The sequence below is a fragment of the Balaenoptera musculus genome, chromosome 15 (assembly GCF_009873245.2).
Source record: "Balaenoptera musculus isolate JJ_BM4_2016_0621 chromosome 15, mBalMus1.pri.v3, whole genome shotgun sequence".
NCBI lineage: Eukaryota > Metazoa > Chordata > Mammalia > Artiodactyla > Balaenopteridae > Balaenoptera > Balaenoptera musculus.
Genome location: NC_045799.1, coordinates 66,628,327 through 66,772,505, shown reverse-complemented (window position 1 = coordinate 66,772,505; position 144,179 = coordinate 66,628,327). Strand labels below are relative to the sequence as shown.

Below are 144,179 nucleotides of genomic sequence, written 5' to 3'. Positions count from 1 at the left end.
TGTAGAAGGAAACACACACACACACACACACACACACACACACACACAAGATAAATCAGGTAATTCATCATATTAACAAACTAAAAAAGAAAAACATATATGATCATCTCAATAGATGCAAAGAAAAAGCTCATTTATAAAAATCCAACAACATTCATTTCCAATAAAAACTCTTAGCAGTGTAGGACTAGAAGGGAACTTCTTCAACCTGGTAAAGAGCATATACAAATAAACTACAGCAAACTTCATGATGAAAGAATGAATGCTTTTCCCCTAGGATAAGAAACAAGACAAGAATGCCCTATCCAGATGGAAACAAAAGAAGTAAAACTGTCTTTATTTGCAGATGACATTATCTTCTATGCTGAAGATCTGATGGAATCAACAAAAAAGCTACTAGAACCAATAAACTAGTTCAGCAAAGTTGCAGGATACAATTTTAATACACAAAAATCAACTAGATATCTATATAATAGCAGTGAACAATCAGAAATTTAAATTAATAAAACAATACCATTGGGCTTCCCTGGTAGCGCAGTGGTTGAAAGTCTGCCTGCCAATGCAGGGGACACGGGTTCGAGCCCTGGTCTGGGAAGATCCCACATGCTGCAGAGCAACTAGGCCCGTGAGCCACAACTACTGAGCCTGCGCATCTGGAGCCTGTGCTCCCAACAAGAGAGGCCGGGATAGTGAGAGGCCCGCGCACCGCGATGAAGAGCGGCCCCCGCTTGCTGCAACTGGAGAAAGCCCTCGCACAGAAACGAAGACCCAACACAGCCAAAAATTAATTAATTAATTAATTTAAAAAAATACCATTCACAATAACATCAAAAATATGAAATACTTAGAGATAAATCTGACAAAAGATGTGAAAGACTTACAGGCTAAAAATAAAACATTGCTAAAAGAAGTCTTAAAAAGGCCTAAATAAAGAGAGAGATATACTATGTTCATGGGTTCATGAAGATTCAATATTATTAAGACAATGCAAATTCTCCCAACTTAATCTGTAGATCCCATGAGATCCAAATAGAAATCCCCAGCAGGCTTTTTTGTGGAAATTGAAAAACTGATTCTAAAATGTATATGGAAATACAAAGGACCAAAAATAGCCAAAATACCTTTGAAAGAAAAAGAACAAAGTAAACTACTAATACTATCTGATTTCAAGACTTATTATAAAGCTATAGTAACAGGACAGTGTGGATTGGCATAAAGATAGACAAATAGATCAATGAAACAGAACAGAGTCCAGAAATAGACCCACATATGTACAGATAACTGATTTTAAGAAAGGCACAAAGGCAATTCAGTAGGGAAAAGATAATCCCTTCAATAAATGGTACTGGAACAATTAGTCATCTGCAAAAAGAAAAATGAACTTCTATCCATACCTCACATCATATGTAAAAATTAACTCAAAATGTATCATAGATCTAAATATAAAGCTTAAAACTATAAAACATTTAGAACATAGGAGAAAACCTTTGTAACCTTGATCTAGACAAAGATTTTTTAGATTCCTCATCAAAAGCATAATCCATAAAACAACAAACTGATAAGCTAGACTTTATCAAATCAAAAACTTTTGATCTTCAAAAGATATTGTTAAGAGAATGAAAAACAAGGTGCAGACTGAGAGAATCATATAACTGATAAATCATATAGTTAATAAAGGACTTGTATCCTGAACATATTAAGAACTCTCAAAACTCAATAATACGAAAACAAAGAAGCCAATAAAAATGGTCAAAATATTTCATAGAACAGACCCACACCAAAGAAGGCATACAATTGGCAAATAAGCACATGAAAAAAGATTTAGTCATTAGTCTTTAGAGAAAGGTGAATTAAAATCACACCACTACAATACCTATTAGAATGGTTAAAACTTAAAAGATTGGCTACACCAAGTGTTGATGAAGATGTGGTGAAAATAGAACTCTCGGTGGGAGGAGAGAAGATGGCGGAAGAGTAAGACGCGGAGATCACCTTCCTTCCCACAGATACAGTAGAAATACATCTACACGTGGAACTGCTCCTACAGAACACCCACTGAACGCTGGCAGAAAACGTCCGACCTCCAAAAAGGCAAGAAACTCCCCCCGTACTTGGGTAGGGCAAAAGAAAAAAGAAATAACAGAGACAAAAGAATAGGGACGGCACCTGCACCAGTGGGAGGGAGCTGTGAAGGAGGAAAGATTTCCACGCACTAGGAGCCCCTTTGCGGGTGGAGACTGCGGGTGGCAGAGGGGGGAAGCTTCGGAGCCACGGAGGAGAGCGCAGCCACAGGGGTGTGGAGGGCAAAGCGGAGAGGTTCCCGCACGGAGGAGCGGTGCCGACCAGCACTCAGCAGCCCGAGAGGCTTGTCTGCTCCCCCGCCGGGGCGGGCGGGGCTGGGAGCTGAGGCTCGACTTTGGTCGGATCGCAGGAAGAGGACTGGGGCTGGCGGCGTGAACACAGCCTGAAGGGGTTAGCGCACCACAGCTGGCTGGGAGGGAGTCCGGGAAAAGGTCTGGAGCTGCCGAAGAGGCAAGAGACTTTTTCTTGCCTCTTTGTTTCACGGCGCGCAAGGAGAGGGGATTCAGAGCGCCACCTAAACGAACTCCAGAGAAGGGCGCGAGCCGCGGCTATCAGCGCAGACCCCATAGCAACAGGGGCGCAGAGGAAAAAAACGGAGAGACTCCCGCACAGAGGCTCGGCACCGAGCAGCGCTCACCAGCCCGAGAGGCTTGTCTGCTCCCCCGCCGGGGCGGGCGGGGCTGGGAGCTGAGGCTCAGCTTCGGTCGGATCGCAGGGAGAGGACTGGGGCTGGCGGCGTGAACACAGCCTGAAGGGGCTAGTGCACCACAGCTGGCTGGAAGGGAGACCGGGAAAAGGTCTGCAGCTGCCGAAGAGGCAAGAGACTTTTTCTTGCCTCTTTGTTTCGCTGCGCGCAAGGAGAGGGGATTCAGAGCGCCGCCTAAACGAACTCCAGAGAAGGGCGCGAGCCGCGGCGATCAGCGCGGACCCCAGAGACAGGCGTGAGACGCTGGGGCTGCTGCTGCCGCCACCAAGAAGCCTGTGTGCGAACACAGGTCACTCTCCACACCGCCCCTCCCGGGAGCCCGTGCAGCCCGCCACTGCCAGCGTCCCGTGATCCGGGGACAATTTCCCCGGGAGAACGCACTGCGCGCCTCAGGCTGGTGCAATGTCACGCCGGCCTCGGCCGCCGCAGGCTCGCCCCGCCTCTTCTGTACCCCTCCCTCCCCGCGGCCTGGGTGAGCCAGAGCCCCCGAAGCAGCTGCTCCTTTAACCCCGTCCTGTCTGGGCGGAGAATAGACGCCCTCAGGCGACCTACACGCAGAGACGGGTCCAAATCCAAAGCTGAACCCCAGGAGCTGTGCGAACAGGGAAGAGAAGGGGAAATCTCTCCCAGCAGCCTCGGAAGCAGCGGATTAAAACTCCACAAACGGGACTTCCCTGGTGGCGCAGTGGTTGAGAGTCTGCCTGCCAATGCAGGGGACACGGGTTCGAGCCCTGGGCTGGGAAGATCCCACATGCCGCGGAGCAACTCAGCCCGTGAGCCACAACTACTGAGCCTGCGCGTCTGGAGCCTGTGCTCCGCAACAAGAGAGGCCGCGATAGTGAGAGGCCCGCACACCGCAATGAAGAGTGGCCCCCACTCGCCGCAACTAGAGAAAGCCCTCGCGCAGAAACGAAGACCCAACACAACTAAAAATAATAAATAAATAAATAAATAAATTTATATAAAAAAAAAAAACTCCACAAACAACTTGATGTGCCTGCATCTGTTGAATACCTGAATAGACAACGAATCATCCCAAATTCAGGAGGTGGACTTTGGGAGCAGGATATATTAATTTTTCCCCTTTTCCTTTTTTTTGTGAGTGTATATGTATATGCTTCTGGGTGAGATTTTATCTGTATAGCTTTGCTTTACAATAGCTTTATTTTACTTCACTATATTATAGCCTCTTTCTTTCTTTCTATTTTTTCTCCCTTTTACTCTGAGCCGTGTGGACGAAAGGCTCTTGGTGCTCCAGCCAGGCATCAGGGCCGTGCCTCTGAGGTGGGAGAGCCAACTTCAGGACACTGGTCCACAAGAGACCTCCCAGCTCCACGTAATACCAAACGGCAAAAATCTCTCAGAGATCTCCATCTCAACATCAAGACCCAGCTTCACTCAACGACCAGCAAGCTACAGTGCTGGACACCCTATGCCAAACAACTAGCAAGACAGGAACACAGCCCCATCCATTAGCAGAGAGGCTGCCTAAAATCATAATAAGGCCACAGACACCCCAAAATACACCACCAGACGTGGACGTGCCCACCAGAAAGACAAGATCCAGCCTCATCCACCAGAACTCAGGCACTAGTTCCCTCCACCAGGAAGCCTACACAACCCACTGAACCAACCTTAGCCACTGGGGACAGATACCAAAAACAACGGGAACTACAAACCTGCAGCCGTGAAAAGGAGACCCCAAACACAGTAAGATAAGCAAAATGAGACGACAGAAACACACACAGCAGATGAAGGAGCAGGGTCAAAACACACCAGACTTAACAAATGAAGAGGAAATAGGTAGTCTACCTGAAAAAGAATTCAGAATAATGATAGTAAGGATGATCCAAAATCTTGGAAATAGAATAGACAAAATGCAAGAAACATTTAACAAGGACGTAGAAGAACTAAAGAGGAACCAAGCAATGATGAAAAACACAATAAATGAAATTAAAAATACTCTAGATGGGATCAATAGCAGAATAACTGAGGCAGAAGAAAGGATAAGTGACCTGGAAGATAAAATGGTGGAAATAACTACTACAGAGCAGGATAAAGAAAAAAGAATGAAAAGAACTGAGGACAGTCTCAGAGACCTCTGGGACAACATTAACGCACAACATTCGAATTATATGGGGTCCCAGAAGAAGAAGAGAAAAAGAAAGGGACTGAGAAAATATTTGAAGAGATTATAGTTGAAAACTTCCCTAATATGGGAAAGGAAATAGTTAATCAAGTCCTGGAAGCACAGAGAGTCCCATACAGGATAAACCCAAGGAGAAACACGCCAAGACACATATTAATCAAACTGTCAAAAATTAAATATAAGGAAAACATATTAAAGGCAGCAAGGGAAAAACAACAAATAACACACAAGGGAATCCCCATAAGGTTAACAGCTGATCTTTCAGCAGAAACTCTGCAAGCCAGAAGGGAGTGGCAGGATATACTTAAAGTGATGAAGGAGAACAACCTACAACCAAGATTACTCTACCCAGCAAGGATCTCATTCAGATGTGATGGAGAAATTAAAACCTTTACAGACAAGCATAAGCTGAGAGAGTTCAGCACCACCAAACCAGCTTTACAACAAATGCTAAAGGAACTTCTCTAGGCAAGAAACACAAGAGAAGGAAAACACCTACAATAACAAACCCAAAACATTTAAGAAAATGGGAATAGGAACATACATATCGATAATTACCTTGAATGTAAATGGATTAAATGCTCCCACCAAAAGACACAGGCTGGCTGAATGGATACAAAAACAAGACCCATATATATGCTGTCTACAAGAGACCCACTTCAGACCTAGAGACACATACAGACTGAAAGTGAGGGGATGGAAAAAGATATTCCATGCAAATGGAAATCAAAAGAAAGCTGGAGTAGCAATTCTCATATCAGACAAAATAGACTTTAAAATAAAGACTATTACAAGAGACAAAGAAGGACACTATATAATGATCAAGGGATTGATCCAAGAGGAAGGTATAACAATTGTAAATATTTATGCACCCAACATAGGAGCACCTCAATACATAAGGCAAATACTAACAGCCATAAAAGGGGAAATCGACAGCAACACAATCATAGTAGGGGACTTTTACACCCCACTTTCACCAATGGACAGATCATCCAAAATGAAAATAAATAAGGAAACACAAGCTTTAAATGATACATTAAACAATATGGACTTAACTGATATTTATAGGACATTCCACCCAAAAACAACAGAATACACATTTTTCTCAAGTGCTCATGGAACATTCTCCAGGATAGATCATATCTTGGGTCACAAATCAAGCCTTGGTAAATTTAAGAAAATTGAAATCGTATCAAGTATCTTTTCCGACCACAACGCTATGAGACTAGATATCAATTACAGGAAAAGATCTGTAAAAAATACAAACACATGGAGGCTACACAATACATTACTTAATAACGAAGTGATTACTGAAGAAATCAAAGGGGAAATCAAAAAATACCTAGAAACAAATGACAATGGAGATACGACGACCCAAAACCTATGGGACGTAGCAAAAGCAGTGCTAAGAGGGAAGTTTATAGCAATACAAGCCTACCTCAAGAAACAGGAAACATCTCGAATAAACAACCTAACCCTGCACCTAAAGCAATTAGAGAAAGAAGAACAAAAAAACCCCAAAGCCAGCAGAAGGAAAGAAATTATAAAGATCAGGTCAGAAATAAATGAAAAAGAAATGAAGGAAACAATAGCAAAAATCAATGAAACTAAAAGCTGGTTCTTTGAGAAGATAAACAAAATTGATAAACCATTAGCCAGACTCATCAAGAGAAAAAGGGAGAAGACTCAGATCAATAGAATTAGAAATGAAAAAGGAGAAGTAACCACTGACACTGCAGAAATACAAAAGATCATGAGAGATTACTACAAGCAACTCTATGCCAATAAAATGGACAACCTGGAAGAAATGGACAGATTCTTAGAAATGCACAAACTGCCGAGACTGAACCAGGAAGAAATAGAAAATATGAACAGACCAATCACAAGCACTGAAATTGAAACTGTGATTAAAAACCTTCCAACAAACAAAAGCCCAGGACCAGATGGCTTCACAGGCGAATTCTATCAAACATTTAGAGAAGAGCTAACACCTATCCTTCTCAAACTCTTCCAAAATATTGCAGAGGGAGGAACACTCCCAAACTCATTCTACGAGGCCACCATCACCCTGATACCAAAACCAGACAAAGATGTCACAAAGAAAGAAAACTACAGGCCAATATCACTGATGAACATAGATGCAAAAATCCTCAACAAAATACTAGCAAACAGAATCCAACAGCACATTAAAAGGATCATACACCATGATCAAGTGGGGTTTATCCCAGGAATGCAAGGGTTCTTCAATATACGCAAATCAATCAATGTGATACACCATATTAACAAATTGAAGCATAAAAACCATATGATCATCTCAATAGATGCAGAGAAAGCTTTCGACAAAATTCAACACCCATTTATGATAAAAGCCCTGCAGAAAGTAGGCATAGAGGGAACTTTCCTCAACATAATAAAGGCCATATATGACAAACCCACAGCCAACATTGTCCTCAATGGTGAAAAACTGAAACCATTTCCACTAAGATCAGGAACAAGACAAGGTTGCCCACTCTCACCACTATTATTCAACATAGTTTTGGAATTGTTAGCCACAGCAATCAGAGAAGACAAAGAAATAAAAGGAATCCAAATCGGAAAAGAAGAAGTAAAGCTGTCACTATTTGCAGATGACATGATACTATACATAGAGAATCCTAAAGATGCTACCAGAAAACTACTAGAGCTAATCAATGAATTTGGTAAAGTAGCAGGATACAAAATTAATGCACAGAAATCTCTTGCATTTCTATACACTAATGATGAAAAATCTGAAAGTGAAATTAAGAAAACACTCCCATTTACCATTGCAACAAAAAGAATAAAATATCTAGGAATAAACCTACCTAAGGAGACAAAAGACCTGTATGCAGAAAATTATAAGACACTGATGAAAGAAATTAAAGATGATACAAATAGATGGAGAGATATACCATGTTCCTGGATTGGAAGAATCAACATTGTGAAAATGACTCTACTACCCAAAGCAATCTACAGATTCAATGCAATCCCTATCAAACTACCACTGGCATTTTTCACAGAACTAGAACAAAAAATTTCACAATTTGTATGGAAACACAAAAGACCCCGAATAGCCAAAGCAATCTTGAGAACGAAAAATGGAGCTGGAGGAATCAGGCTCCCTGACTTCAGACTATATTACAAAGCTTCAGTAATCAAGACAGTTTGGTACTGGCACAAAAACAGAAATATAGATCAATGGAACAGGATAGAAAGCCCAGAGATAAACCCATGCACATATGGTCACCTTATCTTTGATAAAGGAGGCAAGCATATACAGTGGAGAAAAGACAGCCTCTTCAATAAGTGGTGCTGGGAAAATTGGACAGGTACATGTAAAAGTATGAAATTAGAACACTCCCTGAAGCCATGCACAAAAATAAACTCAAAATGGATTAAAGACCTAAGTGTAAGGGCAGACACTATCAAACTCTTAGAGGAAAACATAGGCAGAACACTCTATGACATACATCACAGCAAGATTCTTTTTGACCCAGCTCCCAGAGAAATGGAAATAAGAACACAAATAAACAAATGGGACCTAATGAAACTTAAAAGCTTTTGCACAGCAAAGGAAACCATAAACAAGACCAGAAGACAACCATCAGAATGGGAGAAAATATTTGCAAATGAAGCAACTGACAAAGGATTAATCTCCAAGATTTACAAGCAGCTCATGCAGCTCAATAACAAAAAAACGAACAACCCAATCCAAAAATGGGCAGAAGACCTAAATAGACATTTCTCCAAAGAAGATATACAGATGGCCTACAGACACATGAAAGGATGCTCAACATCATTAATCATTAGAGAAATGCAAATCAAAACTACAATGAGATATCATCTCACACCGGTCAGAATGGCCATCATCAAAAAATCTAGAAACAATAAATGCTGGAGAGGGTGTGGAGGAAAGGGAACACTCTTGCACTGTTGGTGGGAATGTAAATTGATACAGCCACTATGGAGAACAGTATGGAGGTTCCTTAAAAAACTACAAATAGAACTACCATACGACCCAGCAATCCCAATACTGGGCATATACCCTGAGAAAACCATAGGTCAAAAAGAGTCATGTACCAAAATGTTCATTGCAGCTCTATTTACAATAGCCAGGACATGGAAGCAACCTAAATGTCCATCGACAGATGAATGGATAAAGAAGATGTGGCACATATATACAATGGAATATTACTCAGCCATAAAAAGAAATGAAATGGAGGTATTTGTAATGAGGTGGATGAAGTTAGAGTCTGTCATACAGAGTGAAGTAAGTCAGAAAGAGAAAAACAAATACAGTATGCTAACACATATATACGGAATCTAAGGGGAAAAAAAAAAAAAAAAGGCCATGAAGAACCTAGTGGCAAGACGGGAATAAAGACACAGACCTACTAGAGAATGGACTTGAGGATATGGGGAGGGGGTGGGGTGAGATGTGACAGGGTAAGAGAGTGTCATGGACATATATACACTACCAAATGTAAAATAGATAACTAGTGGGAAGCAGCCGCATAGCACAGGGAGATCAGCTCAGTGCTTTGTGACCACCTAGAGGGGTGGGATGGGGAGGGTGGGAGGGAGGGAGATGCAAGAGGGAAGAGAAATGGGAACATATTGTATATGTATAACTGATTCACTTTGTTATAAAGCAGAAGCTAACACACCATTGTAAGGCAATTATACTTCAATAAAGATGTTAAAAAAAAAAAAATAGAACTCTCATACACTGCTGGAGAGAATGTAAAATTGCACAATCACTTTGGAAAACAGTTTGTTAGTTTCTTAAAAAGTTTAAAATGTACCTACCATATGAACCTACCATTCTTCTCCTAGGGGTTTCCCCAAAACAAATAAAAGTATATATCCATACAAAAATATGTACGTGAATATTCATAGCAACTTTATTTTTAATAGCTAAAAACTGTAAATAACCCAAATATCCATCAACAGGTGAATTAAACTAACTGTGGTATGTCCATACAATGGAATACTACTCAGCAATAAGAAAGAATAAAATATTGATACATGCTACAACATGGATAAATTTCAAAATTATTATGCTGACTGAAAGAAACCAGACCCCCCCAAAAGTGCTTACTGTATTATTCCATTTTTATAAAATTGTAGGAAATGCAAACTAATGTACACTGACAGAAAAAAGATCAGTGGCTGTCTGGGAAGGTGGGTGGGAAGACCAAAAAGGAGGCACAGGAAACTTTTGAGGGTGATGGACACGTCCATTATCTCAATTGTGATGATTTCACTGGTGTAATCCCAGGTCAAAACTTATCAAATTACATACTTTAAGTATGTGCAGTTTGTTGTATGTCAATTATACCTCAAAAGGTTAAGTATAATAAAAATTTTTAACTGGATGGATAGATGGGTGGGTGAATGAGTGGGTGGATGGGTGGATGGATGGATGGATGGGGTCATCTTTTCTTCTTGAAGCCTAAGAAACAGGACATTCTCCCACTGAATTTTTTCAACATGTTTTTCCTATCCCATTAGGGGCTTTATCTGTCTCCCTGTTCATACCACATTGCCTGTCCTAACTCCTGCCACCTCTAAGGACCAAACCCTTGATCACTAATCACATTGTCATTAGTCTCCCCTCTGGGACTGTACAAGCTTTATTAGTTCAGAGCTTTTATTTCCTTATCTCACCACAATTCCAGGACTGGCCTTAGCACACAAAAAAGGCACTCAAAGATTTTCTGGTTAATTGATTTACTGATTAATTAATTGGAAAAACTATAAATTCTATCAGGTGTTAATTGTTTTCCAAATTCAATGAGATTTGGGAAATTGGGTTTTTACTAGACTGCTTACCTTCAAAAAAAAAAAAAAAGTATGGGATCTTTGACTTCCAAATTTTCCATAATTGCCACATAATGCTTTGATAATCAGAAAACTGACTCTAAAAATAACTGAGTACACATACCACTTAAATTTTAAAAACAACAGGCCCATCAGATTCATTGGCAACTCTAGCCAAATTAGACTGGTCCTTTCACTGTCTGTGTTATGCTAGATTTGGCATCCCAACCTCCTCTCCTCTTTAAGCTTAAAGTGGTTCTGGAAGATTCCAGGAGAAACCACAGCATGAACTGAAATGGATTCATGGAACAGGGTGATCAGGAAAGGAGCCAAGGTCAACCAAAGTGGTCTGCTTAGACAAAAGCCCTGATCCAGCAAATTTCTCCGAAAGAAGTATTTACAGCTTTGGAACGCTCTGAGGAACACTGAACACTCAGGTTGATGGAATCCTGGCTCTAAGAGGTAGAGGGAACAAAGCGTTCCCTCCTGGCTTAGATTCAAGAGAGCCAGGCACTGGGTTTCTGAGTCCTTCCTGACCTCAGAGGAGACATCTGGCCTCTTTGTGCCTCTGTTTCTTCCTTTGTTTAGTGAAATTTATTTTGCCCTACTTGACTCATAGAGCACACAATAATAACAGCCACCATTTACTTAGAACTTATTGTGTTTGAGGCACTGGACTAAGAGTCATTTCATTTTCATAAACAGCACTGTTTTAATGCCCATTCTACAGATGATGTAACTGAAGTACAATGGAGTTTAAGTAATTTACCCAAGGTTCATACTGCCAGGTAAGTGGTGGATCAGGGATTTGAACTTGGGTCTACCTGGCTCAAGAGCCCTAAGTCTCAACCTCTGAAGTGATGTGGGGGCTCAGATTAAATGTGATAAAGCATACACAGGAGATTGGAGGGAGCACTTACTGAGCCTCTATCATGAGCCAAGCACTTTACAGAAATCACAAATATGAATTGCTCTCAAGTTGAAAGGTGAAAGTAATATTATGTTTCTTTGTCTAGACCCAATATAATCCCGTTCAAATCCCACCCCACCCCCCAAGAATACAGGGTTATCAAGAAGTTGAGTTCACAGCCACCCCTTAGGCCCTCCCCTCCATCACTTTTCCAGCCCCTCTTCTTTCTGGGGACCTGGAAAGCCCCAAGGCACAGCAGTGACTGGCCTCCCACTGAGCATCCAGTGGTTCCATCTGCACTGCTTCCTGGAAGAGGGGGGGCACTGGCCACCACCCACCACTTCCCACCCCACCCCTTGGAGCCGGGCCTCAGGGTATCCTCCCCCCCACGACTCCCAGGCCCTGCCATAGTGCCAGCTCTTCAGAGACAACCTCCAGGCACTGCTTTTGAGCAAAGCTCTCTGAAGACCCACATTTCGTTCCCAGATAACTGAGATCTGACAGCCTAAGGAGCTGTACAGCCATACTTCGGAGGTATCATGGGTTCGGTCCAGACCGCCACAATAAAGCAGATACCTCAATAAAGCGAGTCACAATATTTTTGGTTTCCCAGTGCATATAAAAGTTATGTTTACACTATACTGAAGTCTATTAAGTGTGCAATAGCATTAGTCTAAAGAAACAATGTACATACCTAAAATTAAAATGCTTTATTGGCTCTAGACTGTTACTCCCAGCTTTGGGAAATTTTCACATCAATGACCATTTTAAAATTAAACTATTTTACCGGTATGGCCTAAAAAAAATGCTTTATTTCTAAAAATGCTAACCATCATCTGAGCCTTCTGCAAATTGTGGTCACTGATCACAGATTACCATGACAAACATAATAATAATGAAAAAGTTTCAAATTTTGAGGGAATTACCAAAATGTGACATAGAGACACAAAGTGAGCAAATGTGTTGGGAAAATGGTGTCAATAGACCTGCTCAACACGGGGTCGCCACAAACCTTCAATTTGCAAAAAATGCACTATCTGCAAAGTGCAATAAAGCGAAGCACAATAAAATGAGGTCTTCCTGTATAAACTTAAACTTTAAGGACACAAAGATCCACTTATCCTCCAGGGCAAGAGAAGAAAAAAAATCCCAACCTTTTCTGATGAACCCCCAGGTGAGAAAAGAAGACACAATTCATTCTTGGACAGGCTATTCTGCCATATTAAATTCCCAATGAATTGCTCTGCTGCACCTATATCATCTCATTTAACCCTCACACCAGCTCCAGGGAGGTTTTTATTTGGAGGTCTGGGTAGGGGCGCATCACTCTGCTACATTCCATCCAAGAGGGCTCCTCCTCAGGGTGGGAATCAGTGTGGGAAGGTCATCAGCTAGGGGCAGCTACGGCTTTAAGAGGAAAATACATACAAGAGAGAAGCAGGAAGGGGAGTCTTTCCCCAGCACCATCCAGATCTGCCTAAACCCCCCAGGTTATCAGGGGTGGTGAGAGGCCTCATATCTTAGGTAGGAGCTATGGCCACTGTTAATATTTATTAAGCACCTATTATATCCAGGTAAATGTGCTAAACCCCTTAAGCACACTATTCCATTCCTTCTCACAACAACCAAGAAATAGAAGTCTTGTTATCCCACTTTTGCAAGTAAGAAAACTAAAGCGAACAGAAATTGTGGGGTTTTTTTTCCAAAAAAAATCAGAGCCAGCAAGTGCTAGGGGTAAGATTTGAACCCAGGCAATCAGATTCCAGAGACTGTACTAGCTCTCATAGCACCTTTACAACTAAATCCACGAGGCAGCTGTTATTACCCTTTTTTTACAGCTGAGCAAGCAAAGAGTTGAAAAGGTGAAATAATATCCTCAAATTAGTAGGCAACAGAAGCAGAATCTCACCCTTTACCAAGGTCAGCTTGCTAGAATCTCTGCCCACACCAAAGGAAAGTACTTGAAAAGCTAAAGAAAACATGCAAACCTAAACCTCATTTTTCTCCAAAATTTGAGTTTATCCTCACCCCTAGGGTAGAGTTAGTAAGACTTTCCTTAGGCTGTTGTGTCACAGGATCTGGAAAGAAAGGCTTGTGGTTCCTCAGACGGCTCCACTCATACACCCTTTGATCTTTGCTAGAAAATTTTGTAAAAACCTATGAAAAAGTAATAGCAAACTTTTATGTGGTGCTTACTATGTGCCAGGCCCTGTTCGAAGCAATTATAAACATATTAACTATTTAATCCTCCAAACAACTTTATTAGGTCAATACTAGTGGTGTGCTCTGAAAAGTTTAATAACCAGCTCCCAGGGGGAACATTTGCCCACGTCCTCGGTATAAACATTCCCACTATGGCCAGTTTCAGGATACCAGTGTGATGTCGTGGACCTCAGCATTGGGAAGAGATGCCCAGTAGCACGTCCTATCATTGCCACCAACCAAATGAGACACACAGAAATAGCCTCAAGAGCATACATAACAGTAAAATGGAGTCAAATGATTAGGAATCGATGAGTTTTAAGGACTTATTACTTTGGTTTTAATATAGGTTATTTAACTACAAATTTATAAAATTTAATTTTTAATAGTGGCTGTTTTTAACAACCAGCTCACAACATTCCTGACAATTAAACAGTTGGCTTTCATGAGATTGCTCTGGTTTCAGCATGTATCTGGTCAGTATTATTACTCCCATTTTGGGGGAAGAGGCACAGAAAGGCTGGGTAATTTGCAGCTTGGAAATGCCAAAGCCAGAATTCAAACCCGGGAGGTCTACCTTCAGTATCTGGGCCCTTCACCTTCTCACCTACTGCTTCTCTTGCAAAACTGGGTGTCTTTCTGTCCAGACCATCAGCCCATAGGCTTCCTTTTCTGCTTCTCAGTACAAACGTCCACTGCATTTAGCCGGCGACTCACAGAAGGGCTCTGGGTTGAAGTGCAGCTTCTTCCCAGCACCTCGGAAAAGAGCTAAGGCCTCCCTATGCTTCCGCGGCGAAGGGTCTCGGGCGCGGCGATTGGCTGCGCAGGACCACACCTGGCTGCGCTCGGCGTCCCGCCGGGTGAGGCCCTGCCCTCGAGGCCCGACCGCGCCTGCGTCCAACCGCACATCCATTAAGGAAAGGAGGGTCCCTTAATGTAGTGCAAATTATAGCTGGAACACAAGCAAATTGCCGGCTTTTACAAGCGCATAAACTGAGCGGAACCTTTGAGATGGATCCGCATAACCCTAAACGGCATCCATAATTCATACCTGCAGTAGAAATGCTTCCCAATCGGAGGGCCGGAGCCGATCTATTATTGATGGGCCCCTTAGAAGGCCGCGACAGAAGCTTTTCTCCTGCTCCAGCCATCTAACGGCGTGGTCAATTCCTCAGGCGGCGGCAGCACATTTATTCATCAGAATCAACTCCCAATTAGTTTCCTAGCAGGACCCCGGGGTGGGGTGGGGATTTATTTGAGGAATCAAAGTGAGTGTTTCTAGAACAGTACCCCCATTCCGACCCCCGCGACGCTAATCAATACACACAGAACCAACGAGCAGCAGACAAGCTTTCGTTTTCACTCAGAAATGCTGCTGCCTTTGGAAATCACGGGAAGCAACACTAAGAAGCAATATTCCTTCCTCCCTGAGGAGGGATTGGCTGGCCATGGGCTTCTTGCCGTCTATAGGGAGGTCCCTGGATTGTCAGAGCATAGATATCTGGGTGATTTTTCCGTCACTCAGACTATGAAGTGCCAATTATATTCTAGGCTCTTTGTAAAAGGCCTTGTAACAACTCCATGAGATGGGTATTTATCCCCCCCCTCCCATTTTATTATAGACGGGGAAATTGAGGTTAAATAACTCGCCCAAGATAAAGCAGCTAGTAAGTGGCAGTGCCAGGATTTGTGTCCAGAAAATCTGATTCCAAAATCCATGGGTTTAACCACTACTCCATGCTGCCACCTAGAGGAAGAGAGGAGGGAACCCACAAGCTGTTTCCTGTGGGTCACAAATCCCTAGTGAAACTTGGACACTCAGCTACAGTAACAGTACAATAGGCTGACAGAAACCAATCAACCAGTTGAGTAAGTAAATGCTGGGGTTTTTTATGTTCCTGCTATTTTATGATGTGATTTATTGTTTTATTGAATGCCTGACTAATTTTTAAATGGCTAAATGAATTAATGGCTATTAATAAATAGATGGTTTTAAAAGACTAAATCTTTTAAGTGAGGACTGGGAAGGGGGTATGGAGGATGATCATGAAAGGGGTACCCAGAATATAAAAGGTTGAGATCCACTGGACAGAGATAAAACCATCAGGGTTTAGAGCTGAAAGGAAATATTCATCGAATACTCAGATCCGTTAAACACCTGTCCAGGTACCAGGCTCTGTGTCTGGCTCCGGGGACACAAGAATCAATAAGATGTGGATTCTAATGTCCCCAACAGACTAGTCAGATAGAGAGACAAGTAAATACCTGGAACGTGTGGCAGAATAACACAGGGCTGGATATAAACAAGTCTCCCCACAACTGTGCCTTCTCCTTCCCTCCCCAGGGCAGGCTGAGCGTGGTGGAGGAAATCACACCACAGTGTGAACTGCTGAGACTCTATGTGCAAACCCTCCAACCTCTGCATGGCTCTCACCCTGCTAGGCTATCCTTTTAAGTGTCCCTGGTCAGCTCCCTCTTCCACATCTTCAAGGCCAGTTCCTAAAACCCCATGTCTTCCTTCTAGAAAATTGAGGCCAGCAGTAGGAAGAGCTTAAAGCGTCTACCACTCCACCAGCAAACTTCTCTACATCTGTTTCTCCCAACCTTTATGTCTCATCTCCATCCCTCTCCAAGATGGGCAAAACCACAGAGACAGTCCAGTTGGAGTAAGGTCCATGATGGGCCCTAGGCCACGGAGCTGCCCCTGAATAGAAACCAAGATGGCGTGCAGAGCTGAGAGTGGAAAGGGGAGAACGTGGAGCCAACAGGAAGGTTTGCATAACTAAGGGAGATCAACTGCAAGGTCCAAATCAGTTGCCCAAATGACAGGGCCTCCCAGCATATGGAACCAGGGGGAAAAACCAAAGACAGGGGAGCAGGATGGTGGGTCAAGCAGGCTAGTGACTGATTAGAATACTTCAGTGCCCCTGTTTCCCATGACCTATAGGAGAAAGCCCAAAATGGGAAAGAATGTTATGAAGGTGGGGACATAGAAAATGTTGGAAATATCCCAAGACCCCAAATATATATCCCTATATATTTCCCCACTGCTTTTTAACTGCCAGATAAATTATAAATAGCAGTGACTGCAGATGGTGAGAGGCAGTGAGAGTGAGGTGCTGCCATGTTGATTGTATCTGGCCCGGCCTTCTCAGGAGGCCAGCACCCCATTATTCCCCAGTAAATCAGTAGGTCATTTTTCACTGAACTGAAGCTCAATACTCCCATCGTTTTCTCTCCTAACCAGCCCCGAGATTGCTCTGTGCTCTTTATTACCTTTCAATGACTTAAGCCCCTGAACTGAATAACTTCATCAAGGTGTCAACCTAAACAGATTTTCCCCATAATGGCCTAACTCTCACAGGTTCTTAATGAAAAATATTGATTCCCAAGGATTAGTTGCAGATTTATGTTTTGGGATGCTGATCTCTCTATCACCTGGCACCTTATCAGTAGATGAAAGGACCTAGTTTCCCTTCATGGTTTTAAAAAAGCAATCACTGGCTATGTCAAGCTTAAGTCCAGAAAAACAAATAAAATTCTGTGTCTGGATCCCATGGAATACTTAACAGTTAGTGAAGGGAGTGGGAGAGGGTGGCGCCAACTCACCTGTCTGTTTTTCCTCATTTAGCATCTTCACTGGTTGGGTTCTGGGGAGACCAGGCACAGAGAAGCTGGGAGCAAATGTGACAAGCAGCCCTCCTGGTCTGACCGATCTCTGAGACAGTCTGGAGAAAAGCACGCTGTGTACATCCTGTCTGGGGCTGGAGACACCAGCTGGAAGGAATTCAGCAGCTGCTGGTGCTGACTGAAGTGGCATTCAATCAGCACCGACCAGCCTAAGTTGGCTCTGCCAACTCACTCTGTTAAATACGGTTCTGGAGGGATGAAGTGGAGACTCTAGCACCTAAAACCTCAATAGGCTGCAGAGCAGAATCTCTCCCATCAGCCAGAGGTGGCTGGGATGGAATAAGATTCATTCTTTATCTATCTGATAACTATTCATTGAGGATCTGCTATGTGCCAGGCACCACCATGCAAGGCACTGGGGACATTGGTCAGCGAGCTCAGATATGGGGTCCTCCTGTCGTGGAAAAGGCAGACCCCTCCAAAAAAAACCTCACACAAATAAAAGTAGAACTGCAGCTGTGGCAGACAAGGTGCCACAGGGCGGTGGGGACAGGGCTGTTAATGAGGGGATCTACCTAGTGAGAGAGGTCAAGGGAGATTCTCCGAGGAAGTGATGGTCAAGGTAACACCGGAAGAATGGAGAGTGTTTTGGAAAAGTAGGGAGCACTTGGGCAGAGAAGTAGTGTCTGCAAAACCCGTGTTTTGGAGGGAGCACAGCTCCGCCTGCGTGGCCACAGTGCAGAGAGAGATGAGGAGCCCAGCTCCAGAGGGCTCCAGAGAGGCAGGCAGAGACCAGACTGTGGATTTGGGTATTATCCTAAGAACGATAGGAAGCCATTGCAGGATTTTAAGCAGGAGGGTGACCTGATCGGATCCTCACTTTACAAAGATCGCTTTGGCTGCTCTGTGATGAACAGATGGGAACAGCTTTGGAGCAAAAACAGGAAGAGGATGAAGGCTTAGGAGGGTGGTCCAGGCAAGAGATGAAGCATTGATGCTGCTGGAGATGGAGAGAGTGGACAGAATGGAGGAAAACTCAACAGGCATGATGCTGAATTGAATGTGGGGCGGGGGTAGGCTGAGGGGAAGGGGGGGCAAGGATGATTCCCACACTTCCTGACTGAGCCGCTGCTTTCCTGAAGTGATGGCCTCTCACTGGGGGCACCGCGGGGTTCCCTCGCCACTGGGAAGCACTGCAGGGCAGTATGCTCATGACCTTTTCAGCTCCTAGAGCAGGGCTGGCAAAAGTCTTCTGTAAAGAGCTAGAGAGAAAATATGTGTGGCTTTGAAAGCAATCCTGTCTCTGTTACTCAACTCTGCTGTTGTAAAGCAAAAGCAGCCACAGACAATATGTAACAAATGGGTGTGGCTATGTCCCAATACCAAAACAAATGGCCAATAGGATTGGCCCTTCAGGCTGTAGTTTGCTGACCCCTGCCCAAGAGAACCTAGAGGAATGTGAAAACTAGACTGACCTCCTGGATTCCCCAGTCCCGGTGAGCTGGAGTATTCCATTGAAACAAGATGTTCGGGTCAGGGGGAGACTCCCAGAGCTGAAGCTGGGCTGATAAAATAGACCTCCGGCTTCCCCAGGCCTCCTCAGGGCCCCGAACACCTTCCAGAAAGGAAACCTGGACAAGACCTTCCTATACATATTCATCTGTATTTGTAGCAGAATTTTTTAAAAAACACCAAAAGGGTACACAAGAAACTATTAAGTGCTTATCTATAGGCCTGGGAGTGAGAATGAGACTTTCACATGTATACATTTTTATATCACTTTGGTTTTTGAACCATAGGAATATATTACTCAAGTATTAGCTACTTGAAAAAATTAGTAAATATATTTCTTCATAAAGCACCCTCTGTTTCTCTACGGATAGAAATGTATATAGTTGCCTTCCATTAGGATTTTTTTTTTACTATTGAAAAGTACCAATATTTATCCTAAAATCACAACCTAAAATTAGGCATGGGACAGATTTTAAGCACAGCACCATTGCACAGAGAACTGCAGATTTATCTGGTGAAAAGTTCACAGAAGTACCCTTTTCTGGTTTGGTTCTCAGGCCTGCTCTCAGTCTGCTTCCAACTTCTCCTCTGGTGTTTTCAACAACTCCCCATCTTCAGATAACAGCACCCACTTTTACTTGGGGACCCTCCCCTGGTGCATTGGAGACCGTCGGCTGGGACTGTCAATCGAGAGGTCCCGCCCCCACTATGTGTTGGTCATGTGACCCAGGCTAAGCCAATCAGATTACTCCTCTCCGGAATGCAGCAGGAGGGGGGTCCTGCAGACAAGGAAAAATAGTGAAAGTGCTTTGATCGGGTTTTCTGTTAGTACCTGTTGTCTAGCTCTTTGGGGCAACTCTTTCAAAGGTATGATTATTTGACCTCTGTTTCGATTTTAATTGATTTTTTTTAGCCTAAGTTGTCGAGAATCCACTTTTGTGACTTTATACTGATGAAGGGATCCTGCTTAGAAATCTCCACTATCTCCCTGTGGCCTACAATACAAAGAGCAGACAGGACATATAAGTCCCAACAACCTCTAGGCCGGCACCCCCTCAGCCCCACCCTTCGTCCCCACCAGGCACCCTCTGCTTCAGCACCGCTAGAATTTCTGCCCTTTCTCCAAATGCATCCGTATACACCTCTGTGCTGTGTTCCCACTGTGTCACCTGAAAAAGTCCCTACTGATCATTTGGGGCAGCAGATTGTGGTGGATCAGGGTGCCAGTCCTGGTGAAGACAGGCTTGTTATCCAGCAGTTGCTTTTTGATAAACCCTGCTCTCCAAGTGTGAGATTAGCCAGGCTCTCTTCCCTTGAGAAACACCAGAATCTACCACAACTCTGGGATCCCCTGAGCCCATTTCAAAGATCCAAAATGATAGTGTTGTGGATATGACAGCACTGAATTAAAGCGTTTCTGCCAGCTGACCTCTATTCCTTCAAGGTCTTGATTTTCTCATCTGTAAAGTGAGGATATGAATTCTACCAACATCACAGGGAGGATTTATTCATATATTTAACAAACACTCTAGACTGGACACTGTTCTAAATGCTTTACATATATTAATTCATTTAATACTCATAACAACACTATAAGGCAAGTACTATTATTATCCCCATTTTGCAGATGAAGAAACTGAGGCACAGAGAGGTTAAGTTAGTCATCCAAGATTGAAATGGTATGGGGATGAAATGAAAGATTGCATGGGAGTTACTTAGCACAGGGCCCAGGAGATAATACATGTTTCGTAAAATGGTAGCTATTTGTTATGGACTGAATTGTGGCCCCCCCCCCAAATTTATATGTTGAAATCTTAGCCCCCAATGTGATTGTATCAATATTTGGAGATAGGGCCTTAAAGAGGTAACTAAGGTTAAATGAGGTCATAAAGAGGGGTCCTAATCCAATATGACTGGTGTCCTTATAAGGAGAAAGAGAGACACCAGGGATGGGCACACTCAGAAAAAAGGCCAGGTGAGGGCACAGCAGGGTGGCCATCTGCAATCCAAGGAGAGAGACCTCAGGAGAAACCAAACCTGTCAACAACTTGATCTTGGACTTCCAATCTCCAGAACTGTGAGAGGTATATTTCTGTTGTTTAAGCCATCTCATCTGTGGTATTTTGTTATGGGAGCCCTAGTGGATGAATACACTATTGAAGAAGACCCCACCTTGTGGTGGAAATCACAGCTGCTTCTTCAGTGCTCATGTGACAACATCACCCCAGGATGTAATCTCCTTCAGGGAGTCCCTGTCCCATTAGGATAGAGTCAAACATCCTTTGCAAGATATATTGGGCCCTCCAAAATAACACTCCAAATTCATCTTCTGTCACCCCGTCCACTCTCACCCTCTGTCCAACCACAACAAACTTCACACTTCCCTAAACATGCCAGGCCTTTGTATATACTATTGCCACCTCTTATGTCCTCCCCCTGCCATGCTTTCACCCATCCCACTTTGCTGGTGAACTCCTATGCATGCTGCAAGACCCAGCCTCAGTATTTCCTCTGAAACTTTCATTGAACTGCCCAGGCAGAGTTGGTTATTTCCTTCCCTGTGCCACTACCACATCTTGTACACAGTTCTGTTATATTACATTCTAATTGTTTGCCCTCATGTCTCTCTCATTAGAATTTCAAATTCCTTGAGGTCAGACTATGTGCCTAATTTACTTAGGGGTCTTTGGCATAGTGCCTGACACAGGGTAGATGTTCAGTGGATGTTTAATGATGCAGTAAGTGAAAGAGCACCTGAATCCAGGTTAGTTTATTCTCCCTCCCATGAAAAACTATAAAGCCAATCTTGATCCGTCTCAAATAAGATTACTGCTGGGAAGGCTCTAAGAAATTCTGCCAGATTAAAGAGAGTAGACATCTCTCTAAGGAATTCTACTCAAACTCATTCTCAAGCTTTCTTTTGGCTTCCTTGGGTGGTACATTCTCACCTAACTCTGGTTCCCACAAGGCTGTCACTATGGCATATACAGCCTCTAAGAGAGCCCCCAGTGTTCCCCCCTCCCAGTAGTCATGACCTCCTTTAATCCCTTCCCTTTGAGTGTGGGATGTATTTACTGATTCACTTCTTAAGAACAGAATTGCATAAGTGATACCATGTCGCTTCTGAGATTAAGTTATAGAAAGAGTGAGGTTTCCATCTTGGGCACTCCCTCTTGCTCTCTCTTGGATCACTTGCCCTGGGGAAAGCCAGCTGCCATGTCACACAGCATTCCGTGGAAAAGCCCATGTGCCAAGGGCCTGAAGCTTGCCAACAGCCACATTAGTGAGTTTGGAAGCATATCCACATTCCCTCCCAGTCTAGCCTTCAGATGAGACCAAAGCCCAAGTCAACAGTTTGACTTCAGGCTGACGAGAGACCTTAAGCCAGAGGCACCTACCCAAGCTGCACATGGATTCCTGACCCACAGATGCTGTGAGATAGATGTTTGTTCTGTTAAGTTGATAATTTGGGGGATAATTTGTTGTACACCAATAGATAATGAATACAGCCACCAAATGGACCCTCCCACAAGGGCAAGTGCAAGTTAGACATCCTCTCTCTTGCTTTTCACCCCTGGATTTGGATCCCTAGGCTTAGGGCTTGATAAGACATAGATTTTTATAGACATCATTTTCTCCATCATCATTGCCATCTTCATCATCATCCTCTCTAAGATCTAGTGATGTACTATGTCCTAGGTACTGCACTTAGTGATTGACATGCATCATCTTCCTTAAATCCTCACAATGACCTTGTGAATTGAACTTATAAGGAAGGGTACTTTGGTTGCAAGAAACAAAAACTTACTGTAGGTAACTTAAGCCACAGGGAATTTCCTGAAAGTAAATGGGGACCAGACCCTCTAAGGTAGACTCTAGACTATAACTAGGGCTGGAAGTAGGCAGGGACCAAGGTACCTCCACAGTCTAGGAAAGAGGAAGCACAACTAAGATAGTATAGCCTGATGTTTAAAAGCATGGGCTCTGGAATCAGACTCACTGGGTTCAAATTGTAGCCCTGCTGCTTACTAGTTTTGAGTTTGGGCAATTTACTTAGAGTCTGCATGCTTTGGTTTTCCCACCTGTAAAATGAGGATAATAATAGTATGTGTCTGATGGCTTTGTTGTATGTATTATATGAGTTTATATAATTAGTGTTTAGCACAGTGCTGGGCACTTAGTAAGTGCTACATGGGTGTTAGTTCTTATTATTGAGAGTCTTGTGGGGTGAGTCTGGGTAGGAAACCACCATTATAACTAAATCTAACTCCACCCATTATCAGTCACTTTGTCTTGCTGCTCAGGATTCAAATCCTAGGTAGAAAGCATCAGAAGACCCCAGCTTGTTTCCTGTGCCCACTCTATTACTGTCCCATGAATATGCATCAAATGAGAGAAAGGTTAGTCCTCAAAAGAAAACTAAGAGAGTCTAGAAATAAATCCACATATAAATAGTCAAATGATTTTCAACAAAGGGCCAAAGTAATTCAATGAGGATAGGATAATTTTCCAATAAATGGTGCAAGAACAATTGGATATCCTTGTGTGAAAAAATGAACTTAGACCCTTACCTCACACCACACACAAACATTAACTCAAAATGGATCATGAGCTAAAATTTCTAGAAGAAAACATAAGAGATAGCTTTTGTGACCTTGGGTTAGGCAAACATTTAGATATGACATTAAAAGTACAATCCATTAAAAAAAATTAACAAATTAGACTTTGTCAACATTTTAAACTTTTGCTCTTTAAAAGACACCACTATGAAAAATGAAAAGGTAAGCCACAGACTGGAAGAAAATATTTGCAAAACACATATCTGATAAAGGACCTGTATCCAGAATAATGAATACCTATAACTCAGTAGGAAGAAGACAAGCCAATTTTTTTTAATTGGCAAAAGATCTGAATAAACACTTCGCAAAAAAAAGATATACCAATGGATAATCAGAGTATGAAAAGGTGCTCAACACCTTTAGCCATAACAGAGATGCAAATTTAAACCACAACATACCCTTTAGAATGGCTAAATAAAAAAATCTGACAAATCAAGTGTTAGTAAGAATATAAAGCAAACGCAATCCACATGTTGATGGTGGGAATGTAAAATGGTACAACCACTTTGGAAAATGATTTGGCAGTTTCTTAAAAAGTTACTTACCGTACAACCCAGCAATTCCACTCCTAGATATCTACTCAAGAGAAATGAAAATATGTGTCCACACAATTGCTCACAGCAATTCATAACAGCCCAAATCTAGACAATCCAAATTACTTATGAATAGGTAAACAAAATGTGCTATTTCCATACCAGCAATAAAAGGGAACAAACTATTGCTACATGCAATGACATAGATTTCAAAAAGAGTATGCTAAGTGAAAGAAGTCAGACACGTAGACTACATACTATATGATTCTATTTACATGAAATTGCTAGAATAGGCAAACCATAGAGATGGAAAACATGTCGGTGGTTGCTTAGAGCTGGAGGTAGGAACTGGGATCGACTATAAATGGGAATGAGGAAACTTAGGGGAGTGATGGAAGTATTCTGAAACCAGCTTGTGGAGATAATTGTGCAGTTATATAAATTTGCTAAAAACTCATTGAACTGTACATTTAAAATGGGTGAATTCTAATGTATGTAAATCGTACCTCAATAAAGCCTTTAAAAAATTAATGATAAACTCTGAAAAAAAGAAAGAAGATAAAACCCATGTGGGAAGAGAAGGACGCTTGGCTGGGAGAGAAAAACACACACGTATTATCACATTAGGAAAATTAGGAACAGCAACTTGCCTGATGTCATACAGCTAGTAAGTGGCAGAACCCACATGCAAACCTCAACTCTCTGACCCCAAACCCATGCTCCTTACCCCTCCACTAAGCCAACTTTCTCACCTTATCACACAACTTGTCTCCAGTCAGCGCCCACTCACATCCCCATGTGACCATAATATTTGTCCAAATAGTGTGTAAGCAAGAGGCACTCCAAGGTCTGATGTCCTCAGACAGTTCATTTAAGTTGCAGTTGTTACTTTTCCATGAGCTTGGAGTGCTAGGGTTGATTTGGTGCTTTTTGTATATTGCTCATCTGGCAGAGAATTACTACTCTGCTCTACAAGTTCCCACAGATGGCTTTATTTTCCATTGCTATTAAATTGGTTTTGAACAAGACATAATTCTTCAAGTGCCTGGTGAGCTCTCTGGGTTTGCTCAGGCAAGATTCCATAAAAATGTAAATAATCGGAACACTTCTGGGATTATTTATCACAACTGACTTGCGGCTGTATATTTATGTATTAATTTCAGCTGTGAGCATCAGTGGGGAAAAGATGAACAGTTGAAAATAGACTCTCCCACCTAACACCCTCTTTATGTCCCCATTTCCCTTTGGCTTCCAGGGAACATACTGTAGAATGGGCCACAGATCTGAGTCTGAAAGATATTGGACAGAACTGAAAAGAAACCAGGCGGGAAAGAATCATCCATAGGCCACAGGCTCGTCTCTTACCACTCTCTCCCTTGCTCTTGGAACTCTTGCCACACTAGACTTTTTTCAGTTCCTCCGGCTGATTCCTGCCTCAGGACCCTTGCACATGCTCCCTTGGCTTATAATGTTCTTTCCTCCCTTTTTTGCCTGGTTCAATCTTTTTTTTTTTCAAAGTCTTGCATGTTTATTTTGGGAAGTGATTCCTGGAAATAGAGGTGGGGGAAGCCTGGTTCAATCTTATCATCCTTCAGCTCTTAGCTTAGCATAACTTGTTCAGACAAGCCTTCCATGCCCACCCATTCACCAGACTTAAAGTCTGTCTCACCTACTCAACTGTAAACTTCTATAAACTTCATGAGGGCTGGGACCATGTCTCTAGCACCTGCATCCCCAGAGTCTGGCCCAGAGTGGAAGATGGATGAATATGTGTTGAATGAACTAATGGGTCCACTTGGAGTGGGAGAACATAGCAGGGCTCTCAGTGCCCTGCCCACATGCCCTCAGATCCCTTTGCCATTTCTGCACACAAGCACAAGTGTGCAGCCCCAGATCCCTTCACCACTGTCTGCACACAAGCACAGGTATGCAGCCCCAGGTGTGCTTTCACTCAGCCAGAACCTGCATCTCATTGTCAAGGACTGGTCTCACTTTGTCTGTGTGTGCCAAGAGCCTGCAGTGCCTAGGAATTTATGTTCCTTTTAGGGGAAAACCCTTAACCAATTAGTGATGGGTACAGGCTTATAAACTTGCCTGCTCTCTTGTCTTAATGGGACAACCATGAGGGGTAATCTTGCTGCCCCCAGGGCTCCCCTGTGGGACAGAGCCACACCGACCTTCCATGGGTCCTGGCTTGATGACACCACACTCTCCTGGCCTCTGCCTGTCCCCACCCCACTTACTCACTCTTACCAGTGTTCCTGAGAACTCCTCCTAATAAATCACTTTTACACACCGCCTCATCTCAGGGTCTGCTTCTGGGAAACCCACCCTAAAACAGAGACCCTTCTGCTGGAAAAGGTTCTCGCTGAGCTGTGATTAATATCATAAATTTTAGTGTATGAAACACTCCAAGCAGCCAGACCATTTGCTGATTCACATGAGGATAGGTCTTGCCAATAACTCTCTAACTGGCGAGGGGGAGTCATGTCCATAGAGGGGGGAATGCTAACCCCCTTCACGTTTGAATCTTCACCCCCATAACCCAGTGCCCCATTGGAAAGGGATCAGGAAGCTGGACCCCTGGCATCCCAACCAATCTGGGCATGGGGGCCTGTTGGCTAGACTGATTTGTGGGGAAGCAAGATCATCTCTACCAGCTCCTTCTCCAGGATTTCAGCTGAGGCCAAGGCAGGGGAAGACCAGGCTTATATATGGGGAGACGGGGGCCCCTCTGGCTAGAGGATCTTAGGCGGATGCGGGTATAGGCTGTGAAGGTCTATGCAGTAAGAATGCCTTCAGCTTTAAGGAACAGAATATCCAATTAAACGAGGCTTAAAAAATAGGGGCATATTTATTGAGGAATTTGCTACAAAGAGAAGTAAGAGGGTGTTATGAGAAAGAAAATTTGAGGAAACCTATATAGATGGGGTGGGCGGAAAGGCCTCTCTGAGGAGGTACATTAAATTCAAGGCCAGAGATGGAAAGGAATCATCTCCATCAGGAGGAGTAGCATGGTTGGCAAAATATAACAAAGATGTCCATGTCCTAATCCCCAGACCCTATGAATCTGTTACCTTGCATGGCAGAAGGCAGTTGTGATTAAGTCCAGGACAGTGAAGTGGGGAGATTATCCTGCACATTCACTGGACCCACTGTAACCACAGTCCTTATAAGGGAAAGTGGGAGGCAGGAGAACCAGAGAAGATGTGACAATGGAAGCAGAGGTCAGAGTGATCCAGCCATGAGCCAAGGAATGCGGGCAGCCTCTACCTCTGGAAAAGGCAAGGAAACAGATTCTCCCCTGGAGCCTCCAGAAGGAATACACCTTGATTTTAAGCCCTGTGAGACCTATTTTGGACTCATGGCCTCCAGAACTGTTAGATCAGAGATGTGTGTTGTCGTTTTAAGCCACTAAGTTTGTGTAACTTGTTACAGCAGCAAGAGGAAACTAATACAGGCATTGTCATAGAGGGAAGTTGTGTGCAAAATCCTGAGGCAGGAGGGATTTTAGTGTATTTGAGAAATATGAAGGTGACCAGTGTGGCTGGGCCCTGTGATAAGGTGAGAGAGGTGGGTGGAGACTTGTAGACCACCAGAAGAAGTTTGGATTTTATTCTAAGATTGATGGGAAGCCATTAAAAAGTTTTATTATAATCTACTCTCCATTTTTCCAAGATCACTCTGGCTGATGAGTGTAGAAACGGATGGGGGTGCTGCGGTGAGGGCTGGTAAGAGCCAAAGCATGGAGACCAGTCAGGAAGCGGTCCCGTAATCCAGGAGTGAGATGGTGATGGCCTCCACCAAGGCAATGGGGATGCAGATAGGAGATGGCTGCAAGATATATTTCAGACACTGATTTATTGGCTCTGAAAAAATCAAATAAAGTAATTTGGACATCTTAATGCCAGAGGCCCTTTGATCAAATTAAAGCCAGCTTTTCAGAGACCACATGTTGCCTCCTGACAGTGACAAAACAATGTCGCCACAGAAGTAGTCCCCAGAGGAGGGACTCGGGGATGCTCTGATACAGCAGAGGGGGTAGAAAGAAAATGCATGTCTTCCTAAATGTCCAGAGCAACAAATAACTACCTAGCGAGACGGCAGTTTAGCCAAACTGCAGAAGGATGGTCTGGCCACATTATGGACACGTGCAAAGTCAGAATTCTATTCATGGGGACAATGACTTATTCTCCTAAACAATGAAAAAGTCCTGACCTGTCTGAGTTCCATGAAAACCTCTAGCTCACCTCCAATTTGAAGTTACAAAAATGATCATGGATCCTTCAGGAATTCAGATTTGATGTGAAGTATTATATATCCAAAGACCTGCCAACAGATGTCACAGAGTTTTGGAAATGTTAAAGACTCATGCCTACTGACAGAAGTGTTAAGTAGAATCGGAGTTCTGATTTTATTTTTAGGCCAGGAGGGAGACAGTGTTGTCCTGGGGTGACCTTCCTGAGTGACTTTTTCTCCTCACAAGAAACAATATTTATAATGATGACTCTGACAACAAAGCAACAAGAAAGCTCACATTTCTGGGCTTCCCTGGTGGCGCAGTGGTTGGGAATCCACCTGCCAATGCAGGGGACACGGGTTCGAGCCCTGGCCCGGGAAGATCCCACATGCCGCAGAGCAACAAAGCCCGTGCACCACAACTACTGAGGTTGCGCTCTAGAGCCCATGAGTCACAACTACTGAGCCCACGTGCTGCAACCACTGAAGCCCGCGGGCCTAGAGACCATGCTCCACCACAAGAGAAGCCACCACAATGAGAAGCCCGTGCACTGCAAGAAAGAGTAGCCCCTGCTCGCTGCAACTAGAGAAAGCCTGCGCGCAGCAACGAAGACCCAACACAGCCAAAAATAAATAAATAAATAAAAATATTTAAAAAAGAAAGCTCACATTTCTTGAGCATTTATTATGTACAACAATCCTAGAGACCTATTATTACCCCCATGTCAGACATCAGGAAACAATCTTAAGAAGTAACATAATTTGCCAATGTCATGCAAGGAGGCTGTGGAGATGGGTTTAACTACAAAATCAAGTTCTAAATCAGGGATCTGTGAACCAAGGCCTAAGGGCCAAATCTCACCTGCCACTTGTTTTTGTAAATTAAGTTTTATTGGAACACACCCACACCCATTTGCTTCCCTATGGCTGCTTTTGCAGTCCAAAGGCAGAGCTGAGTAGTTGCAACCACATGTCCCACAGAGCCTAAAATATTCACTATCTGGCCCCTTAGAGAAAAAGTTTTCCAGTCCCTATTCTAGATCATGCATTACACTGGGAGCATTTCCTCATAACTCACCCTCCTACCCTTCATGCCTCTTCCACACCATCCACCCCACTCAAAAGCTAGAGGTTGTTTCAGATCATTGAATGAGGCAACCAGCATCCTTCTACTTCCCAGCTGCCTCCCACTCCCACAGTTAGCCTGGTAAAACCCCTGCCATCCCTCCTCCTCAGCCTGCTCCATGGTTTAAAGGAGAGGAGAAGAGGTGTGGGGAGTGCCCTGCGCCTCCGAGGCCAGTGCTACACCTGAGAGAATGAGCCAGAGACTCACCTGGGGGAACACGCCCCCCAGGCGTAATTTACTCTTCCAGCCAACCATAAAGACCTGACCCGAGTGAGTTGGGTGAAACACTCATCCCAAGCATGATTTCTATTACATGAAGCCTTTCCACTGGGGGGTCCTCATAGAAACTCCACACAGCCAGGGGGATGGGGAAACAAGGACAGGGTGACTAGCGTGATTCTGACCATCTTGCAGCCCTGCCCCAAAGCCAACAGGAATAAATGCAAAGGAAAGATGGTGGTCAGAGTCAGGCAACTGTACGCACGCCCTGTTCTCGCCTTACTTGCTCTATGTTGTTCCTTTACTCCAGCTTCCACTCCTCTTTGATTTTTTAAAAGATTATCTTTGCATCATTTGTTTTCCACTTACCACTTTTGCTGACTGTTAAAGTTATACATGGTTAAGTATCTGATCCACTTACCTGGTTCTGAATTCTTGTTTTGTTTTGTTCTGGTTTTGGTTTTTTTGGCCGCACAGTGTGGCATGCAGGATCTTAGCTCCCCGACCAGGGATTGAACCCATGCCCCCTGCAGTGGAAACGCAGAGTCTTAACAACTGGACCGCCAGGGAAGTCCACCAGTTCTGAATTCTTGAGCCATGACATCCTGGTTCATTACTAGGGCTTTGTAATAGGTTATTATATCTGGCGTTTCAAGTCCCCTGTTATGACTCTTTTCTCACACTGTCCTAATTGAACTATAGAATTATTTTATTAAGCTACTAAAAAATGTAAATTCCAGGGATTAAGTCTGTAAGCTAATTTTGGAGGAAATTAAATCTTTAAAACCTTAGGTTCTCATTCAAGGAATTAATACAATTCTTTATTTATTTTAACCATCTGTATTGCTCAGTAAATTTTTACAGTTTTCTTCATGCCCATCTCCTGTTACAAACAGTCTGGTTATTTTATATTTTGTTGCTACTGCAAGTAAGACATTTAATGATAGTTCTCTTACTGGTTATTGAGTTTTAGATGTTTATATGATATCAACTACGCTCCTAAACTGTCCTATTGAAGTTGTTATAGTTCTTATCTTATATCACTTATAAATGATACATTGATCTCTTTCTTTCTCATAGCTGTGTCTCTTATTTCTCTGTACACCATATGGTCATTTGTCAAGTATGTCACAACACACTTGACCAGTGTAAAGGTGAGTGTATTAGTTTGCTAGGACTGCCATAACAAAGTACCACAGACTGGGTGGCTTAAGCAACAGAAATTTATTTTCTAGCAATTCTGGAGGCTACGAGTCCAAGATCAAGGTGTTGGCAGGGTTGGTTTCTTCTGAGGTCTCTCTCCTTGGCTTGTAGATGGCTGTCTTCTCCCTGTCTTCACATGGTCATCCCTCTGTGTCCTAATTTCCCCTTCTTATAAGAACATCCGTCATATTGGATTAGAGCCCATCCTAGTGACCTTATTTTAACTTAATTACCTCTTTAAAGACTGTATCTCCAGATACAGTCACATTCTGAGGTAATGGGGCTTACATGTCAACATATGAATTTGGGGGACACAATTCACCCCATAACAGTGAGCAACCTTATCCCTAATGGGAATGCATCTGATGTTTCCACAGCAAGTCTGATGTGCACCTTGTTTAAAACAGATACTTTTATCATGCTTTTATTCCTAAGTTTTCAAAGAGCTTTTTATCAGGAATGAATCTCAAATTCTATTGAAAATGTCTTTTTGGTATCTATTGATATTGGGGTATTTTTACCTATTTTTACCTATTTCTGTGATGTAATGTGTTAATAGATTTCCTGTTATGAAATAGTTCTTGATCAGCATTCAGTATATATAAAGAAATCCTACAAATCAGTAGGAAAAGGATTCTTCAAATCTAGTATAAATTAGATAAAAGCATATAAACAGACAATTCAGAAAAAAGAATACACTTCTGATCAATGAACATTGAAAAAATCTCCACCTCGCTAGTAATCAGGGAGATGCAAATTCAAACGGGAATGAAATCCCATTCCACACAAGGGTTAGCAAGGATGCGGAAGACAGAACTCACACCCTGCCGATAGAAGAGGAAACTGCTACAACAAGCAAGCGGCGAAAGGTACACAATGTTTGCTGTAATACTGTTTATAATAACCACCAAAAAGAAGGAAATAACCTGAATGTCCATGTGTAAAAAATAATAGATAAATAACATATGGTGCGTTTATACGATGAATGAGCTAGATCTGCTTGTATCAATGTGAATAAATCTTAAGACAGTAATGCCAAGAGAACAAAAGCAAGTTCTGGAAGGACACATTTAGAATAAAAGCAGTTATGTAATTTTGAGGACATACAAAATAATGTGTAGCTAAATATTTATGGACACATAAAAGTTGTAGAGATACCAGACTCAGATTAGGAGGATAAATACCAACTTCATAATAGCTGTTATCACTGGTGTTTGCAAGGGGTGAGGAGGGATTCAAGAAGGACGGGAGGAAGGAAGGGAGAGGATGGAGTCCAGAAGCACAAAAAGGGCACCTCGACTAATCTATATGATTTTATTTTATTTCTTTTTAAATAAAATGATCTGAAAAACAAAAGTCTGTGCATTCTGGCTGAATCTGACTTGGTCATGGTGAATGATTCTATTAATGTATTATTGAATTCTGTTTGCTATTATTTTATTTATAGTTTTTCGTCTAGCTCCTTGGTCTGCTGTTCTCTCCTTTTTTTCTACTATATTCTTCAAGATTGGATTTCAGGGTTGTTTTATCCTCATAAAATGAATTAGAGAGTTTTCCATGCTTTTTTATAATCTGGAACCATTTGTCAAGTATAGGTATAATCTGTTACTGGAAAATGTGAAAAAAACACATTAGAAAAATTTCTGTTCAAGAAGGTTATTTTAGAGCTACCATTTAGTAACACTTTAAATTTTTATTTTTATATGGTTATTTTTCTCTTTGGGCTTATTACTTTTTCATGAGTCAATTTTTGTAATTCATATTTCACAAAAGAATCTGCATCACTGAGATTTTTTTCATTTCTTTACAAAGAGTTGTACATAGTAATATCTTGGTTTCTAAATCTCTCACGTGCCTTCTAGAGTTCCTCATCATTTTAAATTTTATTTGTTTTGGTTTTTTTCCCCTCTTCAGTCAGTTTGCCAGAGGTTTATCCATATTATTGGTTTTCTTCCAAGAGTCACCTCTTGGATGCATTTATCATAGCTTGAGCTTGTGTGTTTTCAAATCCATGGATTTCTGCTTTGTTCTTGAAAAGATTTATTTTTCTTTACTTCCTTAAGATTTTTTGCCAATTTTCATATTCTTGATTTTAAAGCTAACTTTATTCATTTTTATTTTCAACAATAAAAGCAAATTAAGGGCTTTGGTTATATCCTATAAGTTTTCATATGTATTATTCATATTCTCATTAATCTCTAAATGGTCTTTGATTGTACATTTTATTTCTCCTTTGACTCAATAATTACTTAGGAGATTGTTCTTTTTTTCCATATTTCCATATAGTAATAGCTGTTCAGTATTAATGTGAAAAACACAGATCACAAGGCCAGTGACGTGCCTGGCGCAGTGCCCGACATGCCGAGAACATTTGCTAGATGGATGTGCTGACTGATCACGACACAAACATAAATCCCAAAAATAATGTCAACTCCCTAGTTATGTCTCAAAGTGTTGCTGTTATATTATTATTTCAATAATAACAATGAAGCGAAAGGGAAAATAAGCAGAGTCAAAAGTCCTCTGCCCTTTAGTCCATTACACAGTTTGAATATTAGGCCTCCATGCATGATCTATAGACAACATTAACCAACAATAGGAGGCTTCACACAACCAAATGAAACCACAAGGCTCAGACCTAATGAACAACAAAGACCTTTTGGCAACCAGGGCCCAACCTCACGCTCTAGAGCTCTGCAAGAGAACCTATGAATTGCAGGCATGGCATATATCACATTTGCTGAAATGTAAGATGCAGGCCCCCCATGCATCCAATGTGTCCATTCTTCAGATGGAAGGTCCAGCATGACCAAGGTCAATGGATGACTCATCCATAGCCAAGACTGGCCAACTTTCCATGAAAAGACCCTTGACAAGACATGCATACGCCCATATGCCCACCCTAAGATTTAATGCCACTCTGCACCTGTCCTTTGTTGTAATGTGTTTCAGGGACATGGGAACACTTTGTCCTTTTTTGTATATACTTTAATGATTTTTTCAAACTACAATAGTAATATATGCTCACAAGACACTTCCCTTCAAAGTAACTAATGTCAACTATTTGGTATGTATCTTTCCGTATTTTTCCTGAGCTCATGCAAATATTCATACGTAAAAAGTCACTGGAATGGATTTTCTTCTTTTTTTTTTTTTCTAAAATGGGATCATACTATACCAATTTGCTGTTTTTACTTAAAAAGAGATTATAGGTGTATCTCCATATACTGTTTTTTAATAGCTGCATAAAACTCCAGAATATGAAATAATATAATTTATTCAATAATTCCCTATTTTTGGATATTCAGATTGCTTCCAGATTTTTGCAAGTATCAGATATGTTGTAATAAACATTTTTCTACTGATCTGGTATTTTTATTTCTGTTTACCCAAGTTAAATGGCTGGGTCAAAGAGTATATATATTTTAAATTTCAGTAGCTACTTCCAGATTTCTTTTTTGAATGGTTAAAGCAATCTTACTCATTCCAGCAAAGTATGAGAGCCCTTATTTACCCCACACAATCACAAGCCATGGATTATGAATCATAAGCCAAACTGATGAATTTCTAACATGATCTTATTGTCATTTTTATTTACATTTTCCTTCCCCCATAAGAATGAGCATAATTTAGTTTGCTTATTAGCCATCTGCATTTCCTCTTCTGAAAATTGCCTAATCCTATCCTTTGCATATTTCCTTATTGGATGTTAAAAATCTTTTCAATTTGCAGAAGTTCTTTGTAGATTAGAAAAATTAACCCCAGAGCCCTCCTCAGTACTTTTTGTGGAACTATCGAAAAAGAGGCACAGTATTTTTGCTGGGATCATTGGCATAAGAGAAATGCAAGTCTAGAGGTGCTGATGCCATCCATCTTTGTCACTATGTGAAAGAGTGATGAAAAGAAAATAAATACAGAGAAAGTAAGTCAGAGTGGGGCATGAGAAAGAGATAATGACATAATTTGAACACCCAGATACAGCCATACTTGAAGCTGGAGCATTTGGCCATTGCAATTTCTCAGTGAAGAGAGCCAATAACTTTCCTTTTTGGTTTGTGCTGGGTTTCTGTCACTTGCAGCCAAAACATTCCTGACTGTAGTGAGTTTGCACACACTGGGACCACAGTCTGATTCTGGAACAAGAACTTACCATCCAAAAGAACTGAACATTCTAAATTCTGGGTCCAGGTAATATTTGAACTGGTCTGATCATTGTTCCCGGGTGTCCCTCAGGTTTCCTACTACATGGCAACCTATAAAGGTTTTCTGGAACAATAGCATACCAAGCCCATGGGAAGAGTTCACAGTGCATACCTGTTTATTGGTCACCAGTGGAATTCAAGTCTCTTGGTTTATATCTGTACATAGATTGGACACACTTAAATGAGACCCAGGCCAGAAAAGGTGCAGAAGAAATCACTAGTTACTCTTAGAACTGCTGGATATTTGTGGAAAAGGAGTCCTTGAATCAACAGATGTGTCAGAAGGCCTATGCAGGCTAGGTCTCCAGCTGCTCATTGAAAACACAGTGCCTCCCTAAATGGGCTGTCATCATAAGGTTGATTTTTTTTGTCCTTTCTTAAACTGTATATTGTGGGATTACTAGATAGTGATGTAGGGAGAAGAGGAAGTAAATAGGACCATGCCTGATAAGGCTTTCTCTACTCTGGAAACCATTTTAACAGAGGGGAATCAAGGGTGCCTGATGTGGGAATTCTGATTAGGTGGGAGGGCAACATACCAAAATGCTAATAGTTTAAATAAACTTTGAACATACTATCACAGTATCACAAATGGGGTCATTTAGGCATAATATATAGGCATCCCCAATTATAACAACAATAATAGCAAGCAGTGGGAAGCAACTGCATACCACAGGGAGATCAGCTTGGTGCTTTGTGTCCCCCTAGAGGGGTGGGATAGGGAGGGTGGGAGGGAGACACAAGAAGGAGGGGATATGGGGGTATATGTATACATATAGCTGATTCACTTTGTTATACAGCAGAAACTAATACACTATTGTAAAGCAATTATACTCCAATAAAGATGTTAAAAAAAATAATAATAGCAAGCACTAACATTTTTTAAGTACCTGCTGTGTGCCAGACATTGAGTGAAACACTTTTTGTGAATTACTCCATTTTTTTCCCCATATAACAACCCAGTGAGGTAGGCACCAAAGCTTAGAAGAAATCAAAGCTTAGAGAGGGTCTATCGGGCATGTTCGGCTAAAGCAATGAAACTCATTCTCAGTGGTTTAACAAAATAAAAGTTTACTTATTGCTCCTGCTACATAACCAGCGCAGGTTGGCAGGGAGGACCCTGCCCATCTTAGGCTGGTGGATGCTCTATCTGAACCATGTTTCCATGATTACTGCAGCAGGAGGCAGAAACCATGGCGAATTGTGTGCTACCTCTTACACGGAACAGATACCATCACTTCTCTTGTATTTCATTGACCAAACAAGTCTCACGCCCTTATCCAAGGTGGAGGGAGAGGTGGAGTGCAATCCTACCTGTGCTCAGAAAGAAGAGAACTTGAAATATATTATACTGCTTTGAACTGATCTCACCGAATGCAAGCACAGAGCACAGCTGGTCTGGCCTCTTCCAGGAGCAGAGATGTTTCAATAACTGTGATGCCTTCTCCTTTTTTCTCTCTCTGCGACTGCTCCAGGTTAACACTGTAAAGCTGAAAGTCTCTACCTCGACCACACACACCTGACTACATCTCTATTGCTTTTGTTGTTCTCATAGCTAATGGCACTTAGATAAATCTACATCCAGCCAGAGTTTCAGAAGGAAAATGTTTTGATGTGTTCCCACCAAGTATAATCATTCTGCCAGTGCAGGTCCTTTGCACCTACTTGGGGAGGGGTTTTGTAGAACTCATGATTAGGGGTGGGAGAATGGATTATGCTTTAGATTGCCTGGTGTCTGAAGGACTCCTGGAGCTACAGCAAAATGTCTATTAGTAACAAAATGTTGCGATACATGTGGCTATGTGTTCACATATTTTCTAAAAGTGTGAAAATAGAAAATGCAAGTTTCTTGAAACTCCTCCCGGATGTCAGCTTTATTCACAATTTGGGCTACCTCTCTTTCCCTTCACTACTCCCATTTTCTGTCTATAACACCTTTCTACGGGAATTCTCATCCTTTCACTTTATTTTAATAGAACTCTTAGCCTCTTGGGCATAAAACTCTTTAAAGTGCATATTTGATTCAGCAGAGTTGTGGGGTTTTTTTTCCAAAGGAAGTTTAAAAACCTTCATTTTGTATTCACGAATAAATGAGAAGTGGTGTTATTTATAATTGGCTCCCTCTAATTCAGACTAAATGTAGATTAATCCTAATTGATAACACATAAAATTTAATTAAACCTTAATAAAGAACCTGGGAAAGCGTTCTCAATAGATGATATCAATGGTAATGTTGCACGTCGCTGCAGTCCTTGAGATAAAAACACAATTTGTAGAAGTATTTTCGGGACTTTGTGCAAGTCCAGATACAGGTCATTATTCAAACATGACATTCATTAAAGCTGTTGATAAATCTGAGAGATGGAGTACTCCCTACAGCTCACTGTTAAGAAATTTGGACCACGAGAGCTCCCAGCGACCTCGGCAACCCTCCTTCCTCTCCCCAGCGTGTTGATCAGATGGCTGTCCAGTTCCCTGACCATGAAGCAACCCCAAGTCATTGCCAGGAGCTGCTGTCACAACCCCCATCTCAGCAGATAGACCCCAACAGACAGAACATCTTACTGTAGAAATCCAATTAACAATGCTACATAAACATCACCCTTTTGATCGATGCTCCCAGCACAGTAACAGTTTTATTTCATGTCCTCACGATATCTTTTTAAAGATTTATTATTTATTTATTTTTGGCTGGGTTGGGTCTTAGCTGCGGCATGCGGGATCTTCATTGAGGCACGCGAGATCATTGGCTGCGGTGCGCAGGCTTCTCTCTAGTTGTGGCGAGCAGGTTTTCTCTTCTCTAGTTATGGTGCACAGGTTCCAGGGCACGTGGGCTCTGTAGTTTGCAGCACGCGGGCTCTAGTTGAGGTGCGCGAGCTCAGTAGTTGTGGCACGCGGGTTTAGTTCCCCCACCGCATGTGGAATCTTAGTTTCCTGACCAGGGATCGAACCCGCATCCCCTGCATTGTAAGGTGGATTCTTTACCGCTGGACCACCAGGGAAGTCCCTTCATGAATATTTTATGTGTTCAGGAGTGATTGAGAACTTGATCCAAGTGTTTAACAATTGAAGCTGTTAAGTCTGACCATACATCACTGTGACAGAATGTGGGCTTTTTCAAGGGCGAAGATACAAGTCTTAACCACAGTGTAACTTACAGTTTCCTTAAAAAAAAAAAAAAAAAAAAAGTAAACCTGGCAGCTATGGAATACACTATGTGCATTTATAATAGCTATTTTATATATTGTAGTGTCAACCTTTTTAAACTAAATGTTTTACATTCACATGTGGTAGGGAGTCTTGTCATTAAGGTGTGTGTGATATAGAGTCCGGTTGGTTTTCTCCTAACTAGACCGCACTTGTTTTTCATACGTAGTAAAATGCTTTGTGCATTATACCTTGCATAAGTCCTTATTCTACCACACGTTAACTAACCCTCTAGCTGATAATGCAGACACTTAACGGGGGGATTTATTTATAAGGGCTCTAGAATATAATACAAGTTATACAGACCAGCATCATCTGTTACGAATATAGTAGTTAGTGCAGCTTTTCTTTGTGTTGTGGTTGGTCTCATAACTAGGTTGAGTTTTTCTCTACCAAGAGGGAACAATACCGAACTTCTTTTCCTTGTGGAGTTTGTATTATAATAACCCTTAGGGTAAATTTGCTATGGGGGAGGGACACACAGCTTCAGCTCATGGAACCTCTGACAGTTAAAATAGTGTCATCTGGTATAAGGTCCTGGGAAAAATCACTTCATAGAGATAGCTTTCCAAGTGGTTTTAAAATTTATCCTTCTATTGAAGTTTTTAGGTCAATTATGTATGTTGACTAAATTTACAAATAAACTTGTTTATCCAACTAAGTGTCAAAAACCTAAAAAAAAAAAAAAAAAAAAAAAGCATAAGACACAGTCTTTGCACTTAGGGGGTGGGACTCCACTGGGAAGATGATCGGTTACTCATGGTCAGTTAATGCCATTATGTCTCAGGATGTGCATTCCTTCAGCAGGCAGTCTCCCTTCCTCTACCCACTCCCCCGTGTGCAGGGGGCTCACTCCATGCCACACTCTTACTAGACACTGAGGATAGAAAAATGGACCTGAGGAAGCTCCTACAAAATCATCCATGGGCAATTAAGAATTTTTGAGGCATCTGCATTTCTGTAAATGATTTGCAAGGCTTATTTAAATGCATCATAACTGCCACTGAGCCGACTGTCTATTCCCAGTTCTTTTCCTTAAATGTTAAAGTCGAAAGACAGCACTCACCACCTGCTGTAGCTCGAGATCTGCTCCTTCTCCCAAGGTCTCCTGACATGGCAGGCCCTGCCTGGCAGCCCCATCTGACACAGCCTACCAGCAACATCTAGAAGCAGTCAGAACATCTGCTGGCCTTTCCTTTGCAATATGCAGCTGTTGTAGGCTTGTCACTCTTGCCTCTTAGGTCACTTCAGCCTGTGGACAATCAGGATCCTGGGTCCTAAGACATTCAGCTCAGTTTTCATCCAGTCTGGGTCTTTTTCATCCTGGTTGTTTATTCAGATGTTTACTAAGCACTTGCCATGTGCCAGGTGTGGTTATGGTGATACCATGGAGAACAAGAAAGATGCAGCTTCTTCCCTGTGAAATAAAATCTATAAGGGAAACAAACTTTTAGTAAGTTCACTGGATATTGGGAAGACGTACAGAGTACTCCGGGAACATAAAATAGGTAGATCCACCCCCTTCACTTACAGCGTGGAACCCAAACAACGCAATCTTGAATTTAAAGTTTTCTACCCACCATCTGACTCCTGGGTGAGAGGCCACAAAACTGGCTTATGGAGGAAGAGGGGCAGGAGATCCAGGAGGATCTTTCCAGCATCCGACAGGGTACTGAGGAAAGAACACTAGGACAAGGAAAGTATGAAGGGAGAGAAAAGTACAAGAAACTGACTAAGAAATTACAACACACAATGGATGCTTCCAAAGACTGAAGTTCACTTAGGAGGTCAAGATAAGAGTGAGCCCTGCAGGGTATGGAATAAGAGAGACTAGAAAAACAACCGGGGAAGATAATGGGGGAAAGTAGCTGCGGGAGGGGACCCTTGCTATGGCTTCCAGCAACACCGCACCAAGAACAACGCACACATAAAATGCTGCATGAGTATGAGGCTGCAGCTTGGGAGGGCCTCAAAACACTTCAAGAATGGTATTGATTTAGGTCTGCAACTTCTCATCAGGAGATAAAGAAAAAACAAGAACATAGGTCACTGTGATTGCCTATGTGATCACACAGCATAGTGCTCACGATACAGTCTTTTTTTTTTTAATTTATTTATGTTTATTTTGGGTGTGTTGGGTCTTTGTTGCTGCATGCGGGTTTTTCTCTAGTTGCGGCCAGCGGGGGCTACTCTTCAGTGTGGTGCGCGGGTTTCTCATTGTGGCGGCTTCTCTTGTTGTGGAGCACGGGCTCCAGTAGTTGTGGCACACAGGCTCAGTAGTTGTGGCTCGCGGGAGCTAGAGCGCAGGCTCAGTAGTTGTGGCGCACGGGCTCAGCCGCTCCGCAGCATGTGGGATCTTCCCGGACCAGGGCTCAAACCCGTGTCCCCTGCATTGGCAGGCGGATTCCCAACCACTGTGCCACTAGGGAAGCCCTATATTCTTTTTTTGAGAGGGGAGAAAAGAACAGCTTGTGGTACAGAATGCATAGTATGATGTTGTTTGTGTGTGCACAGAAAACTTTTTAAGTCTGGAAGGATATACCCTAAATTGTTAGCGGTAGTCATCTCTGAGAGGTGGGAACAGAGTGAGATTCTTTGTCAGCAGTGTTTTCATTTTTTATAATGATTCTATATTGGGTTGATGTTTGTCCAGTATGCATAGGTGCAACTGTGAGGATTGTTAAAATAATAAAATACTTCCACATTGGTTAAAAAAAGCCACTCTCCCAAGCACTCCCTCCCCCAGGAATCTTCCTCAATCTACCAATGATCCAGCAGGTGAAAGGTTAATACCACGTATAGTTTGGAGCTTCCAGATCCCCTCTAAGGCCCGTGTCCATTCTGATTGGTCAGTTTGCAAGCTGGGCACATTGTTAATTTTTTAAATATCTAGTTTACCAAAAAATGTATATTCCTTTTTTTTAAAGCATGGCTTTGGCTCCAATCAGAATTGCATAACGACTCTCCTGCAGGAAGAATATTAGGACACTGGTTTGCAGTTTTTATTGTGGTCACTACTCACATGTCAAATGACATTTAATAAAGGACTCACTTTTATAGGCTTACCCAGATTCTAAAAATTATTTTTAAAAGTTTAAAGCAAATGGTGCTTCAGAGACCTTGTTCATTCTTATTTGCATTTCACCCAGATGTAAGCTGCCAAAATGAGATTCCTACCCAGGACTCTCTGCCTGATGCTATGTCACACGCCCAAGTGTGGTCGCTTCCTCCTGAAGGCCTGTGCCAGCTCCCTTCTTACCACTAATTTTATACTTGGCCTTTGTTCCCTAATATTTCTTATTATTATGTTCTGTCAGCCTAACTGCTTTGTAAGCACTCTGAAGACATAAAATTTGGCAGATTTTTTTTTTTTGTCCTCACTCTACCTAACCTACTGCCTAGTTTGCGGAGACTTTCAAGGATATTTATTGCTATTGGTACTGAAACGTGTTATTTGCAAAGTGATCCTCTTCCCTGGTTACTGCCAGAACTGTCTCTGCAGGGTTAGTGCAGTGGAAGATACAAAGCCTATCATCAGAGGTTTAAAACAGGATGAGGGTAGGAAATATTTTTCCATCTTAAGGGGCAAAAATCTTTCATCTGCCTGCCTGTCCCACAGGGTATCACTTTTACAGTCTTCTTTCATCCTTAATATCTTTTTCTATTCATACCATTACCTGGTAACAAATATTCTCTTTTCTCTTAGAATGGTTGTCACAGAATAAAAATTCTTTACTGATCCCAGATGTTCCATGCTGGACATTAGAAGGAGTCATTGCTCTTATCAGCATTCCGGTGTCGGGAGGTCAAAGTGCCTTAAACTAGATGAAGGTCTTCAGCACCCTGCTGATCAGTATAGTTAATGAGCAAACCTCAAACTCCAGTAGTTCAGCATACTGAGAACTTACTTCTCATTCACATAAAAGCCCAGTGATGGTATTTCTAGTCAGCAGGTGACTTTCTTCCATGCAGTGATTCAGGGATCGAGCCTCTTTCCATATTATGATTCCACTTCCCCCCAAGACTTTGGAATTATCTGCACCCTGTTGGTAGAGAAAGAGAAATGGAAAAGGTGCCCACTTCTTTTTTTTTTAAAAAAAGCGACACACATCACTTCTGCTCATATCCATTGGTCAGGACTAAACAGAGGACCGCACACTGATGCACAGGGCGCTGCGTCATGTGGTCCCTGGATGGGAAGTTGCCTCCCAGTAAAACTTCATGCTACAGAAAGGGGATCATGAGGTTTGGGTGGATAGCCGGCCATCTGCCATAACAAATGAATTTCAAAGGCTTAGAAGATCATCTAACGAGACTCTTAAAGAAAACCATCTCCAAATGGAGGCAAAGGAAACATTTTCAGGTTTATTTTTCCCAAGACTTTTAATAACACTCCTGCTACTTGTCACAGGATGTGGGTTTTTATAGTAATGGGGAAAGGTTTTGAATTGGGAGGGGATTACACAATGTGACAAGGGTACCAGCCACATAAACCCTCAAATGAGGCTTACAGCATTGCATGGCTACTTCCATAAAGCTTGCGGGCGTCAGGAACTCAATAAAACATCCTGTAATTCTTTGAGCCAAATTGGTCTCCATTCTCTATATTACCACTGCCTGCCAGGGCATCCTGGTGCTGGACCCATCCACACTTCCTGTCCTCGAGGCAAGAATCAAGCTTGTGAGGAAAACCTGAAGTAAACTCACAAAACATGTGTCTAATAAAGCTATTTCTTTTAAAAATATAAGCAACTGCTACTGGTCCATATGAATATTTTTATTTTTAAAGTATTTTCATTCAGAGGGAAGAAATGTAATTCATTCTTTTCCCCAAAATAATAAAGAAAATTGCTACTGGGAACAGTTTGGCGTTTGAAACCTAGTGGGAGATTTCACCAGCAGATGGTTTAGTGGCAAAAAGCTTTTAAGAATTTCTGACTGCTAGAAAAAAAATATACGAGAGAGACACAGAGAGAGAGATTGACTTAATGTGATAAAGAAAAGGTGCATCCAAAGAAAGCAATCCTTATTCAAGGTCTGATGACTCAAATGATCTATTCGACTAGATCACAGATTCCAATATCTGGCTGTGCATCAGAATAGCAAGGAACGCTTGTTTAAAATACCTATGAAATCAGAATATCTGTGGGTGGTGACCAGACATGCTTATTTTTCAGAGCTCCATAGATGATTCTGTTGAAACCCAGCGGCCTGATTATTTTTTCAATTCTGTAGTAGTTATGGAGCTAGGCAGTATTATTAGCTTAGCAAATATTCTGCATTCTTGGCCACTTGGCTATCATTTGCTACACGCTCAAGTCTGCCAGCAGCCAGCTTTTCACCAGGCCCCTCATCTCTCCACACAAAGCATTTGGATGATGTCCTTGAGAACCCCACAGGCAAAGCTGCCAGTGCATCTGATTATTTTATTTGGAAGCAAGGCAGGCAGAGTTCACAGCCAAGCCACCCAGCACTATCTGCAGAGAATCAGAACTATGTCACAGCCAGTGGCTCTGTCGAATACCATTGGCCACATCCTCTGGGAAGGCAGGGTGGTATCCTGAGAGCAGCACATGCTTTGGCAGATGAGCTTTAACTCCCAGCACGGCCACCTGCCAGCTGGGAGCCCAGGACAAGTCCCTCCAACTCAGTTTGCTTTTTTGTAAAATAAGAATTCATAATCCTGACCTCATATTGTTATGCATTGCAAATGGGGACAAGGGGGGGAAAGCATCTGGAAAAGAACCTGCCATAGAAAAGGAGCTTGATTGATGGTACTTTCCTTACCACATTTCTTTTAACCTCCTTCCCCCTGGAAAAATGATCGGAGGCCAACAGAATGCATTCATGTTTTCCCAATACTCTATGAATTGTCTACAGGTGGGTTATCCAAGATAGAATTACAGAGGGTTATCCAGGATAGAATGATAGAGGGTTATTCAGGATAGGATCGTAGAGGATTATTCAGGATAGAATTTGGAGACAGGTGTCCCTCTCTGTTTAAGTGAGGTGGCTACCATTGAACCAGACTCTTACTCCTAGTCCCAGGTGTCACACCAACCAGAAATCATCTCTGAGTACCTGAGGCCAATAGCAGGAAATCCCAGATATGGTTTTTGCAGCTGTAACTTGGGTTATGGGCATGATCTCTGTGAGTCCCACATGGTCAAGTACTAAACTACATGAGATTCAAATTAATCACACTGTCGTAAAACACCAGACTCTAACTATTATTTACCCAGCACCAAGCAGATGTTTGCTTCCAAAGCTACAATCTCCTCTAATTGGCTGATGCTGTGCTGCATAAACTCCAACGCAAGCTTATGTTCTATAATGAATGACAAATGCCTAGAAGAATTCTCTGCGAACTGGCAGCCTCCCCCTCCAGCATGCAAATTGCGTCGAAATTCCATCGGCAGACGCAGAGCTCATCTGCATGATTGGCAGATGAGTGGATAAACACACCCATGAATTCATTGTCCAAATTCAATTTTGTTGGTTCGTCTCTGTTTTTAGTTATCACTTATCTGTTAATTTATTCATTCAGCCAACTTTTATTAAGCAACTATTCCACAACAGACACTGTCTTAGGCTTCAGGAATAAAAGATGAATGAAGATGTGGTCCCATCCTTCAAGAAGTCCACCACGAAGGAAGGGAGACAAGACTGGGAAAGAAAAATAAATGAACAATGTGAGAAGTGCAAAAATAGAGACGTGAGCAAGTGTCCAAGAGAGGGAATAATCAACTCTACCACAGGGGTTTATAGCTTCACAGATTTTCAAGTCAAAACTTAGAGGAAGATTTTAGAGTCAGCTAGACTGACAAGGTGTAGAAAGGGAGGTTCCAACAAAGAGAATAGTAAGGACACATGACAAAACATGTCGTGCTCTGGGAACTGCTGGAGCTTAAGGTACAAGCAAGCGTCTGCTCGGTTTTGGCTCCTTAAAAAGGGGCCCAGGTGGGCGTGCAAACTGCATAGTCCCTTTAAAGGGCAACATGGCTGCATCTATTGACACTTAAAATGTGCATGTCTTGTTGCAGTTACAAAAGAAAGGAAAAAAGGGAGCCCCTATAAGGGACAAGTTAAATAAACTAGGGTACATCAATGGAGAGAAACACTACACAGACCAAATGCTATATTAAAAAGGCATGAGTACACTTTCTATATACTGATATGAGAAGATTTACAGTTATGGGAAAATCTCCAGAATATATTGTCAAGTGAAAAAAATAGTGAAATAAAGAAGAATATATATAGTATGCTACCTTTTGGGTAAGAAAGAAGAGAAAATAGAAATACATATTCTTCTTTGCTTTGTTTTCATAAAGAAACCCTAAAAGGATGTATAAGAAACTAATACCTATAAGGGTGGCAGCTGGTGAAATAGATTAGGAAAGAGGGAGAGGTGAGGCTTTGCAATGTATATCTTGTATATCATTTTTAATTTTTGAATCACGTAAATACACGGCCTATTCAAAAAGTAGGACTAAATTTAAAAATGTATCTGCATCATGGCCCAGCAATCCCAGTATTAATCACAGAGAATTGCTCAAACACATGTGTAAGGAGGTGTATATAGGTATTTGTTGTAGCATTGTTTATCGTGGAAAAAACTGGAAACAACCAGAATGTCCATTAATAAAATCATGGAATAAATCCTGGTATGTTCATACTTTGGAATATTATGCAGCAGTTAAAATAATGAACTATGTCTACCAACGTGGACAAATCTCCAAGGCTTATTGTTGCCTGAAAAAGAAGGTACAGAAAGAGGTGATACCATGACTGTAACACACACACACACACCCCCCGCAAATAATACAGTGCTATATAAGCAGAAAGAATTCACACCAACTGGTAATAGAGCTTATTTCTGGACATGGTCTAGAGCAGTGGTCAGCAGTATTGCTTTGTAAAGGCCAGACAGTTAATATTTTAGGCCTAGGAGGTCTTACTAGTCAGCTCTTCTTATGGAGTACAAATGCAGACAATATGTAAATGAATGAGCTGTGTTCCAATAAAACTTTATTTCAAAAACAGATAGAGAGCCAGATTGGGCCTGTGGGCCGTAGTTTGCAACTCTTGGTCTAGGGAAACAAGATGGGAGGTGTTGATTAAAGACTCTTTAATGTTTAATTTTTTTTACACAGAGAGTGGAAGTATGCCTTACTTATAGAACTAAAATTAATTAAAACAATATGGGTACATTAGTCTGCTGAGGCCCCATAACAAAATACCCTAGACTGGGGGGCTTAAACAGCAGACATTTATTTTCTCATGGTTCTGGAGGTTAGAAGTCCAAGATCAAGGTGCCAGCGTCGGTTTCTGGTGAGGACTCTCTTCCTGGCTTGCAGACAGCTGCCTCTTGCTCTGTTCTCACATGGCCCTTCCTCCACGGGCATGGAGAGAGAGAGAGAGAGTTCACTGGTGTCACATTTGAAGGGAAAATGAGGGAAAACTACCATTTATATTTTCTGGTACATGTGTACCTCTAGAAGGAGTCATAAGAGACCAGCAATGATCTCTGATGAAGGAAGGAACTAGGCAGATGCAAGACCAAGAAGGAAGGAAGAGTTTATACTGACTGTTTATACTGTCTCGGCTTTAACTACGAAAATGTAGAACCTGCTCATAAAGACTGTAAAGAACTGAGAAGGGAAGAACAAGTGCCGGGCACCTGGGAAGGTACAGTTTGGAATTATCAGCACGCAACCAGCCACAAGTCAAAGCCACGAAGATGATGAGGCTGTCCAGGCAGGTGTGGAGAGAAGGAAACGGTGTGGAAGACAGACCCGGGGAACAGGGTGGGCGAAGGGGAGGGGGCGCAGTGCAGTCAGGAAGAGAACAGGCGAGGCCAGTGGCCTCAGAGGGTATATACAGTCTTCCCCACTTGTCTGAAGTTTCACTGTCTGCAGTTTCAGTTACCAGCGATCAACCACAGTCCAAAAATATTAAATGGAAAATTCCAGAAATAAACAATTCATACATTTTAAATTGTGGGCTGAGTAGCATGATGAAATCTCATGCCTTCCGGCTCCATCCCAAGAAACGTCCCTTTGCCCAGCGTATCCTGCCCGTTAATCACCTGGAAGCGCTCTTGGTTATCAGATTGCCTGTCTTGGTATCTCAGTGCTTGCGTTCCCGTAACCCTTATTTTACTTAATAATCGCCCCAAAGCACAAGGGTAGTGATGCTGGCAATTCGGATACGCCAAAGGGAACCTGTAAAGCGCTCCCTTTAAGTGAAAAGGTGAAAATCTTGACTTAACAAGGAAAAAAAATCATATACTAAGTTTGCTTATGGTAAGAACAAATCTTCTATCCGTGAAACTGTGAGAAAGAAAAAGAAATCCACGCTGGCTTTGCTATTGCACCTCAGACTACAAAAGGTACAGCCACAAATAATGATACGTGCTTAGTTAAAAAAGGCATTAAATTTGTACGGTAAGATATTTTGTGAGAGACCACATTCACATAACTTTTATTATGGTATATTGTTATAATTGTGTTTTATTATTAGTTATTATTGTTAATCTCTTAGTGTGCCTAATTTATAAATTAAAATTTATCATAATACCTATGTATGTATGTACAGGAAAAAACAGTATATAGGGTTGGGTACTATCCACAGTTTCAGGCATCCACGGTGGGTCTTGGAACATATCCCCTGTGGCTAAGGGGGGACCGCTTTAATGATCTCTCAGCAAGAAATACAAAGTGCAGACTTAAGCTTTCGGTAGTTGGATCGTTTCTGGGATGATATATTTAACCAGATAGTCTGTATTGTGTTTGCACTTTCTGTAGGAAATATATCACGTAGTTAAAGTTTCTTCCCTGGAATTCCTTTCGCTCCTTGTCAGTGCAACCTGATTTGAGATGTAAATAAACAGCAGAGATCATGCCCGGATCTCGGAAGTCTCCAGTTCTGCCACCAGCCCCGGATGAGAGCCATGATGGATGGTATGAGGACCGCTGCATAATCGCTTCTGTTTTCATGCTCATTATCGTGCCCCTCATCTTCCCACAACCGAGACTCAACACATTAAAATCTCTTTGTTCCTTCCACAATGCTTGTATCTCCACTGCATCTCCAGCCTCCTTTAATATTGTTCATTATTGACATGAACACAGAAAACCAATTACCCAGGTGGCAGCAGGAGGTCATGTGCCCACCCAGCCACACTGAGAGCCTGATTCCCTGTTGAGATAAACAAGAATCCCCACCAACAGCTAAGCCCCTCACCTGTCCTTGGGCTCCTGGGAGCCACCCGACACAGCCATGGGGCTTTCCACATGTTCAGCTAATTCAGGGTGTGTTTGTTGTCACCAGATGCTGCAGGTGAGCCTAGTGTCTGAAGTGCCAGGTCGGGCATGTCTGCAGGCAAAGCAGTTGTTGACACAGTGGTTCAGGGCACAGCCTCCCAGAATATCTGAGTTCAAATCCTGGCTCCGCTAATGAAGCTGTGTGACCTCGGATAGATTCTTAACCTCTCAGTACCTTGGACCCCCATATTGTGAAATGGAAATAATAACAGTGCCTACCTGTTGTGGGTTGAATTGTATCCCCCGAAGTTGAAGTCCTAACCCCCCAGGGCCTGTGAATGTGACCTTTTTTGGAAATAAGGTCTTTGCAGATGTGATTAAGATGAGGCCCTCCCGGATTAAGGTGGCCCTAAACGCAATGACTGCTGTCCTTATGAGGAGAGAGAGAGAGAGAGAGAGAGATTTGGAGCCATGGAGACAGACTTGCAGGGAGGAGTGCCATGTGAGGACACAGGCAGAAATTGGAGTGATGCAGCTACTAGCCAAGGCAACTACCAGAAGATGAAAGAGGCAAGGAGGGATTCTTCCCTAGAGCCTTCGGAGGGAACATGGCCCAGCTGACATCTTGATTTCAGACTTCTGGCCTCCAGAGCTATGAGAGAGTAAATTTCTGTTGTTTTAAGCCCCCTAGTTTGCAGCAATTTGTTATGGCAGCCCCAGGAAACTAACACACGCCCTCAAAGCACTGTTATGGGGACTAATTAGATACACAAGCCATGCAAGGTACTCACGAGAGTGTCTAATGTCTAGCAAGTCATACAGAAGTGTAGCATCATTCTCATTACTAATTATTATTATTACGATTATTATCGCTGTGGTTGCTTTTTCCCATAAGCAGGCAGGCGTCCCTCACCATATTTGAGTAACAGCTGACAGATGGACAGCCTGGGTACCGCCCATCTTCACAGAACCTGGAGCTTCCGGTTGGTAAGTCCTATGTCCACCTCTGGGGCAGGTGAAGAGACCCAGCTCTCCCGTTCACGTTGCCTGAGTCCCCTTTGCAGGGGGATTGTGAGCAGGAGGACGTCAAGGGCATTTGTGTAAGTTGCCAACTTTCCAAAGACTGGGCTGGTTTCTGTCACACAGAATCATCCCGAGGGGAGAAACCAATTCTTTCATCTAGGTAATTGGGGCCTGGGTAGCATTGTGGTTAAGCACAAGGGTCTTGGAGTCAGACTGTCTGGTTCAAATCCCACTCCCTCCTCTTACCAGCTCTGTGACCTTCAGCAATTCTATAACCTCTCTGAACCTGTTTTCTCCTCTGTAAAATGGGCACAGACTGGCATAAATTATTGAATAATGAATGAGGGGATAGTCTGGGGAAGATGAGAAAGGGCAGTTTTTTCGGACCAACACAGCCCCTCTTCTTCCTCCTAAACACACACACACACACACACACACACCCCTAGTGGCACTTCTGAGGTCACTCTCACAGCCTACTGTAACTATCTGTCCTTTTGTCTGTCTTTATGTGTAGATTAAGCTCTTTAAAGAGGGGATGTGTGTCCCCAGCATTCTGAATGGACAGAGTAGTTGTGAAAAAGAACACATATTGAACAAAGTGACAGCTTAAACCAAAGTGTCTCAGTCTTAAGGCATTTACATTCCAGCTTTATGATTTCTACTGTATCTACTTACTCTCTGAATTCTTGTTTTCATAAAAATTTTCTTCCAATCAGGGGTCAGCAAACAAAGCCTACAGGCCACACCCATTCGTGTACATAATGTCTGTCAGCGGCTGCTTTCAAGCTACAACAGCAGAAGTGAGTAGCTGCAATGGAGATATTTGCCTGCAAAACTGAAAATATTTACTATTTGGCCCTTTACAGAAAAAGTGTGTTGACCTCTGCTTTCAATCAACTCATTTTTAATCTAAATGCATTTTAAAACAGGAAACGTCATATAACTAATGTAACTGGAAACCAATATTCCTTGCCATAGATGGATGCCAACAATCAAATAAATATGTAACTATTAAAACAAACCACATACCACCTAAAAATATCTACCACGCCTCAGGAAGCCAGGTTGTAATGGAGAGAACAGAAGACTAGGTCCAGGTGGAGGTGAAGGATGGTGGAAACTTGGTAGCCGAATTCTCTACAGTAAAAAATGTAGAGAGATTAAAGCAGAAGGGTTAGTACTGAATCTCGAAGGATACCCATGTAATCCTGTGGAAGGAAGAAGAATACGCCAGTAAATGAGTCAAAGCAGACACACTCTGGGCAGAAGGAGAACTGGGATTTATAAGAGCAGAGACTCAGAGGGAACACGGGCAAAGGGACCACCGAGAAACGTAGGGGAATCGCCTCACGAATGAACAGAATAAATTAAAGGCATAAAGGAAAAAGGACACTGGGAACCAAAAAAATTCTTCTTTTCAACACCTCAAAGTAATGAGCATAACTTATAAACTAGATTAGAAAACATCTTAGCACTTTTATAATGAAAACAGCTGATGTTAATGAGAGTGATAACATTTAAATAGAAATCTGTTTACCTGTGGGAAATTCATGCATAACTTCAATGATGTACTGATTGATATAAGGACCACGGACCCGACTGATTAACCTTCCTGGTTTGTTTTTAAAGGGTAGCTTGGCTGGGGCGCAAAGGCGTGCTGAGAACTCAACAGCCTGACCAATGATTGGGAGTAATTGAAACCAGGTGGAACAGAGGCCAGAGCACACAACCTGACCGTATGCTACAGTGCTTTCCTTTCTGAGCATCACAGACTTCTTGGAAAAGCTGAAGAAAGCTATGCCCCTCCTTCCCAGAAAAATGCACAGAAATACATACACCAAAACTTTTGCATTTAAATTTTTTCTACATTGGAAATGTATTCCTGCACGTGAAGAGAAGTTAAAAGCAACCTTTAAAAAAAAAAGTCTTGGTCTCTTTTTTTTATAACTTATTTTAAGATTCAAGGTCTATTTGAGTGGTAGAGGGAATAGATCTAAAATTGCACATAAAACAGAAATTTTCAATTCTTCTCCAAATCACGTGTATGAGATTGCTGTGATGTCTTGGCTTGAATAACAAGTTGGAATTGTGGAGTGGTCTTTGGTATCTATACCAAATCAATTCCAATTTTTCATTTAAGTGGCTCCTGAATGATCAAAAATTCTGAAACCGAAAAATCCATAAGAAACGAAAAGATTAGGGACTTCCCTGGTGGTCCAGTGGTAAAGAATCCGCCTTACAATGCAAGGGACTCTGGTTCGATCCCTGGTCAGGGAACTAAGATTCCGCATGCCGCGGGGCAACTAAGCCCACGCCCCACAACTACTGAGCTCGCCCGCCTCAACTAGAGCCCGCGTGCCGCAAATTACAGAGCCCACGCACTCTGGAACCCCTGCGCCACAAGTAGAGAGAGAAAACCCACGCTCCACCACTAAAGAGAAGCCCGCGTGCCTCAACAAAGATCCCGCGTGCCGCAACTAAGACCCAATGTCGCCAAAAATAAAAAATATATATATAAATAAATAAAAAATAAATCTAAAAAAAAAAGAAAAGATTAACATTTCTAAATGTTTCTCTGAGTTTTGTGAGCCGCTCCAGCAAATTAATCCAACCCAAGGAGGGGGTCGTGGGAACCTCTGATTTATATCCAGTCAGTTAGAAGCCTGGTGACAACCTGGACTTGCCACTGGCGTCTGCAGTGACTGGGTGGGGAGCAGTCTTGTAGGACCGAGCCCTTACCTGGTGGAATCTGATACTGTCTCCAGGTGGATAGTGTCAGAATTGAGTTAATTGTAGGACACCCAGCTGGTGTCTGGAGAATTGCGTTTTGATGTGGGGAACACCCCCTCCACATTGGAATTGGTACCAGCGTGTATTTAGTTCCTCCACATCTTCAGGTTTTAACACACCAAGAAATGGATGAGGCTCTATCGTTCTCAACTCCAGTCTGCAGAAGCTCTTTCTTTCAACTTTGTTAAGTTTGGAGAGTTGTCCACCTGCAGGGTAACTGACCAAAGAGCTCAGGGTTTTTCTGCAACATCCATCATGATAGGACCTTGAATGGAAACATCTGCTTCATTCAGATGGCTAATAAGTTCCTCCAAGCAAGCCCAGTGGTGAAAGACTTTGCTGCCAAATTATTTTGCAAGGGGGCTTTTCCTTCCCTTTTAAAAATGAAAATTCTGTCCAGTGTTCAATCAAGAGCTTGGGGATTTGTTTTCTGGAAAGGCCACACATTTGTGTTTAAATAAAAACGTAATATTATGCATCCATATTGTGACAAAAACTCCTTCAAAGACCAGCTTCTATGCCACTGGACAAGACTCCTTTAAAGATTTTGTTGGAGTCTTTGATGTCAACGTAGACAGCAATGAAGCATGCAGCATCTCCACCCAAGCAAGGAAGCCATGGGTTGTCAAGCATGCCAGATGCTCCCTTCCATGCCCAGATGTTATTTCCAGTTAAAGTCGTACCAGAAAAAAATAGTTTTCAGCCATTAATGTTTCCAAAGGGACCCATTAAAAGAAAACCTTTCTTCTGATTACATTAGTATACACATAATGAAAGAAGAATCATAGATCCATACTGAAAAGTACAGGCAGTTTCGATCAATTGCAGGCTGAAGGGAAGAGGAATAATTGTAATTCCTGCTGTAAGACATCAGGAAGTAGTGTTCATCTCTTAGAGTAGGTGAGGTTATTTGATAGAGGCATTTGATTGGCATCTCTGCTCCAAGTCATAATGCAGCCTGGTCATTGCTGGGGCACAGGTCTTCTCTAAGACATCCCTTATTGCACAGATACTCTGTTGTGTGGCAATGTGGGAGATAAAGTTGTGGGGTGTTCCAAGATACAACTTCAGGGCAGAGGCAAAGGCACATACAGGTGAAGTTCCATCCTTTCCAAATCTAACGTTCTCCTCAGGAAACACACCTGTACTGCAGGATGCTATGTGGGGACGCTGGGCTGGAAGGTGCTCCTTCAGCGTTGTGTGTTTTATGGGCCCCTTGACAAGAAATTCACATTCCAAGACACATTGTGGTCAAGTGAACAGGTTTGGTGACCCATTATGTTCAGTAATGAAAGTGAAACCGAGGTATGCATAAATTTCTCTGTGCTTTTATTTCTCAAAACTTCCCAAACTAGCTAAGCTGAAGATTTCCGTAAGCATTATAACAAGGTGTACCTTCTTTAATTTCTATCAATGAGAAATTAATCCAGGCATTGACATGTAACAAACATAAACTTTGTGTATTGTCTTACGAAGCAAGCATCCCATTCCACAGCACAATTGTTTGGAATGAAACAGCAACTAAATTCGACAGCAAATATTTTTTCAGAGATGTCTTCTATTACTTCAAAGTAACAGAAAGAAAGCTGGGAGAAAAGCATTGTGTGCATATGTGCGTGCGTGCATGTGTGTGTGTGTATGTGTGTGTGTCTCATTCATAGAACAATTGACACTCATCCACTGGCCCCATATCTGTCCCCCTTCCCCACACCAGGCTAAGAAGCTCTGCAGTTAACATTGACTAATCCACTTAGGCTTGTACAGTCTATGGGGACATGCACTTCAAGTGGGGATAATCAAATGGAATTGCGGTGAGCAGTCCTGGGCAACTAGACTGAGGGATGGACATCTACAGTCGACATATACTTCAAGCCCAAATTGGCCCCTATTTCCCACCATTTTATACTCTAGTATTGTCCAACTCCCTATTTATAAGTTTCTCCACTGGTAACTGGGATTCCCTTTGTGATACTGAGGTTGTTAGAGCTGGGACTCTTCCCTTTCCTCCTGAGAGGCACTGTTGCCTCATGGTCAAGTGAACAGGTTTGGAAGTCAGATGGGCTTGGGTTTGACTCCCATTTCCACTATTTATTTTATTTCTTTAATAGTTATATGGCCTATTTAGTCCTTCTAAGGCTGTTACCTCATCTGTAAAATGGGAATTAAAGGAGACAATATATCTGTAATAAACAGTCTGACTCCATTTTTTATTTTTGACTGCAAACAGCTTTCAAGCCCCACTCCTTCCCCTCTCCCTTCGGCCCCACAGCTGAGCAAGCTGATAAGAAAGCCTGAGTGTTCTTTCTTTTGGTGATGGTTAGAAGTCGAAACCACGCCAGCCCTGACATATGGACAGGAACACTTAGCCCAGCCCTACCCTCAAACTACCATAAAAGCCAAAGCAGTCTCCTTTCCTCGCTGTCAAGGATCTCTTTGGGAAGGCTGCCCCTCTCCCCAGAAAGCCTCATCATGTGAGTAATAAAACTTGTCAGACCTCTTGGGGTGTGTGTGGCATGTGAACCAAATTTGGGGTGGTGGAGCTCATCTCACTTCTTCAGGGTGACACAGGATGTCTAGGCAATGACCACCACTGCAGACACCACCAAAGCAGGGTCTACCTTCACCTGCTTTGGCTTGCTCGCTGGCTTGGCTGCCTGCTGGAAGGCACGCTTTATGAACTGCTCCTGGCTAGCATGGTCCTGAGTTGTGCTGCTGCCTACCGGCTAGCTCGTACTTGGAGCTGAGCTGCTTTGTGCCTCTTTGCTGAGTTCTTTCAAGCCTCTGTTATATTTAACTAACCTACATCAGAAATTTCATTGGCATTTAGGAACAGGAATATGGGATTGGGGCCCTTCCTAAAGCAGCCCTGGGTCATGTATCTTGGCCTGGACCCATCTGCGTGTCTCAGATTGAATTGTGTGTCCCAATCCCAGCATAAAACATGAACTGCCAATAGGCTGCAAGGAATGGCTCTTACCCTGTGACCGTTGTGTATGTCTCCACCAGGCTTTAGTTCCCATTTAATGGAGGGCTCAGGGGAAAGATTGATACCCTATGTAATGTGTATGCTCGCAGGGTGATCACTCATATGGAGTTACGGTCATACTCCTAAAAGTAAACGGCCCACTAGGACCCTCAAAATGCCTTTGCTGCCATCTATGCCTTCATCATAACAAAAATTTTTATCCTCATGGTTATAGGAAAAGACACTCATGGCTCCCCATGCCACAGCCAAAGGGTTAATTCAAACATGACTTAAGCCATAGACCCTAAAACCCAATAAAGCAACCATTTCAATGGGGGAGACCCTTAAACCTGATGATACTAATTTGAGATTCTCTTGAGGAAGAAATTTCTAAATATGAGCAGGGTAGAGAGGACCCCCTCCCCAAAGTAGATCTAGTAACCACCACCAAATAATAATAACAACAATGCCTGGAGAGGAGGAAACAAACTGAAACAGAGATCCACAATTTGGCTCAATTGGAATTCCAAAGTTCACTACAAGAATTTGTACAATGAAAAGATAAACGTGGGCAGATTGGCTTTTGCAGCCCTACAGCATAGGTTCTGAATTAACTATAACACCTACTGAGATGCGCCGGTCGGCAAACCTTCGTGGCCTTAATTGATACTGAGACTCAAATTATGGTTTTACCTGGGAATCCCACTTAATTTAAACAAGGTACTCCCTATAATCTTAGGGTAGTTACTGAACATAAAATAGAAGACAAAAAGGTGTGCCTCTCCTTAACCATCAGAAACACTGCCTTGCCTAATTTCCTAATAAGCGAAGTGCCATCGCCCTAAAATATCCCATAGTGGACATGGACGCTCTGACTCAATGTGTGATAAAGTTAAACTAAGTCTTAAGCATACAATCAGCTTAACAAAAATGGGACCCCACGGACCTCTCTGCACCTGGATAAAATATTTAATAAGACCAAATATATATCAAAACAGGACATTTGTGATTGAAACCCATTGTACAAGACCTATTTAGAGAAGAGGGTGATTATCCCCACTACTGCTCCATTTAATAGCTCAGTTTGGCTTTTTCTTAACCTTGGAAGGAATGAGTGGCACCTCACCATGGATGCTGCAATCTTAATGCCTTGATCCCACCCATTGAGGCCCCTACACCCAGTATTATTTCAATTACTGACTTCGTCCAATCAGCAGCTGGTAAATACTTTGCAGTCATAGATTTGGCTAAATCTCTTCTATTCAGTGCCTGTTTCAACAGCCTCTCAGTCACAGTTTGTCAGCACCATCAAAGGAACACAATACAGCTTTACCTGTCTACACATGGGGTATCACAAAACCCTGTCATTGTGCACAATCTTTGCAGGCAAGGTCATAATCACATGTGTGATGGAACATGCTAGAAAGCTGCTGGTCTCCATCCCTAACTGGGATATCCCTGAAAAAGGATGGGACCCAAGGGTCAGTACAACTGGTTGAACTTCAGCACTGGAAGCCCCATCTACACACTTCTACAGACTCGTGGACCACTGCCAATGGTCTGGCTATCTGGTCTTCCCAATGGCAGAAACAATGATTCCTTATCCATATTTGCCCCCTTTGGGGTAAAAAAAACTCCATGAATCTCTTGCCTCACAGATCCCCAAAATATAAGTCCCATATGTCTGTGTACCTACTAAAGCCAGAGTACAAGGCCTCATCAAGAAACTTATTTCCTTCAGAATTTGACCAAAACTCTCATTTCACTTCTCAACATACACAATGCTGGGCTCTTTAATGAGCCATTCAATGGAAGTTTCATCTCCCTTACTGATCTCAAGATACAGGCTCATAGACAACCACAATCGCTGAATTAAACAAGTTCAAATTCAATTAAATGAAATATAACACATTTCAGTCATTAGTCAAACATCAAGGATGAACTGTAATAAAGAATCTGCCTCCATTTTTGATGTCTGATGGCTGACGTCTTCCCAACCCACCCCTCCTTCTTCCCCTTCTGCCCCATATCTGAGCAGTCTGATAAGGAAGCCTAGATGCTCTCTCCTTTGGAGCCAGCACATCGTTCACAGCCTCAGCCCTCACACAAGATCCCTCGCTCCAGTCCCAGCCCTGAACCACCATACACACTGTCAGTCTCCTTTCCTCGCTCTCAAGCCATTTTTGAACCTGCTTGGGAGTCTGCCCTGCTCTCCCTAGAAAGCCTCATTCTGTGTGAGCAATAAACCTTTTTCATCAATCTTGATATCTGAACTAAATTGGGGGTGGGGGGCAGTCCCTGTCCTCTTTACAGAGTGACCACAATAGTACCTGGCACATTATGTGTTTAGTAAATGGAAATTAGTGTTACTTTTATTCCCCCATTTAAATTGATGGATATATGCAAACCTGATAGTTATCATATTTATGCTTGGATACAAGAGAGGCAGTGTATTAATCTAAGTGTTATCCTTGAAGCCAAAGATGTTAGAGACTTCCCGTGCCAATGGCAGACACTTCATGTCATGGGACCCTGAGAACCCACAATAAAAAACACTGAATGAAAACTTAAAGGATAAACATCTCCAGATTGAGGGAAAAGGCTGCACGTATTGGGTGTTCAATAAACATTTGTTGAATGAATGGATGGCCCCAGTATGTGGGATTTGAGAACTGATTAGACATAAGGCAGAGAAAAGGAACAAGTCAAAAATATTTCAGAAATCAGGAATGAGAAAGTTGCCCTGATGTGCTTTGTCCCTGCACTTGGCAAACTTTAGTGATTAAGAGAACAATGCTTTTTTAAAAAGTTTTGGTAGTGAGACATTCAGGAAAACCTATCAATAAATAGCAAGCCTGATCCTTTTTAAGACACTGTGTCTTAAAATGTGTAGAAATAATTCCAAAAAGATTAAAAGCAGTGCAGAAACCAAGGAACCATTTTTTTCTGTATCTTATTGATCATTCCAAGTGGAACTCTTAGCTGTCTTAGAAAAACTGTGGTTCTGAATTGCTTTTGCCTCTAACTCTGGACCTCTACTCCTAAAGGATTGTTTCCTAAAGGAAAACATTCAACCAGAAAATTTTAGCACATCAGAATCTCTCTAAAGATTAAGAAGTCTCTGGAAAGTACTGAATGTCTAAATTGAAAAGTTTTTGCTGTCACATTCGAGTATAAGTGAAATAGTTATTCACATCCCTTTCCTTTTCTGTCTGTAGTTCACCTATGACAACTTTTCTCTCAGAAGTGAAATAAAATTAAAGTCCATGACACTGAGTGTCAGTCATGAAGGGACATGTGCCCAAGTCTGCCTTTGCTGAAGTGTTTCCAGAGACACCTGTCTGACGTCAAGCCTCCACTGCGTTTCTTTTCTACTCACTTTCACATAATCCAAAAGTCACATTTCAGATACACAGTTTCCACTGCGGTGACCTCATTAGGCCTAGCCACCTCCGTAATTCATTGAGAAGTCTCTTATTTAAAGGTTTATTCCCCCTCTCCAGACTGTGTGGGTTGAGTTTCTCCCCATCTGGGTTGCTTGGAACAAAAATAACTACCTCAACTCCTTGTCACTGAAGCAAGAGGAGATGGCACCAATTTCTCGGAACAGGATGTCATTCCCTTGTTAGCTACAGGTAGGACATTGGAGCGGCCCTCCTGCTGACCTTGCTACACAGTGTTCCCATGTCTGGCATTTGACCTCCAGGATGCCAACAGAAAAGGTACTCTGAGTCCAGCAACTCCATGATGCTAGAACACAGGAATCTGAGGCCCCAGCTTAAATGATTCCATTAGTTTGTTTAGTGCAGGTCTGCTTCCACATAACCAAGGGACGGCCTTTCAAACTGGCAGCCAAACTTCTCAATCACTGGTTGATCTGAATATGTAAACCTCATCCTCTAGATCCAACAAAAAGTCACCTGTTGGCTGTACTTCAAGGGAAAGGTCAGGTTTGGCTGCTACCATTGGAACCCAGCACACATGGGACTGTTAAGAGATGCAGGAAATCTGACTTTACAGCTTTTCTAATCTTCCCTCTATCTTGATTCTTCTTTGGCACCAAGGTAATTTTCCTGCTTAAAGAGTTATTTTATTAGGGCAATGGGCAAGGTGCACATGCCTTGACTCAGTGCTTTCAAACTTCCATTAAACCACCTTCACTATTTTGACTATGTATCATTTATTCTATTATTTTCTTAGCCTTGTTCCTTAAGTCATTTGTAACTTATATTTTTAATCTTAAGCAATAATATCTAAGAGCCAATGAGTTTGGTGTGTTATATATTTCTTTTCCTAATATACAGTATACTAAATACCCATTCAAATATTTTTTAAATGTTCAACTTCGTACCATTTAAGAGAATCTTACATACCATATGTAACAGTCAAGATTCAGGCAGGACAACAAAAACTGAACAAGATTATTTTATCAGAATTTTTTAAGCAGAGAACTAAAAATGCAAAAAGGGAACACTTGAGTTAACACAGAAATAGTAACTGCATGAAGCAGCTACCATCCCGAAGGAACAGAGAGAAGTGTATGGGGTTATTAGTACCTAGAAGCTTGAGGGACTTCCCTGGTGGTCCAGTGGCTAAGACTCTGCACTCCCAATGCAGGGAGCCTGGGTTCCATCCCTAGTCAAGGAACTAGATCCCACATGCCACAACTAAGAGTTCTCATGCTGCAACTAAAAGATCCCACCTGCCGCAACTAAAAGATCCTGCATGCCGCAACTAAGACGTGGCGCAGCCAAATTAATTAATTAATTTAAAAAAAAAAAAAAGAAAGAAAGAACCTAGAAGCTTGGGAGCAGAGACCCTGGGAGCTGAGAAGGAGTTGATGCCCAGACAGTGCTGGTGTCTGTGAAGGGCCTCCCGAGGCTGGTTCTGGGAGTGTGGGTGACAAAACTGGAAACTGTAACACCTGCTAGTGTAATCAACTGCCACTGCCAAGGTATAGAATCATTACTGGAGTGATACTGGCGGGAAAAGAAAACAAATAAGAAAGAAGGCATCCCTTCTCCTTCCTCCTTCCTCCTTCCTTCCAGTTTCCCTATTCACAGAGCATCCAGCTGGCAAAGGAGAAATGTGGTTCCCAGATCCCCAGCCCCAGAATCGCTGAGTAGAGTCTAGAAGGAAGGGTTAATTGAGAGACAATAGCTTCACAACGAGCACACCACACTTGGCAAAATAAAATACTTCCATAACAAATGCTCAGAAGATAAATGTCTGTTTGGGCAAATATGCTTGTGTGTTGTGAGAGAGAGAAATTGGAACACGCTTTCCAGACCCCTTCAAGGCCCAACAAACAAATTAAAATTTAGACAAGTCTGGGATTCTTCGCAGCTCAGCTTGTGGTGAGGGAATTAGCTTTGCAACTCCAAACAAGCTAAGCTGTCTCTACAAAACCCCCTCAGCAGCACCTCGCCGGAAAGCCTGGAGGTGCTGAGAACACAAAGCTTTTTATTCCTGTTTCCAGCCACAGGGGTTGAGCTGGCAGATGGGCGCTGTGTCCAGCCCTGGGAAAGGATACCACAGACCTTGCCTCCAAAGAGCCCACCACCAATATGGTGAGGCAAGACAAACTCTCAAAATTTCCACAGTGCAGCACAAATCACCTTGGCCATGTGCCCTGTTATTGCTAGCTCCTGCTTTGAAATCTCCTGTGCCTTCCAATCACACAAATTCCTTACTTGGTTGCAAATATGCCCTTAATTGTGCACCCCACCCTGTATCCCACCCTTTACAGTGTGGCTTTGCAGCTCCTCCCATCAAGAGTTGATTTCCTCAGCCCTTGTTTGGGATGGCTGTGTGACTTGCTTTGGTCAATAGAATGTGGCAGAAATGATGGAGTGCCAGTTCTGAACATGGGTCTCAAGAGGTCTTGCATGCTTCCACTTTCTCTTAGAACCCTGCCACCATGTGAACAAGCCTGCCCAAGCTAGCCTAGTGCAAGATGAGAGACCAGATGGAGGAAAGCCCAGGTGTCCCAGGCAACAGCCAACCTACCCCTAGAAGCAGAGGCACCTACTGACACACAGCTGACCGCAGATGCAAAAGGGACCTCAGCCTAGATCACAAAAACTACCCAGCTGAGTTCAGCCTAAATTTCCAAGCTGCTGAATCATGAACCATAAATTACTGCCATTTCAAGCCACTGTATTTTGGAGTAGTTTGATATGCAGCATACGGCTACACACGGCCAACAAAGCTGTAGGAGAACTTTCTCTGCTCTCTCTCCAGCCACATATTTCATTTCTCTCCCCCTCATTCACTATTCTAATCCCTCTACCTGATCACTCTTTCCCCTCCCTCATCCACCAGCCAACTCTAACACAACTGTTTTTAGATCTCAGCTTAAATACTCCTTCTGCCAAGACCTCCCTCAATCTCTAATATAAATTAGATCCATATCTTATACTCTTGCACAGAATATTCTACTTTTTCCTTCAAGGAATGCATCATAATTTGTAATTATACATCTACCTGGGGGATTCTTTGTTTAATGTCTACATCCTCCAGTCTCCAGGAAGCTCCATGAGGACCTCTCTGTACCCAGCACCTAGGCAGTGCCTGGCACATAGCAGGTGCTCCATTAATTATCTGATGAATGACTGACGGCTTCCAAGTTTGACAACTGGGCATCCTTAATACCAGATCCTTAAGGAAAGAAATAAAAGCCTATTTGACAGATCAAAGAAGAAAGTGGTGCCTCCTCTTCTTCCTTACTATTTTACCCATTCCTGGCACCAGTTCAGGATGCTTGGAATGGATGTGACTGATGACAGATACAGAATTATTGCATTTCCTGGACCATGATTCTGCCAGACTCTGAACCCATGTAAGCAGAGGAAGCTAATTGTCCACAAACATCTATCCCTCCTTCTTCCTTTTATATTCCCCCATGGGGTTTTAACAGGGTACATGGCCACCCTATTGGAATCTCACTTCTCAGCAACTGGGTATGATCACATGACTAAATTCTCACCAAGGAAATGTGAGTGCAAATGATGTACCAGCATCTTCATCACTTTCCTTAAAAGGAAATTACTAGTCCTCAATTTCCTCTCACCTTTCCTATGAGCTGGAACTAGGATGCGGTGCTGGTGAGTCAACTTTAATCACATGGATAAAGGTGAACCCCCAGGGGGTGCAGAGCAATAAGACAGAAGGAACTTGAGACCCTGGATGAGTTCATGGAACCAAGCTGCCTACTCAACCCTGGACCAACCTCGACCTGAACATGGAAAACAAATAAGCTTTAATCATGTTTTTGAGGCATTGTATTTTAGGGCTTCTTTGTTACAGCAGCTCAGCCTGTGGTCTAACCAATACACCTCACCAAGTCTCCTGTTCCTGGGGGAGTCAGGAAAGAGAAATGGATATAGAACATCAACTCCACCAGTCTTGGTCAGTGACCAGAGCACAGAATCTTACAATGTTCCTTCTCCACATCCCCCCCACCTAGTTCCTGTCATCAGACAACAAATTTCCAGTGGTTCTTTTCCCTCGCAGCTTTTACATTAGAATGAGAGCTTAGCCTTTACTGCCCTGGGTCCTCCTAAGACTCACTCAGGAAAGTAGGACACATGATCATTTTTGGTATAACCCTTTATCTTGCTGAGGCTGACAGAGTTTAACAGTGGTAGGAATTAGAACATTCTAATCACCACCTCATGACGACTCATACCAAAAAACTATTTAACTCATTATACATTTTAAATTGAAACATACTTAATGTCATAACCCAAACAGAGTCTGTACCCGGGAGATTCCTTACACAGGTGGACAGCTGGTCTCCTGAACTTTAAGAAAATCTCTTTTTACACCAACGTGCAGGATTTCTCAAACTTTTCTATCACAGTTTCCTTAACTGGGCAGGAAAGAAAATTTGTACCCAAAGATGTTTAGGGATTTAACACAAAGTAGCCCTCCACAAGCAGGGCATTTCTTTAAAGTGTTATATTTTATCTGTAAAATTCCAATGCAAATTGTTTACATACTCTGCTTGTTTTAATATGAAATAATGTTTTCATTTGTTTGCCATAATTTTTAAGCCATTAAAATATGTTCGACCTCACTCATAAGAAGAAGAAAAGCAAATTAAAACTACGATGACATAATATTTTTCACCTATAAAATTGGGAACATTTTTAAACGTGATCCTACACTCTGTTGACAAGGGTGTGAGAAAACAATTCTCTCCTCCCCGCCTGGTGGGAGTGTAAGCTGGCACAGCCTGGTGAGAGGAGAGGGTGGTTAGACGATAGGTATCGAAAGTTTAAATGCAAAATTTAAATTCAACCTCTGGGAATTCGTTCTCCAGATATTCCTGGACATGGGTACAAAGACACGTGTGCAAGGATTGCATTCAGCGCTACCTGTAATAGCAAATGACTGGAAGCAGCCTCTGTGTCAATCAGTATAAGACCAGACACATGAGATGCAGTGGGTGGGTATGTGGCGGTAGGTTCTGGGTGGGTTCTCTGAGAAGCAGATGCCAGGCAGAGTGTAAAAGGTTTATTGGGGAGCAACAGTTATGAAGCAAAAGGAAAGGAAATAGGACTGAGCGTGTGGGTGAGGGAAGGGTGCCATTAGAGCCCAATTTAGAGCTAACAAGGTCCCCACCAGCCCAGAGGGAAGCCAAGATTGCCTGTTAGAGAAAGAGCCAGGCCCTTGTACCACCACCTTGCTCAGTCCTGGGTAGGAGGCTGCCCCAGGAAGAGTGTGACCCCAACTCGACACTAAGGTGGGACCCTGAAAAAGGTCCGGCTTAGGGCTGTCAGCTCCCCACTCCTTGCAGCTGGGCAGCCAGCCGTTTCTCAAAGGCAGGTCTGGCGCAAGAGTCACCCATATAATAAAGAAGAAAGAGAGAAACTTGCACTTCCTAGTATGGAACAGTCTCCGGGATGTATTGTTAAGTGAGAAATAATAAAGAGCGAAAGAGAACACAATGTTTTGGAACTAGACAGAGGCCTTGGTTGCACACCAATGTTGTCACTGAATTGTATACTTTAAAATGGTTAAATCTGTTAATGCGAATTTCACCTCAATGTTTTTTTTTAAAAGAGAGAGAACACAGTGTGCTACTATTGTGTTAATAAAAAGGGAAATGCATTTATGTCCACAGATAGGTGTGGACAATCTCTGGAAGGAGCCGCAAAACACTGGTGCTGAGAAGAGAGACTTAATTTTCACTGAACATCCTTGATGCTGCTTAAATTTTTTGCCATGTGCGTGTTATTACACCCCCTCTAAAAAGAACAGCATTAAAGGGGTTGTTTGATTGTTCTGATGAATGAATAAATTACTTGCCATCAGGAAAAACCAATAAAAAATTCCCCACAAGATTATTATCAGCAAGACACCATTACACTGATCTTTCCATTTCAGAAATTGCAGCCTCTGTCCAGATGCAGGGCCATCACAGGTTCAGTGCTGTCCTTGCTCTCGGGGTCAGAGGACTCCAGGAACACAGACACAGTACATTTCTGAACCACATGGCAAGTTATCGATACTTGCTAGAAAAGGAGAAAAATTATATCTTGATGAAAAGTGTTCACCAGCTGCTATCCCACTCAGCCTGAGCAAATTAGCATGTCGTCATGGACTTCATTATTTTAACGATGGTGAAACGGCCGAGCCACTGACATTTCCCCTTTAATCACCATGTAAAGGACTGGCTGCCCCTGGGTCTCTCCACCAATTGCCCAAGTGTGTCTTTTGAACCCATTTGATGGTGTCACTCAATAAGGGCACTTTCTTCATCTTGGCTGCCTCTTTTTGACCCAAAATAATTTCAACCATTTCTACAGCTCCAGGCTCCACTAGGTTTTCTATTATTACATGTACCTTTCACAGTGATTCTAAACTGACCTTGAATGAAGAGACAATTTTTTTATCTGTTTGTTTGATTGTACTCCTCATTGTACTGCTCCAAGCCAAGACTTTTCTTTTCAGTTACAGAAAACACGAGCGCTTGCTTTGCCTCCAAAGTCACACACGTGGTTTTTCAATGTCTCTGCTAGCGTTTTGTTTCATGCAATCAGTTCTCAGACTTTTCCCGATGGAGACATGTGGTTTGGGCCCATTTTAGCAGCTCCATAATATAACCAATTATAAAAATAAGCATCTAAGAATATCTCATGTTTCTAAGATTGACACCAGCGCTCACTACTCGATTGCTGATTGTGGCTGGCGGTGCACTCAGCGTCTTTGTGGTTAAGTTCACTAGCAAACTCAGAAGCAAAGTCATATCCCAGGTCAGAAACAAACTTTGGGTTGTGTGGACATCCATCCTTCCATGTTACAAGTCACTGATTTTGAGATTTTGCTTCAAACTCTTATACCTTCTAGCTGAAAGTATAACTTTAAAATATTGCTGTTTAAGAAAGTAAATGAAAAATGATACTGAAATCCAAAAGCTAGAATTGTCAGCAATCCTACCTATCTTTGTTCATTCATTCATTTATTCAACAAATATTTATCAAGTGCCTCTTTACGTGCCAGGCACTGCCTGGGGCCCTGGAAATAAAATCAATGCTGGGCAATAAGAACAAGGCCCTGATCCTATGGAGCTTATGATCTAATAGGGAGATAAAGATGTTAAACAAAGCATCACAAAAAACAAATAATTACATATTGTGAAAAGTGTTCTGAGAAAAATATACCACTCTTACATGAGAATAGGAGGCCTGCTTTAATTTGGAAAGTTAGAGAAGTGATATTTTAAGGTGAGAGTGAGACCATGTCTTAGTCTGTTTGGGTTGATAAAATACCAGACATTGGCTTATAAACAACAGAAATTTATTTCTCATAGTTCTGGAGGCTGGAAATCCAAGATCAGGGTACCAGCACGGTTGAGTTCTCATGAAGGTCCTCTTCTGGGTTATGGATGGCTGACTTCTCGTTGTGTCCTCACACGGCAGAGAGCAGGGAGAGAGAGCAAGCTCTCTTGTGACACTTATAGGGGCACTAATGCCGTTCATGAGGACTCCACCCTCCTGACCTCATCTAATTCTAGTTACCTCCCAAAGGCCCCACCTCCTCATATCCTCACATTAGAGGGTAAGGTCTCATATGAATTTGGGGGGGACACAGACATTTAGTCCACAACAGACCTGAAAGATAAGTCATTTCACTGGTCCAAAGTGGAAGGAAAAGTGTTGAAGCAGAAGGAAACACTTTTGGAAACACATGGTTGGCAGGGACCAGACCATGCTGGGCTTTACAGGCCACGATTAGAGTCTGGGATTTTACGGTAACATTAAGGCAGAGTTTAATGGTTAAAATGAAGGGAATCACTTTAGCAGATATGTATTTGCTTGAGGTTTCTCTGGCTTTTGTTGAAAGAACAGCCCAGGCAGGAGACAAAATAGAAAGTGGAAGGATCAGGTGAGAGGCTGCTGCCATGGACAGTTGAGACATGATGGTAGCCTGGAGTGATGACAGAGGAGACAGAAAGAAGTGGGTGAATTAAAGGTAGGTTTTGAAGGGACAATAGACGATACTTGGAAAGACAGCATCTGTTCAGAAGCAGAGGAGTGAGAGAGGCAGAGTGTCGTGAACGACCGCAGAGCATATGACGCATCCCCTTTGGAAACCAGTCTTCCAGACCCTCTCCAACAGCATATCCAAGCCTCAGTTTCCTCCTCTATGAAACGAGGACACCACTACTTACCTCTTCAGGTGGTCATGCTGATTGAAGAGGATAATGCATGGAGAGCATCAATGGGCAATGCTCGAAAATGGTCTTCTTATGATTATCCCCTTTTTGCCCCATATCGTCAACTTTGCCCTTTGTAATATTGTTATTCTTCAAGTGAGCTAGATTTTGTCCTCTCTTTGCCCATCCACTCACCTCCACCCAAACCTCCTCTCTCTATTCCATTTGCACAATAATGAGGTTACCCCTTCTTGGTCCATAAGTGCCCCCATCATCAACGTCCACATCCAAGGCAATTTATTCTGGGATGCTGAGCAAAGAGCTGGGTTCTCCTCTACCATCAGCAGGTCCTTTAGGTTCTATGATCTATTTAACAGTCCCTCATCTTTCATTATTTTTTATGGCAAGTGGGTCAGCTAGACTTGTCCCCATCATGGTTGCTAGAGCATTTACTCAAGAAAATGAAGAATAAAATATCCCCCAACAAGGTATTCTGGATATGCTCATGGCCCACACACAGTTCTCAAGGAATAGTCCTCTCTGCCTCTTGATGAGGAAAATCATATCGGCTCCCTCACGACAAGGGGATGTCATCACGGAAATTACTAACATGTAAGTTGTTGGCTGTTCTCATAGAGCTTAATTGCAACTCCTTGGGCCAGGAGTTACAGAGTTTGTGGTAGCTGCTTCTGGATAATACCCTAATTAAGTCAGTTAAGTAATTAATAAATAAATAAAGCTTAAAATCAATTGGAATAGTATTATGCCAACATCAATTTCTTGTTTTTGACAATGTAATCGGATTACATAAGTATCATTGGGGAAGCTGGGTGATGAGTATTCAGAACATCTGTAACTCTTGTACATCTTACATTATTTTAAAAGAAGAGGTTATAATTTTAAAAATCAAATGCAACTTAAAAAATTAATTATGGCAATCTGGTTTTGAAACACTCTGCCATTGTACTTCTGCATGCTCTGAGGAGGAACAAAATGCGTCACAGATCATCAAAGCTGCAAAAGCAGAATGGAAAGTCACATAAAAAATCAGGCAGACACAAGGCAACAAAAATACCTCATTGACAGAGTCTGAGTATCAAGCCGATTATCACAGAAGCCTGAGTGGTAGCAGCGGTCCCCAGGTCTTGTGGCAAAGTTTATCTCCTATCCTGGGGCTCTCAGGACCCCAACGCAAGAGCCCTCCACCAAGGCAGCCAGCCCCAGGGCCGTCCCCAGCTTCCTCAGCCTAAATCCTGAGAAGTTCACTGGGCTGAAAGGTCCACCACAAATTCGTTCTCCCATAACCCTTGGTACAAACGTCCCCAAATATGCCCGGTAAACTCACATGCGGGACTGAGAATAACAACAGTAGCTAATGCTGGGCGCATCCATCATCTTAATTCCCATAACACAACCAAGAGTTAGATAAAAGAATCCACCGTTAAACCAGCAATCCTAAACCAGTGGCTCTTCCACATGGTTTCCAACTCCCTTGGTAATTAGGGCCTGTCTCCCCACCCCACCTTCATTTCTAACCCTTCTGGAAAACTTTGCCTCCTCCTCTGAGGTCAGAGAACTTATAAGTAAAAAGGCCCCATCTTTTGAGATGTGGAGGGAGGGGAACAATCACTCTTGCCTTAAACCAAGATTATGAAAAATAAATTCGAGAGAAATTTTAAATGCCTTTGAAAAGATCTGTAAATTAAATAGCATTTGTTCATCTCTCTGCTCTTTAAAATTATCACGCATGCACCTGAAGTTTAAGCAAAGAAATCCACTAAACAAACAAGCCCAAAATCATACAACACAGATTTAGAGGTGTATCCCTTCACTCTAATGAATGTCCAGTTCAGAAAACCATTTTGTCTTCAAAGAACCCTGAAGGTTCTTATCTTTGCTATCTTTCTGTATTGTTAGCAGAAATATTACATCTTTGAAAAGAAGAAAAACATTATTCCCAGAGCTAAAACAGAAAAGGCTTTGAACTATTTAGGGATAAATCAACTCATAGTTACCAATAAGCTGAAAAGAATGAAAGAGACTATTTCAAACCAAGTAGGCCCCTCTTACATATACAGTATTCAAGTGTTAATTTCCAAATCAGCCTTAGAATATGCACATATACATTTAAATTCTGCTGAAATGTCACACAAGCCCTGGTTCAATCAGATAAACAATTTTATTCTTTCTCTAAGGAAGGAAAACTCAGGTAAATCTTCTAGACCCTGATTCAGGTAGATATTACCGGTCCCATCTAACCTCGTTCACCAGGATGGCATTCCTTATAACTTATACACAAATTTACCTTAACTTCATTTAAATTTTAAAATGCTTCTCTCAGCTGAGTGGCTGAGTTTTGTCATGAGGAGGAATAGAAGGTACCCGCCAGGCCTTCAAGCACAGTTGGACTGTGTGTGCACTTCACAAAGGCACCTGACCAAGGTGATGAATGAGGTCAGAAATCAAGTCCTCCCTTGGATCACTTGTTAAGCCATCTGGCCTGGTCCAAAGAGTTTCAGCCAAAGGAAGGGATGCCTTTTGGTAATTGGTCCACTATACCCAGAGGAGGAACTTCTTTTAATTCACCTGTACAGAAGTGGCACCTCTCTGTAATTCACCTAAAGAACCATAGGTGCCAGCTGTGGCCCTGGACCCCACACACCTGTAGTCTGCCACCCCCAGGGGATGCACATTCTACTGTAGGGAGAACCAGTCTTTTGTCCACAGCCCTCCCCAGATCCAGCCCTTCCCTGCTACTGTCTCTCAGCCTTCACCCTTATTTTAAACTTTGAACTTCCAGTTCCATGTATTACAAGACCCATTCTTTCTGATTCTTATTTTACCTAGAAATTCAAGTACAGCTTTTTCCTGGAATACTCAGCCCTTGACATGTACAGGCACATACAGTAAAGGGCACCATACAATTATTTCAGAGATGAAGAAAATGTCACATTACAGATGAACACACAGAGTAGTCTGGTGCCCAGATGAACACCAAAGAACCTCAGTATCTGGAATTTAAGATTAAGTTTCTGTCTTCTAGGATCATATGAGAATAGCTGGACAGATTGCCAGCAAAGTTAGGGGCTATGTTTGTGATAGGTTCGATTTAAAATATAGGACACAGGGCACATGGGGAATTCACCTCAGGGGCTGCTGGAGAATCTCAAAGAGATAGATTGTTATGCTCTAGAGTTTTATGACAGGCCTCTCTGATCAGGAGACACATGCATATACATCAAGATGCTGTCAGTACAGAAAATGAGCAGGGTTTCAAATAGAAGCCCCAATCTGTTGACTCGTCAGCCACTCTTTTATTTTTTTCCTTTTTTTGTAAAACTTTTTTCCAGCTTTATTAGGGTATAAATGGCAAATAAAAATTGTATGTATTTAAGGTGTACAACGCGATGTTTTCATAGATGTACACACTGTGAAATGGTTACCACGATCAAGCTACTTAACATATCCAGCTCCCCATATAGTCATCTTTTTTGTAGTGAAAACACTCAAGATCTACTCTCAGCAAATTTCAAATATACAATACAGTATTATTAACTGCAGCCATCATGCTGTCCATTAGATCCCCAGGACTTACTCATCGTACATGACTGAAACTTTGAACCCTTTGACTAACATCTCCCTATTTTCCCCAACCCTTAGCTCCTGGAAACCACATTTCTACTCTCTGGTTCTGTAAGTTCACCTTTTTCAGATTCCACAGATGTAAAATCATACAGTATTTGTCTTGCTGTGTTTGGTTTACTTCACTTAGCATAATACCCTCCAGGTTCACCCATGTTGTTGCAAACAGCAGGATTTCCTTAATTTTTTTAAATTGAATATTATTCCATTGTATGTATATACCATATTTTCTTTTTTTTAATTTATTTATTTTATTTATTTTTGGCTACGTTGGGTCTTCGTTGCGGTGTGCAGTCTTCTCATTGCGGTGGCTTCTCTTGTCGTGGAGCACGGGCTCTAGACACACGGGCTTCAGTAGTGGCATGTGGGCTCAGTAGTTGTGGCTCACGGGCTCTAGAGCGCAGGCTCAGTAGTTGTGGCGCATGGGCTTAGTTGCTCCGCAGCGTGTGAGATCTTCCCGGACCAGGGCTCGAACCCGTGCCCCCTGCATTGGCAGGCGGATTCTTAACCACTGCGCCACCAGGGAAGCCCTGTATATACCATATTTTCTTTATCCATTCATCCATCAGTGGACACTTAGCTTGTTTCCATATCTTGCCTCTTGTAAATAATGCTGCAATGAACATGGGAGTGCAGATCTCTTCAAGATACTGATTTCATTTCCTTTGGATATATATATACCCAGAAGTGGGATTGTTGGATCATATGGTCGTTCTATTTTTAATCTTTTGAGAAATATCCATACTGTTTTCCGTAGTAGCTGAACCAATTTCCATTCCCACCAACAGTGAACTAGGGTTCCCTTTTCTCCACAGTCTCACCAGCATTTGTTATCTCTTGTCTTTTTGATAATAGCCATTCTGACAGGTGTGAGCTGATATTTCACTGTGGTTTTGACCTGCATTTCCCTGATGATCAGTGATGTTGAGCACCTTTTCATGTACCTGTTGGCCATTTGTGTCTCCTTTTGAGAAATGTCTTTCCAGGTCCTTAGGGTAGCCACTCTTAATTGCAGGTGCTGATTTGGGATTTAGCTGCTTCTCACATGGGCAACTATTCCTGGGAGAAGAATAGCAAAGATTCACTTCTTAAATGATATCTAATGATTCTCCAGGCAATCGCCTGAGAGGTAGAGTGAAAAATAAGGGGACTTGGAAGCAACCTAAATGTCCATCAACAGAGGAATGGATAAAGAAGATGCGGTACATATATACAATGGAATATTAGCCATAAAAAAGAACAAAATAATGCCATTTGCAGCAATATGGATGGACCTAGAGATTGTCATACTGAGTGAAGTAAGTCAGACAGAGGAGGACAAATATCATATGGTATCACTTATATGTGGAATCTAAAAAAAGGGTACAAATGAACTTACCTACAAAACAGAAATGGAGTTACAGGTGTAGAAAACAAGCTTATGGTTACCAAGGGGGAAAGCAGGGGAGGGATAAATTGGGAGATTGGGACTGACATAAACACACTACTATATATAAAATAGACAACTAATAAGAACCTACTGTATAACACAGGAAACTATTCAATACTCTGTAATGACCTATATTGGAAAAGAATCTAAAAAAGAGTGGATATATGTAACTGTATAAGTGATTCACTTTGCTGTACAGCAGAAACTAACACAACATTGTAAATCAACTATACTCCAATAAAAATTTTTAAATAACTGAATAAATAATTTTTTTAAAAAAATAAAATACAAAAAGAATTTTAAAAAATTTTTTAAGAAAAGAAAGAAAAATAAAGGGAAATTGTACAAATCAGGGGATGTTTGCCTTTACATGTGTAAGTTACCCTCAAGAGTCTGCAGTTTTAAAAGAACACTTTAACCAATTCAGCAACTTGTGTGGCATCTCCCTGTACTCTTTGTAGGATGCTGGGGTCTCCTTACCAGCTGCTATTTTCCTATGAACATACAATGAGTTCTTGAACACATGGTAGCATTTCATTCCTTCATTCAACAAAATTTATTAAGAACCTACTACATGCCACACTCTGTTTAAGGTCCTGAGGATACTGCAGTTAGCAAAACAGACAAAAAAAATCCCTGCCTGGGGGAATTCCCTGGCTGCCTAGTGGTTAGGACTCCGTGCTTCCACTGCATGGGGCACAGGTTTGATTTCTGGTAGGGAACTAAGATTCCGCATGCCACGTGGAGTGGCAAAAAAAAAAAAAAAATCCCTGTCCCATAGAGCTTAGATTCCGGAGTAGGCATGGGGAGACAGACAGCAAACCCACACACAAGTAAACGTGTAATAGGTCAGATGTGCTACAGAGAAGAATGAAGCACGGAAGAGACCTGAAAATGTCAGCAGTGTGCTTTTATATGGGCTGGTCACAGAGGTGGCCAAGCGGTGACGTTTAAGCAAGTGAACAAGCATAGAGGCAGTGGTGTAAGCCCCTTGCTGGTAGGAGAACAGCCAGTACAAAGCCTTGAGGCAGGAGCGGGTCTGGGAATTGGAGAGACCAACAGGAAGCTGGAGTGGCAAAAGGAGGGACGGGGAGCTCAGACAAGTCGGGGGTAGGAGACCGCCCTGTGCCTTGTAGACAATATTAAGAACTTTAGTTTTGCCTTACATGGAAAGACATTGGAAGGTTTTGAGCAGAGGAATGTCTTGATCTGACTTACTTTTTTTTCATACCTCCCTGAAACAACATCCTTTTGACCCTATTAGGCTCTCTGTCTTTGGAAAGGCTATGATGCATTGCTGGGTGTTGAGAATTGTTTATTCATCAATGTACAGTCGCCAAACTGAATTTATTCTTACTCAAGACTGGACAGGGCCAGGCTAATTAAGGGCTCTCCAAAATTCAAGTTTTTCATACATGTCTTCTTTTTTCAACAACTGTCATTGAGATGTAATTCATATACAAGTTCTTTTTTTGTGATATCGTTTTTCTGGTTTTGGTATCAGGATGATGGTGGCTTTGTAGAATGAATTTGGGACTGTTCCTCCCTCTGCAATTTTTTGGAAGAGTTTGAGAAGGATGGGTAAGGATGGGTATATTATCTATAACCCGCACTGCTCCCCAAGAAAGACGGGCTGTGTTGACAGAGAGGACGTTGTTCTGCTGGACACCTGGAGGAGTTTGTCAACGAGTTTGGGAGTAGATGTTAGTAAGAACTAAAAGTCTCTACAAAGTGGACAGAGAAAGAATTGAAAACCCTAAGGAAGATAATAGTCAATGAAGCTGGACACTGCCAAGTCGAAGAGTGCTATCAAGAGAGAGCAAGACAGAGGATTCCGCAGCACTGATGGGCCTGAGGATGCAGAGAAATGCCTGCTGGACGGGTTAGTTAGTCATTCATTGCGAGATGTGCAATACAAATCTGACTTTGGTCTCTCCATTGCAATCATCAGTAAAGTTTAGATTACTGTATTAGCTACATATCGCTGCATAACAAATCACCCCAAGACTTAATAGCTTAAGACCACACATCTTTATTATCTCACAGTTTCTGTGGGTCAGGAATTTGAGCCTGGCTTAACGGGGCCCTTCGCTTCAGGGTCTCTCACATGTTGCAATAAAGGTGTCAGCCAGGTTTCATCTTAAGGCTACACTGGGGGACACATTGTTGGCTGAATGCAGCTTCTCATGAGCTGTTGGCAGAGGCTGCCCTCAGGTCCTTGCCGTGGGGCATCTCCCTAGGGCCACTTAAAACATGGCGGCTGGATGTATCAGAGTGAGCAAGAGAGAGCATGTCAGAAAGAAGGAAGTCCCAGTCTTCTGTAACTTTATCTCAAGGACAACATCTTGCTACATTCTACTGATTAAAAACAAGTCACTGGACCCAGCCCACACTCAGGGAAGGGTGTTACACAAGGGTATGAATACCAGGAGGCAGGGATCATCGAGGGCCACCCTAGAAGCTGCCCACCACATTTACCCACTAGTGCTTTTGTGCGAATGGATTATTTGAGATGATTCACATCTGGGCCAATAAGGTGCATAAATAGTATACAATTAGGAGGATCCCAGAGGCAGTGATTCACCAGGAATTCACAGAAACCCAGGTGGGGCTTTGGTTTTTCCTTGGTCATGAAATTGGGGGGCTCCTATAGCTGATTCATGTTGTTATAAAGCAGAAACTAACACACCATTGTAAAGCAATTATACTCCAATAAAGATGTTTAAAAAAAAAATTTAAACCAAAAAAAAAAAAAAAAGGAACTGGGGGGCTCCTCACAGGCTAGATAGGTTCAGCTGACCCTAGATTAATTTGAGAATTATATCCAGGGTCATTAACTACAGGTGTAGTGCCCAGCTAGCTATTCCTGAGCCAGAAGTAAAAGGAATGCATCTTCATGACATCAATAACAAACTTGATCAGATAAAATAGGGCAGCATTTGTTGACCTGATTCATCCATGCTGGAGGTGGACAACCACCCCAAATCAGAGGGACATTGGAGAAACTTCTTTGGGACTCCCTTTGCAGCCTTTGGAGAGTGCATTCTTTGGCACTGCATGTTCTCAATGGATCAGTCTGTCCTGGCAGGAAAAGGATGGCACACTCAAATGAGGTATTTGAAGAGAGTTTAATGAAAAGAGTATTGCAGAGGTACAGGCAGGGTTAAGAGAAAATAAGGAAGGCGAATTACCCTGGAATGGTCAGCAGTGGCAAGCCCTTACCCCCCAGGCTAAAAGAGAAAGGGATAGAGAGGCTTCTGGAACCCAGAGAGCATTGTAGCTGTCAGAAAGAGCCGCCCAAAGGAACTGAGGCCTTCACGGAGGACGCGACCCTCAGGCTGGCAGAAAGGGAGTCAAGACCCTCCAGTCTCCTGCTTGGCCCCATTGCCCAATCCCAGCTGCAAGCCAGAGGCAATGATACGAGTGGAGAGTGGATCTGGAAGTACACACAGAAAAATATCCAAACATAAACAAAACACCTGGCAGCTTGATCTGAGCTTCTAAAAAGTGCAGAAGTCATAGCAATCCTCCTAGGAAAGAGCAGACATCGGTAAGCTCTCCAAAGCTGCCATTCCAACCAGCATGAAGAAACACAAAATAGCTTTTAAAATAAAGCTACGACTGCCCAGGACTAGGGGCTTTATTGGGAAGTGTGATACAGGTTTTTGAGCCTGCCTCGGGATGCTGTAAGCGTGTCAGTCCCTGGGGAGGGCGGGAAGTGAGGAACCATAATATCGTATTCACAGAGATCCAGGCAGCATTCTATCAAGCTCCGTTCTTTCATTGCTTTAGCCAAGTACTTGACAAGACTGGTATGGGTGTTTGACTATGGGAACAGTCATGAACTATACACAACAAAGAGAAAAGCCTCCCACCCCATCTGTGCAAAGACCAGGGAGGCCTTTACCAGAAGTCATACGACAAGATGCTGCTGGCTGCCAGTGAGAAAATCGGACTTGCTAAGAGCAGGCTGCTGGGCCAGCAGAGCCAGGCTGTACAGGAGGACTAAAGGCCCCTGCCCTGCACCCCAGAATGCGTGCCCTGCATGATGCTAAATCAGGAGGGAAAAAAGCAGGAGATGGTATTGGCTGCCCTGGGGGGACAGGAGGCACCACCCCATTGGACAAGCAGATCCAAACTTGAGTACTTGGAGTCAGCCGGATATGACTCAGCCACCTGAGGCCAAATTCCCAACTAGGAAGGCCCCCGGAGGGTGAGAGGAGCAAATCTCCCACCTCCGATGAGTGTCATCTCCAGAATAAGCCTAGGGCTCAAGGCAAAAACCTTGACCATTAAATAGCTATTTCATCATCTATGTAAAGATAGTTTTTAAAACCAGGGTCCCTGTAACCCATCAGACATTCAGGTGCATCTGAGCCAAATTCAGGCAAAAACAGTGTTGTTAGGGGCCCTGGGAAGCCAAGATATCCATAAACTATTTGTTATTGAGAAAATGACACTTTGTGATCAGCTGCACCCACAATAAAAAAACAATCTGCAGACATCCAAAAATTAAGAAAAAGGAAGGCAAGAGAAGCCATTCCAATGAGTTGTGAGCATCAGAAAATCCAACCCAATTTTGTTCATGTAACTGAATGATCCACAGGCAGGTATGGTTTGATCCAGGCTCCAAAAACTATTACCAGAACCTGGGTTTTCTCATGTCATCCCTTAACTCCATTCTTCTCATTCTATTTCTTAATTCCATTCCTTCATACAACTTCTCACAATTTCAAGATGGCTGAACAGTTCAAGTTCAGAAGGAAAGAGAATCTCTCTCTCTCTCTCTCTCTCTCTCTGGCTCTCATTGGCCCATCCCTGATCAATCACTGTGGACTGCGGAATGAGAAATGCTGACTGATTTCAGTGAATCAGAGCCCAGCACTGGAGCTGAAGGTGGGATTGATCCCACCTAATCCACGTGAGCAAAAGTCCCAGAGGAATGTTCCCAGAGGAATATTCCCAAAGGAAATTCACAGTATTGTGGGGAAGGAGGAACTGATGCTAAGTCACTATAAATGACAAATGCAAAAGATAAATAAACATAGAAGGCCTCCCTCCTGCCAAGAAGCAAAAGATCCTAGAGGGAGAGACAGAAAAGGAGTAGGATGCCCACCCAAGGAGACTTTGGTGGGGTGGAGGGAAGCGGCAGGGGGTGCTCATGCTCATGGACACGTTTCCAGGCTAAGCTTAAATTCCAGAGCGGGTCTATGTCAACCAAAAATGGCCACCCAGCTCTCAGCTCCTTGTACACCTCAGTCACTGACTCCCCTGCACTTGTTTCCCCTTATTCTGTGTCTTAGTTTTCTATTGCTGCATAACAAATGGACAGAAACGTAGCAGCTTAAATAACACATTTATTATCTCACAGTTCTGTAGGTCAGAAGGCTCAGCATGGCTCAACTGGGTTCTCTGCTCAGAATCTCACTGGGCTGAAATCATGGTGTCCCTGGAGCTGGGGGTCTCATCCGGGGCTGGGGTCCTCCTCCAGGATGGCTGGTTGTTTGCAGACTTCAGTTCCTTCTGATTGCATGGCCGAGGTCTCTGTTTCCTTGCTGGCCATCAGCCAGGGACCTCCCTCTCCTCCTAAAGTCCACCCTGGGTCCTTGCCATGTGGTCCCCCCGTAGGCTGTCACATTCTGAACAGTTCTGTCATCAGGAAGGTCCTGGCTCCTTTTAAGGGTGCACCTGATCAAGTCAGGCCCACCCAGACAATTGCCCTTTTGATTAACTCCAAGTCAACTCATTAGTAACCCATTCATGGCAGTGACATCCCCTCACATACACAGGTTCTGCCTGCCCGTGGGGGGAAGAGGTTACACGGGCCGTGCACACCAGGGAGTTTGGGGCCAGCTTAGAATTCTGTCTACACAGTTTGGTAATTGAACTCTTCTGGAATCAGCCCTTTCCTGTTCAGTCAGTGTGATTTGGGGTAGGATTTGGGGTAATCTCCTAACCTAGCCTCAGCCAACTGGTGTACTCCACCATCCCAGCCACAGTGGTCAGTTCAGAGATGTCACCTGCCCCAAGCAGGCCCAATCAAAGTGAATCCAGGGACTTTTGCTGACATGACCAGGAAGGACCAAGTTCTCTCTCTCTCTCAATAATGCTAAAATGTTAGGCTATGAGTCTAAAGCTGATGGTGGCCACCATGAAAGTAGAGTCTGCCTAGGAAAGAAGCCAAATCTAAAGTCAGAGTCAAAAGATAGCAAGAGGGAAGCCAACTCCTGGGGATGTTGTTGGAGCTCCTGGATCCAGCTAGGCCTGAATCCAGACCCTTTCCCAGCTCTCAGCAGGGATATAAGTCAAGAGGTTCCAGATACACCACCTACAGGTGACGTGGAGGGGCTCCTGCTAGGCTGACTGCTCACCCAGCTGTGTGGGGAGGAGGAGATGCCATCAGGAATCAGCAGCATGGAGGTGAGGGTAAGTTCTCCCCCCATGTCTGGGATACAGGGAGGGGCCTGGAAACAAAATCCTAAGTTAAATCTTCTAAGATAATGTTCACCAAACTGAACCGGTACAAAGACCCCTTTTCAAGGAAGCAGCAGGATGGAAACCAAGGGAAGCCCAACAATATGTGGAGGATGCAAGACGGGACCCAGAGGAGTGCTGGGAGCAAGAGCCACTTCTTCAAAGTGGCCCTGGTGTCACGGGAAGAGGGCAAAGGTCCGTGCGGTTCCACCTCCCGCCACTTTCGTTTCATTCAAAGCCACGAGACCAAGCCCTGTGATGCCTGCGAGGCCCTGCCTGCTCTGGCCCATGACCTCTACAACCTCATCTCTTGCCTCTCCCCAGACGCCACCCCTGCGTCACCTTGCTGGTCCTCAGACAACTGGAGCTTCAGGCCTGCCTCTGGGACTTTGCACTTGCTCAGCCTCGTTATCCTGTCTGGATGTAGATATAGATGTTGATGTAGATGTAGATGTAGATGTAAGTATAGGCATAGGTGTAGGTGTATGCATGCTGCCCCACACCTCCTTCAAGTCTTTGCTCTGTCACCATCTTCCCCATGAGGTTTCCCCTGACCACCCGGTTTCTACCTAAAGCTTGTTCTCTGCCCCCATTCCCACCACCACCCGGAGTTCCCAATGCTTCCTCCAGATTTACTTCTCCCCATAGTATTTATCACTATCTGATTCGTGCGTGTGTGTTTATTATGTGCCTCTCCCAGCTCCCGGCAGAACGTGAGCTGCACGAGAACCGGCTTGTGTGTACTCTGCGTCTGTGGTGCCCAGCATGGGGGCTGGCAAAAAGTGGGTTCTCAATAAGTTTTTGTTAAATGAGTATATTCTTATCATTATCTCCCCAGCTCCCCTGGAGCTGAAGTTTCCCAATATTTGCCTGATCAAAGGTCCTACTGAGTTCAGTTTGGTGTGAGGAGGAAAATGAAACATTTACTTATTCAACAAATACGTCATGAACACCAGCCATGACCCAGCCCACTGGGGACTCCTGAACAGGAGGAATATGGCAGTGAACAAGACGGTCAAGGTTTCTGCCCACAGGGGCTAAATGCTGGTGAGTTATCATGCCCATTCCTCCAATCCCAAATCCTTCCTGGTGTGAGAGATCCTGGAGCTGACTGGACACTAATGGGAACCCGCCAGCCCGCCCATCAGTCTCAGCTTCCCTGACCCAAGATGTCATGGTGGAGAGTGGGGTCTCAATGGGCCTGACATGACAAGGAGCAGATGAAGATGATGGGGGAGATCCACAAGGGAGGGTAGCTCAAGACCAGACTTGTTGACCTCGGCCACTTCAAAGTGTCTTCCAGCTTCCGGTGTGAATGGAGGAGATGACACACACCTGGGGGAGAGCCAGATGGCTTCTTCAACTGGGGCATTCTCCCCTGAGGATGGGCCAATGCACCTATGCCATGTGCTATTACTTGACCTGAAAATCCTTCTGGGAGACTCCAGCTTACAGAGTCTTGACAGTACCAGGGAGTGTAGCTAAGCTGTAGGTTGGAGGGAATGATGTTGGATCAGTGAGTGCTCAAGGGGAAATAGTTCAATAAGTCATTAGATATGAAAGCTGCATGGCAGAGCAGGTAGAACAACCATGTTATGGGCATAAGCTCTGACCCCTGAGCATCTGGGACCTGATTTCTGTGACCCCTGATCTTGAAAATGGGAAATAAGTGGAAGTTAGGGGCCATGACGATGTATCAAGTAGCACAGCACTTGACAAAGAGCTTCACAAATGGGCATGGGTACATGGTAAATGATGGGAATGTGAAGAAAGGGACAGAGTGCATCACCTTCCTATCCCCAGCATGGGACCAGCACTGTGCAAGGAAGGCATGTTGAAGACATGGAGTATAAGTCAGCTTTGGCTGCAGTAACAAATAACCCCCAAATCTCAATGGCTTCCCTTAACAAATATTTATTTCTTGCATATGAGTATTCAGGTTGGCTGTGGGTCTCCTGGGCTTGGCTGAGCTCACCTGGGTTCTGTTGATCTCAGCTTGGCTCCAAGCTGTGGGTTGGGCTCAGGTCTGCTCCCCATGTCTCCTCACCCACAGGTCTCCTCACATGAGGAAGCAATTGCCAAGAGGTCAAGCCAAATCATGCAAGCACGGGTAAGACTGCTGCTGGTGGACTGTGTCATGTCTGGTCAATGGCCAAAGCCCAAAGTTAGCAGGTAGGGAATTAGACTCTACCTATTGAATTGCATGACAAAGCCACACAGCAAAGGCTTGGATGTTCCCTCCTAACAGAGGGAGTGAGCAGAAGATTTGAGAACAATCGTCTAGTCCTCCCACCCACCCACCCCGCAGCCAACAGGAGTGTTCCGGAGGGTCTCAGAGACTGGAAGGAATTCCTCAGGGCCAGACTTCTCCTGGGAAAGGACAGCCCCTCCCTCCAGATTTCATCAGCATGTATCTGATCTGGCTCATAAAAAGCCAGGATGAAAGTGAAGGCAAACAAGGTAGGTTGCAGATGTCTCCAAGGATCAGACAAGCTATGTCCCTTTCTGAAACAATCAGTACCTGGGGCAGTGGAGGCCGAGAAGTGTAAAATGACCCTCCTGTGGTGGCTGAGAATCCCAAGAATCGCTGCACGTCCTGGATGGATTTGCAGAGAGGACACTCACTTCTAGAAGGCTTCAAGACATGCACTTTGTAGACATCCCACTTAGACACTGTGTGGTCTGGAATTCTGCCGGGCTTAACTGTTTATTACATACATGTTTTATAGGGAGGCAATATAGATGTTTTAAAGGACCTCAGGAAGCATGGGTGGACAAAGAAACTTTAAGGACAAATAAATACGGAATATTTAATATTAAGTTTTTTACTGTCTCTTCCATGACAGCATTTCTTCAGTAAAGCCAGGTAAACACACACACACACACACATTTGCACACGCACTCACACACACAGCCACCTCTCCTTGGCAGTGGAGCCCATCCCAGCAGCTGTGGCTGAAGCCCTGGGTTCCAGGACTAGAGAGAATAGCTTAATTCTAAGCCCCACTGGATGGTAGGCTGAAGTTGCAGAAAGACTCCCACTCCCGTCAAGCCTAAAGGTGGGGTTCTGTAAAAGGATATAGCTGAGAGATATTCAAACATTTTAATAACCAGTATAGCACAGGTCCTGACCGATCAGAGCCATGGCCAGCACACTGTGACCTGCATGCCAGTGTCCGTGATCTCTGCAAACAGCTGGGAGAAGTTGCAGAAGGTGGAGGCCGGGAATCCAATGGTACGGCTGACATTGAAAGGTGAATGGGAGTGGCACCTGCGCTGTGACCCGCTGCTTTCCTGTGTGCAGAGGACTGAGCATTTCAACCGCAGACCCCAGGGGTCCTGCAGGGCATAAGCTGGATTTGTCTTCCTGCCTGAGGCAACCACCAATTATATGTGCTGTGAGGCAAGCTGGCCTCCCGCCAGAGGAGAGGACGGGATCTACAGAAGCTCTCTCTGATCTAACTCATTAGAGAAGTTCAAGAATACCCATCCAGGAGGCAGCACAGGGCAAGGTAAAAAGTCAGGATTTAAATCCTCACTACCTGAGAGGCCTCAGACAAGGGTTTCTTACCTCTCTCGGGCTCTGTCCCCTCATCTGGAAAAAGGGAACCAACAGCATCCAACTGGCAGGATCGTGATGACGATGACATGAGCTAACGACACAGCTAAAGCCCTCAGATGCAGACTTAGCCTCCAAAACAGGAGCTGTTATTGACATCCACGATGGGAGGAACAATCCAGGAATTAAACCAAAAACAAATGATCAGAAGGGAAAGTGAGACGCAAAGACTACATGATATTGGCAGTGTGAAGTCTGACTCAAAGGAGATTGTTGTGATTGTTCCTGCCCAGGATAATCCAAGGCTGGAAGAAAGTGGGAATACTGAGCGAGGTCCAAGACCCCTCTGATGGGAATCTGTGCAGACACATTCTCACCCAGCGTCCCTCTCCAAGCAGCTGGTCCAGCCCAGCTAAACTGGGGCTCGAGTTTGTAACAAGACAAACGACCTGTGCTAGAGAAGCAGCATTAGTTGCCACTTCCGTGCCAGGATGAAAGAAAACCAGATCAGACCCCAAGTAACACCCACAGGGCCACACTCTCCACACCCCAGTCTTTTAATTTTCTGTAATAATCACATGTGACATCTGAAAACACACCAGCCTCTATAACATCTACTTATGATGCTGTTTAAGACCCACCCACCTCTGATGGAACACCAGAGATTTTTGGAAACTCAAGCAGGCTCTTCTTGTCTCCAGATGAGACGTCTACTGTGGATGTGACCGGGAAAAGGGCCCAGAACGTGCTGGTTGCAGCACAGAAGTACTCAGGATGCCTAAATTGCTACCTAAGTGATGTGGTGTGAAACTACTTTGTTGGCTGAATTTGAGACACCTGGGAGGCAGCAAAGCACCCCTTCCTGAGCTCTGCCTTCCTGAGCCAAAGGCCGAGAGCATCCTGCGAATTTCCAGAGGTAACTCCATCCCAGCCTCCAAAAGGATTGGGCCAGTGGGTGCGTTTGTTTTGCTGTGCCATAATCACAGGAGTGACTGTCTTGCACAGTTTATTTTCTTTTATTTCAACCCATCCCCAAAGCCCAGAGCAACTTAAAACAAGAAGAGCCACCACCTCCATCAAGAAAGGAGTATTTTGAAAGTTTAACTGATAATTCCACAGCCATTCATTCAGCTGCCTCCCAAGGAAATGGAAGGCACCTGGAAAATGTATTTAAAAATTGATTTAACGTTGAGCCATGTTAACTGTTTTAATTTCCAAACAATGCAATGCCCACAAAAATATCAATTAGCAATCAGGCAGGAATATTGGCGTCTGCTGCGGGATTCATTTATTTCAGCTCTGCGAAGTATCTAAGAAAGAGAAATCCAATGTGCCCCGTAGCTCCAAGGAAGGGAAATTAAGCCAGAATTGAAGCCGAATCAGGCCCTGGCGAAAACGGCGCCTTTGCCTGCACCCACTCCTCTCCGGCGTCTCCCTCTGGAGGGAGGGCAGTAACTTGTACTAAGGTCTTCATGCTTTGACAGGAAACACCCCTCCCTCCCCAGCTTCTCTGTCTCCAAGCTGGAAAACTAGGGAGACTGAAATGAGGCTGAGAATGCCTCCCTGCTGAGGACACAAGCCAGGTTAAGAACGTGTGAGATCATTTTCAACAATTATTCTTCCTTTTAGCGCCTCTTCAATTCCAAGGCCCCGGGGTCTCCCTGCCCCCACTGAGGCTCTGAGTCGGGGTGCGGGACTCCCACCGTCTGCAGCGCCCTCGGTCTCCACGTGCCCTGGGCAGCTGCCTGGGCCCCAGGGCAATGCGCAAATGCCGCTCACCACACGAGCCTGGGCATCAGGACCAGCAGAGGGCAGCCCAGCCCAAAACTCTGGGAGACCCAGGCTCCTAAAAGGAAACAAGACAAGACAAGAGTGCAGAGGAGGTCTCAGCAGCCCGCGGAGGGTGGACGCACCACGCCAGCTCCCCGCGCCTCTCCCTGAACCACTCACTAGATCTCTCCCAACCTTGGTTTGCTCAACTCCTAAACGGGAATAATGACCCCAAACTGCAAGGGACGGAAAGGCGAATTAAATGAGATTGTGTGAATCAGCGACTACCAGAGCTGCCTTAATCATAAGAGTCACCTGGGGAGAATGCTAAAAATGCAAATTCTGATTCAGCAAGTCTGGTACCAGGCCCAGGAATTTGGATTTTTAAGTATCACTCCCAGATGATTCGGATAATGAAGCAAATTTACGGAACAAGAGATTAAGTGCCTGGCCCACAGGAAGGGTTCACCCAGCTGCCAGCACCAGCTCAGGCCCGTGGGGTGAACGGAAGGAGAAGGAATCTAGGCTTCTCCTGCCTGGTTGAGCATCCATCAAAATTACAAATGCACAAACCCTCTGGCCCAGCAATGCCACTTGGAAGAGTTTACCCTGCAGGTGTACTTGAACGGATGCAAGGTATATAAGGTCATCCGCCGCAGCATCGTTCATAACAATATAAAAATAGAAACAACTGAATTGTCGTCTACAGAGATCTAGTTAAATACAGTTATGCCGTAGCCAGAAAAACAACAATTGCACGGCTCCTAGGTACGGATATGGAACTACCTCCGAGGTATATTGTCAGGTAAAAAATGCAAGGCACAGAACAAAGTGTATAACAAGTTTTGTAAAAGTGCAGGGATGAACTATGGATATGCATAGAGTATCTCTGGACAGATACACAAGCTGGTAACATTGGCTGCCTCTGGGGAGGGTAATTGGGCGACTAAGGAACAGGGGATGGGGGAGATGGTTCACTGCACACCTTTTCAGACCTTTCGTACTTTAAACCAGGTGCATTGCCTACTGTGTGCATTATATAACACACAAAACACTAACATTTTAAAATAACTTTTAAATGTATGCATATTATATTTCAATGAAAAGGCTTTAAGATAATAGTAAGTCAAAGGGCGTGGCTCCGGTTTGCAGGTGCCATGTCTGGCCACTTGTGGCTGCAGAAATTGGGCATCCCCCAGTTTGCTATCCCCAAGGGACGCTGGGGCGGACCTGGAGACAGCGAAGCACCAAGCTTTGCTCTCTGGGTTTTTGCACTCACTCTTCCCTCTACCTGGGACATTCTCCACCTGGCTGGGTCCATCTTCTCTTCTCTTGGTCTGCAGCTTAGGAATCACTGTCTTCTGGAGGCTTCCAAGGCCGCTCCCCACTTTCCCAAGCCTAGGTAGCTGCCTCTCCCGAGCATTCCCTAGGGGCCTGTGTCCCCCCTCACAGCACCCCTCGTACTGCCTCATGGTCGCCGGGGTGCAGCAGTTTCCCTCACCCCCACGCTGGACTGGGAGTTCAGAGAGGACAGAGGACACGCCTGGCTGGTTCACAGTTGCCTCCCCAGAGCCCAGCACCAGCTTAGTCCAAAGACGGTGCTCACTAAAGACAGAAAGGCACAAAGAAGTGGGAGAGTGAGGGGAAGGGGAGAGTAAGACAGGCAGGGAGGAAAGACGGGAAGGAAAGCCACACTCCCGGCTCCTCTGTCTCAGCTCAGCTCTTAGTCACCACCACCATCCTCTGCTGCTTTCCTCCCCTGGTCTTACCAGATTAGAAATCTTCTTTATTTATGAGAAAGCCTTACCTGCCTTACTCACCTCTGTATTCCCTGCTCCTACTGCAGGCTTGGCACATAGTATTAATAGGTGCCCAGTATACGTCAATTGAATTTATTAATTAATACTGGACGGCGAGGAGGGAGAAGCAAAGGAACCACCGACAGGACTTAAGTCCTAAGAAATTCTGATTCAGTGGGTTCTGGGTGGGGTCCACGGGACTGGCAGTTTTTAAAAGCTCCCCGGTGGGGCTTCCCTGGTGGCACAGTGGTTAAGAATCCGCCTGCCAATGCAGGGGACACGGGTTCGAGCCCTGGTCCAGGAAGATCCCACAGGCAGCAGAGCAACTAAGCCCGAGCGCCACAACTACTGAAGCCCGCGCTGTAGAGCCCGCGAGCCACAACTACTGAGCCCACGAGCCACAAATACTGAAGCCCGCGCGCCTAGAGCCTGTGCTCTGCAACAAGAAAAGCCACCGCAATGAGAAGCCCGTGCACCGCAACAAAGAGTAGCCCCGCTCGCTGCAACTAGAGGAAGCCCATGCGCAACAACGAAGACCCAACGCAGCCAAAAATAAATAAGTTTAAAAAAAAAAAAAGCTCCCCCCTTGACTTTAAAGTGCTCTGGAGTTGAGAATCATTTACATGTGCTCGGTAGGGACTTTGGATTTTTCTGGGAATGCAGGATCTCCAAGGACTGTCAGAGAGCCCACCCTGAATTTTAGGAACCTTCCCGCTGCCCCAGGTCTGGCAGGGCGGACCAAGAGACTAGGAAAGGGATTAGGAGTGGGGGACCGGGCTGGGTCTGTCCGGCTCACCTGGAGGAGAAAGAGAGGAGGGGGTCCGGGTGGGGCTGGCGCTCGGAGGCTCGTCCAGCCAGGAGCGAGTTTTGGCGCCATCTAGCGCCCGCTGGAGGCTCTGCAGCTGCAACATGCTGAGCTGCCGGCGCTGGGCTGGGGTCACGGCCGCGGCGTTTTCCGGACCCAGGGAGGCGATCTGCTCCGCGGACAGCTCCTGCAGGGGAGAGGGGCCAGCGCCCTCAGAGGCGCCCCTCCGCGGCTTTCCCAAACCTCGGCCATCCTCCCAGGACCCGCACACATCCGTCGTACCCATATACCATTTGTGCTCCTCTTTAGGATTTTTACTTAAAATCAGATCACTCTTTCACTACTAAAATAAACTTATTTTAAAATGAAAAGAATTTAATGGAAATTTCCAAAAACGGAAAATTGGAATGACTCGCAAAAGTACTCATTTAAAATATGCCATAATAAATAAAACAACACTGTTGCATTGTAGCTATATGTGTTGGCCAACAATGTCTGAACCTGAGGCCTCTTTAAAAACAGAAAAAAGAGGGGATTTTAAGTGTTATAGAGGTGTTAAATACATTTTAGCTCCAAATCGAGACTTCCTCCTTCAAGTAATCAGTAGTAAAGGAGAGGTGAAAAGGTGACAATGTTGTTTAATGCAGTGCAAGGTACCCACCCTACCCCACCCCCAATGCTTCAAGTCCCCCACCTGAGAAACACTGATGTGGAGGGGAAAACACACACCTAAAAGGCAAAGACCTGAATCTGTGTCCCAGCTCTGTCACATAATAGCTGTGCGACCTTGGGCAAGTTTCATAGCCTCTCTGGGCTTTTGGACTAGATGTGGGATGGCACAGATAACTCGTCTCCTAAGTGATTCTCACCCTTGCTGGTGAGTCCTGTGAGGGCTCAGCAAAGGGGAAGTACAGTAATCTATTAGTGATGTCTGCCATGGACACCGGAAATGGGAAATTCTGCCGAGAGCAGAAGTCCTTTGAGGGCCCTGAACAAGATGTTTTCTGAAGTCGCTTCCATCCTAGAGAGGGCTTGGTGACTAGTTCCAGTGGGTGTGGAATGAGATGGGATGGCAGGGGCCTCTAAAGTCATCCTGCTTATTTTCTAAGCGCCCCAAAGATTCTGAGAAAGGGGGTTCTGCTCCTTCACCCCATCTTCTTCTCTCCTTCACCTTCTTTCCCATCCAGGTTGATGCTTCTCTGGAATCATGTCATTCCCCTGCTTAGAACCCTTCCCTGCCACCTCTCCAGGCCACAGCTCAAGCTCCTGAACATGGTAATGAGGGCTCTTGGTCCTGCCCACCTCTCCAGCATCCTCTGCGCTGGCACACTTCACTCCTGGAGAATGGAGGTCCATATCTGCAGCCCCCAGAAGGCAGCACTTCCTTCTGCCTGGAACACTGTTCCTCCCTCTCCACCTAGCTAACCCGTCCTGCAAAATTCAGCATCACCTCCCCCCTCTCACCACAAACACACACACACATGCACACACACACACACACACGCACACACACAGAGGACATGTTCTTCTGGCTTACACCTTACATCTACCATTAATATAGAGTCTGCATTATAAAAATTATCTATTTTTCCAATGTTGCTGCTTGCAACCCACAGGCCAGATTGAATCTCTAGGCCTATTGCACTGTGTTTTAAAATATAGATTCAAAGTGGTTGCCAACATTTAATTATCAGGAGATTTCATATGAAAATGAGATTTCTGGATTCTTAAATAAAAAGGAAGATCCAGCAATACTTGGCCCACATTGTCACACTGCATCAATGTGCCAGAGATGAGAAGCAGCTTCCCCAGATTTAGACAGGGCTCTCCAGTTCACTTCAGTCCCTACCCAGGCGACTGCACTCCCTTATGTTAGTTTTCAAGCCCCTGAAGGCACTGTGTTATACCCCTTCACCAGTGCATCCCCGGTGCACCAGCCTGGAGCCTACATCCTAGCGCCTAGGCTGGAGCCTACCACAATGTAAGTGGCCACTAGGAATTTTTGGAGTAGGTAAGCTACAGACTGCATTCCAGACAAGACCAGGAGAAAGTGCTCAGCAACATGCCAGCATCAAGAACCAAGCTGCCTACCCCATGCAGAGCCCCCAGAGGAGAAGCTCAATGGCATTAAGGACTATGACTTACTTATTTCCCCTAAACAGCTGCCACACCTGTTCTGTGCTGGGAACTGTCCTGGGTGCTGAAGTGGTTCAAGGTCCGCTCTCTTTCTTAAAATGAACCAATGATGTTGCATCATGGGAGTCTGTCTAGCCTCCTGTGTGTGCCTTATCCAGTTTTCATGGACAGAATGTGTTTCCAAGTTACACAGCAGGCAAGAACACCAGTGTCACTCCTCATCAGAACAGACTGTCCCCACCAAACCCTCTCCTAATCTTGTACGTGACAGGAAGGAAGGACCTCTCACTGGATACCCTGCTTCCCTAACCTCAGTTGATCCAATTCAACCCTCTCAATTTCTTCCATAGCTGTTTGTCACCTGTCCTACTGTGACTTCCTTAACACTTTTCTTAAAATCAATTAAAATATTTTACTTAAATTTATTTTAAAAGGAAATGTTATACAGGAAATGTTATCCCTCATCTGCAATTCTGAAGTCCAAAAGAGTCAGAAAACAAAGTTTTTTCCAAAGTTTAAGACAAACTTATCTGCCAGCAAAATCTGACCTAAATTGATGTGAGACCATTTATAGTCTCTATTTATTCCAATTAGTGTGATTTGTCACAGATTTCTTCACGGACATATTAATGCATTTGCTTACAAGGTGCTTCCCCAGACACTGCTGAAGGTATTAAGTTACCATACTGTAGATTCACAGAGTGATCTTCCTAAAATCTGGAAAATTCCAAATTCTGAAATATATATATGCCCCCAAGGGTTTTGGATAAGGGAATATGCACCTGTCATACCATCATAAATAGAAAATCAGTACCAGTGGCGATGAAGAGAAGGAAACCGTAAAAATAGATACAATTAAAAGATAAATTTAAATTGAAGAAAAAAATACTTAAAAAACAAAAACACCTAAAATTATCTTGTGATCTATCCGCTGTTGGCACACAGCTCTCCTCTGGCCCTATTAGCAGAAGGCTGGTTGCAGGTCCCTAGAATCCAAGGCCCACCATCTGCCTCCCTGTGTGATTTGAAATAGGGTCAAGCTCCCATTCTCCTTGAGGAACTGAGTACCTACTTTGAATATCTCATCAGGAAGGCATTTGATTGCTGATGGCTGGAAATATGGCATCAAATCCTTGTCAAGCATTCGGAGCTCTTCCTTACTTAATCCAGCTGGGGTGAAAAAGGAATCATGAGGGTTTAGTTCAAGCCATCAGAACTCCATTTGTTTTATTAATGGTGCCGCATAATGTACAGATCTGCGTGTTCTAGGCAAACATCTTTCCTTACAAAAGTCCCTGAAAATCACACCGGGGAATTAGGTTCCTTAATCAACTCAGGGAAAAAAATCTGGGTCACATTAACCCTGATTGGTCTCCTACAGGGAAATGTATGCCCAGAAGGAGCTTCACTTTACACAAATTTCAAATTGTGTATAAATCTATTTTGGAGCCAATTAAATAACATTCTAAACCACTTTAGCTACACAAAAATTACCAAGAGAGCTTGTTTAAGAAGCAGACTTGCAGACCCCACCCTCTGCAACTTCAAGTCATGAAATCTAGGTTCAACCATAACTCTATAGATAGTCACTACACGTGGTCAAGGATTCTTTTTTTTTTCAACACTATATTATTTAATCTTTATTTTTTTAACATCTTTATTAGAGTATAATTGCTTTACAATGGTGTGTTAGTTTCTGCTGTATAACAAAGTGAATCATCTATACATATACATATATCCCCATATCCCATCCCTCTTGCATCTCCCTCCCACCCTCCCCATCCCATCCCTCTAGGTGGTCACAAAGCACCGAGCTGATCTCCCTGTGCTATGCGGCTGCTTCCCACTAGCTATCTGTTTTACATTTGGTAGTGTATGTATGTCCATGCCACTCTCTCGTTTCGTCCCAGCTTACCCTTCCCCCTCCCCGTGTCCTCAAGTCCATTCTCTACGTCTGCATCTTTATTTCTGTCCTGATTCTTTCATTATTTTGTTTGTTTTTGTCCCCAGATTTAAGGTTGGAAAGGGAGAGAAAGGCATGCTCAAGGTGTCTCTTACCTGCAATGGTCCCAAGCTCCTGCAGGACAGAGCTGGACCACTCGGTGGGCCCCCCAAACACAACTTCTGCCTTCCTCTTAAACTCTGCCAAGACGTGGGTGCTGCAGAGCAGGGTCCCAATTCTGGCCACCACCACCCTGGTTATGAGGGAGGATGTAGTGTGAGCCTGGGAGACGCTCCGGCCAAAAAAAGATATGCAGAAGGTTTCAGCACCAAAAAAGGATCCAGCTAATCTCACTCCCTATTTTAGCCCAGAAAGGTTGCAAAGCTCAGCAGAGAACATCTTGCTGAATGAATGAATGAACGAACCAATCAATCATTTGCTACTTTGCACACTAGTGTTTTGGTTACCTGAATTCTGAGATCTTTATAAGTGAGATTTCGGTGATGTTCATGGCACACAGGGTTGCACCAAGTCCTACTAAGTGGAAGCTCTTCAGATCCTGGACACTATAGCCTGAATCCTCCAGGAACCCTTGCAGAATGGATTTAGCCTATAAAAATGCGGGAAGATAGGAAATGAACTATCCAGGGATGATCAAGACCCCAAGGTCTGAGGGGATACTGGAGCCAGCCTCCTGACTGATCGCCCACCCTGCTCCTCTGAATATACTGCCCACCCCAAATCATCCCAGCCACTCATCCAGGTTAACCTCCTGAAGGTGCTGCTTCTACGGAGTATGTCCCCTGATCTATGGAGGCATCTTTACGCCGTGAAGCTCTTGTATCCTTCACCAATATTAAAGACACCTATGGGCTTCCCTGGTGGCGCAGTGGTTGAGAATCTGCATGCCAGTGCAGGGGACACGGGTTCGAGCCCTGGTCTGGGAAGATCCCACATGCTGCGGAGCAACTGGGCCCGTGAGCCACAACTACTGAGCCTGCGCGTCTGGAGCCTGTGCTCCGCAACAAGAGAGGCCGCAACAGTGAGAGGCCCGCGCACCACGATGAAGAGTGACCCCCGCTCGCCGCAACTAGAGAAAGCCCTCACACAGATACGAAGACCCAACACAGCCAAAAATAAATAAATAAATGAATGAATGAAAAAATAAAAAAGACACCTATACCTTGTGTCTGTGTCTGCTGGCTTATTCCCTTCATCACTCATGACCTTCACATAGTTTGGTCATTTAAGTTCTTCTGCATCAGGATCCAGACTTTTCCAGCATCTGTTTTCACAACTTTCTGACAAAACCTTGTAATGTTCTGCCTTTGCACCTTTACTCAAGTCAGTGCCTCCATCTGAAATGCCCTTCCTGCATTCCCAACTGTTAAAATCCGACCATCCTTTTATTTGGGAGTTCAAGTCAAATGTTACCTTCGTGAAATCTACCCTGAAATAGGTTTGCCTCTCACTCTTCAATTCCAGGGAGTAGTACGTTAAATCCTTTGGCATTAAAAAACCACACAGGAATCTCTTCAATGAGCTTTGATTTAGGGGCTGATGTGTAGTGTAGTGTCCCTGTAATTTTAGTATAGTGACCATTCATTATTCATGACTTTCCCTGGAGAGCCAGACCTCCTACACTCTCACTTCATGTGGTTCAATTGGAGCTAACTGCATTCTGAGTTCCAGAGGTGATGCTATGGCCTAGTCAGTTTGTCTCTTAGCCTGGCTGCAGTGACTGGTTCTAGATTAGGCATGTGATCCAGTCAAAACCAACCAGGACTTTGGTTGGAGCAATTAGAAGAGAAGAGCTTTCTTTACTGTGGACTGGACCTTGGAAGGACAAACACCTCAATCTGCTAGAACTCAACACGTGGAAAGAAACTGCCTCTGGGGACTTCCCTGGTGGCTCAGTGGTTAAGAATCTGCCTGCCAATGCAGGGGACAGGGGTTCAATCCCTGGTCCGGGAAGATCCCACATGCCGCGGAGCAACTAAGCCTGTGCGCCACAACTACTGAGCCCACGTGCCACAACTACTGAAGCCCGTGCGCCTAGAGCCCGTGCTCCGCAAGAAGAGAAGCCACCACAATGAGAAGCCCGTGCACCACAACAAAGAGCAGCCCCCGCTCAATGCAACTAGAGAAAGCCCACGCGCAGCAACGAAGACCCAACACAGCCAAAAATAAAATAAATAAATAAATTTATTTGAAAGAAAGAAAGAAAGAAACTGCTTCTGAACAAAGCCCACACAAAGGAAAGCAGGGTCAAAAACTGGTGAGAGATGGATTCCTGACAATAGTGTTGAAGCCCCTGGATCCAGCCATACCTTAATTCCACCCTTGACCTTCTCAGTTATGCGAGTCAATTCCATTCTTGTTCAAGCCACTTTGAGCTGGGTTTTCTGTCACTTGTAACTGGATTAACCCTGATTAATTTGATCCAGATATGTTGGACCTGAGGAAGGACCCAAGCCAATCTCTTGAAGATGAGCCGTATAATTGTCTGGCTCCTCAGGGCTCATGGAGGCAGATGCAGAAGATTACAAAAGGGCCAGAGCTCACAAGGCAAAGATAGGGAGGAGACCTCCAAGGATGAACATCTCCTGAATGGAAGTGAGGGTCACAGGGATACAGTGAATCTTCCCATCGCCCTTTAATGTCAGTCCATCCCATCACACACTATAGATCACTCCAGTGTTAAGAAAAAGTATTGGCAAAGATTGTGAAACGCTGCAATAGGATTCCACTTTTCACGTGGCTGTTGTCTTTCTATCCCTCAGGTCTGTTTAAATGCTACCTGCTCAGAGAAGACTTCCTGGATTCCCCCATCCCAAGTAGCTTCCCTCTGCACTACTTCCATGAGCACCTTGCCCGTTTTCTGCTTATCACTTATCAAAATTTATTAAATGTTTCACCTTGATCACTCAACTTTTTGTCTGTATCACCCAGTAGAATCTCCAAAGACAATGACCATATCCAGCTAGTTCACTCCTGCATCCCTAGTACCTGATACAATGCCTAGCCCACATTAGGGTACTTTCGGAATAAGTACTTTTTGAATGAATGAATGAACATCTGAGTGAGTGAGCTATAGAAGTTGTAGGCAATATATACTCCTTTGAAATGGCATCAGATTATTGCCGTCATGTGATGGATTGGCTTCAGAGAGACTTCCCACGTCTCTGCAAATTGGACTGGTCAGTGTCTTCATGAAGTTTCCCCTCAATGATTACAAAGCTCACAGGTACTGTAAGTGAATTTCAGTAACACAATGTTTAGATTTAAATGTCTTTGAATGGCAATGTGCATCCAAAATAATAATAGCTAATATTTATTGAATGCTTACTGTATGCCAACACTGTTTTGACCATTTACACATACTATCTCATCTAATCCTCACAACAACCCTAGGAAGTAAATATTAATATTATCTCTATTTCACAGATGAGGAAACTGAGGCACAGAGAGGTTAAGTAACTAGGCCAAGGTTACACAGCTAGTAGACAATGGTTCTAGGATTACAACCTGGGCAGTCTGACTTCAGAGCCAGTGAAGATGTTTGGGGATGAAGGAAAGATGGATATTCAAGTTAGCTTTTGAACTTTTCTTTTTAAGTCTTCATAATCAGGTTTCACTCATCGACTCATAGCAATCTGTGCCCCTCAACCATCAGGCATGCCCATTGTAAAATGAAAGTGCAAAAATACAATTCAAATAAAATTACTTTGAAGATGTGATATTAAATTGTCCTTGCCACTGGAACCTGGAAAATGCAAGCTCAGCCTGCAAGGTGATAAGCCAAAATATATTTCCTTGAGTGACTGGAGCACTGTATCTGTAATGATTCCAAGACAATTAACACCAACACTTTTAGGCAATATTAACCACTGGAAAGTGAATAGCTGTAAGATTTCAATCTCTGTTCATCCCTCTGGCTTCTATAATAGTTTTTTTTTCCTTTATATTGGTTTTTAAGCTGAACTATCTGTTAATGTAGTTCCACCAGGTCTGACTATTAATCTAGAAACACGCATTTAAGCGTCTGATTGGGAGCTAAAGTTGAGGAACTGACTGCAAATGATATATGCAAATGTTGGTTTTCATATCCTCTTCAAACATATTGATAAATCTCACTGCCATCCATGGGAATTGAAAATTGATAAAAAGGGAAAGAGATACTCTAGTTTCTAAGTTGGATATATTTTTCTGTTTTCTCCCAGACTGCGAATAGAATGATTTTAATATTGGAAGTGTGATGTGGCACTTCTCAAACCAGTCAAAACCAGTTTTAGTGTCACGGAACCCCAGGATTGTAGAATGTCAGAGTGGAAGGAACTGCGGACTTGGGGGTCCAACCCCCTCACCTTGCAAATGAGGAAGGTGTTAAACTGCCAGAGAGAAGAAGTGTGAGGATGACAATATGCTGATGACAACAGTGAAGACAACTAATTTTTGTTGACTACTATGTCGCAGGCGTTGTTCACCATATTTAACATGTATTAACTCACTTAATTCTTATGGCCAGGACCCTCCATGTTACCTAACTCCAGGGGGGCACAATTCACACCATGTTCTATTTGAATGGTGCCACCCAGAGTCATGTGACATGGCAATCCTGATTACAAAAAGCTCATGAGAGTAGGGGACATGCCTTGGTTTTGCTTGCCCAGCATCCATTCTCCCTTTGATAACACCATGCTTTTCCTTTGGTGAACCACCTGTGCTCATTTCCTCTTGCTGCTGTAACAAATTACCACAAACTCAGTGGCCTGAAACAATACGGATATATTCTTTTACAGTTCTGGGGGTCTTAAGTCCTAAAATGGGTCAGCAAGATGTGTTCATTCTGGAGGCTCTAGAGAGAATGCATTTCCCTGTCTGCTTTAGCTTCTAGAGGCTGCCTGAATTCCTTGACTCGGAGTCCCATCTTCCATCTTCAAAACCAGCAGCACTGCACCTTCAGATCTCTCAGTGTGTCCCTTGTCCCTCTGCTTCCACTGTCACATTGCCTTCTGTATCTGTGGTCCTTTCTAAGGACCCTTGTGATTACGTTGGGCCCACCAGGATAATCTCCCATCTCAAGATCCTTAACCTAATCACATCTGCAAAGTCCCTTTTGCCACATAAGGTAACATAGTCACAGGTTCCAGGGATGAGGATGTGGACATCTTTGGGGATCGTTACGACACACGCGTTCCCCATCCTCAGTTCATATGTCCCTGGTGAGATGGATTCCACCCCCTGGTGTATGCCAGGCCAACCCACATATTCTAATCCTGACCAGATAGTTTAGGGCCGGGCAATTGCATGATTGGAGTCAATGCTGGGACTGTTTCAAAAATTAATGAGAAAGGGGCACTTTTTTCTGGGGTTGCTAATTACATGATGCATAAGCCTAGTGCTGAAAACAACAGCTGAGGGAGGGCTGCCTGAGAATGAAGTTAACACAGAGCAGCTAAGACTCCCCTTTCTAGCAATACAGTGGATTAACTTCCCTCCCAATTGAAACAATTAAATTCTGGACGGAACTTCTTCTTTAGCCTGTGAAGAATTAACTGACACAGGAATCACCCTCTCACCATAAAGTGAACAAAGTATATGAAACAACTGTATTTAGACACCGGACAACAGGGAGCACAGGTCTATAATCCTGGAAGAAGGAAAACAAATCAGGTGAGCCCCCACAATTGCCCTTGCTCTCTGCCCAGAGGCAGTTTCCAGGCTATGGAGCAGGATAGCGAACCCAAAAAAGCCCAGCGGTCAGGCTGAGTTGAGGATACAGATATCCAAGTTCAGAGAGGCCAGGGATCCTATAATTTGTTGGGCAAAGTACTGGAGAGGAAGAAACTGCACAGAGAGAGAGAGAGAGAGCTCCAGAAATCTGCAAAGAGGTCTTCTCAAGTCTGGCTAAGTGCTGATCACATACAAGGAATGAAACTCCACATAAATATCAAAAAAGGCATCAGAAAGCCATAGGCTGAACAATTCTCAGAGCTCACATGGAGCTGGAAAGAGTTCACATTCCCACCAGCCGGAGAGAAGAGGTCTTGAAATACACGGAGCATTGGATAGAGTCCTCAGAAGAATCATGTCTCAGTGATGGGGATAAATTAACCACAGAATAAAGCTCAGTCTAGACTCACCCTTATAATGCTCAAAGGGAAGCCTCAAAATGATCATACTGATCGAAAAGTAATTTAAGTGTATGCCAGAACAAAGCCCAGTACTCTTTAAAGGAGTACCACTAAATTGGGTGGGTGCTCAAAGATGTAAAATTTACAATGCCCATCAGCCCGTCAAAATTACTAGACTTGCAAATAAGAAAATATGACCCATAACTACGGGAAAAATTAGCTAACAGAAAGAGTCTCAGACATGACAATTATGATAGAATTAGCAGGAAAGGTTTTTAAAGCTACTATTATAAATACTATTAAGTATGTTCTAGGATGTAAAGGAAAATATACACAAAATTAAGACAGAAGTAGAATATTTGAAAGATCCGGCAACATCTACTTACCTGCTCTGGGGTCCACTCTGTCTGCTGGCTGAGGGAAGCCACAGTGTCGATGGAGCTGAGATCCAGCTGTTCAAGCTCACTCTCAGTAAGAGCCAGAACAATGCGCCCCAGGGAGGCGAGATGGTACTCTCTCCAGTAAGAAGGCGTGTCCCAAACCTTCAGGTGAAAAAAAAAAGCCAGATTAGACAAGCCAGATTAGACTGACCATTAACTGACAGCATTTGAAACAGACACAGGGTAAATTTCTTTAATATATAAACTTCTCTTATAAATCAAGAAGAAAACGATGACTACATCTATTATTTCTTTAATAGACAAAAGACATGAACAGGAAATTCACAAAAGAAGAAATAAACATACAGGAAAAGTTCATTCTCAGTCATAATTAAGGAAATGTATGTTAACAACAATCAAAGAATACTAAATTGGCTGAGCATATGGACGAGGAGTAAAAAGAATTGGAAAGATATGGGGTACAGGATACCCTCATTTGTTGGTGTTGAGAATGTAAATCGGTACATGCTTTTTAGAGGGGAATCTGGCTACATGCATCTAAAGCTTTTAAAATATTTATACTCTTTGACTCAGAAATTCCATCTCTGGGAATTTAGCCTAAGTAAATAATAAGACAAGTGGCCAAAGAAATATGTATAAATATGCACCTTGAGGCCTTAAAAAAATAAACAATCTAAAAGTCTACCAACTGGTTAAATAAATAAAAACCAGCCATAAAGTGAAATATTATATAGCTATTTAAAATACTGATATAGATTTATATTTCTGATATATAAAAATATGCACTATACACTGTTGGTGTGGACAGCACGCTATTGAATAGTATGTGACTGTGATGCTATATTTTGTAGCATATATACGTATCTATGAAATACATGTATGAAATATATAAATATATTTTACACACATACACAGAAGTCTGGGAAGCTTCAGATGAACATACCAAAACATTAGCAAGTGCTTACCTCTGGGTAAAAGATTATGACTGATTTTCTTCTTTATTATTTTCTGACTTTTCTACAATAAACTTGGATTACTCATATAAAAAATAGAGTTATGGGCTTCCCTGGTGGCGCAGCAGTTGAGAATCTGCCTGCCAATGCAGGGGACACGGGTTCGAGCCCTGGTCTGGGAGGATCACACATGCCGCGGAGCAACTAGGCCCATGAGCCACAATTACTGAGCCTGCGCGTCTGGAGCCTGTGCCCCGCAACAAGAGAGGCCGCGACAGTGAAAGGCCCGCGCACCGCGATGAAGAGTGGCCCCCGCTCGCCGCAACTAGAGAAAGCCCTCGCACAGAAACAAAGACCCGACACAGCCAAAAAATTAATTAATTAATTAATTAATTAATTTTTTAAAAATAGAGTTATCATTTTAAGGAATTTAATGTCTTAACCCCACAAGGGTAACTATATAGTCCACAACCATCCTAATAGCTGAAACAAGCCACTCAAAGTGATCTTTATAAAGATGGCAAATTACTTCTAGTCCTCTTTTTATTCCTTTCTGCTCTGTTTTCAGGTGAATTTGCAACAGATTCTGAGAAAACCTCCTGCAAGCAGCAGTGGGGTTCTCCGAGTGGAGAAAGAAAAGGCACAATTCCTGGAAACCACCTCAGTCAGAGGCACCAGAGCACCCACGGAATTTGATTTACTGAGCGTACCTTAGATGCCGACACATCTCATTCCCGGCCAGGACACATCTCATTCCCTGAGAGGGAGGAGCTAGAAATCTCTCCGGTGCAGAGATCACAACTATGGCTCTGAACTGATGCAGTGAGATTTCAACAAGATGACCCAAGTGAAAGTGAAAGAGAAGGGTCTGTGCACGGCAGGGCTGGGCCCCTGTGCTGGGTTTCCCTCTGTGAGTGCTTCCTCCCTGAGATGGGCTTCACCTGTACTGCCTTCTCCTTCAGGGTCCTCAGCTGAGCTGGGCTGAAGCTCCTGACGGCGCCCAGCAGCTCCACGCTCCTGAGGAACGCATCCTCCCCCAGGCAGAGCAGGCCCTCGGGGGCCCAGCAGGCGTTGGCTTCCGCCAGCTTGATAATGTCATTGGAGGAGGGAGCCAAGACTCCATGGCAACCTGAGGAATGGGCGACATGAGGAAGGAACAGAGGAAAGAGAATTTCAGGAAATGTGAGTCTGTTTCTTTATTGAAATGAGTAATGTTGTTCTCCAATCGGATTTATCCATGAGAAGTAGTGTAGGGTAGAAACTGAGCTCAGGGACTCAGGGACCAGTTTGAATCCCACTTGTGCCATTTCTTCCTAACGAAATCATGGAAATGCCAACTTTTTGCAAAGCCACAAGCACACACACAGTAGGAGCTTTGCATCATTATGACTGGACTGCTAATTGCCTTGAGGGCAATAGGAGGTGGTGGTGAACAGTTCTGGCTTTAGATTCAAATCCAAAGCTATTTAACCCCTCTGTGCCTCAGATTCCTAGTCTATAAAATGAGTATAAAATTACCTCATAGAATTTTTGCGAGGACTAAATGTGTTATTATTTATAAAGCACTTAGAACAGTGCCAGGTATACAGTAAGTACTCAATACGTGTTAGCCATTTTTACTATGCTACCTGCCATAGCCACCCCATGCATTTGAGTTTGCAACCCAGAGTTAAGGCTTCCAGAATTATAAGGAAGGGGCGCGCCTATCTAAGTGTGGAAAGGGAAGATGATTTGCCCTCCATAAAAATCTAGGTGGAGGCTATGGCCTTCCCATCCCAGGACAGAGGAGAAATGGGTCTGTTACATTTTCCTTGGCAACAGGAGAAACCCATCCATATCAGTCCTGAGTAAGCTGAACCATGCCTAGTCAAACCACTTTCTCAGCAACACACAAATGAGATATTGTCTTTGCTGGCCCAGATGTGCCCAACCTGAGAGAAAACCTTCGCTTTAAGAGCAATCCTGGGTTTCTTATCTTAGGAGCTGACGACCCCTGATGCTGACAGACTCACCAGCGCCACCCGGGGCTGGGCATTTCCCAGGCCTTGTGGCCACGGCCCTTTCACTGCATCTTAAATGGAAATTCACTGGACTCTAATCAAGAGGCAAAACTGGACCAGGTCAAGGGTACATGTCTGGTCCTCAAACATCTTTATCACAACCCACTTGGAGGAGACAAAAGACCCATCTCTCCTAGACTCCCTTTGCCCCACTTTCCAATGAAAGCAGGATTCAGTGAAAGTACAGAATTAGAGAACAGAATGGTTTAAAAGTACAGCAGGGACTTGGTCTTATCACTCTGTATTCCTGGGGCTTAGAATAGGGCCTGACACATAGTAGGTGTTCAGGAAATGTTCGTTGAATGAATCAACACACACAAAAATTAACTAAAATGGAACCAAGTAGTAATTCTGCTAATCCATTAATGACTATAAGCACAGCAGTAATTAATACCCAGAACCAACTAAAGAAAACTCCAATTAAGCGCTGGAGATAAGCGCACCCTCCCCCAAGGGCGGAAAGTCTTACTTTCACGTATCCACAGGCAGAGAGAAGGAGCACAGCGATATGACAACCGGACCGCTAGGCGGCGAGGACCGTATGGGCTAGCGGTGAACATCACCTGCTTTGGGTTCAATTCCAAGAGCTGCCATTGACTGACTCTGAGACTTTGGCCAAATCTCTCAATCCCTCTAAACCTCATTCTCCTTTGCTAAATGGGAGAAAGCATACTGCCCACCCCATAGACAGAGTTGAGGACGAGACAATGCACGGAGAGGCGACGACCCAAGGTGAACATCAGTCCGATCATGACATTTCCGTGCTCGATGCCGCCATGAAACCCCACCTTAGGGTCTCCTTTACAAGGAGATAAGACCCCACTCCAGCCACACTGCGCCTCATTCCTCCTTCCTCCCCCACTCCTGTCACACTCCTTCTGCCCAGAAGACTCTAACTCCAGGCACCCACTGGGCCCACTGCCACACTGCCTTGGGTCTTTCCTCAAACGTCACCTTAGTGAGCCCTTCCTTAACCGTGTTCTCCTTTCAAATTACAGCCCCACATCCCACACTCCCTGACTCCTGTCCTTTGCTTTATTTTCCTTCTTGATACTCATCACACAACATACTACGTACTTCACTTATGTCTGTAATTTATTGTCTGGCTACCCCCAACCCCATCTGAAAGTAAGCTCTATCAGGGCAGGGGTTTTTGTTTTGTTCACACAGTCAGTGCTCAAAAATTATTTGTTGCAGGAAAGAAAGTAAGCACAGATTACTTTTATTATTACAATTATTCTTGGGTCTGGTTAACTTTGTCCCCTCCAGCCTGGCACAAGTCTGCACACAGTAGGTGCACAATAATACTTGTAATCATATCTAATACTTACTGAGCATTTCCTACGTGCCAGGCACTGTTGTGCACATGTTTATAGGTTTAAAACCCACCAACCTTCACGATAATCTAATGAGGTAGGGATATTCATTATCCCCATTTTACGGAGGATAGAACCCAAGGCACAGAGAGGTTAAAGAGCTTACCCAAAGTCACACAGCCCATAAGTGGCAGCCCTGGGATCCAAATCCAGTCAGCCTGGCCCCAGCACAGCAATTCATAGCCACACAGCCATCTTGGTCCTTAAATCAATTGTTTTGAAATGTTTGTTGCACATGTTCACCCATTAAACCTACTGGCCTGGGTAAGGAGTGCAAGATGTGATTCCAAATCACTTTACAAAGATGTAATTCTGGGCTTCCCTGGTGGCTCAGTGGTTAAGAATCCGCCTGCCAGTGCAGGGGACATGGGTTCGAGCCCTGGCCCGGGAAGATCCCACATGCCGAGAGCAACTAAGTCCGTGCACCACAACTACTGAGCCTGCACTCTAGAGCCCGTGCTCTGCAGCCAGAGAAGCCACGACAATGAGAAGCCCGCGCACCACAAGAAGAGTAGCCCCTGCTTGCCTCAACTAGAGAAAGCCCAGGCGCGGCAATGAAGACCTAACACAGCCAAAAAAAAAAAAAAAAAAGAATAAATAAGTTTATTTAAAAAAAAAAAAAGATGTAATTCTATGCCCTGTGGATTTTTGCTACTCTACTGCTTTGCAAACATTGCATTCAGTCCCCTGGACAAGGAGTCCTCTTGAAGCCAGGGACTTCTTAGCCAAAACACTGCTGCCACGACACGGGCTCAGATACCCCCAGAAACACTCACCAGGGCTGCGGTCAGAGCTGGGGCTCTCCTCACTGCTGTTCCGAACAGATTCAAAGACAGCCTGGAGGAATTCTTTGGGGGGCAAAGTCCCAGCCATCTTGGAAGCTGTCTGTTGAAGGATGTCAGGAAACTGTGCAGGGCAGCGAAGATGAAAGAGGAGGAATGAATAATAATTAAAGCACATGAAACACAGACTTAGAGTGTAAACTGGAACACTGCTTCACTGCCCCCACTGCTTTTTTTTCTTTATACAGGCATACGTCGTTTCATTGCACTTCGCTTTACTGCACTTGCAGATACTGCATTTTTTATATATTGAAGGTTTGTGGCGACTCTGTGATAAGCAAATCTATTGGCACCATTTTGCCAGCAACATTTGCTCATTTCGTGTCTCTGTGTCACATTTTGGTAATTCTCACAATATTTCAAACTTTTTCATTATTACTATATTTGTTATGGTGATCTGTGATCTGTGATCCTTGATCCTTGACGTTACTATTGTAATTGGGGCACCACAAACCGTGCCCATATAAGACAGTGAACTTGATCAATAAATGTAGTGTGTGTTCTGACTGCTCTACCAATAGGCTGTTCCCATCTCTCTCCCTCTCCTCATGGCTCACTATTCCGAGACACAACTATATTAAAATTAGGTCAATTAATAACCCTACAATGGCCTTTAAGTGTTCAAGTGAAAGGAAGAGTCACAAGGCTCCCACTTTAAATTAAAATTAAAATGACTAGGCTTAGTGAGGAAAGCTTGTCAAAAGCTGAGACAGGCTGAAAGCTAGGCCTCTTGCACCAAACAGCCAAACTGTGCATGCAAATGAAAAGTTCTTGAAGGAAATTAAAAGTGCTACTCCAGTGAACACACAAATGATAAGAAAGCGAAACAGCCTTATTAATAATATGGAGAAAGATTTAGTGGTCTGGATAGAAGATCAAACCAATCACAACCTTCCCTTAAGCCAAAGCCTAATCCAGAGCAAAACCCAACTCTCTGCAATTCTATGAAGGCTGAGAGAGATGAGAAAGCTACAGGAAAAAAGTTTGAAGCTAGCAGAAGTTGTTTCGTGAGGCTTAAGAAGCCATCTCTATAAATAAAAGTTCAAGATGAAGCAGCAAGTGCTGATGTAAAAGCTGCAGCAAGTTATCCAGAAGATATAACTCAGATAATTAACAAAGATGGCTACAATAAATAGCCTTATATTGGAAAAAGATACCATCTAGGACTTTCATAGCTAGAGAGGAGAAGTCAATGCCTGGCTTCAAAGCTTCAAAGGACTGGTTGATTCTCTCATTAGAGGCTAATTCAGTTGGTGACTTTAAGTTGAAGGCAATGCTCATTTACCATCCCAAAAATCCTAGGGCCCTTAAGAATTATGCTAAATCTACTCTGCCTGTGCTCTATAACTGGAACAGTAAAGCCTGGATGACAGGATATCTGTTTACAACATGGTTTACTGAATATTTTAAGCCCACTATTGAGACCTACTGCTCAGAAAAAAAAGATTCTTTTCAAAATATTACTGCTCATTGACAATGCACCTGGTCACCCAAGAGCTCTGATGGAGACGTCCAATGAGATTGATGTTGTTTTCACGCCTTCTAACGCAATATCCATTCTGTAGCTCATGGATCAACGAATAATTTTCACTTTCAAGTCTTATTATTTAAGAAATACGTTTCTTAAGACTATAGCTGCCATAGATAATGATTCCTCTGATGGATCTGGGCAAAGTAAATTGAAAACCTCTTGGGAAGGATTAACAATTCTAGATGCCATTAAGAACATCCGTGATTCATGGGAAGCGGTCAAAACATCAATATTAACAGAAGTTTGGAAGAAGTTGATTTCAACCCCCGTGGATGACTTTGAGGGGTTCAAGACATCAGTGGAGGAAGTAACTGCAGATGTGGTGGAAACAGCAAGAGAACTAGAAACAGAAGTGAAGCCTAAAGATGTGACTGAAGTTCTGCAATCTCATAAAACTTTAAGGGGTAAGGAGTTGCTTCTTATGGATGAGCAAAGAAAGTGGTTTCTTGAGATGGAACTACTCCTGGTGAAGATGGTTGAAATGAGAACAAATGATTTAGAATATTACATAATCATAACTTAGTTGATAAAGCAGCAGCGGGGTTTGAGAGGACTGACTCCAGTTGTGAAAGCAGTTCTTCTGTGGGTAAAATGCTATCAAACAGCATTGCATGCTGCAGAGGAATCATTAGTGAAGTTGCACTTCACTGTGCATCAAACTTCACTGTCCTATCTTAGGAAATTGGCACAGCCACCCCAGCAAGCACCACCCTGATCAGACAGCAGCCATCAACATCAAGACAAGAGCCTCCACTGGCAAAAGATGACACCTCACTGAAGGCTCAGATGATGGTTAGCATTTTTTTAGCAATAAAGTATTTTTTAATTAATGTATTTACATTGTTTTTTTAGACATAATGCTATTGCACACTAATAGACTACAGTATAGTGTAAACATAACTTTCATATGCACTTGGAAACCAAAAAAACTCATGTGACCTGATTTATTGCAATATTCACTTTATTGTGGTGGTCGGTAGCCCAACCCATAATATCTCCGAGGTATGCTTGTAGCAGCTTCTCATATAAATTTAATCCCTAGCCCAACTAGTCTCTACAAAGAATCATATAAAATAATACCCAATCTCAGTACTAACCCAATATGTGTTCAATAGCATAAGTATATATTGTTTTTCACCCATCAGATTGTCAATAATAAAATAAAGTGATAATACCTAATGCTGGCCAAGATGTAGGAAATATGCATACTTATTTCTCTGTGGGACTGTTAGATGGTGCATCATTACCGTCTGATAATATCTATAAAATGTATGTATGCCTATGTCTTTCGGGGTTGGTACTGTTTGTTCATTTTTGTTAAAATTTATATGTATAAAAGGAGGAGGAAAGAGTTATCTCTGAGTTCTAGGTGAAGACTAGCAACGAGGGGGCTTCTGGTTGCCCTGGAGAAGGTGCCATTTCTCATCTAGAGCAGATGCACTTTGTCAAGCTCAGGATATTATTGGTAATCTATCCAAGAGCCTAGAGAATTCATCAAACGCTTCCCTATAGCTGTGTGTCTCTGTGTCCCAGTCACCAAAAGAGTATGTCTCAAAAGTCGCTGGGTTTTATAGTTCCTCCTTCTATTCTAATCTTCAGAATCAGAGTCACAGTCTAAGCCAGTAGTTCCCAGCCCAGGCTGTAGGTGAGAAGCACCTGGGAAATCCACAGACACCCGGGCCCTGCCCGAGAGATTCTGAGACCATTGGTCTGGGGTGGGGTCCATGTGTCTGTCCCTTTTAGAATTTCCCCGGTGATTCCCATGTGCAGCTAAGGTCACGAGCAAAACTGCTCTAAGATAAATAGTTAACTTCTAAAGAGCAAATTGCACAGCAGAGTATTTTCCATTTTGTATTTTTAAAGGGAGAACATGTAAAGGCAGGAGGAAGATTTTCCAGAAAGGATGCAGAAGAATCTGGGAACAGCAACTGCTGCTGAGGAGAGAAGCTAGGAACCTAGAAATGTGGGGCGAGAAACTTCTCATACTATAGCCTTTGGTATAGTTGGGATTTTCTAACCAGGAGCATGTATTACTTGTTCTATTAAACATTTCAGGCATTAAAACAAAAAGTAGAGAGAACAATACAACAAAGCACCCATGTGCCCAGAACCCAGCTTAAGAAATAAAACATCACGAATATAATTGATAGCTCCCTCCCTCACCCTTGGCCTCCCTCCTTCCCCAGAAGTAACTGTCACCCTGAATTTGATATTTGATAATTAACCATTCTCATGTACTTTTAAAGTTCTCTTACATATGGCATTGTTTTGCATGTGTTTAAAATTAACTAGTATTTATTTATTTACTTCGTATCCTACTGTACATATTTTTTTGCAACTTCTGTACACTGTGTTTCTGAGATTTACCCATGTTGATACAAGACTTTTTCGATTTCAAAAGCTGATTTTTTAAAAAAGATTAGATAAGCATTTAAGATATATGCAGCTGCTGCTTATGACTCTAGGTTTGGACACCCCAGGAGATGATTTTACCATGACCAGACACTGGAATGTTGCTCTGCATGTGTGAACCTGGGTGACGTGCCAGGTGTTCAGGCCCCCTGAGCATGTATGACAACATACATCTTGCGTGTGTGAGTACAGGGGTGAGGGTGTATGGATGTGCTTTGTGGTTGATCTAACTCTTTTTCAGCAAACATCCCCTCCTACCCCACCCTCCGCCTGCATGGAGGAGACTTCCTGCCCCACTGAGGTGGGCTTGCTCATGTGACTTGCTTTGGCCGATAGAAAGTGACAGCCGGCCATTTTCCAGCCCAGGCCTTAAGGAGAACTGCACTTTGCACTCCCTTTTCTAGAGTTTCAGACTTTCACTGTGAGAAGAATAAGCTCCAGGTAGCCTAGCCCTAGAGGCAAACTCAGTGTCCCAGATCCACAGACCAGTCAGCAAGAAATAAATGCTTCTTGTTGCATGCCGGTGAGATTGTGTAGCTTTGTTACACAGCAGAAGCTGACTAGTACGTGCTCATCTGGCATGCCTCTTGGCCTTGTCTAACTCTTGGACAGTTACTCCAAGTACAGTGTTACACCCAAAGGCAGTGCTCAATAAAGATTTGGTTTTGGATTAAATATGTTTGCCCATGTGATTGCACACACTGGACACACATATGCGTGTGCATATGGCGCTGGTGGGTGTAAGCCCTCGAACAGGCATGCATGTGGGAAGCACACAGATAGCAGAGTGGCAGCTAAATGACAGCTCCCAGCCTGTGCACATCTGCCTGGAGGCCAAGTGAAAGACCCTGAGCTCGTTTAGCGGCTGCCTCACTCCCTTTCCCTGAACCTTGGGCATCCTGGAGTGGAGCTGGAAACACCTGAGCTCTTTGAGGCCGGGAGGAAGTTTCCAGAAAAACAAACTGGCAGCAAACCCAAGGGAATATAACTAACCACACTTTCTCTCCCCTTCAAACTCCCTCAGCCTTCTAAAGATAGAACACAGAGGTACCTTTGTGGCAACAGAGCTTAATTCATCTCCTGAGAAAAGTACTAGAAAGGGTCCCAAATCCTTTGTAGTCTCAGCTGTCCAGTTCTGGGGGAGTCTAAGGAGAGATAATAAGCAGTAAATGGAAATATCACGCTCTTGTCCTTGTCCCCCAGCATCTTTTTCTTTTAGGAAAAGATTATCTTTATACCTGGAGAGGCTGTCAATCCCTTGGTCCCACGTCCCTAACCAAGAAAATAGACATGTGATGCAAGCTGACCAATCAGAGTCATCCCTGGCAATTGTGATGGAACTACTAGAGAAGCTCTCTCTTTCTTCTGGCATGTCTAGCAGTAAAAAGGATATTGGAGGCCATTCCTCTCACCAAATGGAGAAAATAAAGGCCACACCCAAGAATACAGAGCTGAGAGATGGGAGGAACATATTCCTGATGACATCATTTGAGCCCCTGGATCCAGCCATGCCTGAAGTCCCATCCATTTCTAAACTCAATCAACTCCCATGTTTTAGTGTGAATTGAGCTACTGAATTTCTGTCATTTGCATTAGAGTGTTTCCTTCTCCCTTTTCTCAACAGAACAGTAATGATATATTTGCTCCTTTTAAATTACCATAATGGTCTCCTCCTATAGCAAGATGAAATTTCCTCTCGAGCCTGGCAGAATAATAACAGCACTGACCCAGGATCCAGTGTTGTTCTTATGGCGACCTCAAATGTCTACAGGGAAGTGCCTCACACTAGGATATCTCTAAAGGAGGTCTGCCCAATTAGCAATGATAACCCTTCTCCTAGGACCAAGGCAAACCACCCCTGGCCAAAAAGCCTCCCCTTAACTCTTTGATTAACGATATTATCCCAATAGACTGTAAGTTCCATGAGGGCAGGAGCCACACTTAATAATAACCACTGTATCTTCATTCCTAGTCATAATGCTGTTGTCACATACTCAGTACTACATGCCAGGCACTGTTGTAAGTGCTTTAACACTTAATGCATTAACTCAGCTAATCACCACAACAGCCCTATGGGGACTCTCACTGTTCCCATCCTACAGATGCAAAAATAAAGTGCAAAAGACTGAGTATCCTTTCCCAGATCACACAGACAGTAGACGGTAGAAAAATTTAACCCAAGGAGTCAAGCTCCGAAGTCCCAGCTCTTAAACTCTATATAATAGTAAATGTCTGGGACACAGTAATTACTCCAAAAACATTTGTTGTCTAACCGTTGACCAATATCTAGACCCTACTCAAATATCTGACCTAACTTCAGAAAACTCTGCATGGAAAAGAACAGCTCTGTTTTCCCCCAGGGAGTTCTCACTCACCCAGAGCTGACAGTGCCTCTATTATTTGCATTATTATTATTGGTGGTGTTGTTTCACAACAAAAATAATAATAACACCTCCATGCATTTGTAAAGTGCCATCTTTTTGAAACTCTTTCCCTTTCCACAAGCCAAGATGTATTGGTGACAACCACATGAGGCCTGTAGAACAGCTATCATTCTCACTTTACAGGGAATCTGAGGCCAAAAGAAAAAAGGTCATGTTTCCAGAATAAATCTAAGTGTCTAACCTCGTCCTAAGTCAGAGCCTCTGCTCGGAGGCAGGAGAGCCAGGGCTGGGTGCCCCTTCGCCAGCACCCCTACCCCAGCCCTGGAGCCGAGCCCGGGCCCTCCTCACCCGTGCTGTTCCAAGAGCCTGAGCCTCACGGCCACCTTCTGCTGGGGGCTGAGGTCCAGGCAGTCTCTGAGGCTGTGCAGGGCAGTGGCCCAGGCCCTGGGGGACACCCCACGGTGGATGACGGCCGCTGGCAAGTGACAGAGCAAGTTTCCCAGGATGTCCACGGTGTACTCATCAGCAACGGAGTCATTCTGAAACCAACAAGCGGAGCTGGTGGAAAGGTCCAGTGGGGCTCAAGATCGTGATCCCATAAAACACTTCCTGACCCCAAACCTCGTAAAGGTTCCAGGATCTGAATCGCCTACGCTGCCATGGACTTGGAGAGAAGGCACGGGGCCTAATTTTACCCCAGGGGTGCCAGCCTCAGAAGTCTAGGGGACCCCACGGGGGGCGGGTGTGGGTGGAAGACTTGTATATCGTGAGCATTCACTCAGTGAGGCTGTGGTCGGCGTCACTGTGATTGCTCTGAGGATACCTCAGGGTTCGGTAACCACTATAATGATAGTACTGCAATAATCAAAACAGCACTTCAAAGTTCGTACGGCCCTTGAAAGCCTCCAGAGCTCTTTCTCAAAATGACAAAAATAGCTAACATTTAACGAGTGCTTACTATGTACCAGGCACTGTTCTGAGTGTTTCCATGCCTTAATCCATTCATCTTCAAAGTAACCTTAAGAGGTAAGTACTAATATCATCCACTTTTTCAAGATAAAGAAGCTGTCACCTCTGCCCTTTGGGCCTTTGCATTAAACAATATATTACCTGTTTCATGCCCTCAATACTCCATGAATAGAGTGCTATTGCACCCATCTTACAGATGAGGAGACTGAGGCTCGGGAAGGGGAAGTGACCTGTCCAAAGCCACATAACCAAGCGCTGGCAGAGGTGAGTCTGGAACCCAGACTCTGTGTACTGTGCTCCTTCCAGTCCTCCAGAGCGGCCTCCCAACATTCAGGCCCCAGAATGGCAGTCCCCAGAACCAGTAGCCAAGAGGGTTCCACCCAGTGGTTTCAGAGCCAGCTTTAAGACCCACAAGTCGGACTTCTGGCCATCACGTCAGACTTGAGAGCCCAGCCAGATCTCCTGAGGGCTCACCAGGATGGCCACAGATACCTGGAGGGGAAGGGACACCAGTGGAAGTGTCACCCAGGAAGAGTTTCCTTACCAGGCACTGCTGTACTTTCTTGAGGACTGAATTCTTTTTGTGGGAATCTAAAACCAAGGAGTCCAACTGACTTTTCCCCAGGCTGATCAGAAAGGGCACACACTGGGAGGCTGGGACAGAAGCCAGGTAGCGAGCCCTGGAGAGAGATGGAGAGAATGAGGGAAGGAAAACAGTGGCTGCTCTGTATTCACCCCTGAAATCAGGGTCTGTATGCCCAAGAGCTTATCACAGGGGTGTTCCTTAAATGCTGGTTCTCCCCAGAGATGTTCTGTCTCCTTTGGGCAGGTAGCAAGCCTCCCACCCATCATTTTCCTAATTTGTGGGTGGGAAACAAAGTTCACATAATGCTCTTCTCCTACAGGTGGGAAACAAGCTTCCCATCATGCTCTTCTTCCATGACCCAGCAGCACTGATCAGAGAATAGGATCTCCATAGACAGAGGCTGGCTGGTGGACTGGTTGAGGGGAGATGAGGAGAAAGGAAATGAAAAAGTAGAAGAAGAAGGAGACAAAGAGAAGAGAGAATAAAACAGAAAGTGGAGGGGGAAAGACGAGAAGGAGAGAGTGGAGAAAGTAAGAGAAATGACTGCCAGTTCTGTCAACCCCAGTCCAGAACTCTCCTCCAAGCTCTTGACCGTATATTCTCAACAGGAGCAATATCACCCCCGTGGGGAGAAACTGATTCAGGGAGAGGGAGGGATGGGGGCAGGGAATCTTAGTTATTACAATGATTTGTGATCCGCTAAAGCTCAACCCTACTCAACAAAATCTTACTCCTTGTAATTTCTCTCATTAGGGAGAAATTAAGTTTTTCTCCTTTGGGAGGCAATAATGAAATAAAAGTTGAGAAAGACTGCTCTGGACCCATGTGGCATCATGGCCACCTGACTGTTCCCAAGGCAAATTCAACCTCCTCCCCCAAACATGTTCTGCCTCCTCTCTGCCATCCCAGACTCCTTTGTCTCTTTATCCCCAAATCTGTCCTTGCTAGCATCTTAATATTACTCAAATCTGTTCTCGCCTCTCTAGTCCTAGTATCACCATCTTATTTATTTCTTCATTCATTCATTCGGCAGATATATACAGAGCATCTGCTGCATGCCAACCACTGTGCTGGGCACCAGCTACCACCATGAACAAGACATGAGGGGAAGGTCCCTACCCTTGGGATGCTGTAGGGGGAAGAAACACAGAAACCAGTTAATAAAACAGATCATTTCAGCTAGTGATGAATGTAAGGAAGAAAATCAAATGGCTCTGTAACGGAGAATGATATGGGAACAGCCAGGAGAGCCCCTTTGAAGGCAGTACTATTTGAGCTGAGACATGGATGTGTGGGAGAAGACAGCCATGCCAAGGTCAAGTTTACAGAAACAAGCTTCCACTGTCTCTCTCCTTCCAGCCAGGCCCCCTGCACTCCATCCTCTGTATGGACAGTGGTGATGATCTCTCCCAGAATACAAGTAAAACACCCCAAGGCGTCACACAAGCCCTCCCTGACCTTTCTGCCCTTCTCATTTGAGCCCCTGGATCCAGCCATGCCTGAAGTCCATCCCTGGACTTTCCTGATTCCAAAATTACCTTTTATTGCCTAAGCCAGTTTGAGTCAAGGTTCTGTCACTTTCAACCAAATATCAACTTGATATTACAATTGGCTTCATGCTTGTCTGTTTTTCCTCCATGAGATTGTAAGCTCTTATAAGGGGAAAATTTACTTATCTCTGAGAGCTTAGTATGTAGTAAGCACTCAACAAATATTTTTAATTCAATGAAGACAATGGCAGCAAGAGAAGGGAGAGGGAAATAAAGAGAAAAAGAGAGAAACAGTGTCCAGACCATATTTAAAAAGCAGGGCTGCCCCCCACGCCTGAACACCCACACATACCAGGAGAAATCCCCACTGCTCCCATCAGCCCTGATTCCCCTGGAGCCTGGACACAGCTGTAAGGCCAGCCCAGATGTGACCTGCTTCACTGGCACTCACTCATTCAGGCTCGGGTTGCTTTGGCTTTGGTTTTTAAATAACAAGAAAAAGCAAGAGAGTCTGTCTAAAATATCAACATAAGGCTCAGAATTTAAATCCTGATTCTCAAGGACTTAACTGTCGAAGGCACTGTCCACTTGCCCCTGTTTCCTCACCAACACCCAGGGAGAGAGAATCACTTTGGCTTTGGTGACACCTGCCAATCTTATTGCTGAGCCAGAAAGGGAGACTGATGTTCACTTACGGGAGTGTAGCCAAGAGGAAGGGTGGCATAGAGGACCTGGAAACTTCCCAGTATTTCCACGCCAAACAATTAATCTAAAAGATTAAAGCAGTTCCAGGAATTTAGTCCAATAATAACAAGGGCAAACACAGATTGTGCTTTCGGTGTGTCAGGCACTGTTCTAAGTGCTTTACATACGTTCACTTATTAAACAGAACACCCTACAGTGTAGGTAACACTACTGCACCCAATTTATGGATGAGGAAACTGAGGCAATAACAAGATGCGCACAAAAATTTAAGTCTGAGAATGCTCACCACAGTTTTATTTATAACTGCAAGCAAGTGAGATGTAACCTTAATATACATCAGCGGGGGACTGGTTAAGTAAATTATGGTATAGCCATACAATGGAATACTATGCAACTACTTTGTTTCCATACGGTAGATTTATGTGTGGGCGTGTGTGTGTGTGTGCACACGCACGTTATATACATTTAAACAGAACATTGTGTATGGTATGAGCTCATTTGTGTGTCTTAAATTACATGTAGATATGTTCTATATATACAAAAAATTCTCCAAGTCAATAGCAAACTTTCTCTGTAGTTACTTCTGGAGCAGGGATTCTCAGCCTCAGCACTACTGACATTTTGGACAGGATAACTGTGTTGCAGGAGCAGTCCTCTGCATTATGGGATGTTAAGTAGCATCCCTGGCCTCTATCTGCTAGGTGCCAGTACCATCTCCCCCAGGTGTGACAACCAAAGGTGTCTCCAGATATGGCCAAATGCTCCCCTGCTGAAAACCATGCTCTAGGAGAAACTTTACTTTCTCTCTATTGTTTTGTTTTATAATAATGTGCTTTCAGCAAAAAGATAAACAATAAAGGCAAATTTTCTGATTAACTGGTATTTGAAGGTTCTGAGAACTGGGCAAAATCAGGTAAGGAGCTTTATTGGGACAACTCTTCCTGTTTGAACATGTAGGTCTTCCTCAAAGCTGGCCTGAACTCCATCCATTGCATCAGTTTGATGAGTGGAAGAAGACAGCCATGCCAAGGTCCAGGTTTCAGAAATAACCTGCTTCCTACCCTACCTGGGCAAGGCTTTTAATATAGTTCAGTGGTTCTCACCAGGGAACCATTAGAAATGAAAAGTATCAGGCTTCACCCCAGAAACCCCAGGGAAACTCTGCAAGTGGGGCTCTGCAATCTCTGGTTTTTTAACAGTTTTATTGAGGTATAATCAATATACAAAGAACTGCACATATTTAATGCATACACTTTGATGAGCTGGGCATATGCAAACATCAATCAAGGTAACAGGCATGGTCAACAGCTCCCAAAGTGTCCTCCTGTCCCTTTGTTTTGGTTTTTGTGGACAGAGCACATAACTTGAGAGCAACCCTCCTAGCGAATTGTGAAATGCAGATACCATATTGTTAACTGCAGGTGTTGTGTTGTACAGCACATCTCCACAACTTATTCATCCGCCAAAACTGAAACGTTATACCCAGTGGACAAGCCTTCCAGGCAATGCTGATGCAAGCTCGAGTTTGAGAACCACTGACAGAATGAACAATCTGAGGGAATGACAGGCTTCATTAAAAATTTGCATGTTCCTCTAATGATCTCAAAGGATTATACACCCGGCTTTTCCCTTCCTGGCTCTCGGGAAGAAAAGTCATTGTTTGGAAACTTTTCATTCAGATCTGAAATGCACCAGGCCACCTGCTCACCCTCTCAGACTCTGTACAGCCGACCGTTTGCACTCCAAGTCCAAAAGCTGCCCCCCAAGGCCCGCTTTTACTTACTTAGATACAGTGAAAGTCAGTCACTGCCTCTGGACTCCCCAAAGGGTTAAAGAGTCTCCTTAACTATTTGGAAAATGAAGTTTTAAATGAAAAATTAAATTCTCCTAGAGTACTGTTTCCATTCTAGGCTACCTCTGGAAAGGGTATGAAAGTTAGATGAGGGTATGACCTGCAGGCCCAGGAAAGCATAACTGTGAACATGCAAAACGGTATCCCTTCCAACTGAATTTTGGGGTTCAAATCTGGGTATAGAATACCCAATCTGCTGAAACTCTGGCTGTAGAGACATAGGTATGTGGAGCTTTTAAAAAAGAAATTGGAGAAAACCTGGCTCAGTATTTGGCCCCATATCATCACTTGCATCAGTATGATCCTGGCACAAGTATCTTAAGATGCCACAGTTAATCCACCCAGCGACCGGGTAGGGAGAGAGAATTAGAAACAAGGAAGTGCTTCGAGGGTACCTGATATGGTGAAAGCAGAGAGAAGTTGTTCTCAAAATACTGGAAATGAGCCAGAAAGGAGTCCACGCTCATGGCCTCAATGTAGGAGCACATCACACCTTTGACCAGCTGCCCTGCACTACAGAACAAAACAGGGACACAGGAGAAAAGGGGAGTAGGGAAGAGGAAAGAAGGAGCAAGCAAAGGCAGATCTGATCTGACACCAGCTGCAGGCAGGACTGTCCAACTCTCCCTCCTGGGAAATAGGCTCCTCGGGAGGGAGGCTCCAGAGGGCTCGTCAGCCCCAGGCTTACCTCAAGAGCTCCTCGGGCCTCCTGGTTGTCTTTGACAGAAGCTCAAACAGGAACAAGGCCTGAGGGAAGAGAATGATTGCCACGGGGATGGAGCACTCACCTACCGTGACGAGTCCTATGCTCCCATTTTACAGATGGGAAAATGGAGGCTTTGTTACTTACCCAGAACCACACAATTGCTAAGGGGCAGAGCTGGGACTTGAGCTGGTGTCAGGTAATTGCAGAGTCCATGCTCTCACACCCTAGGTGATCCGGTGCTCCAGGAGGTGAATGAGGAGCAAAGCCAGGGCAGCAAGCCTGGAAGTTTACTTCATGTCCTCTAAGAAGCCGCTGCCCAGTTGAGGACCCCCTAGAGCCCCTATTTTCATGCCCACCTGCTGTTTCTGAACACACGGCATCCCAGGAAACAAAACGGATGGATGAATAGACCAGGATGGGCTAGAAAGTTCCATCAGTAAAGTAAGTCCTGCTCACAACAGTGCTCCCCTCAAGCCCTCCCAAGTGGGCCCCCAGGAGAGCAAGGCCTAGTAGGCAGGGGGGTCATTTGTTTCAAGGAACATAATTTTACAGAACACCTAACGTGCATGTACGATCAAATACGACATTCATCTATTTTATAGACTCTGAAACTTTGAACATAATTCCCTAAACAGAATAAATTATGAGCTGGCATTAGGCGGAGGCATCGGTGACATGACAGCTGAGCCCAGGAGAAAGGAGCAGCAGGGGAGGTAAGTTCCAGGCACTCTGTGTGTGGCCCCAGAGATTTCCTCAGGCACAGGATCAAGTTCCAGGTTCCCCCCATCATGTCCGCCATCTCAGGAAATGGCACCTCCATCAACTCAGTTGCTGAGACAAAAATATCTTGAAAGCATACGTGGCAGGACATATTTTCCAAAGTGATCACATATTTTCTGCCTAATATGCTCTTCTAGAAGCTTCCGGAACCACTCCCCCATCAAGAGATGGAGTCTGCTTGTAGCTGGAGGTGGGTGGCATGGTGGGGGGCTTTGCGACAGCCTCAACAGACAGAGCGCAGCAGAAGTGATGCTATTTGACTTCCAAGGTCGCCAAAGATGACAGCTTCTCACAGCTCTCTCTCGGGACACACACCTTGGGAGCCCTGAACCACCCCTATAAAGCCAGCTGCCCAAAGCCACCGTTCTGGACAGTATTCGACACCTAGAAAGGCCGTAACAAATTACCACAAACCTGGTGGCCTAAAACAATAGAAATTTATTCTCTGGAGGCCAGAGGTCCAAAATCAAGGTGTTGGCAGACTAGGTTTCCTCTGAAGGCTCTTGGGGAGGATCTTCCCCACCTCCTCCAGCTTCTGCTGCCTTCTGCTTGGCTTGTGGTTGCACACCTCCAGCCTCTGACTCCGTCTCCACGTGCCCTTCTCCTCTGTGTGTTTCAAGTCTGTCTTCTCTTCCGCTGTCTGCGTTTTCCGCTCTTATAAGGACACTTGTCATTGGATTTAGGGCCCATTCAGATAATCAAGGAGGATCTCATCTTGAGACCTTAATTAAATCTTCAAAGACCCTTTTCTCCAAATAAGGTCACATTCCCACCCACAGGTTTTGGGTGGACATAACTTTTGGGGGGTACCGTTCAACCCGCTACATGGAGAGACCACACCCAAACAGACAAGAGACACCCCCAGCTGTTTGAGTCTCCCCAGCCCAGATGTCAGACACATGAATGAGACGCCAGGCCCAGCCACCAGCTGAATCCAACTTTGTGAACGACCCTAAGCAAGAGCCTTGGGAACCATGGGAGTAAATAATAAAATAATTGCTACCCCACTGAACCTGGAGCTGGTGGGTAACCAGCAACAGATCATGGGCACATAAGGCCTGATGCCTCCCCTCTGTCACACCCGCATCCAATCTGACAGCCAATTCTGTCACTGTTAACTTTCAAAATGTATCCAGAATCTGACCATTGGTCACCACCTGCATTGCTACCACCTGGTCCAGGCCACTGTACACAGTAGCCTCTTAACAGGTCCCTTTGTTTCCTCCCTGCTCTCCTCAACTCAGTCCCCAAGCAGCAGCCAGAGTGATTCTTCGAAAACCAAAGTCAGATCCTGTCCCTTCTCAGACGCCCCTCAGCTCCCTTTCTTGCCCTGGGTAGAAGGCGGTCCTCACAGCGGCCACTCCACAACCTCTCTGAGCTCAGCGAGGTCACCTGTCTAAACAGCTCACTCCCCACCCCCTAAAGGCCTGGCCCTCCCCCTGGTTTACTTCCTCCTTAGCACTCATCAGCATCATCTACCACCTAACAGGGCACACGTTTAATTGCTGACCTTCCGCACTGTCTCCCTCGCTAGGATGGAAGCCCCCTGAGGGCAGGGATTTCCCTCTGTTTTGTTCGCTTCTGTGTCCCCAGCACCACGCACAGCGCCTGGCACCCGGGGGTCAGGGGCTCCACAAACACTGACGAGTGAGGGAATGAAAAGCAAGTCAGGGGAAGTTCCGAGGCCACAAGTCGGCCTCCACAGCACAACCCCCTCCAGGAGGCCCCAGTAATAACTGCTCTTATGTACAGTGCACTGCCCAGCATGATTCTCATGAGAAATGATCCCCGTTTTGCACATGAGCAAACTGAGGCCGCGGGAGGAGAAGCAGTGACCCCAAAGTTAATAAACAGCAGCCTCGGAATTCACACTCGGGTCTCGTCTAACTTAACACTACGCTATTCTATCTCCTGAGTTTAATCACAAGAAATAAGTTTCTTTTACCAACTTAACCTTAGAACAGACCCTTCCCACAAGAAAGTCAGAAACCCAGGCACCACCTCTGGGAGTCACAGTCGTACCTGACTCCGCCGGAGCTCCTTCTCTTTCAGGACTGTGGGGTTGAATCCAGGTTCCCTCCATAAATCAAAGAGAGACACTTCCTTAAAGAAAGCCCCTTGTATTTCCACAATGCCTGAGGCGGTATCTCCTGCTTCCATCACCTGTCAAAAGTGAGAAGAAACATAATAATGACCTTGTAGAAGGTACATGGAGCATTGGGTGAGGGCCAGGCACTCTGTCTAGCGCTTCACTGGCAATAAAATCCATCAGGTCTGCTCAGCAACCCAATGAGGTGGAGACGATACTTATCCCCATTCTACAGGTAAGAAAACCGAGGCTTAACGAGTAAGGCTGAAAAGTCGATACATGAGATTTAAGCCCAAGTCTGTCTTATTCCAAAACCCACACTCTTTAATTTAACCATAGGCATGACAGCTATCTGCAAGGTGTTGGTTAAAATTAGGCTGAACCCTTTGGGTTGGTTTCTTAACAGATTGTAGAATTGGACCTGGCAGGTCTGATAGAATAGGATGCCCAGAAGACCCACTGCACGTGAGAAAGAGGAAAATGGACGTGGCTTCAGAGCATGAAAGGAGGGGCGTTCAGAAGCACTAGGGGGATTCAGGATTCATTTTCACATTTGAAAACCAAACTCCTAAAACATTATTACAGCAAGAAATCTAACTGAAGAGAAGTCTTCCAGATTCGACTGGCTGGGGAGAGCACCAGGGTCTGGAGAGAACAAGGCACAACCCCCAGAGGCTCCTTCTGGAAAGGAGAGAAGGTGGGCATCAGGAGAAGGCATTCTCCAGGTTCAGAACAACCCCACCTAAAGACACAGCCCACTCACAAAGCCCCAAAACCACACGCTCTGTGAGCCCCAGGGCTGCGGACCAGACATTTCCCTCTCACCTTGCTCAAGACACCGTGCTGCTGGGCAGGTGACAAGTCGGACACGTGCAGGGAGACGGCGCTTCTCAGGAGCTGCACGAGGTCCCTGCGGTCCATGGCGTGGAAGGCCTGGGTGCCCACCCCAGCCAGGAGCACGCCCATCTGGCTGACGTTGTAGAAGGACAGCACCTGGGGGCACCGGCCAGTGAGGATGAGGCCCACCTCCGGGCCTCCACCCCTCGGACATTTACTAGGCCCTACTGTAGGCCAGGTATCCGGATGGGTGCTGGGGCACCACCGTGACCAAGACACAAGCTGCCCTCCCAGATCCTCCTTCCTTCCGTCAGGGAAGAGAGTTAAGTATCAAAACACAAGACACCAGTAACTGTACCACTGGGGGAATTACTATGCCACCTGAGGCCACAGCACAACTAGCAATGTGCCATCCATGTGCCACAGCTGACCAGGCAATGGGCTTTTCTGTGTGTAATCTGAACTAGCTGACAAGATTTAAATATTGGAGGAATCTTATAAAAATCCATATTAGAGTTTCTGCTTTATAAAAAAAAAAAAATCTGAACATCAGGCAATACTGGGCCCACGTTGGCAACAATGGGCAAGAACCTTCAGGTAGGTCGTGGGACTCTCAGTTTACCCAGCCCACCCCCTCTCATGGGACCTTGAGAAAGCCCACTGGCCTCAGTATTGGCCTCAGTATGTCACCGGCAGGCATCTGACACGGCAAAGCCCCACGCTCATCTACCTTCATGTGGAAGCTTTGAGTTGGAGTAAAGAAGTGTTTCAGGACATGAGTCTGATATTTTATGACAAATACAACTATAGCTGGCCACTGTAACAGGAATCACGCTTGGTTTTTCCCCCACTCCTTTGGAGTGAAGATGCTAGATGTAATATAATCAGAGACACTCCTTGGTTCTGCAAAAAACCGTTGAGTGGTTTCCTGTAGTTATTCCCTGTAGAATGGACAGTCTCTTACTGTCCCCAAGGAAGGCAAGACCTTTTGAGCTCTTGGCTTCTTAGCAAAAGTCACCTCACCCCTCTGTAGGAGGAGCTGGACACAGAAATGAGACAAGCCTCTTGGTCCAGGGCTGTGAGGAACAAGACAGTCTCTCTCAGCTCCCTAAAATCAAATTCACAGAGTGGACCCATGTGGCCCCAGTCAAAACAGAAGGTCTGCAAAGCCTTCAAACGAAAGTCACCAGAAGTCCTGAAGGGACAAGATGAATGGTCTATCCTTGGTCTTGAGTTAGAAAGTAAGAATGGGTGGGCATTGGTCATGGCGCCATGATGGAAGTAGTTAGCATGGGAGTGAAGCAAGCAGGCTGTGAAGCCAGATGCCCTGGGTTCAGTCCCAGCTCTGTCCCTTTCATGTGGCCTTGGCAATTCCCTTTTACACTCTGTGCCTCGTATGAATGACCTGGAAAATGGAGGTTATAACACTACTGACCTCAGACGGTTGTTGGGAAGCTTAAATGATCAACTCAGAGATAGCTAACACTCATTGAGCGCATACTCTAGGTCACGTGTTTTTCTAATCTCTTCCTGTGCGCTGACTCACATAATCCTATGGAACAGGTGCTATTGTATCCCCGTCTTACAAACTGGGACACTGAGGCCAAGAGAAGTTAAGCCAATTCTCCAATGTCACACAGCTAATAAGTGGCAGGCCAAGGATTCGAACCCAGGTAGTCCCCCTTGGCACCATCTTCTTACTGATTGGCTGCCCCTGTTGTGTGTGTATAACTGGCCCTTGGGTCTCAGGGCATTAAAATAGAGTTCAAGCTCCAACTGACCTTCTCATGGGCCAGGTATTTGGCAGACAAGATGACGACCTGGCTCTTGGCCCAGCCTGAGACCTGGTTGAGGGTCGAGATGGCACCGTGCACAGCCTCAGGGCAGAGGGATTCCAGCTGACTGTGGGTCAAGCCCACGACTGCATCCGACAAAGAGCCCAGGGTCTCGTTGAGGGTCTGGTTCTCTGTGGCAATTTCCAGGAGGTCGGCTTTCAGCTAGAAGGGGAGTAAGCTGGGATGAGGGTCGATAGCAAGCAAGATGGTGGTTCCTTCTGACTACACCCCGGGATGCACCCTCGACCCACCCTGCCCTGTCAAGAGGAGAGGGACTCCTGCTAAGCCCAGACCGTGAGTCGCTCCACTGAGAACACCACCTCCTCTGGCCTTGACTTTCGTATGCTACAAATTCACTTTATGCTTCATTTAAATATTAATTTGTTATTAAATCAGCCTTAAAGCATGGCAGAAGGAACTTTTGTTCACTTCACCCGTAACTCAGCCGCACTCCCGTAGCAACTATTTTATTTTTATGACCTTGAACTCTATATCTTGTCTATATGGCTGCTTTTCTTTCATGAAATAGCTGGGGGGGGGTTCATAATAATATATAATCTATGTAAAAATAATTCTCAACAGTAACGAGAAAGTGAAAGTCTCCTGAAAATCTGACCTCAAAAAAAATTACTATGATTAGCAATTGGGTGTATATGTTTCCAAAACTTCTTATGCCTTTATAAATAAACTGTGGCATGTAGTCTTTACATAGTTGTAACAGGAACACAAGTGCAATTTTCTGCTCTATATTTTTCATTTAAAATCATGTGTTACAGGTTTTCATATTTCTGTGATCCACTTCATTATTTTTTGTAACATGCCTGTCTAGTTATAGTCAAGTGTGTTTCCCAACTGCTTCCAGTACAGAAGGTGATAAACTCATCTATTGCAACGTGACCTCTGTACAAAAAAATGAGAACGTTTCACGTTTTAACACCTGAACTTGCATGAACCATATATTCATGTCAGACGAATGTACGCAAGTGTTCTAGATGGCCACTTGGAGGCAGCAGAGTAAAGTGAAAGAAACAGCTGTCACAGTTCTTGGCTTTCTCCAAATTCAGCAGCTCCCCTTCCCTAAAGCTCAGCTCCCACATCTGCAAAAGGCCTAAAGCAGTGGTTCTCAAAGGGTGGTCCTTGACCAGCAGTATCAGCATCACCTGGGAAGTTGTTAGAAATGCAGGTTCTCAGGCTCCGCCCCAGACCTCCTGAATCAGAGGCTCTGGATGTGGGTATGTTTTCAAGCTGTTTTTAACAAGCCCTCCAGGTGATTCTGATGCATCCTCAGGTTTGAGAACTACTGACCTAGATGATCCAAAGGGTTCTCTCATATCTCATTGTACCTGACTTTCTTCTTGGTCACAGCTACCCCTGTGACCTTAAAATACATTTATTTTCTTATTTTTGCTCAAGCTTGCTTGGGAAGGATGCTTTTCCTGGAAAACAAAAATATGCACTGGGGCTTCCCTGGTGGCGCAGTGGTTGAGAATCTGCCTGCCAAATGCAGGGGACACGGGTTCGAGCCCTGGTCTGGGAAGATCCCACGTGCCGCGGAGCAACTAGGCCCGTGAGCCACAACTACTGAGCCTGTGCGTCTGGAGCCTGTGCTCTGCAACAAGAGAGGCCGCGATAGTGAGAGGCCCGCGCACCGCGATGAAGAGTGGCCCCTGCTTGCCACAACTAGAGAAAGCCCTCGCACAGAAACGAAGACCCAACACAGCCATAAATAAATAAAAATAAATTTAAAAAAAAAAAAATATGCACTGACCAAGACAATGCCTACTACGTAAAATTCCAAATGCGACTGAGGGCTTTGTGATGTGTGAGAAACTGCTATGGAATTATTGACGATGTTATCAAATTTTCTTGAATACTGCTCTCATGTCATCTTTTCAATTAAAACAATGAGAAAGACAAAAAGAAGTGAGAGAAGCTGGGCAGAATTAAGACTTTAAGGGAAGAAAGGGGAGAGAGATGGAGTGAGGAGGGAAATGAGATAGTCCCCATGTGCCTATTGGTCCAAAACCTTGGTCTAGGAGCTCAGTAAATACATTCCATTCCAGTGCTCTCCACCTTGGCTGCATTGGAATCACCTGAGGCCACAGCCCAGACCAATGACACGAGAATCTCTGGGGGGTAGAGCCTGGGGGAGGGGCGTGCCACTAACATAGAACCAGGTTCGAGAACCGCTGCTGTATCTCCTCGCTATGCCGCTCATGGTCACCAGCCCAGCAGCTTCAGCTTCGCCTGGAAGCTTGTTAGAAATGCAGAGCCTCGGGTCCCACCCAGACCTTAAATCTGCATTTAAGATCCCCAAGCAACCTTATGCACATTTAAGTTTGAAGTGGCCGCTCTGATTGAATTTTGATCTATTCAAGCTTTTCCTACCGTTTTTTGTTGTTTCTTCCCATTTTAAGCTCATCCCAGCGTTTGAGATACCACCTGCGAGGCTGGACCTAGATCTTGATAAACCCTACGTGTTTTCTCTCAAAGGCCAGGCAAGACTGTTCTTCCCATTTCTCTGGCTGGTGAAAGTGATGCTGAGGCTCCAGGGCCCTGTAGCCCTTCTGCACCTTCTGAACACCAGCCTGGAAGCCCCTCAGGTGGCTGCACTTGATCATCTGGTGAAGGAGGACTTGGGCCACAGCAGCGTCCAGCAGCTCCAGGTCATCGTAGAAACAAACCAGCAGCCCCAGCCTGTGTGAGAAGATAAGGGATGCTGGTGGAGGGCGCAGAGCTGGGGGCCACAGCCGCAGCCCCACCCCAGTTAGAACCAAGAGGTCACGATCATAGCAGCTGCTGCGTACCAGATACTGTGCTGAGCCCTTTACCTGGATTATCTCATCACAACCCTGCAGGGTAGGTGCTCTCATTAGCCCCATTTCACAGAAGGGTCAACTGAGACTCAGAGAGATCAAGTGATTTGCCCAAGGCAAGTAGTGGTGCCGGGCCTTAAATCTAGATCCATCCAACTCTGCCATCTCTCCTCCTGAGGCAATAAGGGGCACAAGGAAAGCATGTGCTCAATTAGCCACAGAAAAGCCCCAATTTTCCACTCAGAGATAAGGGGTTTGTCCACCCTGAGGGATTCTCTGAGGCAGAGGTTTATTTCCAGGGTGCTTTATAACCAACACCACCAGATGATGGTGACTTCAAAAGGGAAAAAACACAAGAGGCACTTTGTTATAAAGCAGAAACTAACACACCACTGTAAAGCAATTATACTCCACTAAAGATGTTAAAAAAATTTTTTTTAATAAATAAATAAACTTCTTAATGAAAAAAAATCTATTGAATAAAATAATTTAATGTTTAAAAAAAAACACAAGAGGCAGAACAACGTAGGAGCAGAGATGGGATTTGAATCCTGGTCTAACGGGGAGCACTGCATCTAGTGGTTAAGAACATAGCTTCAGGCCAACTGGAGTTTGAAGCCCAGCTCTACGAGACATCTGACCTGTAGCAAGTTGCTTAACTTCTCTGAAAGCCTGCAGCACATGGTTGTGCAGTGCATACGCTGTACTACTGTACAGGGTAGCCCTGCCTCTCTAAGCTTTTAATGGGGAGGTTTCCTTAAATACGATGAATGAAGGAATGAGGAATACTGTGAGAGTTAAATGAGAAAAGGCATACCAACTAATTAGCAGACTTCCTGGTGGATACTAAGCACTTCATTAGTGGATGCTCTTAGTATGAAATCTACTTAACTTAGCATGGCTGGACCAGTTGGTCGATCATGATCAGACACTGACACTCTCAGACATGTCCACCGGAAAGCAACCAGGCCAGGGAAAGGATCTGAGAGTATGTCTGATGAAAAAAGAAGACTCAGAAGAAGTGAAGACTGAATATTAATAACCATGTTAAGGATAACTAATATTTCTTGACCACTTACTATTTGCAGATGTTCTTTTTTTTTTTAACATCTTTATTGGCGTAAAATTGCTTTACAATGGTGTGTTAGTTTCTGCTGTATAACAAAGTGAATCAGCTATACATATACATATATCCCCATATTGTGCAGATGTTCTTAATCTTTACAAGGGTCTTAATGAGGTAGGCAGCTTAGTAGCTTCCATTTTACAGATGGGAAAATGGAGGCACAGAGAGGTGCAGTAACATGGCCAAGATCACACAACTTGTAAGTGGCAGAGCCAGGATTAAACCCAGGAACTCTGGTTCCAGGTCCCATATTCTTAATCGTTAAGCTATTTTTGGTGTAACTATAAAAAAAAATGGGAGCCATGCTAATGGTGAAAATTACTAAGGATAGGGCAAGAAGGTGTAAGAGTTTTATATGAGAACATTCTCTGCAAGTGCTTTGAAAAACGTAAGGTCATGTGGTAATGTCAGAGGAAGCACTGTGACAGTAAGGCCCTGGGAGATGGACAGAAGATGGGTGAACAGTGCCCATCACCCCTCCCCACTGCACACACACACCCAACATTCAAACCCTTTCTGGGGTCACCAGGTGTACAGCTCCTGGTCCTCCCCTGCTGGAAATGGTTCTGGGGGATCATGTTACAATCACTAAATTCTAGAGCTGATCTCATCCCAGGGCTCCCCACCTGAGAGTCTGGATAACAAGGGGTTCACAAATATGGGGACCCATGAGCTATTTCCAATACTCAACCCAACCTCTTGGAAATTACACATTTACCTTGGAATGGATGGAGTACTATTTAAAATGTTCCATTTTCATGCCCAGAGCTGGAATCTTAACACTTGATAAGGTTGTATAAAATGTCTGGCACATAGGAGATGCTTAAAAAGCATTTGTTTTCTTCCCCACTTCACAACCTCTTGAAAGGAGTCTCTTTGGGGAAACAACACCCTCACATGCACAAAGACATGGAACTATCCAAAGACATGGACCAGCCACCTCCCTTTCCTCCCCGGGTCTTTTGCTGCTCAGAGGAAGCTGATGCTTAGATGGCATCTTGGGAAACAGCTCCAAGGGCCCAGCGCCCACGCCCCTTGCCTGTGGATGGTAGAGGTATTCCTCACATCAAAGTTGGAGGAGCTGATTCTCTCCAGAAATGCCTGGGCCAGTTCAGGTGTGATGTCATAAACCGTGTCCAGCTGCTTGGTGGCGTTGTCATAGCTGATAAACAGCCCAATCTGGGGGACAAGGACAGGAAGATCAGCGAGGCGGGATGCAGGGGCCCCGTGCAGCCCCGCCCTGGTGGTCCGTGCTGTGCCCTACTCTTGGCACTTGGAGGTGCCCGTTTCTCATTTTCATTGATTTCTCTTTTTCCCTATAATAGTTTATTACAAGACATTGAATACAGTTCCCTGTGCTATACAGTAGGACCTTGTGGTTTATCTATTTTACATATAGTAACTTGTATCTGCTAATCCCAAATTCCTAATTTATGCCTCCCACCCCCTCTCCCCTTTGGTAACCATAAGCGTCATTGATTTCTTAATGGTCTGTCACTGCTGCTTTAGTTTCCTCTTCAACCCAACTGTTATTTAGGAAAGTTTTTTGTTTGTTTGTTTGTTTGTTTTTACTATCTGAGCAGTTGAACTTTTTTAAAGCTAATATTTGCACATTTATTTCTAGATTTGCTTTATTGAGGTCAGAGAATATGGTCCATAAATTGTTTGCTTTGGGGAATCGGAATTTGTTTAATAGATGAGTCAGTTTATAAATGACCCTCAGGTGATAAAAAAGAGTGTGTGTTCTCTTTGTAAGATACAAAGTTGAATATATGTATATAATATATATGTAAATGTATGTTTACATAATATATAACACACCTATATTACACAAATATATATAATATATTCAACTTTATTAAATATACTATTCAGATTCTTTCTATTCTTGTTCACTTTTTCGCATTGAAGTCTCCTATATTTCAACGCATGGTTATTCTGCGCTTAAAGGTCTCATAAAGTTGTCTCTCCCTCCAGAATTGTACTCTTCGTCCACATGAAATTCCCTCTTAGCGTTGGCACTCTGTGGCTTCATCTCCCTTCTCTACATTTTTAGAAGATGAAGAAATGGTGCAAATGGCATCTGGATCTCAGAAATTCCCCGCTAGGGGCCCAGTTTCCTAAGAATTTAACCTCTATCGACTTCCTGAAATTCACTCAACTTCTTTTGGAGAGTAAAATGGAAGTTTAATCCATTTTATAGCTGGGAATTATAAAATTGAGAGACATTTGAAATATTTCCAGCCTCCCAGGTAAAAAGAGAAACCTCGTTCTGCCTCTGGTTTCACAATAACCAGATATTGCTGGGTCAGTCGGTCCTTGAACAAGCCAGTCATCTGATGCAAACACTTCTCTCACTGGCCAGCAGAAAGTCAGGGCACACAGGATAAAAGCTGGTGGCAAGCCCCAAACTGCTTACGAATGCCTCCCTGTGGGCAGCATTCTTTGGAGGCTGCATTCTAAAATCATGCTGCCCCAGGGATTTTAGTGTCATCGGGCCAATATCAGAAGGAGAAAGACACCTGACCAGTGAGTTAAGTAACCTCGAATATGTGTATTTCTCCACTGTAAACTCTAGAGTTAAAATCCAATCATCACACATGCTGAAGTAGCTATCAATAGAAGTAACCATAAATAGAAGTAGCTATTAATCCACGTCGCTTTCCATTTGCGTTCGTGCTTCCAAGGACCGGAAACTCTACAGCTATTGTCCTTGGCCTTTCTTGAGTACAAAAATACCCTTAAATGATTTTTGGTGCGTAGCCAACATTTATAGATCATGTTTTTTCACATCAGAGCTATCTTAATTGTCCACAATTCTTTTTCTTCTCTTCGCTTTTCTACACTAGAACACAATCCAATGACTGACTGCTTGAGGTCTTATTCCAGGAATTTTCTTTAGATGCTCAAGTTATGTTGAGCTGCGGTGGGTGTTCATTTCCCAGGGCACCTTGACTGGCTGGCTGAACATGAGAGGTTTAGAATACACCTTACCCCAGAAGTATTAGTGATGGAACATGTAAATGCACTTTTCCAACTTACTTCTATAGGACTAATTTTCATAATTTCTTCAAAGGATAGGTGAACCATATATCTGCCCAAAATCCATAAGTTTTCTGCACTGACCCATGAAACAGAGTCATCTGCAAAAAATAAATAAGTGGACAAATAAATAAAAATTAATAAAAGACTGTGCACTGGTATATGATAGTCAAAAGATCTTTGATGTCAGGACCTCCTTTCTGCATTTATTCATTCATTCCACAACCATCTTTTGAGAGCCCCCTACTTAGGAGATGCTACACTACACACAGGCAATGACAGAGTCCACCACCTCGTTACTCAATAGAGTGGCCCTTGAACCAGCAGCCTCAGTATCACCTGGGAACTTGTTAGAAATGCAGATTATTTTTTTAATACTTAAGACCACAAGATACAGTTTTATTTTTAGTTAGTTACTAACTTGAAATACATTTGACTCTTTTATTACTACCAGTAACAATCCTTATCTTCCTTATTGATTATCACCATGTACGTGAGCCAAACCTTCCTCATATGCACCCCAAAGGGTCTCCAAATCTTTACTCTCTTGGGCCCTTCTCATCAGCTAGAATGCCTTTCCCCTAACGCTTCAGCTTCCAAACCCAAACCCTACCTTAGAAAACAAGCTCAAGTGTTTCCTTTCTTAAAGCCTTCTCTCATCTCCTCAGCCAGCAGCAGTGTTCTCCCTTCTCTGAATTCCCAGAGGACTCGATCATTCCGTTCAGGCATTTGAAATTCCCCATCAGCAAAAGTCAGTGGGGCTTTAAGAACAATCGTGGCCAAGATCCAACTTCAAGTTTCAGTGAACTAGAATTGGCTGCCATTGCCCCTAATCCTCCAGTAAAAGATTTACACAGAACACCATTGCGTTGGTAGCATTTTGGGGAAATGAAAAAAGCAGAGGAGCCACTATAGGGTGTAGTGAATCAGTCACCAAGAGCTGCTGCAGCAAGCCGTGGGCAATGGCTGATGCCCAGAGGAGACGGTGAAGTCAGCTGATGCCTGGGCCAAGTCACCAGGACAAGAGGGTGCCCTCCCCCAGCCCAGGAATCAGACCTGTTGTGGTGAGCACAGGTAAACACCTGTGATCCTCTCGATGGGGCTCTGGACACTTGACTTGGTTATTAGAAGAAAGGGTGGCCCTGGAAGCCTAGAGAATTCTGGGGGGAAACCACTAAATTCACCAAGAACCAAGCTGAGCTGTTCATTTCTAATTAATTTTTTTTTTTTTTTTTTTTTTGCTGCGTTGGGTCTTCGTTGCCACACGCGGGCTTTTTCTAGTTGCGGCGAGCGGGGGCTACTCTGTTGCGGTGCATGGGCTTCTCATTGCGGTGGCTTCTCTTGTTGCAGAGTACAGGCTCTAGGAGCATGGGCTTCAGTAGTTGTGGCTCGTGGGCTCAGTAGTTGTGGCATGCGGGCTCAGTAGCTCCGTGGCACGTGGGATCTTCCCGGACCAGGGCTCGAACCCACGTCCCCTGCATTGGCAGGCGGATTCTTAACCACTGTGCCACCAGGGAAGTCCCTCTAATTAATTATTAAGCATGAACTGTATTTCTGCAGACCAATGATCCCCAAACTTGGGATAGTTTTGACACCCAAAGTATTTCCAGTTACTTCAAGGAACTTCATGAAAAAAAAAGTTTAAAGTCCAAATAGAATTCATTTCAACTCACTTAGTTTAATAATGAAACGTATCATATAGGAATTTTAGGAGAGTCTGTCTCCAACTAAATTCTGGCAACAAGGACTTAAGGGAAGTCTAGAGTCTGGAGGGTGAGTTGAGTGAATTTCTCAGGGTCACTTAGTGTGAGATTCAGTTTTCTGGAGGCCACCACTATGATCAGGCAGAGGGAATTCTGCTGCGCATGGAAGGCATTGATTATTCCATTGTTTAATGCTTCTTATATGCAAATTTCAGAGCTGAATTCCAGGAAAAGGATTGATTGGCACTCCCTACACTTCACCGCCACCGGCTTTCTCTGTTTCCCACACACACGCAGCTCATTCCCACCTCGGGGCCTTTGTATTTGCTGCTTCCCCTGCCTGGAATGCTCTTCCTCCAGAGCCTCACATGTCTGATCCCATTTCTCATTTTGGTCTCAATCCAAATGTCACCTGCCCAGAGAGCTCTGCTCTGCCTCCTTAGTCCAGCAGTCAGAAACTACAGCCCGTGGACCAAACCCAGCCCAACACCTGATTTTGTACAGCCTTCGAGCTTGGTTTTTACATTTTTTTTTTAGTATTTATTTATTTGGCTGTGCCGGGTCTTAGCTGCGGCTCGTGGGCTCCTTAGTTGAGGCTCGCCAACTCCTCAGTTGCAGCATTCGAACTCCTAGCTGCGGCATGCATGTGGGATCCAGTTCCCCGATCAGGGATCGAACCCGGGCCCCCTGCATTGGGAGCGGAGTCCCAGCCACTGCACCACCAGGAAAGTTCCCGGTTTTTACATTTTTCAATGATTGAGGGAAAATCAAAAGAAGACGAATATTTTCTGACACATGAAAATCACATGAAATTCAAATGTCAGTGTCCATAAATAAGGTTTTCTTGGGACACAGCCATGCCTATTTATCTGCTGTCTAGAGCTGCTTTTGTACTACAACATCAGAGTTGGATAGTTGAGACAGAGACTGTAGGGCCACAAAGCCTATAAATTTACTCTGGCCCTTTACAGAAAACACTTGCCAAGCCCTGTTCTAGGCTAAAGCAGTAACCCTTTCCATGGCATTGATCCCTTTTATTTTCTGCAGAGCAGTTACCGGTATTTGTGTCCTCTCTCTCTCTCTCTCTTTATTTACTTGCTTACAAGTTTTCTCCACCTACTCTCCCACAATAAAATTATAGCTCCATGAGAACAAAGACTTGGTCTTCTTTTCCTTTGTATCTCCAGTGGCTGACACATAGTAGGCTCTTTTTAGGTGTTTAAAAAGTTTATTCTCTTTACATCACTAACAAAGATTCAACAAGTTGAAGCTACCTGTGAAATTGTTTGCGTTACTAATCTACATAGCCATTCTCTCTCCTTTTTTTCCAATTGTAGTAAAATACACGTAACAGAAAATTTACCATCTTAACCACTTTTAAGTGTACAGTTCGGTGGCATTAAGTACATTCACTTTGCTGTGCAACCAGCACCACCATCCATTTCCAGAACTTTGCAAAACTGGAATTCTGTACTCATTAAATAGTAATTCCCCACTCCTTCCTCCCTCTGGCCCCTGGCAACCACCACTCTACTTTCTGTCTCTATGAATTTCACTACTCTAGAAAATAGTAGGTTTTTAACAAACATCTGCCAAATAAATTACTCCTGACCTATTGCTGCTTCGGTTGCAGGAAGCTTAGCACTAAATTTCTGTGCTTTATTGCCTATATTTTCTTTTAAAAAAACTATTTTGTCCCACTTTGATACAGATTTTTAACACAGATTTTGAACTTGTAACCTTATTCTAGAAGTTTTCATTGAGGGACTTCCCTGGCAGTCCAGTGGTTAAGACTCCTCGCTTCCACTACAGGGTTCGATCCCTGGGAACTAAGATCCCGCATGCTGCGCAGTGCAGCAGAAGTTTTCATGGAATCTAAGGTGCCATCATTATTTACGTTCCACTAAGAAACTAAACTTGGACACGGCATTGATTGTAAGGTACAGACGATGCTGACTTCAGAGACTTCAGCATGTGAAAAATGCACTGATGAAATGGGGTATGTGGTTTTTCCATAAACCACATCAAACACTTTTTGGAAGCTGAGGGAGCTAAAAATCTTAAGTGACAATGAAATCAAATCCCTATCTTCAGAGATGAAGCATCACTTGTAAGGATGGACTCCCCCTAAAAAGTGTTCCCACCTCAAAGCCTGGGCTCACCAGTGCCATTGGAGGACGTCTGCAAAATCCCAGTCATCCAGGAGTAGAGAGCCCTCTGGGAATGGGCCGAGGTTTGGTCGTAGAGATCTTTGAACACCACAGACCTACATGACATAAACATGGGTGTCAATTAAGGAACAAATATGAAGGCCTTCAGGCAGGGTCCAAACAACAAAAGTATACAAAGCTATCTTTGGTTAAAAGCCCTTCCCACTCCCTTGCTATACGTAGCTATTTTCCTGTTTCTCCTCTTCCCATCACAGTTAAATACCTTCCAAAGACTGGTCTCCACTTCCTCACCACCAGGTCCTTTTTCTTTTTGGTAACAGTTTTATTCAGATATAACTTATACCATACAAAGTATACAACTCAATGATTTCAGTATATTCACAGACTTGTACAACCATCACCACAATCAATTTTAGAACCCTTTAAGTACCTCAAAAAGAAACCTCCTACCTTTTAGCTATCACCCCAGAACTTCTAGTCATCCCAACTCCTAGAAACCACTAATCTACTTTCTATCTTTATAGATATACATCTTCTGGATATTTCGGATAAATGCAATCATATAATATGTCACTTTTGTATCTGGCCTCTTTCACTTGGCATGATGTTTTCAAGGTTCATGCATGTTGGAGCATGTATCAGTAATTCATTTTTTATGGCCAAATTCTATTCCGTTGTACAAATATACCACATTTTGTTTATCTGTTCATCAGTTGATGGACACTTGGGTTGTTTCCCCCTTTTGTCTATTATAAATTATGCTGCTGTAAACATTCATGTATAAGTGTTTGTGTGACACATTTCATTTTTCTTGGGAATAGACCCAGGAGTGGAATTGCTGGGTTAAATGGCAAATCTATGCTTAGACTTTTGAGGAACTCCAGACTATTTTCCAAAGTAGCTGTACCACTTTACTTTCTCACCAACAGTGTCTGAGGGTTCTGATTTCTCCACGTCATTGTCAACATTTGTTATTATCGGACATTTTGATTACAGAGATCCTGATGGGTGTAAAGTGTCTTGGTCACTTTTTAAGCCACTTGCATCTGGTTTCTTCATCACCACACCACTCCTTGTGGCCCAAGTCCTGAATGACCTCCTTGTCACCATACCCAGCAGTCCCATTTGGTCCACATATGACTTGACCTTTCACAGCATTTGGCACTGATCACCCCTCCAGTTCATACCTGCAAAATAGCTGAGTCTCCTCATCCTGGAAGACTTCCCTCACCTCCACCCACCACCACTGAAAATCAATTCACCAAATGACCAATCTGCCCTTTTCTAAGCTTAAAGTTTATCCTCACCACTTTCCCAGTCATTTCATATGTGAAGAGGCAAACTTTCCCTTAAATCTATCTTAATATCTTCTTGCTGTATCTTTCTTTTCTTCTTCTTCTCCTCTTCCTTTCTCCTCTTTCTCCTTCTTATCGGTTGTTTTTTTTTCCCCTCTTTCTCCTCTTCTTCTGGTTCTTATTCTTCCTCTTCTTCCTTCTCTTTCTCTCTCTCTGTCTTTTTGGGTTGTTGTTTTGTTTTTCAGAACGGCACAGTACGTGAAAGGGACAGGAGATAGAAAAAACGATGTTTACATTATTTAAGGGAAAGCTTGTCCATTTGTAAAAATGCTGGCTCTATCATTCCCTAGCAGTCTGACCTAGGGCAAGTTATGCAATCTCTCTGTGCCTCAGTTTCCTCATTTGAAGAATGGGGGTGGGCTTAATGACATCATCCTCACAAGGAGAAGGGGACGGGAGGGTAGAGTAGGAAAAGGTCAAAACTGAGGTTCAGAAGAACTGGCTTGAGTTCAAATTAAGTCAAGCCCCAGGGGGTCACTTCAAGGGATGCTGTCCCCTCTTTGGGCTTCAGTTTCTTCATCTGCGAAAGAAGAGGTTGGATTAAATGATGCTCATCAGGAAACGGGAAATGGGGCCATATTCTGGACTCCCACCTCATGATGAGAATCTGGTGTCGGGCAATGTTATCTCTGTATTGATCTGTTGTCTTTCTCTCTGTAAGGCTTGTAACCTTCTCCCAGGCTCTTGTCAGGGTTTACATAAAGTTTTGTGCTGGTCAGCTGTGAGTTTTGACTGTCAAGTGTCCACTCCTCCCTCTTGTCATAATACCGCCTCAGTTTTTCTTGGGGAAATGACATTTCTCCCCCTCTTGATCCATGTCGTTTGGGTGGGACTGTGACCCACATCTAAGCCATTCAGCATATACGATCCCATTGGCCACAGTGACTGGCTCAAGAATGGGCACATGGGGACTTCGCTGGCGGCCCAGTGGTTGGGACTCCACGCTTCCACTGCAGGGGGGCATGGGTTCGATCCCTCCTGGTTGAGGAACTAAGATCCCACATGCTGAGTGACGCAGCCAAAAAAAAAATAAAATAAAATTGGCACATGACCCAGTGTGGACCAATGAGAATCAGGTCTAGGACTCTGCTTGGAACTGCTGGAAAAGTCCTCTGGAACAAGCACTCTGAGGAGGGGACCTGGAACTGCCCATGCTCCCTCATGGAGAGAGCCCGCCTGGGAGTGAGGCCAACACAGAGGAGGGCAGAGCTGAGAGATAAAAAGCCAGAGATGTTCCTGATGATGTAATTTGAGCTTCTGGATCCAACTGTGTTCTGTCAGTCCTGCTGACTCTCAAGGTGGAAGTCTCACTTTAGTGCTAGAGAGTCTTCAACACACACTCAGCTCCTTTTTTAACCAAGGGAACAGGTCCTAGGCTCAGAACAACATATCTAGCTAGGATTTAATGACACTGGTTTGTTTTTTTTAATTGTATTTATTTATTTATTTATTTATTTTATTGTATTTATTTTTATGATTACTTAAGACAAATGATACTGGCTTCCCATTTACAGTAATTATACCATATTTACTTTTTAAAATTTATTTACTTATTTTTTATGAAGTATAGTTGATTTACAATGTTGTGTTAGTTTCAGGTGTACAGCAAAGTGATTCAGTTATACATATATATGTACCTATTTTTTTCAGATTCTTTTCCCTCATAGGTTGTTACAAAATATTGAGTATAGTACCCTGTGCTATACAGTAAGTCTTTGTTGGTTATCTTTTTTATATGCAGTAGTGTGTATCATATTTAGTTTTTTTTAAATAAATTCATTTATTTATTTTTGGCTGCGTTGGGTCTTCGTTACTGTGTGTGGGCTTTCTCTAGTTGCAGCGAGCAGGGGCTACTCCTTGCTGCGGTGCACAGGATTCTCATTGCAGTGGCTTCTCTTGTTGCAGAGCACAGGCTCTAGGCACGTGGGCTTCAGTAGTTGCGGCACGTGGGCTCAGTAGTTGTGGCTCGCGGGCTCTAGAGCGCAGGCCCAGTAGTTGTGGGACACAGGCTTAGCTGCTCCGCGGCATGTGGGATCTTCCCGGACCAGGGATCGGACCCATGTCCCCTGTATTGGCAGGCGGATTCTTAACCACTGCGCCACTAGGGAAGTCCCATATTTACTTTTAAAATAGGTATTTTTAAGTAAATAGAATGAATCTATTTTTAAAAAACACGAACTAAATAATAATACAGGTGGTATATAGGTATGGAAAAATTGTGAGGATGATACCAGAATGACTAAAATATGGGAGACTCTGTTTTAATCAAACCAGCTCTAAATTAACCTGTCCCCACCTGCCTTCTCCCCTCCCTCGTGCGTTACCTCCTTGACTTCTCAGGACAGACTCTGAGGGGCAGGGGGACACTCACAGGTTCTTGAAGGCGTCTTCACGCAGGTCCCGGGGGAGCCTCTCCGTGATATCCGGCTGGAGAAAGTGGCCTGAGGAGCCCCTTAGCACCCTGCCCAGGATCTCCACACACTCCAGGGCGTTCAGCACCTGGAAACACCTCTCCAGTGTGATGAGAAACAGGCTGCGGTTCACGCCCGGGCTCTGCAAGGCTTGTTTCCGAATCTCTCCCAAGTCAACAGTGATGTCATCCAGCTCCTACAGGAATGACAGAAGTTAGGCTTGTCTTGAGAGCTGCCTCTTGATTTGGAAACCCTGGGAGAGACCACACTTAGCAGCAGTGGTGAAATCCAGGGCCACTATTAAACACCATGCTGCTATGTCAAATCTTCTAGACCTTTCCATCACCTAAAGAACAAAGTCAAGGCCTTCACCTGCTTCACCCACACTAGGCACCTTGTCATTCTCCAGATACACCATGACTGTCACACCTCAGGCCCTTGCTCTAACTGGCATCCCCTCTCCACCTCCTTCTCCCAGAGAAATCCAGCTGATCCTTTAAGGCCAAGCTCAGCTGTCATTTCATTGGTGAAGTCTTTTCTGATGTCCTACTTAAGTCAAATCAAATCTCCCTCCACTCGGGGCTCCCAATAGCATCTTGAACCAAACTCCATGATGCATTAGAGATGCTTATGGGCCTATCTTTCCTCCAAGCCAGTGGATCTCAATCTTGGCTGCACATCAGAATCACTAGGGAGGTGATCCCCAGCACCACTACATAGAGTCTGGTTTAACTGGTCTCTGGTGGAGCCCTGGCATCTGATTCCAGTGTGTAGATGAGGTTGAGCCAGGAAAGTGCTGGGGCCCAAGCCATGTGCCTAGTGGGATGCCTGGTACCTAGAAGACATTGAGAAATAGCCCGTTAGAATGAACGAATGAATGAATCTTTTGAACCACAGACCCCAGGAATGCTGACAGGGTGTAGGTACAATCAGACTGGACACGACTCTGTCCTTCACCCAACACACCCTCCAAAAATAACAACCACAATTTACTGAGTATGGACTACACTCCAGGCACTGTGTCAAGCACGGAGCAAGCGTGCATCACCTCCTGTAATTCTCACAACAGTCCTATAGGTTAAGCCCCATAGGTCTGCGGCTCAGACATTCCTAGGTTCAAATGCCAGGCCCTCCACTTACATGTGTGTCCTTGAGCAAATCACTTATTTTTTTTAAGTCTCAGTTTCTTCCTCCTGAATGAAGATAAAATCAGTGCCTACCTCCTAGATTTATATAAGAATTGAAGGAGATAATGAATGGAGAGTGCCCGGTACCTAGTGAACACTCTGCAAACATTACATGCTATAATTAACTCAGTATTACAGGTGACAAGAACAAAAGAGAGACTAGTTAACCAGGCCAAACCTGCACGAAGCTGGGATCTGAAACAAGTGTACTGAGTCCAAGCCCACACCTCTCACCACGCCCATGTGTTTCCTAACTTCCGTCACTCCCGGCTGGGGCCAAACGGTGCAGCGGCTAAGAGTGTAACTTAGGGGTTATTGGGCAAGGGTCTGCGGATAGTATTAGGGCATCTGTGAACACTGGGGGGAAACTGCATCCTCCTTTTCACTGCCATGGAATTGGTCCCTGGCATCTCCTTCAGGGATGAACGTAGACAGCAAGCCGGCAAGGTGGCAGGAGAACCTTTGATGTGTCATCACTAGAAATCACAAACACTTTCATAACTCACTACCATTGTTGCGAATGTCTTGAAATCTCGCTTACACTCAACACTTCCTCAAAATTACAGAAACTATTAGAGCCGCCACTAAATCTTGTTATTGGATGTGTTAAAGAAGCACATAAATTACTGTACGCTTAACTTTGTCTTATGTATTTTGATAAATGTATTTCAATGGAATCGGCTTCCTTTGTCATCCATGGTTATTTCATTTTATACATTTTAACACATTATTCTGAGATGGAGCCCACGAGCTTCACCAGATGCCAGAGGGCTCACAGCTAGAGTCAGGAGCCCAGGTTCCCACCTCAGATTTGCCGCTTTCAAGCTGTGTAACCCGAGGTTACTTACTCAACCTCTCCAAGCCTGTTTCCTCATCTGAATATTGACATGGTAAGAGTCTATTTATCCTTATTTCAGAAGGTGCTGGAGACAATTCAACAGGTCCAGGTTTGTTAAACCCTTAGAACGGTGCTGGCAAATATGGCCCACAGGTCAAATCTGACCCACTGCTTGTTTTTGCAAATAAAGTTTAATTGGAACACATCCACACCCATGCATTGACCTGCCATCTACGGCTGCTTTGATGCTACAACGGCAGAGTTGAGTAGTTGTGACAGAGATTGTATGGCCTGCAAAGCCTAAAATATTTACTATCCGGCCCTTTACAGAAACAGCTTGCTGACCATTCCCTCAGAATAATACCCGACACACAGTAAACATTGATCAGCATCATTTTCAAAGACCACCATCCTCATTTTTGCCATATCTTTTGCATTGCCTTTACTATTATTTAGTTCATATTTTTACTTTAAACTGACTCTTTTTAAAACTTAAATTCATTTCAAAAGGAAACACTACATCTCCACCAAACTCACAGTGTTGATGTGTATTTTAATAACAGACATTAAAATAAGTTTATGATTATTAAAATGTTTAAATGGTTCAATTCCCTTTGGAAAACACTGCTCCACACTCAACTGTCTCTGAAAAAAAAAACACCTCTACACCTCACCTTTCTGATTCCAAGGGTTCTCTGGGTCTCAGAGGCCTTTTCTTTGCTCTTACATTACCAACCTCATTTTGTGGAAATTTTCTGTTCCTGTTTTTTGTCTCCCTGGACCATAAGCTCCTTGAGGACAGAGACAGTCTTTCATCTCTGAATCCAGTGTCCCCTGGTGCACAGTAATCATTCATGGATGTCGATGAAGCCAAACTACTGGGACTCCTCAGTACACCCCATTTCTTAGTACTCATAAGAATATGACTTATAAGGCTCTTCATTTGAACTTTGGAGAAAGTAAGAGAGGAAACCTAGGTCCCAGGGAGTTTGCAGAAGGAGAAGGAGGGAGGAAGAGATAAAGAAGGGCCCAGGCCTGAGTGAGGCTCAATTCCATTCAACTCGACAAACACCAACTGGCCCTGGATTTCCTCTGCTCCCAGGATGCCAAGAGAGCCTCACCAAGCGGTCCTTCTTGTCTTCTAAGAGACATTTCATGGCAGTGCGGAATTGCTGAGCATCAGTTCCCCTCAGGTCCTCCAGCAGTTTCCAGGGCTGGTACAAACATTGTTCCAGGTGGTTTTCCATGGCCGCCTGGATATGGAACGTTGGGAGAGTCAAGTGAGGACAGGACAGGAGCACATGGTCAGCACCACGGCCAGCAGCCCAGCCAGGCCACCTAATTCCCCGCAGAGACCGCAAGCTGGCAGCCTGCACACGTTTGGTTGAGTTGGCTCCAAAATTTTTTATGAGCTGCTAACATTTAAAATTCAGGGAATGCCTCACAAAAATCCAAATTTCCAACTTCTCTTGGAAACCACAAAGATGTGGCAACGCTGGGCATACACCCCCTTCTGTGTAATAATCAACAGGCAGAGGGACAGCCGCTCTCTGTAATCACTCTTCCTGCTCACCACCCACTACGTAGCTGATTCCCCCGTGGCCTGCCTGGTACCTGCAGGTGACTGAGGTTTCAAGTCCAGGGCAGCTGGCCTCTACCCGGAAAGTTTACTACTTCCAGATGCGCACTGCTCAAACCCTCTCCCATGCTCCAAGCCCCCAGCACAGGAGCAAAATTCAGGCAGCATGAACTCCCCGTGGCACCCCCTCCAGGGTGAGAAGCAGAGGCCAGTAGCCTCTCCTGAAAGAGATTTCCTCTGCTATCTGGGGAATTCTTTTCTAAATCTTCCTTAAATAGAGGTGCTCTAGAAAGGCAGCATAGTGTGACATCATGGACCAAAGGTGAGCTCTAGCACCAGATAACCTGTGTGCAAATCCCCACCTTGCCACTTACTAGTTGTACGGCCTCGGGCAAGTTCCTTAACTAGGATTGTTAGATAAAATACAAGATGCCCAGTTAGATTTGACTTGCAGATAAACGAATAATTTTTTAGCATAAGTATACCCCAATTATTGCATGGGACATATTTACACTAAAAAATGTATTCGTTGATCATCTGCAAGTCAAATTTAACTGGGAAACCAGTATTTTTATTTGATAAATGGGCAACAGTATCTCTGGGTCTCAGTTTTCTCAGCTGAAAGGTAGGGACAATAGTCAAACTTACTATGTAAGTAAGAATTAATCCTAGGTCATGAGGAGTAAATGATTATGTAAAGTGTTCTCAATAAGTGCCAGCCACTATTCTCTGCCCTGAATGAGTTGAATAATTGTTTACTCAATGTCTCTCCCCTTAGAATGAAAGGCCCACGTGGGTAGTAATGTGACTGCCTGTTCTCCTGAGTCTCCAGTGTCTAGAACTGTGCCTGGCAGAGAACAGAGGCTGGATAAGTAGATACTAAATGAATAAATGAATATACAAATAGGAAGAGAGGTAGTATAGCTCCTAATCAGGTTAAAATATACACATTTTATGAGAAAGCCTACTGCTAGAGAGAAAGGGGCAGGCATCACTTCTCTTTAGATTGCACAGATGAACAGGGCGAAGAAAGCAGATGCCATGAGGCCACCAGCCACCTCCACCTAGTGGGTGTCCTGGTAAATGGATAACAACCAGGCTTCTGAGTGTCGTTCTCACATGAATGTTGGTTGACACTTTCATCTTCACTATAACGTAAGTAAAAACCGAAACAACAAAGACGTATGTCAGAATTTCATTCGTCAATGACATGACTTCTTTGACTTCTTTGCTGAATCAAATAATAGTCTTTGAAATCTGAAAGAATGTTGTCTCAATTTTCTGTGCTATTCACAGTGTATTGGTAAAGGCAAAACAAAACGCCCTGGGCTACTGATTACGCTAATGAGGCACATGCTGGCCAATACACCGCAGTCCCCACCATGCCCTATTGTTCCCCAAGGCAAATATCCACTGCCATCCATTTTCATGTTTGTGCTACTGTTTTTCTTCCAGTAGAGTTAAAAGGGAAGAAAAATATTCCTTGGACCCATGATTGAGAGACTGATAATTATACCCAAAGGTCCACTCTCTTGTAATTATTTTAGGAACAGAATCCCATAAGTTTTAGCTGGCTGGGTACATGGTCTCTCATCTTGCTCCTCTGCAGTAAGATGTGACTGTGGACTGTGAGCCAATGAAGCGTGAGCAGGAAGAAGTGTGCAACCTGCAGGTCACATCCCTAAAGAGAAGCTGTTCAGCCTTCACTTCCTCTTTCCCACCACACCCTCTCTGGGTTGGAGAATGGATGTGCTATTTCAATCATGTGGGCAACCACTCCCTAGATGATGACAAAGCAACAAGACAGAAGGAACCCAGGCCCCTCGATGGCCTTTTGAAGCAGAGCTGTCTCTCCTCTCTGGACCTCCCACCTAGCCCTGGACTATTATATGAGGTAGAAATAAACTAAATTGTTTGAGCTGCTGTAATCTATGGTCTCTTTGTTAAGAGTAGCTCAGCCTATACTCTAATACCAGTCCGTCCGTGATCTTGGACCACTACCGGTCTGTGGCCTGACAGGAACCAGGCCGCACAGCAGGAGGTGAGTGGTGGGCAAGCACGCAAAGCTTCATCTGTATTTACAGCCGCTCTCCATCACTCGCATTACCACCTGAGCTCCGCCTCCTGCCAGCATTATGGTGAGTTCTATACTTATTTCATTATATATTACAATGTAATAATAACAGAAATAAAGTGCACGATAAATGTAGTGCACTTGAATCATCCCGAAATCATCCCCCCGATCCCAATCCATGGAAAAACTGTCTTCCATGAAACCGGTCCCTGGTGCCAAAAAGGCTGGAGACCGCCGCTCTAATACGCCATGTCTCCATCAAAAGTGGAAAAATGAAAGAGAGACAAAGGAGCTTATATCATGTTTCAGAAAACACTGGACAGAACACGTTTCTTTGTGGAAGTGAAGACTAGCTCTCCACCTAGCCCCTTTCTCTGACTTACCTGGCCCCTGAGTTTGCAACCCTTGAGCACTGAGAGGGGAACATAGGGACGGGTCTCAGATACACACCTGCAGGCTGGGGATGGTGAAGGCAACGTTCCGTGAATTCAGATAGGCCAGGACTCTGCGGGACAGGTCCGCCGTCCACACGTGGGAGCTTCAGTCGAAGACAGACGGGAGAAGGTCATGGTGACAGGCCCGCCTAGGATGAGCAGTCCCCCTACTGGCTGAGTGCTCAGGGGACTGAGGTTCAGAAAGGACAATGAACATGGGCCGGGATGCTAGGCATTCTGTGCTTAGAGGTAGGAGATGTGTTTCCTTGGCACAGTGAGGGGCAGTTTCCAATTCTAGGAATCAGCCTGCATACCAGTCTCTCAAAGACAATGATCAATTTGGAGCTGTGTGCTATACTCTAAATCCCATAACAATCCACTCAGATTAATAATCCAAACAGACTGACTTGAAAAGGTGTCCTGACTATATTAAGTTTAACACACAGATGCTTTGTATACCATGAGAGGCTGGAATAGCATAGTTAGGACTGTAGGCTCGAAACCTGGGTTTGAATCCTGGCTCTACCACTGAACGGTATGGCCTTAGGCAGTTTACTGAATTTTCCTGTGCCTCGCTTTCCCTTTCTATGTAATACAGCTAACAACTGTGAGAATTAAACTTGTCCACACATGGAAAGCGCTTAAAACATTGCCCAACACATAGAAAATGCACAACTTCATTCATAACAGCCAAAAATTGGAAACAACTCAAATATCCAACAACAGGTGAAATGTTAAACAGATGGTATATCCATTCAATGGAATGCCACTCATCCAGACAAAGGGAATGAGTTGGACTTTTGCTTTCAGCTGTGATGGAATAATTGGCAGTAGATAAATCTTCCTGCCTTAAACAATTAGAAGGCCTTTTATAATCACATTTTTTATAGATACATAGATAGATGGATAGACAGATAGATAGATAAAAAATTTTAGCCTGAAAGAATATATCCAAAGCTATCCACTGGAGTTACCTTAGGGAAAAGACTGTTTATGGGGATCTTGTACTTTAATATAATTGAGTGCCCCTGTCATGGGGCCCCAAGGCTCCCATTTCTCCTTCATAGTACTTGTTATATTAGAATTATCTGTTAATATTTGTCTTCCCACAAGACTACCTAGTGCCCTGCTCCACATCCCTGGTATCTAACACCAGCCTGTACACAGAATATAAAGTGACAGTGAGAGCAAAGTGACAGTGAGCCCTGGAGCCAGGCTGCTGGATACTCACCCCAGCTCCACCATTTCCCAGCTCTGTGACCTTAAATCACCTCCCTGGGCCTCAGTTTCATTATTCTGTCCACTGGGGTAACAATAGGGCCTACTTGGGTGGGAGGAGGGGGAGGCTTGGGAAGATTACATGTGTTTCTATGCATAAAAGTGCTTAGAATAGTACCTGCTACATAGTAAGCAGTCAGTAAATGTTAGCTCTTGTGCTAGAGCAGAGGGGGCCAAAATTGTGTTGAACAAATGTATCTATTCTAAAACACCTGTGCATTGGGTGATATTTTTTGTAATGAGTACATTTTACTTTTTATAGTTAAGAGACTTCCATTAAGAATTTTTATTAAAAATCTATTCCATCCCTTCCCCTCCCCTTTAGAATGAGTTACCTTTGAAACTGTATGAGATCCAGCAATGCTACAATGGAAATAAAATGAAAAGACAACTTAAAAAGGAATCATTCCAGAGAGATCATAGGCACATTCTGTTTGAAATTCTTAGAAGCAACAAGCAGGGACAGTGGGGACATTACCATTCAGGTAGCTTCCGTCTATTATTTCTTCCTAAAAGGCAAAGAGATAACGTCGAGTATAACATCCGAAAGTTGGCAGCTCCAGTACAGAGGATGTTGTTTAAAATAAAATAGATACTCACCGCCATTTTTTGCAACAATGGAGGCAAATCTGCAACAAAGCCATTGAACGTATAAATAGAATTGAACTGGATGACCCTCAAAAATACAAATATGTATTAAGAAAAGAGCCCCCGAAAAGGTTACTCGTGAAGGAAATTTTTAGTGAATTTTAATTATACTTGTGCGCATATGTGCCAGTGTGAAAAAACCTTGGTTTGAAAAACCCTTTCAGAATGATCCTGAAAATTCTACACTTACGTGGGTACACACACACACAGGCACGCACACATCCTAAAACACTTTGCGGCATCATGTACCTAAATTGATCTAACCCCACTCCGTTCCCTAAGATGTGTGGAAACCATGACAGATGATTCCTCCCTCAGGACTTACCCTGCCGGGAATCTGGAACTCCATGACTTGCCACTCCATGGCTCAGAAAAAGGAACAGCAAAAGAGAGTATGTCCTAGGTTCCTGAGACATTCTCCTGTAGTTTAATTCAAGCATAGAAAAATTCAGGTTTGATTCAGGTTGTATCTGTAAATATATTTAGGAACATTCAGAAGACAAAAGGGGAAAAAATAGACCCAGAATTCCTTGAGGTGTTTTTTTTTTTTTTTATTTTAAATTCCATCCCCTTTGCTTCATCTAAACCCTATGCTAGTATAAGACACAATCATCTCTCTCCTCAATCTACAATGGCCTGTTTATATTCTGACATCTACCTCTCATTCCCCTCAATCAAACAAAGAGCAGCGGTTAAAAGCATGGATTCTGTTATATCTGACAAAGGACTTATATCTAGAATATGAAAAGAACTCTAACAATTCAGTAAGCAGAAGATAAACAAGGCAATAGGGAAAAAATATAAACTTAAACTTCATTTAAAAAAAAATACAGGGGCTTCCCTGGTGGCGCAGTGGTTGAGAATCTGCCTGCCAATGCAGGGGACACGGGTTCGAGCCCTGGTCTGGGAAGATCCCACATGCCGCGGA

The 144,179-nt window shown here is 43.9% G+C and overlaps 1 protein-coding gene across 1 annotated transcript; it reads right to left on the bottom strand.

Annotated features, from left to right (window-relative positions):
- Positions 1 to 83,454: 83,454 nt before the first annotated feature.
- Positions 83,455 to 143,686, bottom strand: OTOA (otoancorin). The gene is made up of 28 exons (XM_036826172.1): positions 143,577 to 143,686; positions 143,204 to 143,232; positions 143,082 to 143,112; positions 142,939 to 142,966; positions 141,342 to 141,429; positions 138,360 to 138,491; positions 135,174 to 135,409; positions 131,439 to 131,542; positions 127,574 to 127,674; positions 125,571 to 125,710; positions 123,163 to 123,286; positions 120,536 to 120,751; positions 118,743 to 118,910; positions 117,851 to 117,991; positions 115,031 to 115,089; positions 114,738 to 114,855; positions 112,481 to 112,554; positions 110,254 to 110,389; positions 109,089 to 109,279; positions 107,408 to 107,501; positions 102,348 to 102,477; positions 99,077 to 99,264; positions 97,168 to 97,323; positions 91,112 to 91,254; positions 90,761 to 90,897; positions 89,775 to 89,872; positions 86,558 to 86,753; positions 83,455 to 84,038 (listed from the first exon to the last, which is right to left on the bottom strand). The coding sequence occupies exons 1-28, from the start codon at positions 143,665 to 143,667 to the stop codon at positions 83,968 to 83,970; spliced, it is 3,420 nt and encodes a 1,139-aa protein (XP_036682067.1). The 5' UTR covers positions 143,668 to 143,686; the 3' UTR covers positions 83,455 to 83,967.
- Positions 143,687 to 144,179: the final 493 nt, after the last annotated feature.

Bases quoted from the DNA above. Each gene is read 5' to 3' on its own strand.
- OTOA (XM_036826172.1), bottom strand. From the start codon at position 143,667: ATGTCTCAGGAACCTAGGACATACTCTCTTTTGCTGTTCCTTTTTCTG. The intron at 142,967-143,081 runs GTAATGTCCCCA...TTTCCATTGTAG, and splicing joins AGACGGAAGCTACCTGAATG to CATTGCTGGATCTCATACAG. The intron at 110,390-112,480 runs GTAAGTGAACAT...ATCTCTCTCCAG, and splicing joins TTCCTCTTGGCTACACTCCC to GGCTCGCTACCTGGCTTCTG.